This window comes from Artemia franciscana, chromosome 7 (genome assembly GCF_032884065.1).
Source record: "Artemia franciscana chromosome 7, ASM3288406v1, whole genome shotgun sequence".
Lineage (NCBI taxonomy): Eukaryota > Metazoa > Arthropoda > Branchiopoda > Anostraca > Artemiidae > Artemia > Artemia franciscana.
Genome location: NC_088869.1, coordinates 2,899,072 through 3,030,469, shown reverse-complemented (window position 1 = coordinate 3,030,469; position 131,398 = coordinate 2,899,072). Strand labels below are relative to the sequence as shown.

At 35.3% G+C, this 131,398-nt stretch overlaps 2 protein-coding genes across 2 annotated transcripts; both read left to right on the top strand.

The window, feature by feature from the left end:
- Positions 1–724: 724 nt before the first annotated feature.
- On the top strand, positions 725–18,289 carry LOC136028738 (dnaJ-like protein 60; the record flags this gene model as incomplete). The annotated part of the gene is given in 2 exon segments (XM_065706610.1): positions 725–898; positions 17,976–18,289. Coding segments are annotated over 2 exon segments (331 nt in total), but the record flags the coding sequence as incomplete, so codon positions are not given.
- An 18,841-nt stretch (positions 18,290–37,130) lies between these two features.
- LOC136028737 (uncharacterized) lies at positions 37,131–120,281 on the top strand. The gene is made up of 4 exons (XM_065706608.1): positions 37,131–37,281; positions 86,188–86,382; positions 112,263–112,448; positions 119,969–120,281. Exons 1-4 carry the CDS (start codon positions 37,170–37,172, stop codon positions 120,241–120,243), a joined length of 768 nt encoding a protein of 255 aa, XP_065562680.1. The 5' UTR covers positions 37,131–37,169; the 3' UTR covers positions 120,244–120,281.
- Positions 120,282–131,398: the final 11,117 nt, after the last annotated feature.

Sequence of the window (131,398 nt, the reverse complement as noted above, 5' to 3'; positions counted from 1 at the left end):
CTGATTCACGATTACCTGATTCTATGGCTTCGGCTGAGAGTGCTCTGCGTGGTTTGGGGGAATCATTCGACGCTTCTTGTATTTTTTCTCTAGATTTCTTCAGGTACCCTGGATCGACTGTGGCTGAGACCAAATAATCAGTGACCCAAGGGCTCAAATACCTACCCCGAAGAAATAGGATTAGAAGTCCAGCGTGCCAATCACTTGGCTAGAATGGCTTCAAAGGTAGTATGATCTGTATAACGAGAATGAAGAGGAATTTATCGAGCTCTGAAACCAACTTATCATGATCAGATATGGCACCGCGTAAAGAGAAAAGTCATTTTATCGCATCCCTGACTATGGTATCGAAAACGGCCAGGTATTAAGTAAACAGTCAATTATTTTCAAATGAAAGTAAAGAGTGACGTTCAATTTTAAGCCAACAGAAATGGCCCTAAGCTACTCTTCTCACTCTTTTCGCCAAGGTTTAGGTTCTAGGACCTAGATTATTGCTCATCGAGAGTACACCAAGCTGTTGTTTAGGTAAGCTCTGTCAGCAATATTTGAAATTCAAACCAGTTATGCCCAGATGTTTTTTGAAGAAAATGCGATATTCCTAACTTATCAGTGACGAACTCGTTTATATTTTTCTGGTATCTAACATTTGGCAAGCGTGTCATTTGGGACAAAAGAAAGGCAAATTATTTTTTTATGCTGACTTATTTTGTTTTATATTTTTCAGGTATTGGAAGGATAGTAGTATATGGGAATTTCGTGATAAAAGTAAGGACCAATATTACAAGAGTAGGCCGTACTATGGTATCAAAGGCTTACAAAGAGTTACGAATGGACAAATAGTAGCCGCTTGTTTTATTTTTATGGCAGTTGGAGCTTCATTTCATTATTTCTTTATCAAGTAAGTTTTTTGTCTTGCTTTCCTTTTTGTTTTTTAAAGAAATAAAAATAAACATAGAGCAAAAAAGAGAGAAAATTGTTGCATAAGGGGAAATTGTATCAAAGTATCAATAATTTGATACTTGAAAGATTTAGTAAAATTTATTCACAAAAACATTGCTGATCTTAATCTTCATAAGGTTTAAATTATATGAACTACAAGGGCAGACTCTTGTCTGAGCAATTTTTTGGTTATTCAATTTTCAAATATTATCCAAATTTACATTATAGTCCAACATTTTAATATTAACCGGACTAAAATGGCTGACAGTAAAAAAGAAATCAAATACAAATGCCTCTCTGTTCCTTATTTACATTATTTTCAAAAAATATTATGAGAAGAGGGGGGAGGGGGGCTATCTACATCTTTAAAAATGAACACTGAACAACGGAAAAATAAAAATACTGACAAGGAATGAAGTCTCGGTTTCGACCTTGTTTATCCGTTTTGTTTCCTCCTGGCTTGATTTTTTGGGTTGTTAGTCCTAAAGGATTAACAGTGGGGGTATCAAGAGAGAGTAATGTACCACAGGTCCGAGCAAAATGAGTCACCCTTGCTCGAGAGGGCCTTTCGCTTGCCAGGAGTTTTGGCTGATATTTTAGTATAAGTAGTAGTACCGATAGCAACTTATTGAAACTTTTAGATGCCTGAAGCTAGCACAAGAGTGCAAAGCTTTGCTTGCTTTTGGCTATATTCACCTTAGAGTTTGCCACTTTATTTTCTGAACAACTTCAAACTTAAAACCATATGTCCTTAGGTCAAGGGGACGATTGAAGGAGCTTGGGAAGAAAACCTTGAGATCGTTCGTCTGAAAGTGATGCTCTTGGGGCATAGAAGGTTTATATAGAAAGGGTGATCGTATAAACATCGGAGGGGGCTCATTCAATTGGTAATCAGAAGTGCCGGGGTTCTTTTTAAGATTGAAAGTGATCAAAGGGTGGACACCCCCCAAACCTCGTATTTTCCCGAAATGTATCTGATACAAATTTTGAGATAGCTATTTATTGTCGTAGAAACTTAAAAAGGCTCAATCGATTGAAAATTGAAAGGGCTAGTGCCCTTTTTATTGGTCAAAAGTGACTGGAGGGCAACAAATGAAACAACAGTCCCCAAAGTTTTAGGTAAAAACCAATGTGGTGTTACCAATATTGTGGTATACTGTTACTCTTCCTGCCATTAAAGTTTTAGGTATATACAGTCAAAACTGTACTGGGGATATCTGGGTATTTTACCCGGGTTAGAATGGCTGACACTTGAAGAAAAGGATATTTTTTAGCATCCAAACATCTTTTTCTTCCTGTATTTTTGCGTAATCTTCAAAATATATTAAGGAGGAGGGGGCTCTGAAAAATATAGAAAACTTAAAAAGCTATGGGCGTTGAAAAAACTCCGATTGTCTTCCCGAACACAGTGTAAAGTGTTCCATTAGAATGACATATGTACAATTGGGTCAGTAAAATCTAATTTTGCCCTCCCTGTTCTAGTGTCGCTTAGTTTATATATTTTTATTACAATTTTCTCTGCTCCTCAACAACTATGAATTGCTGCTAATCGTAGTAATTTATTCATTTATTTTATTTTCAGCTTTGATATATTTGTCATACCTTGAAAGTTTCATATCTTGAAAGTTTAAAGACAAGGGTTTTTAGGGTGGTTCCTTTGCTGGGAGATTATTCCAGATGGTGAGGGATCGTTAGGTGATGCTCATTTTTTGGTATTCCTGACGGGGTGTACGCTACTCAAGATAGTCCTGACTCCTGCAGGCTGTATTTTGACGAGTTGCCCTTAGAGGCTTTGCTTTTTCGGGAACGAGCTTTGATAACTCCTCTGATGGAGGGAATGTATTTGTAAGAGAAAGACATAGTTGCTGTGTTGAAACGATCTTGGATTAATTTCAGAGGTTTGACATCAGGATTTCTAGGAGTTGCTGTGCTAGTGGCTTGATTGTGAGCCCATTGGAGACGAGCGATATGGCTCCGATTTGGCACCGGCAAAAGAAGGCATGCACATTCCATGACTGGTCTGATGCACGACGGGAAGAGAGGCAAGATGGACTCGTCAAGGAGGAGACATTTGAATCTTAGGGTAACTTCTAGCTTCCTTTATCAGGAGGATCCCAATTTGCTGAGATGTTAAGCACAGTGTATCTAATCTTTTTATTGTCAATCATTTGAAGATAAAGTCAGGCTGAGCCTTCCCATTTCGTGTCGTTGACCTGAAAAGCTCTCAAACTTTGGGGGTATTTTGATGCGGTTTTGAGCTAACCAAAAGGAACTCTGTGCATACTGCTACTAATTCTACTGCTCCTACTAAGCCTATTACTACTGCTGAGCCTTAGGGTATTTAGGTTAGGCTTTAAGGGAATGTTTAAGGGGATGTTGGATTAAATCAAAACACACATATGTACATGTAAGTTGTCAAAAGGGTTTATCAGTAATATTTCAGCAATTGCTTAGATCATCAAGTTGAAACTTTCACGTTATTTTGAGGGGGATCTTGAACTAAACAAACGACAATACGTACATACTACTACTGCCCCAGTATGAAGGTGAAACTCTTAGGGGATGTTGAATTAAATCAAAACACGCTTAGTATATGTAGGGTGTCAAAAGGGTATATAAGCAATATCTTAGGAACAGGTTTGAGTATTTAGGCTTCTAAGTTCTACTGCCCTAAGTGACCGTAAGGTCAGTGATGAAAAACTTTGAATAGAGCTTTCTGAAATATGTAATTATTATGTATCCCTCCACATCCCGGAACCGAGTGGCTTCTTTTTAATGTAGGTCTATCTGCTACATACTTACAGGACTTGGGTGTCTGAGACGAGATTCACAACAACGTGCTCGAGATTAGGGATGCACCAAAAGAAGGGCCGATGCTTAGTGCAACCCGGTGATTTGAATTGCAACCCATCTCTATCTGACATTTCTTGTCTCCTACCTTATGCCCAAATGTAAGAAATCATCAAGGCAAACATGATGGCCGAAAACCGTAGGCTAGACATTTTCAGCCCTCCATGTTAAAAATTTAAGAAAATCATTATAGCTTCATTATACCTAACCGAAAACCGTAGGCTAGACATTTTCAGCCCTCCATGTTAAAAATTTAAGAAAATCATTATAGCTTCATTGTACCTAACCAAAAACCGTAGGCTAGACATTTTCAACCCTCCATGTTAAAAATTTAAGAAAATCATTATAGCTTCATTATACCTAATCATTATACCTAACCTCGGACATTGATGTGTCCTTTTTTCCCTGGGCGTTAGCAGGGTGTATAACGACGTAGAGAACTGATTAAAGGCTCATTTGAAAAATAACGCTGGTATATATGTTTTTTTGTAAATTCGTATTGGGTCACTAAGAAAAACACAATTTTTATCAGAAAACTGCATTTGTGGTGTATCTGTATGTTTAGCTATATGTGGTTATTCTACATGATAAAGCAACAACCTAGTCAATAACGAACAACAGCCCAACGTAACTGAAAATCTAGAAACGTGTTTCGAAAAAAAACTGCCAAGTGAAAACTAATCCTAGTAAAGAAGAAACCGCATTCTGCAGTAACCAAAATTTAAAACCCGCTTTAAATAAATTTTCAATCGTGCCATAATCATCAATTTCAAACAGACTTGGGAATGGCAACTACTTGTGTACCTAAATGATATTAGTTTAAATATTGAGGACCCAGTCTCCTTTAATATATCAAGTAGGTGGAGGAGATGCCCTTAAGTGAGAGTAAGGGATCGCAAAGCCTGTTCCTAAGTGATCATTAGAGGCTGATTCACAATCGCCCAAAAAAGGGAAGGGGTAAGGGAATGTTTGTGAAAAAGTGGTCTAGATTTGAGGTTCAGTGTTGTACTGTGGATAAATTTAATGATTTCTTACATTTGGGCATAAGGTAGGAGACAAGAAATGTCAGATAGAGATGGGTTGCAATTCAAATCACCGGGTTGCACTAAGCATCGGCCCTTCTTTTGGTGCATCCCTAATCTCGAGCACGTTGTTGTGAATCTCGTCTCAGACACCCAAGTCCTGTAAGTATTTAGCAGATAGACCTACATTAAAAAGAAGCCACTCGGTTCCGGGATGTGGAGGGATACATAATAATTACATATTTCAGAAAGCTCTATTCAAAGTTTTTCATCACTGACCTTACTGGTCACTTAGGGCAGTAGAACTTTTAATTGTCGTTTGAATGAGCCCTCTCCTTTGGATCGATACGGTCACCCATGAAAAAAATAAAATAAACAAGCAAGTGTGATCATTATTCTTGCCGAAAATGAACAACAAAATTACGCATATTTGCAGCTAAGGGCCTAAAACCACTATAATTCTCCGACACGCTAAATCTGATGGTTTGATTAGGCCTAGCCTCGGTTTCTTCATTTCAGCTTTGTATTTGTGTTTTGTGCTCCGTTTCAGCTTGAAAATAGTCTCACGTAGCGGTCTACCACAAACAATGCAAATGTTCAGCCACGTTTTTGCATGTCGTTTTGCCGACTGGAGTTCATTGGATTTGGACCACGTGGGTATCTCTGTCCCAATTTTGGCTCGTCTTGTAGGAACCGCTTTTGATTCGGCAACTTTGAGAGATGGTAATAATTGTTGAAATTAACAGTGGCTGAGACGATGGAAGATCCAGAGCAGAGTAGATGACACAGAACTTTGATGCAGCTAAGGACCGAAGTAACAGCTGCAATATAAAGGGGAATATCACATTTCTCCCAATCTTGCTTGTAGACCCACTTGGAAGAACAAGCATTATTAGTGCTCTGTGATGGCTACATCTGAAACGAAAGTCTGGAATGGTTACTAATTGGATTGTGAGTGCAAACTGTAACTGGAAGACTAGGAATGAATGGAATAATTTTCTTCATTTGTAGAATCCCTGTGATCTTTACTGCAACATCTAAGACGGTACTATATGTGCGCGGTTTGTGGGTAGTTTGTATAATCTGCGTGTGTGCCATGTACAGGTGCTGCTGTGGGTAGGGTTACTAAAGTGTGTGAAAAAAATGGATAAAAATGAATAATTTAATGACCATAGTTTTAACTTTTGTCTTCAACTTGTTTCTAGGGAAAGATGGGACTCACGGACCCCCAACACTCCCTGGAATGCCCACTGATATCATTTCTATGCCACTACTGCTACTAATAACAATTCATCGCAGCACCAAGCTGTACTAGGCCAACAAAGTCACACACACTCCACCTCCATCCCAATCTGTTCAAAGCCTCCCTCTTTACACCCTCCCAGGAAGTCTCCATATCCTTTAAAATCTTTCTTTATGACATCCTCCCGCTAAAACCGCGTACGACATGCTTTCCGTTCTCCCCTAGACGTTTGACTGAAATGGACAATCTTTGGCAATCTCTCATCCTTCATCCGCAGAACGTGCACTTGCCATCCAAACCTTTCTCTCATTATAGCTCTAGAAAGTGGGATTGAACGACATATCTCATACAGCCTACTGTTTGAAATACGGTCATTCAGCCGGGTAACCAGAACAATCCGTAGGCAATTTTTCTGCAAAATATCTAGCAAATCTTCATCTGATTTTCGGAGTGTCCAAGGTTCAGAGCCATGCTTGACAACTGTCATCACTGCTTCCAATATTCTAATCTTGGTTTGCACGCTTATCTTAATAATCTTCCAAATTTGTTTTATAAGTGTGAAAATATACCCTGAGCCTTGGCTATTCTACTTTTAACATCTTCACTGCTCTCACCGTCTTTACTAATAATACTACTAAGGTAAGTGAAGCTGTAGACCTGATCAATCATTTTGTTGCCCAATGTCACTTTTCATCTTCACTTATTCCTAGCCTTAGTGACTTAGTCTTCTTGAAGTTTATTTTCAAACCTATTCTAGCACCCTGAACTCGCAAAACCTCTAAAAGTTCATTCATTTCGCTCATACTTTCATCTAAGATGCTTAAATCGTCAAGACAATCTAAGTCCGGGAGATTTTTCCCTCCCCATTTGATTCCGTGGTCTCCCATTGCCTTTCCTGTGCTTCATAAGACAAAATCCATACAAATGATCCATATAAAGGGCGATGAAACACAACCCTTTTTAACTCCTGATATAATACAAAACCAGTTTTTGACCTTATTTCCTGCCTGAACCGTAGCAGTGTTATTGTATATAGCTCTAATCACTTTCATTTGTTTTTCTGGAACATCATCAAAGGATAAAACCTTTGATAAAGCTCTTTTATTAACCGAATTGAATGCTCGCTCATAATCGTTAAAACCAAGGATCAAGGGTGTTTCATAATTCAGGCACTTCTCAATTATTAACCAAGAATGAAAATTTGGTCGATAAATCCTCTACCTTTTCTAAAACAGCACTGTTCTTCTCTCAAAACTTTGTCTACAGCATCTCTTCGTCTAAAAAGTATCATATTGCTAAGTAATTTACTACCTACAGAGACTAGACGATTGCTTCGATAATTACCACACTCACTCTTGTTACCTTTCTTATACAGTGGTTTAATTAAGCTTTAAAATCGACAAGGCGTTCACATGTTCTTTTATTTGTGCATGAAGAAATGTGCACATAAAAGCTGAGAATCCGAAAGACCATAGAATTCTTTCCTGCCTGTTGCCATTTCTCCAATGGCTGTTTCCGTGGAATCTACCATAGAAAGAAGACAATAAGGTCTAGCAATGTTCGTATTGAAGACACTGAAAAGGAGAAGGCGTTCACAAGTTCTTTTATTTGTACATGAGGAACTGTGTACATAAAAGCTAAGAATCTGAAAGAGTACAGAATTCTTTCCTACCTGTGGCCATTTCTCCAATGGCTGTTTCCGTGGAATCCACCATAGAAAGAAGACAATAAGGTCTAGCAATGCTAGTATTGAAGACACTGAAAAGGAGAAGGCGTTCACAAGTTCTTTTATTTGTACATGAGGAACTGTGTACATAAAAGCTAAGAATCTGAAAGAGTACAGAATTCTTTCCTACCTGTGGCGATTTCTCCAATGGCTGTTTCCCTGGATTCCACCATAGAAAAAATACAAAAAGGTCTAGCGATGCTTGTATTGAAGACACTGAAAATGAGAAGGCGTTCACAAGTTCTTTTATTTGTGCATGGGGAGCTGTGCACATTAAAGCTAAGAATCCGAAAGAGTATAGAATTCTTTCCTACCTGTGGCCATTTCTCCAATGGCTGTTTCCCTGGATTCCACCATAGAAAAAAGACAAAAAGGTCTAGCAATGCTTGTATTGAAGATTCTGAAGAGAAGAAGGTGTTCCACAAGCTCTTTTATTTGTGCATGAGGAATTGTGCACATAAAAGCTAAGAATCCGAAAGAGTATAGAATTCTTTCCTACCTGTGGCCATTTCTCCAATGGCTGTTTTCCTGGATTCCACCATAGAAAAAAGACAAAGAGGTCTAGCAATGCTTGTATTGAAGACACTGAAGAGAAGAAGGCGTTCACAAGCTCTTTTATTTGTGCATGAGGAATTGTGCACATAAAAGCTGAGAATCTGAAAGAGTATAGAATTCTTTCCTACCTGTAGCCATCTCTCCAATAGCTGTTTCCCAATCTCATCATCCATGAATCCTACTCAAAAGAAAATTATAGCTAGATCGATGGTCGCTATTTCGCAATCAGCTCACCAAAACAATTTATTTCTGTTATAACAAAAATGTATGAAAAAACCTTTCAGGCTTAGGAGCCCCATTTCCAAGGGGTTGTTGCGTAGTGTCTTCCTCTGTGACACCTGTATCTATATGGTTTGGCTTTATATGCGTGAACCTTGAAAGTTTCATATCTTGAAAGTTTCAAGACAAGGGTTTTTAGGGTGGTTCCTCTGCTGGGAGACTATGCCAGATGGTGAGGGATCGTTAGGTGATGCTCATTTTTTGGTATTCTTTTTGGTATTCCTGACGGGGTGTACGCTACTCAAGATAGTCCTGACTCCTGCAGGCTGTATTTTGACGAGTTGCCCTTAGAGGCTTTGCTTTTTCGGGAACGAGCTTTGATAACTCCTCTGATGGAGGGAATGTATTTGTAAGAGAAAGACATAGTTGCTGTGTTGAAACGATCTTGGATTAATTTCAGAGGTTTGACATCAGGATTTCTAGGAGTTGCTGTGCTAGTGGCTTGATTGTGAGCCCATTGGAGACGAGCGATATGGCTCCGATTTGGCACCGGCAAAAGAAGGCATGCACATTCCATGACTGGTCTGATGCACGACGGGAAGAGAGGTAAGATGGACTCGTCAAGGAAGAGACATTTGAATCTTAGGGTAACTCCTAGCTTCCTTTATCTGGAGGATCCCAATTTGCTGAGATGTTAAGCACAATGTATCTAATCTTTTTATTGTCAATCATTTGAAGATAAAGTCAGGCTGAGCCTTCCCATTTCGTGTCGTTGACCTGAAAAGCTCTCAAACTTTGGGGGTATTTTGATGCGGTTTTGAGCTAACCAAAAGGAACTCTGTGCATACTGCTACTAATTCTACTGCTGCTACTAAGCCTATTACTACTGCTGAGCCTTAGGGTATTTAGGTTAGGCTTTAAGGGAATGTTTAAGGGGATGTTGGATTAAATCAAAACACACATATGTACATGTAAGTTGTCAAAAGGGTTTATCAGCAATATTTCAGCAACTGCTTAGATCATCAAGTTGAAACTTTCACGTTATTTTGAGGGGGATCTTGAACTAAACAAACGACAATACGTACATACTACTACTGCCCCAGTATGAAGGTGAAACTCTTAGGGGATGTTGAATTAAATCAAAACACGCTTAGTATATGTAGGGTGTCAAAAGGGTATATAAGCAATATCTTAGGAACAGGTTTGAGTATTTAGGCTTCTAAGCCTACGGGAATGTAGGTGAAAATTATAAGGGATTTAAAGGGGGATTCATTTTTTTTTTCAGTAATATTCGTTATGATGGTGATTTTTTTCTCTTTTTGATATTATGAAAAATAATAAAACAAATTACTCGTAATAAGGATTGTTTTCAGTAAAATACAAATTATATTCTCATCTTTAAAATGCATAGGGGGCGTTAGCCCCGCTCCTCTTAGTTTCTGCTTGTTTTGATTGTGAATCGGTCATTTATTGTGATTTCTATTCGTTTTAGGTTTCATATATTTATTGATATTCAGTTATAATAGTTTTATGTTTGAAAAAGTATTTGACTTTGTTTCTTGTCTCTTTATTTCTTCAGCTCTTTATTTTTCTGCAAAAAAACTTCTTTTGTGCAAAATGTTTTTTAAAACTAATTATTAAGAAAAACCAAAATCATGTTCACTGTTTTACTGACGATAAAAGGAAAAAAAATAGGATTCTGTGAATACTGCGAAAGAAATGCTACAATCATGGTTTTCGCCATCGTTAATTTGGCATAACTGTGAATGTGCCTCTACTTTGCCACACAAAGAGAAGTAACTGACTTGAAAAATGGAAATTATTCATAATGACGGAGGACCGTGAATGCTGCACAAGGAATGTAATAATCATAGTTTTTGCCATTGTTAATTTGGCAAAACTGTGAATGTGCCTCTACTTTGCCACACAAAGAGAAGTAACTGACTTGAAAAATGGAAATTATTCATAATGACGGAGGACCGTGAATGCTGCACAAGGAATGTAATAATCATAGTTTTTGCCATCGTTAATTTGGCAAAACTGTGAATGTGCCTCTACTTTGCCACACAAAGAGAAGTAACTGACTTGAAAAATGGAAATTGTTCATAATGACGGAGGACTGTGGATGCTGCGCAAGAAATGCAACAATCATAGTTTTTGCCATTGCTAATTTGGCAAGACTGTGAATGTGCTGCTACTTTGCCCTACAAAAATGAGAAGTAACTGACTTGAAAATTAGAAATTATTCATAACGTTGAAGGACCGTGAATGCTGCGCAAGAAATGCAACAATCATAGTTTTTGCACATTGTTAGTTTGGCAAAACTGTGAATGTGCTGCCACTTTGCCATACAAAAATGAGAAATAACTGACTTGAAAATTAGAAATTATTCATAACGTTGGAGGACCGTGAATGCTGCCCAAGACATGCAGCAATCATAGTTTTGCCATCGTTAATTTGGCAAGACTGTGAATGTGCTGCTTCTTTGCCACACAAAGAGAAGTAACTGACTTGAAAAATGGAAATTATTCATAATGACGGAGCACTGTGGATGCTGCGCAAGAAATGCAACAATCATAGTTTTTGTCATTGCTAATTTGGCAAGACTGTCTATGTGCTGCTACTTTGCCCTACACAATGAGAAATAACTGACTTGAAAAATGGAAATTATTCATAACGTTGGAGGACTATGGATGCTGCGCAAGAAATGTAACAATCATAGTTTTTGCCATTGTTAATTTGGAAAAACTGTGAATGTGCTGCTACTTTGCCATACAAAAATGAGAAGTAACTGACTTGAAAATTAGAAATTATTCACAACGTTGAAGGACCGTGAATGCTGCGCAAGAAGTGCAACAATCATAGTTTTTGCACATTGTTAGTTTGGCAAAACTGTGAATGCGCTGCCACTTTGCCATACAAAAATGAGAAATAACTGACTTGAAAATTAGAAATTATTCATAAAGTTGGAGGACCGTGAATGCTGCGCAAGAAATGCAACAATAATAGTTTTTGTCATTGCTAATTTGGCAAGACTGTCTATGTGCTGCTACTTTGCCCTACACAATGAGAAATAACTGACTTGAAAAATGGAAATTATTCATAACGTTGGAGGACTATGGATGCTGCGCAAGAAATGTAACAATCATAGTTTTTGCCATTGTTAATTTGGAAAAACTGTGAATGTGCTGCTACTTTGCCATACAAAAATGAGAAGTAACTGACTTGAAAATTAGAAATTATTCACAACGTTGAAGGACCGTGAATGCTGCGCAAGAAGTGCAACAATCATAGTTTTTGCACATTGTTAGTTTGGCAAAACTGTGAATGCGCTGCCACTTTGCCATACAAAAATGAGAAATAACTGACTTGAAAATTAGAAATTATTCATAACGTTGGAGGAACGTGAATGCTGCGCAAGAAATGCAACAATCATAGTTTTTGCCATTGTTAATTTGGCAAAACTGTGAATGTGCCGCTATTTTGCCATACAAAATGAGAAGTAACTGACTTGAAAAATGGAAATTAATCATAACGTTGGAGGACCGCGAATCCTGCGCAAGAAATGCAACAATCATAGTTTTTGCCATTGTTAATTTGGCAAAACTGTGAATGTGCTGCTACTTTGCCATACAAAATGAGAAATAACTGACTTGAAAATTAGAAATTATTCATAATGTTGGAGGACCGTGAATGCTGTGCAAGAAATGCAACAATCATAGTTTTTACCATTGTTAATTTGGCAAAACTGTGAATGTGCTGCTACTTTGCCATACAAAAATGAGAAATAACTGACTTGAAAATTAGAAATTATTCATAACGTTGGAGGAACGTGAATGCTGCGCAAGAAATGCAACAATCATAGTTTTTGCCATTGTTAATTTGGCAAAACTGTGAATGTGCCGCTATTTTGCCATACAAAATGAGAAGTAACTGACTTGAAAAATGGAAATTAATCATAACGTTGGAGGACCGCGAATCCTGCGCAAGAAATGCAACAATCATAGTTTTCACCATTGTTAATTTGGCAAAACTGTGAATGTGCTGCTACTTTGCCATACAAAATGAGAAGTAACTGACTTGAAAAATGGAAATATTTACAACGTTGGAGGTACTCTCCATGGAGGAATTTATCATGCGGGAAGAGAATTTCCATGAAGGGGACGCAGGATCTTCTAGCATTATTTAAAAAAACAATGAGAAAATAAATTAAAAAAAAAATTTCAACTGGAAGTAAAGAGCAACATTAAAACTTAAAACGAACAGAAAAAATTACGTATATAAGGGTGTTCGTCTCCTCCTCAGTACCTTGCTCTCGACTCTAAAGTATTTTTAGTAATATCAGCTATTTATTCTACGGCCTTTGTGATTCAGGGGTCATTCTTAAAGAATTGGTAAAAAATTCAAGCTCATGCAAAATGGTCTACAAGAATGATCACTGATGCATTGCCAAGTCCAATTCTTCCTCATAGATCTCAGTGTCTGCCAAAGCTTAGGCATTAGGTTTTATCGCAATGAACTCCTAGAAATTTATCCACCCTATTGAAACATATAATAAAAAGATTTCCACAATTTCCTTCTTTTTTGCCTCCGTAATGTGTCGGATCGTGCTTACACTTGAGTAATTTTTTTCATCACATTTGTCTTCGAGAAACACCTTTAGTAGCATTCATTGCCGAAATTTTTTGCATATGAAAGTGGGAAATAACCTTCGGCAAATTTGACTTTCACCACCCTACTGCTTTTGAGAGGAAGCTTGCTTGAATTTTATCACTTTTCCACGTTCGAAATCCTCAATCTCAATTGGCAGTGCCTCAACTGTGGTGCATGACTCTGTCATGGTTGCGCAAAGGTTTCCAGAATCATAGATCTGTCTGAGTGTATTGATTCTCTTTTCAGTATCGCCTTGAAAACTATCAGCAGCCACGTGAGTATGATCTTTGATAAGAGATTTGAAGTCTGGATGGTGATGTTCTTTAAAATCTAGATGGTTATTCCCATTAATAAACAATGTTAGTGCTGTGAAAAGAGTCTTATGAAGATCCTATTTTTGTTTTTAGAGTACACCGCCCAGAACTGAAACATTTCAACACCAGGACTATAACCTCGAAAAAGGCACTTATTATGTTGTCAATGTTGTGTTTTTGCACAATATACCAAACAACAAAAACATAGTTTTCATCCAGTATTGGAATCACAAGGCAAAATATTTCTTTGAACACAAGTCGATTTGTGAAAAAGGTGTCCTTAATATGTGGATCATAGGCAGAAGCACAGCATTTCAACAGAAAAATATATCACTTGGCTCATAAACGATTTTACTCCCTTTCACTAAATAGAGCGTTGGCATATCTTGATTGATTGTTGCCTTTACCGCAACAATGTTTCAACATTTGTATTATCACTATTTACTGTCATATCTTACGTTAATTTCGCCGAAAATCCCTTCATCAAGAACAATACGTTCCTTTGAGTTTTAACTGAGGCTTTGACAGTTGACAAGTCATTGTGCGTTTGTCGACGCTGAGAGGAAGAAATCAAGATAAAACATATTGACTACGTTATATCTTCTATAATGACATGGAAATGGATGAAAACTGGTTGTATAACGTTACAACTATTATGTGTTGATGTAACAGTTCCAGCTGCGTCGTTGAGTCAGCAAACTGTCATCTTTTTCTATCTTTTCTAAAGCCTCGTGCAGCTATTACAGTTTTGTACTGCAGCTGTTCCATGCAGTTCGTGCACTACTGAATTTAGACACATATTGAGTGCCTTATATCTTCTATAATGACATGGAGATGGATGAAAACTGGTTGTATAATGTTAAAATTATTCAATGTTGATGTAACAGTTCCAGCTGCGTCGTTGAGTCAGCAAACTGTCTTCTTTTTCTAACTTTTATAAAGCCTCGTGCAGCTATTACAGTTTTGTACTGCAGCTGTTCTATGCAGTTCGTGCACTACTGAGTCAGTTTTTTAAATTGTTTTTTATGGCACTTGGTATTAAATTTGGCAGGCGTATCAGGGACCGGAGCAGATTAAATTAGAAATAGTTGTTTTCCTGATTTGACCATCTGGGGAGGAGTGGGGGGCCCGTTAATTCGGAAAAAATAGAAAAATTGAAGTATTTTAACTTACGAACGGTTGATCAGATCTCAATGAAATTTGATGTTTGGAAGGATATCGTGTCTCAGAGATGTTTTATTAAATCCCGACCGGATCTGGGGACATTGGGGGGGGGGGGGCTGGGGGTTGGGAGAGGGAAACCTAAAATCTTGGAAAACACTTAGAGAGGAGGGATCGGGATGAAACTTGGTGGAAAAAATAAGCTTAATTCCTAGATACATGATTGACATAACCGGAATGAATCTGCTCTCTTTGGGGTAGTTGGGGGGGGGGGGGTAATTCTGAAAAATTAGAACAAATGAGGTGTTTTTAACTTACGAACGGGTGATGGGATCTCAATGAAATTTGATATTTAGAAGGATATCGTGTCTCATAGCTCTTATTTTAAATCCCGACTGAACCTGGTGACATTGGGGGGGGGGGGAGCGAGTTGGGAGGGGGAAACCTAAAACTTGGGAAACACTTAGTGTGGAGGATCGGGATGAAACTTGGTGGGAAAAATAAGCACAAGTCCTAGATACATGATTGACATAACCGGAATAGATCTGCTCTCTTTGGCGTAGTTGGGGGGGGGGGTTAATTCTGAAAAATTAGAAAAAATGAGGTATTTTTAACTTACGAATGGGTTATCGGATCTCAATGAAATTTGATATTTAGAAGGATATCGTGTCTCAGAGCTCTTATTTTAAATCCAGACTGGACCTGGTGACGTGGGGGTGGGGGGGTGGGAGTTAATTCTGAAAATTTAAAGAAAAGAGGTATTTTTAAGGAACGGGTGATCAGATCTCAAAGAAATTTGATATTTAGAAGGATATCGTGTCTCAAAGCTCTTATTTTAAGTCCTGACCAGATCTGGTGACATTGGGGGGAGTTTGGGGTGGGGGAACCTAAAATCATTGAAAACGCTTAGATTGGTGGACTCGGGATTAAACTTGGTGGGAAAAATAAGCAGAAGTCTTAGATACGTGATTTACATAATTGGAATGGATCCGTTCTATTGGGTGGGGGGGGGGAGTTAATTCTGAAAAATTAGAAAAAATGATGTATTTTTAAATTACGAAGGAGTGATCGGATCTTCATGAAACTTCATATTTAGAAGGACCTCGTGACTCAGGTCTCTTATTTTATATCTCAACTGGATCCATTGTAATTGGGGGGGGGGGGCAGTTGAGGGGAACCGGAAATCTTAGAAAATACTTAAAGCGGTGAGATCAGGATGAAACTGGATGGGAAGAATAAAAACCTTTCTAAGACACGTGACTGACATAATCGGACCGGATTTGCCCTCTTTGGTGGAGTTGGGGGGGGGGGGTTATTTTGAAAATTGAGGTATTTGTAACTTAGGAAAGGGTGACCAGATCTTAATGAAATTTGATATTAAGAAGGGTCTTGCGCTTTAAAGCTCTAATTTTAAATTCCGACCAGATCCTGAGACATTGGGGGGAGTTGAAGGGGGAAACCGGAATTCTTGGGAAATGTGAAAATTGGGATATTTTTATTTTACGAATAGGTGATCGGATCTTAATGAAATTTGATATTAAGAAGGAATTCATATCTCAGAGCTCTTATTTCAAATCCCGACCAGATCTTTTGACATTGGGGGGAGTTGGAGGGGGAAATCTTGGAAAACACTTGGAGTGAAAGAATCGGGATGAAGCTTGGTGGATAGAATAAGCAAATGTCCTTGATACGTGATTGACGGAACCGTACTGGATTTGCTCTCTTTGGGGGAGTTGGGGGGAGGGGTTCGGTGATTTGGCGAGTTTGGTGCTTCTGGACGTGCTAGGACGATGGAAATTGGTAGGCGTGTCAGGGGGCTGCATAAATTGACTTGATAAAGTCGTTTTCCCAGATTCGACCATCTGTGGGGGCTAAAGGGAGAGGAAAAATTAGAAAAAGATAGGTATTTATGACATACGAGTGGGTGATCGGATCTTAATGAATTTTGATATTTAGAAGGACATCGTGACTCAGAGCTCTTATTTTAAATCCTGACCGGCATTAAGCCTCTTATTTTCCTTTTAAATCAATCTATTGATTCATAGAATTTTGCTAGAGCTCATACCATATGATCTCTTGGCTCTTAGATCTTCTTGCCTTGTCACAAGTGCCATATGAGCTCTTAGCTCTTGTTTAAATCATTTTTGCTAATATTCTTTTCTGAAGAGTCATCTGTGAGAGACTTAAGATAGTAAACTGGTTTATTTTTTCCCTTTAGTCTTCTTCTTCTATGGGTGTGTAAACACATTTCTTTCTTCTTGGAATGTTGGAGGGGACTTTCAAAAGAAAAGAACGCTCTTTTCTCCTCTGTTCGGTTGAATCCTATATTGTCTGCAAATCGTTCAAGTAAATCTTGTCTCATCTCAATAGGTCGCTCCTTTGTTTGCAATTTTATTACAAAGATGGCAATTGGTATAATCGGAGAGCCTGATTGAAGCATCTATATAAACGTTTATTACTCTCTAGGATTTTTATCCAAACATATTAAGCTTTTACGAAAATAAAAGTTTTGTCTTGCCGTTTAATTTGTTGCTTTCGCTAGATTAAGCAAAGCCTTTCCTCAAAGCAACATATTAACTATTACAGGAAAATCAATGTCAAAATCGTTAGTAAAACAAAAATAAAGCCATGAATGTGTTAAATATTCGCGGCTTTATGATTGGCTGAAACACAGTCACGGTTTTGGCATCGAATTGGGGTTCTGCATTCACAAATTTGCTAGAAGTTTCCAACAAAATAATTACGGTTTTGCCACGATCCACAAAATAGACCAACACAAGGGGGTTTGACAGACAGATTCGGACATCAGTCTTGAAAAGGACTAATTGATATAGCATGGAGGAATATATAACTCAAAATTATAAAACCGAAATTCACGGTCAGTGGCGTGTATTGGAGGAATGGGGAGGGGGAATTAAGGCATTTACCCATCCCTCCTGCATTTTTTTGCTCCGCCAGATTTTGAAAAATACCCTTTTGCTACATTTTCGATGAAAAATTGAATGAACGACAAATTTCCTCCCTCCCTCGTTAGATTTAAAAAGAATCCCCCCTACTCTACCCCTGCATTTGCGTGATTTCACACCACTTTCCATGGTTATTTCTTTTGATAGGTGAGGGGGGGGGTGTTTGTCAAAACACAAAAAAGTTCATTTTTCTAATTTTCCTAATTTTTTATAGGTGGCGTCCTTTGAACTAGTATTTGGGGATGGATGTCATGTACCCCTTTGTATATGCAATTATGTTATACACTAATAATATTTTATTTGCTCAAATCTCCTTTTGTTTTCTAGAGGGTCATCAAATAAGACCAGGGCATATTTGGATGAACGAGATAGACAAGTTGGGAAATCTCTTTCAGAAGTTCGTAGATCTGCTATAGATAACGGGAATCAATCACAATTAGAAGCTCTAAAAGCAAGATTTAGAAACAAGACAGACGGCGATTAATGTTGAATAGTGATGAATTTTAAAACTTAGTAGACATTTCGAGATTATTGGTGACGAATTATTTGAAGTCCAAATGCGAATAGTGCAAGAACAAATTTATTATTTGTTTTTAGTCTTGTTTTAAGGCCTTAAATATGAAATCGAATTATTTTTCAGGGTTATTTTATTTTATGATTTTTATGGGGATAGTGGGGTATTTATATACACATCTTGCATATTTTAACTTACAGCTTTTCACAAGAAGAAAAAAGTTATATCATTTCCGTTTTTCACAAGTTTGTAAGAATTTGCCTTTTTTACGTTTTTAAGCTGCTTTCCCTCCCCAAAACAAAATGGTGCGGACACGCTGGATTGTTCGTGTGTATCAATAAATTAAAAATGGAAATATTCATAAATTTACAATAAACCAGAAAGAAACACTTATATTAGCTTTAGAACTTCCTCCCCACCATAAAGATCGTTGTAAGTTCATAGCGAAATCCATAAATATCTTTTCATGTTGAATAATTTGACGGCCTTGAGAACATAGAATATGGAAATTTTCATAATTAGAATATACGAAACTTTGGGAAACTATGGACTAACTGAATATTATTAGGGTGGGCGTGGCATTCAGTTTGGGAAAATAATTTTATAATTGAGTTAATCCCTGGAATACCCCAGATCTCCAAAAATTCTCTCTCTCTCTCTCTCTCTCTCTCTCTCTCTCTCTCTCTCTCTCTCTCTCTCTCTCTCTCTTTTTCTCTCCTCTCTCTCTAGAAAACCCAAAGTACATACCAAAAGTTTTTACTATCAAGAAAGCAAATATTTTTTTGACAAAAAAGGCTTTTTTCAAACATCCCCCTCTAAGTCCAAAATATTTGTAGGCCTAATTCCCTCTAGAAAATGTGCGCAGATGCCCATGGTATCTTAAAGGTCGAAGCTCTTGAATTTCTGTCTGCCAATCACCACTAGTGGGTTCGCAATTGGCTTCTCAGTACTAATGGGCTTGGTAATATGTGTGAGTAGTTGGAAAGATATATAAAATCTGGTGCTTGTTTCAGTAGTCCCATTTGCACCGTAGTCTTGTTTCTTTATTTACAAAAACACAAACTGTACCTAAGAAAAATTTGTTGGTAAATGTCCGTTGGAGCATAAGGTTTTGAATAAAGTATAAAATCTAGAAACACGAGTCTAAAATACTACAAAAGATTCTAAAGAAAATATTGAAAAAGTATTGAAAATATTGATTCTAAAAAGAAAAAAAAATGTTGCCAATTTGAGAAAAAAACTATAATTACCAAGTATCTTGGAAAATAAATTAAATGCAGAAAATGAATCAATATTGAACGTTCTGAGAACAGACTATGTATCTCAGTTTGATGAAAACATGAAATAAACTCTTTCTAATTACCTTTCTAAAACTAAACACAATTTCTTATGTATAGAAGTGAGCTCAGTTGAAATATCCATTTTGGCATTAGAATTTTGATCTTCTAAAATGCTTTGAATCGTAAGATTTTGTGTTTCAACCGTCTAGGTATTTCAACTACCTATCGTTGAAAATTCATCGTGAATTTTTTGAAGAACCAGATTGTGCTATACAGAATACTAAAGTTTAATAAAATCTTTGAAAATGATATTGATTATAAAAGAAGTAATTCACTTATTTGTTGCTGATTTTTAATGAATTTGCGGTTTTGGCTCTAATTTTATTGCCTTCTAAGAGGGACAATCAACCTGGAAATCTGTGCAGTAAGCTATTTTTTAGTCGCTGTCAACTTACGCTTTACTGAGAAAATTTCTAAACAAATAAGGGAAATATTAATTATTATCGCTTGTAACATTTTTGTATGAGAAATTACGTTCTGTTTGAGTTTTCTGAGCAACTCAGACATAATGAACCCTTGTCCTCGCCCCCTCCCCCCCATAAAAAAATGGAAGGATATCATATGTATCGAATCTAAAAATTATCTGAACAAATATTAATTCTATGGTGGTATTTTGCCTACTGGCGAGTTTCATCAATTCTGTTTACATTTCAAGTCTGCTTTTCATATTCCATTTGAATTGGACATATATCAGCCAGATATTGAACCTTAACTTGCCCTATGTTTTCTATTTTACAATTTCTCCACTTATTTATAAGAGAAGTACAAAGCCTACATGAAAAACGGGTTTAGCCAAGTGCTGTAGTGCTATCTAGAAAAAATAAATAGTTGTCAGCTTCTAATACCTTAGGTGCCGTGATAATAGCTTTTTGTGTATGGTGATTGTCGTCAGAATCAAAAGAGGGACAAAAGTTATATACAAAGAAATATAGCAAAAAAAAAATCATGAGCAATATTAAAAGTCTTGGACGGTTATAATATTAAAAAGAAAAATATTAAAATAGGAATTCGTTCCTGCATTGATGCTCTGACGAACTTCGAATTAATCGAGGATATGTCCTTACGTGATTTCCCACATCAAGGAAAAAAGCATGACGTCACTTAAAAGAGGTAAACTAGAGTATTACTAGTCTTATTCGAACAGACTTGGGTGACCTAGAATACATATGAAAGATATTCCTAATGGGCAGATGACTAAATACCCATCCGTATTTCTGTACCCACTATAATATCGATTATAACCCGTATAATCAATAACCTTTCGTATCTCTCTTTGTATTGCCGTTGAATAATTTAGTACTCAAGCTTTGTTGTTGACTTTCTCGCTGCTACTTTTTCAGGCACAACATTATTTTGCTAAGGGCTATAAAAAAACTGTTAATCTGAAGCGAAAAAGAAATACTTGAGCCCTACCCCACATCCGTCCCCTGCTAAAATGGAAAAAAAAATCCCCAATAATTTGACAATTAACAAGTTTGGGTCAAACGGATTCATTCATCAGACCGACCATGATTGTTTTCAAGAAAGTGGGTGTCAAAAGTCAACATAAGAATTAACAATACATTTTGTACTACCACAGTTACTGTGATGAGATATTAAAACAGGTCAACAATTATGTTAGCACGTAGTATGATGGGCACATGGATAGGAAGTCAAATTGAATGCAAAGGTCTTCTGAACTTAAATACAACCATACTTTTAAAATATTTCAAGTGCTTGTGGCAGAGCCGTTCAAATGAAAATAATAAATCGCCATGTTAAAGTATATATTGCCCCATGGGAAAACTCAAATCTGGTGGTTATTCTTAATTGTTTTAACTCCCATCGATTACGATTTCTCGTGGTTCTTTCTTTAACTTTCTCCCAATATTATTGCACAATTAACTAATAATTTGTAAACTTTAAATTTGAAACGAACAGTTGACTAACCGTATAACCGTGTACAGTTACAATGTTACAGTTACACATTGCATCATCACCACATATATCCAAAATTATTTATTTCTCATGCATTTACCCATGTTTCAACCTATTTGACCGTAAATTGAATCAACGCTTACGAAATCAATAAATGGAAAAACATACATGGGAAATACATAAGTGGGCTATTGTTGCCCTAATTTTGTGGATCTTAAGCGATTGCTACAGACGCAAGAGTTTTGACAAAAGTACTTGCCAGGTGCAATTTTTTTTTGGCTGCTAGTCAAATTCAGTACTTGTTTGGGGATACTTTTCAACATCCCTAGCTTTCGACAAATCAGCTACATTTGGACCAGGTCAATATTATAATTTCCGGTAATTTCTTCTGCTGCAGCACCGATATTAACGAAATGTAGGGGAGGGGGGTGCAAAATGTAATTTTTGAAACCTAGAAGGGTAAATTCTGTTGTTTTTACAATAAAAATACCATAAAAGACATTTTCCAATGAAAATACCCCCAAAAGGTATTTTTCAAAATCTAAGGGGTAGCAAGAATCCGAGGAGAGGGTTAGAAAATGCCTCCTCTAACCCCTCCTGCCTCAACTAATGCCACGGTTCTGTAATGCAGACCTACTGCCGAATCGCTTTGTTATAATTCTCAACATTCCTGTTACGCAATACAGGCTGCATAAATTAGTTAGTCAGTCTTCCATAAGGGACAGGACCTTCTTTGTCTTGAAAAATCAATTTTTTCATCAGAATTAGGAACAGGAGTTGCACGAACATCGAAGAGGCGAAAGGCCTAGCACAACCGAGTCTGCTCCTGTTCCACAACCAGTAATTGAGGCAAGAATTTGCCACTATTTGGAAATTTTGAATGTGAAATATCGATCTTAAGTTTTTCTAAGAAGAATTGCATAGATGAATGTTATCTAAAAGGCAATTCTCTATTCTTTATTTTTTTTTTGTAATTTCAGACTAATGGCAGCTTTGAAAAGCAAATTTTTATCCAACATTTTTCCCAGGGGAGAAACCCTTCCTGTGGAAGTATATGCTATAATAGAGAGGGTGTGTTTAGTCCCCTCCCCCCTTACATCTTTCTTCGATTATTTTTATTAAAATATTTAGCACATTAAACTAACTCTTAAAAAATAACTTTCCATGTAGCCAGAAATGAAGTTTATTTCTGCATCCCTTTAGCTGGGCTTGGGACCCTAAATACCCTCTATATGAGAGAGGGTCATTAATATTAACTTTTGGATAACATGGCGTGCTTAGTTCGATCATTGCTATGTATGCAGGAAAATATTTGTGTAGTCCGGTACTATTTATATAATTGATCATCTTTCATATATACCTCCAGGGCACATTTTACAACACGCCCCTGGATTCTGGTGAGGGGGGTCTATTTTATCCCTGTATTTTTTTATATATTATCTTTGGTTTATTTTAAACTGAATGGCTATATGAAAAATTCGATTAGACGCATTTGGGGAAAATATGGTTGGGAGGGAGGGGGGTCTAGTCACCATCGGATCGCTTTTGAGTCTTAAAAGGTGAATTAGAACTTTCAATGTATAATCATTTGAGTCGCCTCCAAAGTTTATACGACCACCTCTTCCATAAAAACCATATATACATTCCATGACTTACAAGGCCTACCCCCAGGCCCTGGGGGGGTTGTGTCAACACCGGAGTTTTTGTTTTATGACTGTTTTTTAACGAAACGGCTATCTCAAAATTGTTTCAGATACATTTGGGAAAAAAGAGATGACCTAGTGTTTTTTTAGTTATACTTCCCCAGGTATTGGAAATGGAGGCTGACTCTATATGTTGCACTCCGCATGTGACGCTCAAAGACAAGTATATGGTAGCCGCGCATTTTTTATGCTCAAATTTTGATTTTCAGGCTAATTTGTCTTCCTTTCTCTCTGTCACCTGGTCTGGAGACTGACTCTATATGCTGCACTCCGCATGGGACGAGCCTGTCACATGCATTGACACAAAGATGAGTCTGTGGTAGACATACACTTGTTTTCTGAGTATTTATTTGCAGGCTGATTTGTCTTCCCTTCTCTCCTTCACCTGGTTTAGGAGTTTTTCCATTTGCTGCCTCCATGATTCTTGTAAGGCAAGGTCGTCAGTGAAAATTCTATCACAAAGGCTTACTCTTGAATTCCACTGGATGCCGTCTGTGCTGGTGCTTCATATTAAGTAGTTATAGACGATTGCGAAGAGCATTGGCGACAGGACACAAACTTGTTCAACTCGTGACAGGAAGTGAAAGAAACATATTTAGCTATCTTGCTATCACAGGACTCGCTATCTTCATTGAGCGCAATGATCAGTAAAACCATATTTTTCGGGAATTCAGCAGAGTAGTAGGATCTTCGAGAGCTCTGATGATCCGTTAATCGGCATTGTCTGCTTTCTTTGGGCAGTAAGCTTAAAGTAAATGTCAAGTCAGCCCATTAATGGTTCGGTCTGAAGCCATTTTGCTCGTCACGAAGATGTCTGTTGAAATATGAGCTGATTCCTTGCAGTAAAATGTGGGACAGTGATTTGCTGGGCATTAGAACGTATGCAGAATCCTTGCCAGTTACCTGGGAGGTCCGTGTCGCCTTTCTAATAGATCCTCGCAATAGTGCTGCATTTACAGTAGAACGGTACTTTAGCTGTCGTCCAAACTAGTGCAAAAATGCCTTCTTAGAACCCAAGGCAAATCATAATAGTTACTCTTATCATTTTTGTCGATATTTTGTCTCCGCCGGGAGACTTCTCGTTTTTCAACTTCTTTTCTACTGTTGTAATTTTTGTGGATGACGGCGTATCTGCATCGGTGTTTAAAGCTACAATTGTTGCTGCTGGAGTCTCTACTGGGTTATATGGGAGAGGTCTTTTCAGGAGCTTTTCAAAGTAGCTGGCCTATACTCATTCACGGGATAATGTTCGATTATCAGGATACCTCAGGGTTCTTTTACCGGTCTGTGTTAATTGGAGGATTTCTTACCAACAGTTTCATTGATGATTTTATAGACAGCTTTAGAGTCACCTACCTTTGCTGCTTCCTCCGCCTGTACTGACCTCCGCTCTGGCGAACCGCTCCAGTATTTTATGGTATTCTTCTTTACAGCTTTATTCATGGCTCTGTGTTCTTTATTTCTGAAGATCTGGCGATCGAGGACTTGTCTTTGTATGAGCGATCCTTCCTTTTCTCTATTAGATCCCACGTTTGACCAGACAGCCACCAGTCCTTTGGATCCTGTGGTATCTAATGTTAGCTAGATGGTGTTGTTGAAGTATAGCTTTATTCTTTCCTACGTTTTTTCACTATCAGATTTGAGCCTATGTAAGCTCCTCTACACACTTGTTGTTCTATAGACAATGTCAGTCCTATTTTTGGTATAAAAGTCGGGAGATGTCCGAGAATATTTGGGCACATACCGATTAGGGAATAAGATGCCTTCTGCTACAAGGTTCTTGAGGAACGTGCCGTCGATCAGCATCTCTCGATTTTTGTTTTGATGGCCCAGGCCATACCCGCCGAGATCCTGTGGAGAAAGCTATTGATCGTTCCCTGCTCTTAGGCTAAGTGTCCTTGAAAACATAATATGCCATATCGCGGTTTGTCATTGGCTATGAATTTAATCGGCCTGTATAATTCGTCTTTTGATTCAGCAGCAGGTCTATTGATAGGCTCAAAACATACTACTGACAGATTCACTTCAGGATTTCAGGATTCTAGGCAATACCAATGTCACTTTCAGCAGAGGTCGAAAGTTTTCTTTCGTCATCCTAACGACATCTTTGAATTCACGTCTTTTCTTGGATCTGCTGTAGGGAAAAGTCACATCTCCGGCCAGTGTGTTTGATCAAGAACCTAGCCATCAAGCCTTTTGACAATGTCAGAAGGTTGAGGTGATAGTTTTGCAGTGTTTTCAACAAATGCTCAGTCTTTGAAGCTTAAGACATCGTGTGGACATTTCTTAAATCAAATTTAAGATGTGTTTTCCTTGGTTTTCTATTAATAGTCAACGAAAGGGGTTCCAATCTGAGGTTTAATTTTGGTGTTTAAGATGCGATAATATTTCCCCCCTAAAAGCTGGCCCTCGAAGTCTAAAAGCTGGTCCTGGGCCTAGGTTGCAAGCCCAAAGTCCAACCTTCCTCACTTAACTGACTTGGGACTGTCATACTTCCCCGGCTTCTGCAGGTTTGGCCCTTACATTCTTGATTTTTTCGTGCTTCCATTTCTACACTGTTTTAGTTATATTTCCTTTATTTTTGGCTATTTACTTAGTCCCAATTTGTTTTGGATATAATAAAATAATTCTTACAAAAATAACAAACTATTAATAGTCATTATACCATTTTAATAGCCTAGAAAACATATTCTGTTTTGATTTGCCTTTCTATCTACATGAATTTTTTGAATTTTTAACTCCTTTCCAAAAAGTTAGATACATTTTTTTAGGCACAACACTATGAAAGTAGGCTTGTTTCTGTTTTTTTTTTTTTTTTTAATTTGACTTTGTTTCATCATTGTTCATCGATATTTGACCTTCTGTTTAGGCAACTGATAAAAGTCAAATATCTACTATCTTCGTCGCCATATTTGACCACTGTCATCATCATACCTTCCAATATTCTAATCTTAGTTTGCAGACTTATCCGCCTATTCTTCCAAACTTTTTTTGATTGTTGAAAACCACCCTGAACCTTGGCTATTCTACTTTTAACATCTTCACTGCTCCCACCGTCTTTACTTGTAATATTACCAAGTTAAGTGAAGCTGCCCTCTGATCAATCGTTTCATTACCCAACGTCATCTTTTCATCTCCACTTATTCCTAGCCTTAGTTACTTAGTCTTCTAAGTAAATAAGCCCCAGTAAAAAGAGATTTGACTTAATGGAGTTTTGAAAATTAGAGGTTTGACTTAATGACACATTTTCCAAAAAAGAAGCAAAGGATGTATCCATTTTTCGAAAACAATATGAGAATTGGGCATGTTTCTGAATTCTTGATATTTGGCCTCACTACTGGATATCGAAAATTATCAGATTTCATAATAAATCAAAAATTTAGAAATTATATTTCCTAATATAGAGATAGCTATTGGTCGAAATTTTAGGTCTACTGTAAAAGGAAATAAACCTATTTAAATACGCCAAACGTTAATGCAGCATACCTCATAAAAATATATGTTGCATATGTCCTTTCATAATCCGGTTTTCAAAGAAAGAAATATAAAATCGTGTTTTTCCCTCCCATCTGGATTCCAGTAAATGACAGATATTATCGTATAAAAGCCATAAAATGTTTGAAATTACCACCTTAAAAGGCCTAAGATTTTTCTCTTTGATAAAATTGAAGTTTGTATGTAATTAGTTGGGAAGCTGGTCTTGTGATAAATTTTTCACATACTTTTGAAGTGTCTTAATTGAGATAGAACTTCTTCAAAAGAAGAAATTGCCCTGGAGATTTCAACATTTTGATGGAATCACAGGTGTGACTATAAGATATTTCAACCGAAAGTAAGGAGCAACATCAAAACTTATAACGAACATAATTTATTAGGTATATGAGGGGGTTTGCCCCCTCCGTAATACATAGCTCTTAATGCTAAATTTTCTTAGTATTTTTTATAAAAAGCTTCTTATTGTTCTAATCAAACACCCCTCATATACGCAACAATTTCTGATCGATTTAAGTTTTGATATTGCTCCTTACTTTCAGTTGAAAAAACTGATTTTATTGAATTTCTGATTTTTTTTAAAGTAAGGTCGTTAAGTCCAGCTCCCCATCCGTAGGAAATTCCTTCCTACCACAGAAAATCCCTCCATGGAAAGTTCTTCTCACGTAAAATGCCCCCCCCCCTAGGGAAATTTTCCCAGACAAATTCATTGTCGCTTCTTGCGGGGGATTCCAGCTGAAATGTATTTCTTAGCACACCTTCATTTGAAAAGACTTCAATTTCTGATTGTTTTTCAAGTCACGCAGGAAATTTGTCCTCCGTGGAAAATTTTCCGCGAAAATCTCCCTCCTCTCCCCCTTGGTAGAAAGTTGCTCCCGCAGAAAATTCCCCATGGAGAATGTATTATGTGGAAAACTGTCCCATGAAGAAATTCCCCTGGGGAAACCCCCCTACCCCCCACTACAGAAAAATCTTTTATACCAGCGGTTCTCAAATTTACTTAGACACTGTATCCCTGTTTAACCACAAACAACTTTAGGTACCCCTTCTCTGGTACCGGTACTAAGTAAACTATAGCTAAAGTATAAATAGAATTGCCAGTCCTATGATTAAAAAGTTTTTTTTAGTTTTTGTTGGCCGGCCGTGTACCCCCTAAGAATTTTTGCGTACCCCGAAGGTTACGCATATCACAGCTTGCGGACCACCGCTCTAGACAATTTTAATCCAATGAAAATCGCCCACGGACAATCCCCCTTGACATCGCCACATGTAAAATTGGTTCGACTAAGAGAAATTAAGTCAAGAGGAAGTATAAAATTTCCCTTAGAAAGTCTACCCCCCGACACTTCCCTCCTAACAGAAAATTCTCATCTGGGAAATCTCCCCCAGCAGAAATCCCCCCACAAGCACACTATGCGTAAACAGTGGGTAAATTTTATGACTTGCATACTTTTTTTCCGGAGGCTAAGAGGGTTCGTGTTCTTATGAAAATGGCTATATTCAAAATTACTTCACATTTTCCAGCTGTATGACATTACCTCGCCTTACCACGTCTTCCAAATTAGCAGGTAGCTGATGATATACCTCCAATAGGTACCTAATCCTAGTCAGGCATTTTTCTATTTGGTGCTTCATTCTTTATAGTATCTCGCATTTCTAGTAAGCTGTGAAATGAGCTCTTCATATTTGGGTTAGATGATTCCAAAATTCACAAGACCTGTAATGGCTTCAATTAAACATTCGCAAAATGTATTTAGTTAGCGTAGGGTTAAACTGGGGAATCATTTTCTTTGTTTCTTGCGTTCCAACTTCGCAATCTCAAAATTACCGCGTACCAGCAGCTTCGAGAGACGAGAATGAAAGGCTATGGTCCACAGCATCTCAGTGATGCTCGTTAACTGATTCATCTGCAAATTCATCACATGCAGTCCTAGATTCTCGTGGAGTCCGCATCAGTGAAATTCAATTTCCGTTGGATGCTAGTCTATTTAATGCCATCTCATTTTTGCGCCTGCTTTTCATAGTCTCAAGAGCCTTGAGATGTCTTTATCAGAGCTTCTTTATCAGATACGATAAATGTATCCCCACATGTACTTCCAATTTGAACCAGTCTCCTAGCTTCCTGTTCTCAAATTTTTAGCCTGGGAGACCACAACAAATTCCCCTAGATTATCGCTTGTTATTTTTTCATTCAAATCAGGGACACTATGGTAAATCACTTTAGTTTTTGATATACCTTTGGCGTAGTATTTTTAGAGAGGGCTTGTCTTTATCTTTCACTCCCTTTATAGACGAGCCATCCTCGGTGGGGTCAATGTGTCCACAATTGTTTCTCCCCTTATTCTAGAGAACCCCAATCAGCAGGCTCATATCTCAAAAATCAAATCTCAAAATTTCGAAGGACGACTTTGGAGAAGGCAAGGTCGTGGAAGGGGGGGCTAGTTGTCCTTCAATATTTTTGATCACTTGGAAAGGGCTTTAAAACTTTCAATTTGCGTTTAAATAAGTCATTTTCCGATATTCTAGGGCTAGTCATCTGATACAATAACCCATGGAGAAAAAAAAAGAACAACACACATCTGTGATCTTCCTTCAGATGAAAAAAAAAATCCACATGTTTGCAGGTTGGAACTTGAAACCTCTAGAATAGGGTTTTATGATACACTGAATCTGAAGGCAAAGCCGTATCCAGGGGAAGGTTAATGATTCTGAGCCCCCCCCCGAAATGTTTTTGTCCAAAACTTTTGATGCGTTTTTTAAGTTTTTTTTGTAAAACCCCCTGAAGAATTCTTTTGTTATCCCCCCCCCGAAAAAACCATGGATGCGGACCTGTCTGGAGGTGTGGTTTTCATTAAGATTCCTTGACTTTTATAGGGTGTTTCTTCCCTTTTTTGAAAAACAGGCAAATTTTCTCAGGCTCGTTTTACTGCACTTGGCTAGTAAATAGACGCAAGGGGGACAATATTAAACCCCCCCAACTTTCCAAAAAATGCAGCTGTAATTTAACTTCAGTTGGCAAAGCTCCTTACGCTTGTAGTCAGCATGCCAGTAAATCGGTCAAACAAGTTGACCGGTTATATATATATATATATATATATATATATATATATATATATATATATATATATATATATATATATATATATTCATATATATATATATATATATATGTATATATATATATATATATATATATATATATATTCATATATATATATATATATAATTATATATATATATATATATATATATATATATATATATATATATATATATATATATATATATATATATATATATATATATATATATATATATATATATATATATGAATATATATATAAACAATAGATGGTTGCTCACATTTTTTGAAGCTCACTGAATTAGCAAAAGGAGCTTCTTCTGGCAAGTGGAAACGACTTTCTTGTTGCAATTTATCAGGCATCATTTACATCAGGCTTGTTATCTTTTATGTGACTGCATTAAGCATTAAAGCCAGTTCGATTTATAGCGTTCGCTGCTTTCTTCAATTAGAACTAAACATTTAATATGATTCGTAGACCGACAGTGGTTTTGGTGCCAAGATTGTTAAAGGTCATCAGATTCAAATTTGTCATCAGATTTTGCCTAGCAGGTTGAACATTTACTATCTAATATTTTAGTGGATTTCAGTATTTTAAGTGAAACCGTGAATGAACCCAAAAATGTTGTTATACTACACAGCCATTATTTACAATATACAATGAAACATAAAAAATAATTAAATCAACTATTCATTAAATACTTTTAAGTTCTTTTTCCTTGGCATTCTTGATTATAGCTTAAATGATTCCGTATCAAATTACAGCAACAATCTGCCATCAAGTTGGTACCCCATCCTTCTTGGGAGTGGTCCTCCATACTTTTAATATCCTGGTGAAGTATTTAAATACCCTATTATAGTCCTTGGTAGTGGCATCAATGCACAAAAATTGAGGGATGGGAAAATGTTATTTTTCAGAATGTATGGGGGGGATTTGGTTGTTGGTTTTTCAATTTTTTTATGAAAATTCAAAAAAAAGTTACTTTTCAAAGAAAATTCCATAAAAAGGTACTTTTCAAAACTTTAGGAGTGTGAAAAAAATAGAGGGGGAAAATTCTCCCCTCCAATTAACATCACTGTTACTTTCTAGTATTTCCTAGATTCTCAGAAAAACGTCCTAAATGTCTCTATAAACAGTGCACTTTAATGCACACATTACACCCAAGGGTTATAAAATTATTGAACATCTCTTTTAGCAGTTCAACATAGTTTTTGTATTCGCGTTTACTGAGAGAATGTTGGGTAATTGAAGAAATTGAAGTTTACGCTTTTCACTCAACCATATTCATGGAATTTACGACGTCATTATCCTTAATCACTTTTATTATTTGCGGGCCTTTTTTTGTTCTCTTTCGTATTACTTCTTTATTTGTTTTCCAGACTCAACTGCGGTATTTTTTCCCTATATAAAAAAGCATGATTCAATTTTCTCAAGAGCCTTTACGAACTTTTTCATTAGACCCAGCTTGATATACAGTGAAGAAAAAAAATGATTTTATCTTATGGAATTAAAGCAGCGCTCACATACAAGTCTAGCAAGACTTCCATGCCTGAGCGTATTTCTTTGACCATGTACTTGCGTAAATATGGAACCTCAACCAGGCATATATTTCATTGTCACTCTTAAGCACAGATGATAAATACAGTGCAAAAGAAGCATCGTGATTGGTAGAATTTGAAATCCTACACACATCATTTTAGACTTAAGAGGTGGATGTTTAGCTCCAGATTGGTGCAACAGAGCACCGAATTCTACATGGGAACACAAGCTACTGGATATTGATTTCTGGATAGACACGTGTCTATGCTTGCAATTTAACTATATGTTCATCTTAAGGGGACATTAATTATATTATTTTCCCAAATGTCCATGTTTTATCTCCTAGGCCACTCTTTCCGAACCTCCTATAGGATAGTGGATAATTTCCCCACATAAATTTGAAATGTTGGGACTTTTCTTTCTAGTGTGTAAAGTAAATGGAATCCCAGTCTATAACTTATCCTCTGATAGATCCTATGGGACACTATATGAGGTGACAATCCTATCCCTAGATCGAGATTCACAGCTAATAGAAAATAGCCTAACCGATACAATGTTTGCAAAAGGCATGGTATCATTGTATCGGACTTGTCTGGTACTCAATACTTGAGTATTGTACGAAAGGGGAGAATACATTTAGAGTATTGCATTAATTTCACTAAATTAATTTGAAACTTACTGGAAAATCACTCCCGTTGGCAGTGTTCTACTAGACCTCACACAATAAACACAAATTAAATAATCAGCGTATTTAAGATGGATCCATGCATTTCTAAAAACAAATCCTATTGCATACCATCGGATTTCCTTAAAAAAAAGTGTCGACAATACCATTATCATTGTTAATAGCAGTTCATCGACCGTTTAGACAGGTCATTGGCTATTTATTTTTCAAACAGCAAAGAATATAGAATTTCTTTATCCTCTTGGCCTAGCATAGGCAGTCCACACTTCGCACACTAACCCTTTTATTGAAAGCAGTGGGAAAAGTATCATTCAGAACCAGAAGAGAGTGTAGGATTTAAGGACTAAAAGCTATGGTTTTCATGCACTACTATATTTCGTTCTCCGATGTCGTGGCCAGACTTACAATAAATTTCTCAACATTTACGTAGACAATCCTTGTCTGAATGACTTTCTAGTGAAAATTATACTTTCATACCTGTATAATATTGATTTCAGTGCCCTACGAAAAAAAATGTTCTTAAAATGTTTGTAAATTTGTTTATTTATAAAAAAATGTATATATACATAAAATTTACTTTTTTTGCCTCTTTAGATTTCTTCTTCTACGCATAGGGAACTGTCAAGAAAACCTATTAGCGGTACACCATCTGAATTCACAGTATATTGATCTCTATGTGCAAAGTCAGGGTCACATTTTCTACGATACAATGTAAGTTCACTCTTATTGTATCACTTTGTGAGCTCAATGGTACTTTTTCCGTTCATATTGTAAAATTTAGGTGTTTCAATATACTTATTTAAAGGAATACGACGTACAGTGTTTTCAACTGGAGAATCACTTTCTGTAACAGCAAAATAAAAATATGTAGGTTTATAATCATAGTAGCCATCGTCTTCACAGCCACGACGTAGAAACCAAATCCGCTTGTTATTCCAACAGTTGAAGCGTAGACCTGCTTCTTCCTCCCTAAAAAATTTAAACCATGAAAATACGAGTCTCTTAGAAATAAACCAAAACTTTGTTTAGGGTTCTTTCCAATCATACTGGGATAGGACTCTCGCACTGAACACATCTATCACAGTGACAATCGGAACACAGGAATCCTCTAGTTTGAGAGTCGCAAATTTCTTCAAGACAGGAGTTAAAATCTTTAATTTGTACTGCTTATCCTCTATGCAATTTACTCGAATTGCATTATCTACACTTTTCATCATACTTGGCAGAAATTGTACAATTTTAACATTACGTCCAGCGGCCCATTGTATATATGCATATTGGATATGTAGAACATTTTTCCTGTGTTGTCTCTCACCACCAAAAAGAAACTGACTTACAATCGATAAAGAGAGTGTTTTTTCTAGAGCTTGAGGAGTAGTTGAGTTATATCACAAAACCTGTTTTGAAAGGATCTTCTAAATTGCAAATTTATTTATTATTCTTATGAAAATATTCATCTGGGATAGGGTCTTAAATTATCGTTGGTTTTCTAAGGTGATGTTCAAAAGCAAATCCACAATGTCATTTCGTTTCATTTTAATTAATATGTCAATGAATTGTATAAATCCGTTTGGGCCACGACCTAAATGTTTCATGCAATAGTCAAACTACAGAGAATTATTTCTCATTATATCTTTAAGCACTCTTTGAGAAAACATTTTCCTTTGAAAAGATTACTCTAGACAATCATCATCTGGAATCAAACATTTTTCCAAAATCACAAGATTCTGCATGATTTTTGTTTCTCAATCCATCCATTTTTTTTAATCATAACGCTCTCACAGCTGAGTGTAGACTAACTAAGATTCTGTCTACTTCAAGAATATTTCTAGAGGAACGGTAACCAAGTAAAAATATCCAACAAGAAAAACATTTTTGATTTAGCAAAATTTTTATTAGATAATTACAACAATATATGACTCATTTTTCACTTACTGATTCAATTTATTGTCCTCAATATTATTGCATTTTAAGCACCTTGAAGTCTATATACATGCCTTATATTAAGCTTTGCTGCAAAACATAACTGCTCCTCCTATTTCAATTTGCTCAATAATATCACGTCTCTTGCATACATATCATCCCATTCAAGACATCCCATTCAGACTGCTAGGTTTGGTACTCCTGTCATTGTATCATTGCTGTTACCAGCTCCTCTATCATCTTCTGATAGTGTTAAAAAACACTCATTTTTGCTAATATATAATGTCAAATAAAAACTCGATGAAAAAAGAGTTTATTCAAACTGTTCTCTCTCTGAGTTCTACTTTTTAATAATTTGAAATACGTTGCAAATCCAGCCTTATATTGGATCTGGTTGCTATGGCTGCTTGCTAGGGCCTCATGGAAATATGCAAAGGAGACTCGCATGGATGTATCCAAATGAGTCGTATCCTCTGCAGTTTCATCCGATATTTAAGCAGTACAAGCCTCAAGTGTCCTGTCTGTAATATAGGCAACCTATAGTGCCAAAATAAGGTGCTCTATCTGTGCTATAGACTAGCTTTAATGCCCAAAAAAGGAGGTAGAACCAGTATCTATTATAGCAACACTACTAGGAAGTATAATCAAATTGAACTTAAGATTTTTATTTTACCAATAGCTTTTCTAATATAAAGTAAGAAAAGTCAGATTTAAATAATGAGACAGGGTGTGGGGGGGGGGGGGGGCTCTAATCAATATTTTGTCCTGGGCAAAAGAACGGCCAGAGCCACCACTGGGTCTATAATATGGTACTTATTGGAATTGCTGCTATTTCTGTATCACAAGAGGAGTCACCAAAAAACTTGGCATGTCTATAGAATGCGTTTCGTATGGTCTTTTTTCTGCTGTCGTGAAAATTTTCCAGATGGAAGATGTAGCTACAAGGTTTTAAAGTAGTATTAAAAAGCAATTCAAGCATGAAGCGGTTGAAACAGTTCTCGTTCTCAATAAGCAATCCAAATGACTTCCAAAACCTGGAAGTGAAATGGCGAATCAGAGATAATTGATTACCCTTCAAAGCTATTGAAATAGGGAAGCCACACGGACGTACACTGGGGACACCCTGGGGTATGGGCCCCCTGAAATTCTAAGTTTTCTCGAATTTCCCGGTCTTTTTTATTGAAATTAAAAAAAACTATCAGTAGCCCCCTTTCCAGAAAAGAATCTTCGCATGCGCCTAGAAAAGCCTGGCATATGAGTGACTCGTACGGATTAATCGTTGTTTAGCCGATATTGAAAGGTCACTTGGTACCTTTTTTTGTGACTTGGTCCGTCCAGTCTTGGATCAAACAGTTCGTGGTAACGAACTGTAGTAAAGAGCGACCCGGCTCAATAGTAACCGAAACTCTAAAAAATGAAATTTTGATACCAATAGTTACATCAACAGAATTGCATTTAAATGCTGATTAAAAATATATAAGTTTCATCAAGATCAGTTATACCTATCAAAAGTTAAGAGCCTGAGAAAATTTGCCTCATTTCAGAAAATAGGGGGAAACACCTCCTATGTAAGTCATACAATCTTAACGAAAATCACACCATCAGATTCAGCGTATCAGAGAACCTTATTGTAGAAGTTTCAAGCTCCTATCTACAAAAATGTGGAATTTCGCATTTTTTGCCGGAAGACAGATCACGGATGCGTGTTTATTTGTTTTTTTTTTCCAGGGGTGATCGTATCGATTGAGTGGTCCTAGAACGTCGCGAGAGGGCTCATTTTAAAGGAAATTAAAGTTCTAGTGCCCTTGTTAAGTGACCGAAAAAATTGGAGGGTACCTAGGCCCCCTCCACGCTCATATTTTCCCAAAAGTCACCAGATCAAAATTCTGAGATAGCGATTTTATTCACCATAGTTGAAAAACCTATTAGCTATGTCTTTAGGGACGACTTACTCCCCCGCAGTCCCCGTGGGACGGGCTGCGAGTTACAAACTTTGACCTGTGTTTACATATAGTAATGCTTACTGGGAAGTGTACAGACGGTTTCAGGGGGATTTTGTTTTGTTTAGGGGGAAGATTTGAGGGGGGGTTGCGTGGGAGGATAATTTCATGGAGAAACTGGTCGTGGGAGAAGAGAATTTCAATGAAGGGGCGCAGGGTTTTCTAGCATTATTTGTAAAAAAACAATGAAAAAATAAAAATAAAAGTTTTTGAGCAGTATTAAAACTTAAAACGAACAAAAATTATTACACATATGAGGGGTTTACCTCCGCGTTATACCTCACTCTTTATGCTAAAGTATTTTTAGTAATTTCAACTATTTATTCTACGGCCTTTGTGATTCAGAGGTCTTTCTTAAGGATTTGGGACAAAATTTAAGCTTTAGGGTAAAGAGCGAGGTATCGGCAAGGGTTGAACCCCCCTCATGCACGCAATAAAAACATACGAATATAGAAGTTTGTTACGTAAATTAATTCGTAAGTTACGTATATTTTTTACCAATGAAAACGTTTGTAAAAAATTATAAATTCTAGTTGCTTTTTTAAGTAATCAAAAAATTGGAGTGCAACTAGGCCTCCTCCCTCCCTCCTTTTTCTCAAAATCTTCTGATTAATTGCAATTAATTAAAATCCAAATTTCGTTTTAATTATTTATGTGCAGAGAGCCAAGATCAAAACATGCATTAATTCAAAAACGTCCAGAAATTAAATTTAAAAAACAAGTTTTTTTAAATGAAAGTAAGGAGCAACATTAAAACTTAAAACGAACAGAAATTACTTCGTATATGAAAGGGGCTTTTCATCCTCAACGGCTCTTTACGCTAAAGTTTCTTACTGTTTTAAAAATAGAGTTAAGAGAAAGAGTTAAATTTTAGCGTAAAGAGCAGGCCGTTGAGGAGGAAAAGCCCCTTTCATATACGGAGTAATTTCTGTTCGTTTTAAGTTTTAATGTTGCTCCTTACTTTCATTTAAAAAAATTTTCTTTAAGCAAACAATTCATTGCATTAGGTTTCAATAGGCGCTTTTGAACACAATTCAATAATTTGAACCGGCTATTGAACGCCAAAAAAAAAAAAAAAAAAAAAAAAATCAATTGCAATGAGCTTGTTAAAGCTTACAAATTAGATATCTTTCATGGCTACGTAGCTCCTGTTTCGCCGCATACATAGCTGCTTAATTATTTTATTTTTCTCAGCCATTTCAGATTTTACAGTTTTGTTATTGTTTACATCGAGGAATTGCAGCATACCGCTCAGGCGTCAGAGGAGTGCGTAAATCCACCAATGAGAATTTATTTCACTTTTTAATTGAATCGAGTACTCCAAGATGAGTAAAATGTTGGAATTTAGCGTGCATGAGGTTAGTGTTTTTTCAGAAAATGAAAGAGAAAGAATGATTATTTGGGTAGTTTGGTGTGCAGTTGCTGGGTTTGTAAGAGGTAAGTCTCCTTTAACTTTTTGTTCGCTTATTTTTGCCTTGGCCATACGGGGGGTGGTGCAAAATTCCTGAGCTCAAAAGGGTGGGACAATAAAATAGCCCACAATAGAGGCTAGGGTTTGTAACAGGAAGGTGCGCTTTGCCTTTTTTATGTGTGTACATTTTTCTTGTAACGGTTCTGACAAAAGGGGGATGCAAAATCCCTGAGCCTCAAAGGGGCCAAGATAACGCAAGAAGTCCCCAAGGATCTTTAAGGGCTAGGGGCTTTAAGACTATAGTGTGCTTTATATTTCTTATGTGAGTATTTTTTTTTTATTATAACGATCATAACTAGAGGGGAGATGCAAAATCCCTGAGCCTCAAGGGGGCTAGGATAACGTAAATAGCCACCGAGGATCTTTAAGGGCTAGGGTCTTTAAGAGACAAGTCTGCTTTAACTTTCTTATGGGTGTATTTTTTTAATTATAGCAATCACGACTAGACGAGGAATGCGAAATCCCAGAGGGCTAAGGGCAACTAGACCCTCTTCCAAGCCACATTTTTTCCTAAAATCATCCGATCAAAATTCTGAGATTGCCGTTTTGTTCAACATAGTGGAAAGGCCTAATAACTATGTTAACATGACCTTTCAAAGCCCCTGAGGAAAGGTTTTTAAGTTATAAAATTTGCCCATTGTTTACGTATAGTGTTTGTATAGTATTAGTATTTTGAAAAGTATGCATACCTATTTTGGGTGGGAAAGGCAGGACAAATTTTTTGCCGGGGGGACTTTGCGTGGGGAGAATTTTACATGGAGAGGGAATTATCTGGGGGGTGAACTTTCTGGATTTTAGGGTGAATTATCTGGGGGGAAAATTGTATACTGCGGAAATTTGCCAGAAGTCCTATACGAAATTTCTTTATATGTCTTGCTTTCTCTTTACTGAATCAATTTTACGCATGGAACTGTTAAGGGTAATTGTCTGGGGTAAATTTTCACCAGGATCGAATTGTCTAGAGGATATTTTCGTGGGAAGGGGATTTTTCCGTGGAGGTGGATCCAGATTTCCTGGCGTTATTTGAAAAATGATTAGAAATGGAATAAGAAGACAAGTTTTTCAACTGAAAGTAAGGAGCAATATTAAAACTTAAGACGAACAGAAATTATTGCGTTAACGAGGTGGATTGCCCCCTCTTCAACACCTCGTTCTTTAGGCTAAAGTTTAAATTTTTTCCAATTCTTTAAAAACGACTCCTGAAAAACAAGGGTTATTTAATTAGAACAATAAGTAACTTTTTAGCAAAATGTCGAAAAACTTTAGCGTAAATAGCGAGGTGTTATTTTGTTAAGGGGCCAATCCCCCTCGTATAAGTAATAATTTCTACTCGTTTTAGGTTTTAATATTCTTCTTTTTTTAATATTACTGAAAATCTGTTCAAGTCAAGAGAATTGGCTTTTATAAACAAGAAATCCGAAAAAAGCAAACTCGAACAAAGATGAACGATATTTTTCGGTTGTCTAAGTTAAGATAGGCCTTCAACAATGGATTGAACTGCTAAAATTGGGTTGAACTGGATACAACTGATAAGCTATAAAACAACGTTCCTCTTTTCTTCCCTTTGTAAAATTTTAGTGTTTACTGTTCGCTATTGTAAAATACAATGGAAGCATACAAAGTGGTTTTCAAATTAATTCACCGGGGGAGGGGGGTTAAGTGTTACAATGAACGGTTAGAAATGAGATGAGTAAGTATGCATGATTCTTTTAAGATAGTTTTCAGAATTTGTTTAGGGATTATTTCAATTTTTCTCCTTATCTCGACAATTACCTTTTTTGGCGAAGAAATAGTAATCGTGTCGACCCTATTATTAAACTAAATAAAAAATTAGAATAAAATAAATGAGATAATATAATTAACTGATTAAGATGCCTGTAGTGAAAAAAAAAGCTCTCGAAACACCCATCTCGGCTGGTAAACATAGCGAATCAGCCGAAGATAACAATAAGAGTTGTCACACATATCTTACTGGCTAAAAAATATGACCAAAATTCAATTAAGAATAATCGTCAAGTCGTCAAAATTTGTCAGTCACTCAATAAAATCTCTTAGTTCCCTCCCTCTTAAAATTTAGCTCCCTCGTAAGGAAGTCTGTAAGCATTGCCAGTCATTCAGTAAAATCTTTTAGCTACCTCCTTCTTAAAATTTAAGAAATTCCTCTTAAAATTGGAGCAAAACTTAATTAAAGTAATCATTAAGTCGTTAAACATTACTAGTCATTCAGAAAAACCTTTTAGCTTTCTCCCTCGTAAAATTCAGCTCCCTTTTAAAATTGCAGCAAACTTCAATTAAAAATAATCATCAAGGTATTGACAGTCATTCAGTAAAATCTTTTAGCTACCTCCTTCTTAAAATTTAAGAAATTCCTCTTAAAATTCCTCTTAAAATTGGAGCAAAACTTAATTAAAGTAATCATTAAGTCGTTAAACATTACTAGTCATTCAGAAAAACCTTTTAGCTCTCTCCCTCTTAGAATTCAGCTCCCTTTTAAAATTGCAGCAAACTTCAATTAAAAATAATCATCAAGGCATTGACAGTCATTTAGTAAAATCTTTTAGCTCACTCCCTTCTCTGTCTGGTTTTGGCTAATCTCGCCTCAGCTTCGAAGTGTACGCTAATAACAAAGTTTTTTTTCTGGTTTCACATTCTCATAATTTGAGCTTACAGTTTAGGTAATCCTACTCTTGAAAAAAATCGCACTCAAATAAAACCAAATGTTTACTAGTATCCAGCCTAAACACAAACTCGAAAAGTTATGGTTATCGAAATTATATATAAATAGTAGAATTTCCAAAAGTTTATTACTCTTATGCCCCCTAATACTTGCCAGCCCCTCCCCCCAAACAAAGAACATATTTCTTTGCTTCAGCATTAATCCGGCATTAATTGGTGATGAATATTTTTACCTTATTACAAGTGTCCCAACATTGGCTTTTTACAAGGGATTGCTCACTCTGCCACGGTGAATATCTCGAAGCAGGCACGTCTACACGAATTTTTTGGGGGCAAGAATAAAAAAACGAATTTGTAATTTGAACAAGAAAAGGCTAGAATTTGAAAAAAATGGAAGATATTAAGAAACCCAGGTATCTAAGCGCCTCCCCTTCGTAAGTTCTTGTCCAGGAGCACAACCTGTTTGGCAGCACGTGGCATACTTCCATCACCTTACCTTTTCAATGCATGAGTGTCAAACTTCATTTTATTTTGGGTTGTATGCATCTTTTCTTATTAGACAAACATTGATAGTATATATGTTTATTCATTTATTTATTCGTAAATTTTCCGCGGAAACGTCACTAGAATTGTTTTTTATAAATTTGAAAAGTGTGATTTTCCGGTGTGATAAAAATAATGTAGATAGGTCGTCACATTGGGAAAAATCGTTCAGAGCCCTAACTTTGGGATTTTTTTCGAAGGAATGACGTCACAAATATCGTTCAAGTATTTTAAAAAGCACAATATAATTTAACTTGATTGTTAATTGTATAAAAATAAATTGTCAATATAAATATCCAAAAAGTTTTTCTGAATAAAATAAAATGAAATTAAAATTTTTGTCTCTCTTTGAAAATATCCACAAGGTTTCTTCTGAATAAAAAAAAGAAACTAAAGTTGTTGTCTCTGATTCAAAGAGATTAAAAAACATGTTCTTCTTTTCACCAAGTGAAGCTCAGTCCCCCGGTACTTCGCATGTTTTAAGTTAATTGTGTTGTAATCCTACTCTTCGCAAAAAATATATCCCAAGAAAACAGATATGACTCAATAATTGCTAGTTGAATAAAAAATAAACTCAATGAGATTCAGATGTGGTTTAGGATGGAATTAAATAAAAAAAAAAACAATTTTTTTAACGAAAAGTAAGGAGCGACATTAAAACTCAAAACGAACAGAAATTACTTCGTATATGAAAGGGGCTGCTTCCTCATCAACGCCCCGCTCTTTACTTTAAGTTTGACTCTGTCTCTTAACTTTTCTTTTTAAAACAGTAAAAAACTTTAACGTAAAGAGTGGGGCGTTGATGAGGAAGCAGCCCCTTTCATGTACGAAGTAATTTCTGTTCGTTTTGAGTTTTAGTCTCGCTCCTTACTTTCCGTTAAAAAAACTTGTTTTTTTTTATTTAATTTCTGAACCTTTTTGAATCAATGCATGTTTTGATTTTGGCTCTCCGCATAGGAATAATTAAAACGAATTTTGCATGTTTATTTTTTTTGGCCAAATGGCTTTCTCATAGTTTTAATCTAATGATTTTGAGAAAAAAGGAGCGGGGGAGGAGGCCTAGTTGCCCTCCGTTTTTTTGTTACTTAAAAAGGCAACTAGAACTTTAAATTTTTTACGAATGTTTTTATTAGTAAAAGATATACGTAACTTACAAAATAGCTTACGTAAAGAACTTCTGTATTCTCATATTTTTATTACGTATATGAGGGGATTCACCCCGTCGTCAGTACCTCGCTCTTTACGCTAAAGCTTAAATTTTGTCCCAATTTCTTAAGAATGGCCCCTGAATCACAAAAGCCGTAGAATAAATAGTTGAAATTACTAAAAATACTTTAGCGTAAAGAGTGAGGTATTGGGAGGAGGTGAGCCCATCATATGCGTCATAATTTCTGTTCGTTTTAAGTTTTAATGCTTCTCCTTACTTTCAGTTGAAAAAAAACTTTTTCATATTTATTTTTTCATTGTTTTTTTAAATAATACTAGAAAATCCTGCGCTCCCTTCAAGAAATTTTTTTTTCGTACATGAAAAATTCCTCCAAGGAAAGTTCCCCCCAACATATCTCCCTCTTCTCACCAACCCCCCCCCCACCAACCTAAAAATCCCCCTGAAAACATTTGTACACTTCCAAATAACCATTATTATATGTAAGCACTGGTCAAAGTTTGTAACTAGTAGCCCCTCCCACGGGGACTGTGGAGGAGTAAGTCGTCCCCAAAGACATTGTTATAAGGATTTTTGACTACGCTGAATAATTTGGCTATCTCATAATTTTGATCCGGTGACCTTAGGAAAATAATTAGTGTGGGAGGGGGCCTAGGTGCCCTCCAATTTTTTTGGTCAATTAGAAAGGGCACTAGAACTCTTTATTTTCGTTGGAATGAGCCCTCTCGCAAGATTCTAGGACCAGTGGGTCGACACGATCACCCCTGGGGAAAAAAACAACAAACAAATAAACACGCACCCGTGATCTGCCTTCTGGCAAAAGACATAGAACCTAGACATAGGACATAGACATAGACATAGATATAGTTAGACATTAAAACGAATTTTGCATATTAATTCTTTTTGGCTAAATGGCTTTCTCATAGTTTTAATCGAAAGATTTTGAGAAAAAAGGAGAGAGGGAGGAGGCCTAGTTGCCCTCCAGTATTTCGGTTATTTAAAAAGGCAACTAGAACTTATAATTTTTTACGAACGTTTTCATTAGTAAAAAATAAACGCAACTTGCGAATTAACTTACGTAGCGAACTTCTATATTCGTATCTTTTTCTTGCGTATATGAGGGGGTTCACCCCTCGTCGATACCTCGCTCTTTACACTAAAGCTTAAATTTTGTCCCAACTCCTTAAGAATGACCTCTGAATCACAAAGACCGTAGACTAAATAGTTGAAATTATAAAATACTTTAGCGTAAAGAGTGAGGCATTACGAAGAGGTAAACCCCTAAAATACGTAATAACTTCTGTTCGTTTCAAGTTTTAATGCTGCTCCTTACTTTCAATAGAAAAAACTTTTCATATTTATTTTTTCATTGTTTTTTCAAATAATACTAGAAAATCCTGCGCCTCCTCCATAGAAATTATGTTCCCCCATGAGAAGCTCATCCGTGGAAATATCCTACCACACCCCCCTCCAACTCTCTCCCCTAAACCCAAAAAATCCCCCTGAAAACGTCTGTACACTTCCCAGGAACCATTACTGTATGTAAACACAAGTCGAAGTTTGTAAGTTGCAGCCGCTCCAACGGGGACTGTGGGGGAGTAAGTCGTCCTCAAAGACATAGTTATTTGGTTTTTCGACTATGAGGAATAAAATGACTATCTCAGAATTTTGATCCGGTGACTTTGGGGAAAAAATGAATGTGGGAGGGGGCCTGGGTGCCCTCCAATTTTTTGTGTCACTTAAAAAGGACTCTAGAACTTTTAATATCCGTTAAAATGAGCCCTCTCGAGACATTCTAGGACCATTGCGTCGATACGATCACCCTGGAAAAAAAAAAAAAAAAAAAAAAAAAATAAAAAAAAAAAAAAAAAAAAATAAACACGCATCCGTGATTTGTCTTCTGGCAAAAAATGCGAAATTCCACATTTTTGTAGATAGGAGCTGTAAACTTCTACAATAAGGTTCTCTGATTCGCTGAATGTGATGGTGTGATTTTCGTCAAGATTGTATGACCTTTAGGGGGATTGTATGACCTTTTGTGATGGTAACTATTGGCATCAAAATTCCATTTTTAGAGTTTCGGTTACTATTAAGTCGGGTCGCTCCTTACTACAGTTCGTTACCACAAACTGTTTGATATTTGTTTTCTTTCATTCCCTATGTTGCTAAAGTGATCGTTTAAAAATTTTAGTCTAGTTCGGTTTGCCATTTTCCTCCCCTAAAGACAGTTGTCATAATGTATAAATTTTAAAAACACCTTTTGGAATAAATAACTCCGTTTTCCATCTGTTTTCGTCTTTCTTGGTTGCCAGGAAAGATATGTAAATTTTATGTAATTGGAGCTGGTACAAGTCCGTAATTATTTTACCGTAAATCTGCCTAATAAAAACAAGAATTTTAACAAGATTTTCTCAGCGAGACTTATGATAAAAAATATAAGAATATTCTTTTTTTTCTTATGCAGTGAGGTATATGAAGCACATTAAGTATCCCTTCACCCCTTTGGACTGGTCTATCGAACAGCTATTATGTTAAATGGCTTAGTAAATCATCTTCTTTAGCATGCAATTTTCTTTGTATGAAATAAGCCTAATAAAACAATAATTTTATCAAGATGTGATCAGCGTGCCTTTTGATTAGAAAATACAAAAATATTATTTTTCTTCTTCTTATGCAGGGAGGTATATGAACCCCCAAAAAAGGCTCTTTCCCTTCTTCGGACTGATAAGAAAGAAGAGGCATTATTGTCGGCAGGAACTATCTTATGTTTAGTAAATTGTCTTCTTGGTTAGGATGAAAATGTTGTCAACAGAAACCGCCTAATAAAAATAAGATTTTTAAGTATCGCTTTTCATCATAAAATTTTAAAATATTTTGTTTCTTATGCATGGACTGCATAATAAAAATAACTAATAATAATAATAATACTAATAGTAATCAGACAATACAACTAATATAAAAATCAATTTAAATAATAATAAAAAATAAATTTAATAAATTTGTAAAGTACTAATAATTAATAAAATAAAGTAATAAAAGTACTAATAATAAATTTGAGTTTATATTACAACTAGTAATACAACTAATAATAATAACAGCTGTATTAACTACAATAAGGGCCCTTTCACATCTTTGTACTGGTCTGTTGAACAGCTTTTGTGGTTCGCATGAACTCTTCAAGGTCTAATAAATCCTCTTCCTCTTTAAGATGTAAATTATAACATTGTACTTGTCGGTTATTGGAAACACACCCAAGAAGTGAAGTTAAAAGGTGATAAGGTAAAGAATACAGCATTGCACTTTACAGTACCTACCGGCGGTGTTGATTTCCGTTTCTTGGCCCTATAGCCAGGAAGGGCAGTGGGGGTCTGGGGCCTACCATCCTGTGCCTTCGCACACCCTTCCTTTTAACCTTCCCCATATTTCTCTAGGTGCCCATTTAGAGGTTTCAAACCAAATAATTGGGTATACTAGGATTCGAACCTTCGCCCTCTCAGACAAAGGGTCCTAAATCCAGCGCACCAATCCACTCGGCAAGAACGGCTCTTAGAAGTGAAGTTATAGGTTAATACTAATGAAAAATAACAAAATATGATTATAAAATAATATTTTAGCAACAAAATCATAGAAACATCACCCCCACCCCAACCCCTAATGTGAAAATACATAGCCCCGATCAAAAAATTATAGTACATTCTGTCTAAATCCAATGCCTTATATCATCCGTCACTTATTTTTGTAGATATGAAATCGGTTTTGTGAGACAACCTAAGCTCAATTCTTGTATGGGTTTCCAATAGCCGACAAGTGCCAGTAACATCGAACAGTTCGTGGTAACGAACTGTAAGAAAGGAGCGACCTGGCTCAATAGTACTTGAAACACTAAACAATGGGATTTTGATACTAATAGATGTATCAGAAGAATTGGCTTATTACGCTGATTGAAAATATATAAGTTTCATTTAATTTAGTCTTACCCATCAAAAGCTACGAGCCTGAGAAACTTTGTCTAATTTTTGAAAAAAGGAGGACAGACCCCCTAGAAGTTCTATAATTTTAATGAAAATCACACCATCAGATTCAGTGTAGCAAAGAACCCTATTGTGGAGGTTCAAGCTGCTAACTTTAAAAATGTGAAATTTCGTATTTTTTGCTCGAAGAAAGATCACGGATGCGTATTTATTTATTTTTTTCCAGGGGGGGAGGGTGTCGAATCGACCCGGTGGGCTTAGCTCTTCGGGAAAGGGCTCACTCTAACTGAAACGAAAAGTGCCCATTTTTAAGTGACTAAGAAAATTGGAGGGCAACTAGGCCCCCTCATATGCCACTTTTTTCCCGAAATCATCCGATTAAAATTTTAAGATAGCTATGGTGTTCATCACAGTTGAAAGACCCAATAACTATGTCTTTGGAGATAACATGACCTCCCACAGCCCCTGGGGAAAGGTTTTGATGTTACAAAATTTGCCTATTGTTTAAGTAGAGCACTTGTTATTTGGAAATATCCATACCTTTTTCGGGCGGGGAGAAAGAGTTTAAGGGGGGAGGTTGAAATTTACTGGGGAAATTTTATGCTGGGGGAATTTGCCAGAATAAGCATACGAAATTTTTTTATATGTCTTGATTTCTCTTTACTGATTCAATTTTACGCGCGGAGATGTTAAGGGCAATTGTCTGGGGTAAGTTATCGCTAGGATAGAATTGTCTAGAGGATGTTTCGGTGGGGAGGGGGACTCTTCCTTGGATATCATGGCGTTATTTCAAAATAATCATCAATTAAATAAAAAAAGACAAGTTTTTAAGCTGAAAGTAAAGAGCAACATTAAAACTTAAAACGAACAGAAATTATTACGTATATGAGGGGGTTCGCCCCCCCTCAACACCCCGCTTTTTACGCTAAAATTAATTTTGTTCCAATCCTTTAAAAGTGAATCCTGAAATACAAGGGCCGTTTAATTAGACCAATAAGTAACTTTTTTTAAAGCGCCAAAAAACTTTAGCGTGAGGTCTCCATGGCTGGTGAGAGATGGTGTGTAAGAAGGAATGGGCTCAAAGGATCGTACTTCGGGAAGTTTATCACGCAGATATAATTTACCTGTATGAACAAATATGAAGTAATCATATTTTAGATTTTTCGAGCGATGAGGTCTCCATGGTTGGTCTAGCCAAAGAAAAATGTTTTTCGAAGGAAAGCATCTAAATCGAAATCGTGTGATTCCATTTGACAATTGGATCGTTTGATGATTCGAATTTGATCGAATTTGATTGGATTTGAACGAATTCGATGGAATTTGATCGAACGAGATTTATCATAACAGCTACATTGCTTTTTAATTATTATAATTATAAATTTTAATTATAAATTATTTTTAAACACAGTTTTTTTTCAGTTTTGGAGTAATTTATGATCGATTTCATTGTTTGACCAAAGAATCATTCAATCTAACATCAAGGGTTCTAGGGCCCTTTGTACGGACCAAAGCAGACTGAAGAGGCGCAGGGACCTTGGGCTACCCCTGTAGATCTAAATATCATCAGATAAATATTTTAAGAAAGATATTTTAGTCAAAACACTAAGAAAGTGCAAAAACTTCGGCACTGGGTAGTGAGCACGGCTCCAGGTTTAAATTTCCCATATCATACTATTAGCATATTCAAAAAAAGAGGTTATATGGATATATTTAGACAAATGGTGGGCGTATAGCACCTTTTAGAAATCCTACATACAAAGATTTTCAACCTATACGATTGTAGGGCCTAAAATTCTTTGGGCCTTCGTAAAGCGAATATTGAAAACATCGAATTCTAAAAGCATAACATGGTAAGTACTTATGGTGTTCGATGCTTTTGGAATTCGATGTTTTCAATATTGAAACGCGCTAAAAATACTTCTAAATTTCTCCGTTTGAAAAAATCCCTGACCTTCATTAAAGGCTAAAACTTGCTCCCCTAACATAAAACCCTTGAATGCCTTCTTTAAAAGCAAAGATTGTGCTCTCCTACCATTACATTAATAAATATTTCAAATTCAAAATATTTGAAATTTATGGAAAAAATTATATACAATATACAATACTACCATTCCCTGGCAGTGACTGGGATTGAAACTCGCATCTTGGAATTGGAAGGAGCGAACATATCCACTTGACCACTCCCAGGGTATTAGGATATTATTTTTAAAAGTTTCTTCATTCAAAGAGTCTTGCTTTGCTCATTAATTACTTCATTTTGTCCTGTAGGTTTTCATATAGCTGAGCATCTTCTAGAATTTAAGAGAAAGTTTAAAAACACTTTAGTGCAAAGAGTGAGGTACTAAGGAAGGGAAAACCCTTTACGTAATAATTCTATTCGTTTTAAGTTTTAATGTTGCTCCTTACTTTCAGTTGAAAAAACATGTATTATTATTTAATTTCTGATAGTTTTGTAATTGTTGCTGGGAAATCCAACTTCCCTGCTATGGAAAATTCTCCCACCAAAACTTTTCTACTGAAAGAACCTCCCACGTAAGCACTCTCAAAAGAAAATCTCCCATCCACTATTCCAATAACTTGTAAATAAACCATAATTTTGAATTAAACTTGAAAGTTTGAACTCAAACATGACTTCGCATCAGCCCAGTATTTAACTTTTGAACTGAAATCCCCATAAAAACTCGAATAAACGGATTTATCCTGTAAAAAACATACTAAGCTTAAAGTGCCAAGAACAGAAAAAAATTGCATTCTTATTTATTTAATTGTTTAAGTGAAAACTCGAACAACTGCTTATGTCTTAACATATTAAGAAAATCCGGGAACTCAATTTAAAGGAAAAAAAAAATCTCCATATGCAGATATGCAGTTTTAAAGGGGGTGCCCAGTTTGAAAATATGGAACGTGTGTGAATAACCGGCAGAAAATGAGCAAAAGACGTATTGTCACAGAGCTCTAGAAAGGGTAGCTTTCCAAATTGCTGTAGCAAAAGACAAACACTACCATTAGTTGGCAGTAAAAAGGGTTAAAAAGTGACTGAAAGAGTAAAATTATGGAAAAGTATACTGTTACATCTTGCTACTAAATAGAGGATGGAAACAAATGTATATATCATTGAATAGATAAAAATCTAAGTTGTGCATTAATATTTTTATTATGAAAATTATCCAAGGTTAAAGAATTTAAGTTATTATACTATATTAATTAAGTTATTTACTTATTTACAAGGTTATCTTTTTGAAAAGACCATTATTCTATTTTGTAAAATCTATACCTTTATTGTTTCAACTTCAATCATGTATTTTCTTATTCTTATTTTCTTCTTATTCCAAAAGCATAAATTTCAGTAATTAATTTCTGTCATGTATATACTGTAAATACTAAAGTCATTGTTTTGCTTCGGGCACCAAAAAGAAAACAAACTCCAAGACGCGAAATATTTAAATCTCATAAAAACCTCTTCTTGTAACACCACCCAGTTGCGTTAATCACCTTTTGATATATTATAAACAATTAAACTATCCTATACAACATAACCAGGACAAACACCTCTAAGTGTAAAAAAAATGCCAATTGTGTTAAGATATATTTCCCTTAAAACATTATTTGAAGGTTTCAGCAAATTATTTTAATTTTTACAGGTGAAAAGCGTTATCAAGTTTACCGAACTAGTTTCCGCTTATTTTCTTTTCACGGTTCTGCGTGGCATTTCTGTTAGAGCTTTGCGCATGGCTTATAACCTTCCTAATTTTGCAACAACCACAAGGAAAACCGTAGAAAGCCTCGTATTTTGGAATTAACAAACCAAATACCGAGCCAGGGGGTAAAAACAAATTTCATTGTGATGTCCTTGGTACTGCAAAGTAAGGTTCCAGCATTTTTTTTTAATTTCTACGGGTGAAATTTTATCAAACTGTTTTGCACTATTTTCCTTTCACGGTTCTAGGTGGTATCACTGGTAAAACTTTGCGCATGGCTTGTAACCTTCCTAATTTTGCAACAACCACAAGAAAAACCGTAGAAAGCTTCGTTTTTTTTTTAAATTAAATAAAAAAACAAGCTTTTTTAGATGAAAGTAAGGAGCAACATTAAAACTTAAAACAAACAGAAATTACTCCGTATGTGAAAACTTTTCCTCCTCAACGCCCCGATCTTTACGCTAAAGTTTGACTTAACTCTACTTTTTAAAACAGTAAGAAACTTTAGCGTAAAGAGCGGGGCGTTGAGGAGGAAAAGCCCCTTTCATATACGGAGTAATTTCTGTTTGTTTTAAATTTTAATGTTGCTCCTTACTTTCATTTAAAAAACTTGTTTTTTTTTATTTAATAAATAGAAAAGAGGGTAGCTATAGCAGAGGCGCCATTTAGGGGGGGGGGTCAGGGGTGGGCATTTGCCCACCCCAAATGCCCACCCCAGATTTTCCAGGGGGCCCAAGCTTCCACCACAAAGGGCCCTTTGCCGGCCATAATAATACATTATGTCCAACATAATCCATTGTGTCCATTTGATTTGAAATTACTGCACGCCTATCAAACAGTTCGTGGTAACGAACTGTAGTAAGGAGCGACCCGGCTCAATAGTAACCAAAAGTCTAAAAAATGGAATTTAGTCTTACCCATAGTCATACCCAGTTTAGTCTTACCCGTCAAAAGTTACGAGCCTGAGAAAATTTGCGTTATTTCAGAAAATAGGGGGAACACCCCTTAAAAGTCATAGAATCTTAACGAAAATCACACCATCAGATTCAGCGTATCAGAGAACCCTACTGCAGAAGTTTCAAGCTCCTATCTACAAAAATGTGGAATTTTATATTTTTTGCCAGAAGGTAGATCACGGATGCGTGTTTATTTGTTTTTTTTTGTTTTTTTGTTTTTTTTTGTTTTTTTTTCCAGGGGTGATCGTATCGACCCAGTTGTCCTAGAATGTTGAGAGAGGGCTCATTCTAACGGAAATGAAAAGTTCTAGTGCCCTTTTTAAGTGACCAAAAAAATCGGAGGGTACCTAGGCCCCCTCCCACGCTAATTATTTTCCCAAAGTCAGCGGATCAAAATTCTGAGATAGCCATTTTATTCAGCGTAGTCAAAAACCTTATAACTATGTCTTTGGGGACGACTTACTCCCTCACAGTCCCCGTGCGAGGGGTTACAAGTTCAAAACTTTGACCAGTGCTTACATATAGTAATGGTTATTGGGAAGTGTACGGGCGTTTTCGGGAGGATTTTTTGGTTGGAGGCAGGAGTTGAGAAGAGGGGGATATGCTGGGGGAACTTTCCATCGAGGAATTTGTGATGGGGGAAGAAAATGTCCATGAAGGGAGCGCAGGATTTACTAGCATTACTTAAAAAAAAAAACAATGAAAAAGTTTTTTTCAGCTGGAAGTAAACATCAGTATTAAAACTTAAAACGAACAGAAATTATTACCCATGTGAGGGGCTCACCTCCTCCTAATACCTCGCTCTTTACGCTAAAGTATTTTTTTTTTAATTTCAACTATTTATTCTGCGGCTTTTGTGATTCAGGGGTCATTCTTAATGAATCGGGACAAAATTTAAGCTTTAGAGTAAAGAACGAGGTACTGACGAGGGGGCGAACCCCCTCATATATGCAATAAAAACATAAGAATACAAAAGTTCTTTACGTAAGCTAATTTATAAGTTACGTATATTTTTTACTTATAAAAAGATTCGTAAAAAATTAAAAGTTCTAGTTACCTTTTTAATTAACTGAAAATCGGAGGGCAACTAGGCTTCCTCCCCCGCTCTTTTTTTCTCAAAATCATTCGATCAAAATTATGAGAAAGCCATTTAGCCAAAAAAAAAAATATACAAATTTCGTTTTAATTATTCCATTGCGGAGAGCCAAAATCAAAACATGCATTGATTCAAAAACGTTCAGAAATTAAATAAAAAAACAAAATTTTTTAAATGAAAGTAAGGAGCGACATTAAAACTTAAAACGAACAGAAATTACTCCGTATATGAAAGGGGCTTTTCCTTCTCAACGCCCCGCTCTTTACGCTAAAGTTTTTTTTACTGTTTTTAAATGTAGAGTTATGAGAAAGAGTCAAACTTTAGCTTAAAGAGCGGGGCCTTGAGAAGGAAAAGCCCCTTTCATATACGGAGTAATTTCTGTTCGTTTTAAGTTTTAATGTCGCTCCTTACTTTCATTTAAAAAATTTTGTTTTTTTATTTAATTCGTACATAAGACCTTCATAGAACCGTCATTACATTGCTTTCCGACATAGAACCGTCATTTACAGAGCTTTTAGTTCAGTAGTTACATTGTTTGTTAATTACTAAACAATGTTGCATCATAGGCACCGTAATAGCGCTGCCTAAGGAAAAAACGATGTGGGCACAATGTATTATTTATTTACTTGTTTTTTTCCTTTTTAGACCAGGGTACCTTGTATGGAAGTAGTTGTCGTAGAAGCTTCGATAGGGGCTCCTCGATTGCAAATTGAAAGGGTTAGTGGTCTTTTAATAGTCGTAATTGATTGCAGGGTAACCAGCCCCCACACCTTTCCTTAAACGTACCCAATCAAAATTCTGAGGTAAACATCTTGTTCAGCGTAGTAAGGTCTGGAAGTATGTCTTTCAGTGTGACAACCCTCTACAGCCCTAGGGCAAGTGTTGTAAGTTATGTCCTGGAGGCATATAAGATTTTTATAGAAAGAGCGGTCGTAAAAACCTCGGAGAGGGCTCATTGGATTAGTAATCAGAAATTCTAGTGCCCTTTTTAAGAGCCAAAGTGATCGAAGGGCAGCTACCCTACCCCACCCCTATAATTTCCCCAAATATATCCAATCCAACTTTTGATATACCCAACTTGTTCAGCGTAGTTGAAAGTTCCAGTATTTGTGTCTTAGAAGATTGACCCCCCCCCCTCAAAGTCCTCAGGGCAGGGGTTGCTATTTATGCCTCGGGGGTATATAAGGTTTTTATTGAAAGGGTCCTCACAAACCTCAGAGGTAGGTTCATTGGATTGGAAGTTGAAAGGTATAGTGACTTTTTTAATGTTTGAAAGTTATTGGAGGCAAATAACACCTCCCCCCCCTTACCCATCACTTTCCCAAACACATCCAATCAAAATTTTGAGATAGCCATTTTCTTTAGAATGTTTGAAAGGTCCAGTAATTATGACGTTGGGGATGATACTCTCCCCCCCACGGCCCTCAGGGCAAGAGTTATAAGTTATACTAGTTCCCTGTAGTTAACATTTAAGGTTTTCATGGAAAGGCTGGTCCTGTAAATTTCGAATGTAGCTAACTCAATAAGAAATCAGAAGTATAATAGAATCATATTATTGTTTTTTTGCTTTCTTCATTATTTTTGCGCTTTGCTTTTTCTTAAGAGAGTTTGATATAATTTTTTTTGGAAAATGAATCCTCACTGACGGGCCAAATTGGTATTTAAAGTCCACACAAAACAGGCAATAAAATTGAGTTGTTCGGTCGCCTTTTGTTTTTCCGGAAGAGAAAATTAAATCCAGAACGGCTTATAAAAATTTCATGGACTTTTTCGAAAGCTCATAAATCTGCGAATTTTTGTCAGTCCCAAAGATGAGCTTAATATATTTGCTTTGGTTTTAAATCTTCTTTTGATTTGCTTAGTTGAGAAGCATCATTTATAGGAATATTAGAGCTATAACTAAGTAGTAGTATTTTAGAGGCTTTGAACTAAAAATAATTATTTATCAGCCCAGGTAAGTGAGCAAACATTTCAGATCTAGTTTTCATGTATATTGTTGATATAATAATTTTCTACACAAAAAGGCCATTAGCCTTCTCATTATTTTGTTTATTTTTATTCGATATTTTTTGAGCAATTGATTACTTTGAAAATAAAAGGAATAAGAAGCATGCTAACGAAAGAGAAATCATGATTTGTCTTTAAATGATGAGGGGCATAACGCACATAATTAAAGAATAAAGAAGGACGAATATCCTCCAGAGCCGTTGATGGCACACATGGCGTCGAATCGACGTTTTAGTTGCCAAGTCTTCGATAAAAGGATAGATAGCAAGCCTGTCACCCAACCTTGCGGCTGCTAGAATTGAACTCAAGGCACTGTGTTGCCAAGCAGAGCATCAGTCCACTGTGCTACCACAGTATCGAAATTAAGCATGGTTGAGAAGTACAAAGTATTGTTAAATTAGGTAATTTAACAAGTAAGCAACAACTAGAAAAGAGGTTAGCAAATATGACAAGCTAAAATTAATTCATTCCCACAAAATTGAAGAAATATCTGATGGTAATGACTTTGACTTATTTTATTAACTACTAATTACAAAACTATACATACACACAACCGCCCGGGGAAGGCTCAAACAGCCTGATGTTGGACGGCTGCAATCCTCTGATTCTTAACCTATCTATTTAAAAAACAAAAAATGAAGAAAAACAAAAACACTTTCACTAAATTACCAATTACAAATCAATTACCAATGATGACTAGTAGAGAGCAAAAGATTTATGCAGCCGAAGATATATATGACATATATATATATATATATATATATATATATATATATATATATATATATATATATATATATATATATATATATATATATATATATATATATATATATATATATATATATATATATATATATATATATGAAGATATATTTTATGTTATAAGACAGAAACATAAAAGGCATCCAGAGTGATGTTGCTATGATGTACTCCATAGTTTCTACCTTTATAAGCAGCACTTCTAATCATGGGTCTTGCTGCATCTATTCTTGTAGTTTTCGTTCTTCTTATTGCGTTTATGCGTTCTTTTCTTATTTACGATATTTTAAATTTTGAATTTGCATAAGTATTTGCTATTGTAATATTGCAATTCTCTTATTTACAATTATCTTTTATGAGGTCCATTAGTTCTAATTTAAGCATGAATATAGTATCTATCGAAGCGCAAACCCCTTTTAAACTACTGTTTCGGTTTGAGTCATACATAAGCACTGGACAGGGGGAGATACAGAGAATTGTTTTCTGTCATAAAGATTTCGTTTTGGGAGCAATTCCCCCCTTTTCTAAAATTTTCTCGGGCTAATACTTGTTGGTGGGCAAATTCTAACCTAATCATCTTTGAATATTGAGAATATTTGGAATCGGAATATAATGAAGGCACTTTTGATATATATATGTTTTATCAAGGCCCTTTTTAAGTTTTGTTTACAAGCAGCTCGGATTGGTTTTTCTCACAGTTAGTTACCAGAAAGCGGAAACTTTTTGATTCTTTTTTGTGAACACACTTCCGGATATTCTGGATTTATGCTCATTTGCCTCTTGGCATAATGAGCCAAGAAGGGATATGAGCCTTATGCCATAATGAGCTACTATAGATCAAATTAAATGAACCCTTTTTGAAGTATTGTTATGTGAGAGATAAGCTTTAGTGTAGTTAAAATTGAAAACAAGAAGTATTTTTCAAACAAAAGTAAAGAGTTACATTTAAATTCAAAGCGAACAACAATTGCTACCTTCTTCCACTCTTTACACTACATTATTTTGATATAATCCCTTCTGTTTTTCAATTTTCTTCCCTGATCAAGAGGTAGTACGAAATTGTTTAAATAATAATCAAATCATCTAATTGTCCAACATTATTTTGTCCTGCCTTGCAACACTGTATATGGCGAGTCAAGCGTGTGGCGATCATCCCCAGCCCAGTTGCTATTTTTTGGTAATTTGAACTTATATTTATACCGACCCGTCAAAAAAAAATGAATACAGGATTCCCACCTCTCTCACCATCAACTGGTTTATGCATGTTTTATTGCGAGGATGTGGCTTCACATTTCATAGTGGCCAATTTTTGTTAGAATTCTCATCTTTCTTTGTTCCCAAATTTGACGTTGCTTTTATAATGTCTAGATGTAATATATAATATATAACATACTAGCTGTTGGGGTGGCGCTTCGCGCCCCCCTAACAGCTATATATTATATATTATATACATAATATATTATATACATATTATGTATAAGTATATTCATACTTATCGTCTTTCATAGTTCCCAACTTTGAGGTTGCTTTTATAATATCTACATGTTATATAAAATATATAACATATATACAGTATATAATATACATATAATGTATAAGTATATTCATACTTATCGTCTTTCATAGTTCCCAACTTTGAGGTTGCTTTTATAATATCTACATGTTATATAAAATATATAACATATATACAGTATATCTATATATATAAAAATAAGTTGTCTGTGTGTGTGTGTGTGTGTATCGAGTGACGTCATGTTTGTGTGTCGACTGACGTCATTATAAGGATTGAGCTGTATGCGTCATGAAGTTGTTTGTCGACTGGCGTCATGTTTGTCAACTGATGAAATTACATACCGGGACACCGGGACACAAATGACGACCGGGACACAGGGAATATAAATGACGACCGGGAACCTCAAAGAGAAATTACAGACTGGGGCACCCGGACACAAATCACGACTGGGACACAGGGAATATAAATGACGACCGGGACACAGGGACACAACTACAACGGGGACGCCTGGGGCACAGGCGGGATATATAAATGACGACCGGGACACAGGGATTGTTCGAATAGAAATTACAGACCGGGACACCGGGACACAAATGACGACCAGGACACCGGGACACAGGGAATATAAATGACGACCGGGACACTCAAGGAGAAATTACAAACTGGGACACCGGGACGCAAATGACGACTGGGACACAGGGACACATCATTAGAATAATGAGGTATAGATCTGAATACGGATTGTTTTTCCCATGGACAACTATATGTTGCATGCTCAAGAGTCAGTAAACCTGACAATCTATTTATATGCAACATATATACAGGTGGGACACAGGGACACAACTACAATGGCGCGTAACTAATATGGCGCGTAACGACTTACGCGCGCGGGGGGGTGGCTTGGGGGGCGCGAAGCTCCCCACCAACTAGGTGTTGGGGTGGCGCAAAGCGCCACCCCAACAGCTAGTAATATACATATAATGTATACGTATATTCATACTTATTGTCTTTCATAGTTCCCAAATTTGAGGTTGCTTTTGTAATGTCTACATGTAATATATAACATATATATAATATATAATATGCATATAATGTATAAGTATATTCATACTTATCGTCTTTCTTAGTTCCCACCTTTGAGGTTGAATGAGAGGAAAAATTCATTTTATATGTATTTTTTTGCCGTTTCCTACTGTAATTTTCAACATTAAAACTAATTAAAAGTACAAAGTGTTGAGATTGCTTCCTGTTTCCTGCTAGGAAAACATGACAATTTAGCACTGAAAGTAAACAGTTGGTCCACATTAATGAGGGGCAACCATCTCATTTGCGAGAAAAACAGGATCCACTTATATGATTAAAAAATAAAAATCAGGAATATGTTGGTAACTATGAATGTTTGGTTGATCTTCAAAAATGCAGAAGTATATTCATGCACTCGATAAAAATACGTTGCTTTCAGTAAAATGCTAAAAAAGTTTCAAATGTTTCGAAGAAGATCTAATTGGGTACTAGCCTCCTCCCGGTGAGGATAATTTTCCTTTTTTTCATGTTTTATCACCACTCTTCACTTGTATTCGAAAAAACTTGTAAGTTCATTCAGTCTAACGCAAAATGTCTTATGAGGAAGCTGTAAGAGTCTAAAAATTGTATTTTTCGCAGCTGCTACGGATGACTCGACTCTTTTGGTGCATGCCGTACAACTTAATGTCTATTGTAGAACTTTCATTGAAGAGCTTTTCAGGTTCTTGTAAGAGAATAAATTAAAGAAAAACATATTTTTTTTTACTGAAAGTAATGAGCAACATTAAAACTTAAACGAACAGAAATTACTAGATATATGAGGGGGTTCACCACCTCGTCAATACCTCGCTCTTTACGCAAAGTTTGAATTTTATTCTAATTCTTAGAGATTGAACCCTGAATCACAAAGGCCGTTTAATTAGAATAAATAGGTCTTTTGAAAGTACTAAAAAAAAATTAGCGTAAAGAGCGAGGTATTGACGAGGGGTCGAATTCCCTCATAGACTTAATAATTTCCGTTCGTTTTAAGTTTTAACGTTGATCCTTACTTTCAGTCGAAAAAACTTGTTTTTTTATTTGATTTGTGATCGTTTTCAAATAATGCTGGGAAATCTGGCGCTCCCTTCATGGAAAATTCCTTGAAAAATTTCCCCATGAAAAATTCTTTCATAGAAAGATCTTCCCGCATAGCAATCCCCCCCCCCCCCGACCCTCCATCAGAAAAAAACATGGCAACGTCTGTAACAACGTCAGTATAAACGTCTTTTCAATAACCAATACTATATGTAAACAATGGGCAAAGTTTATAACTTGCAGCCCTTCCCCCGGGGAATGTGGGGGATTATGTCATCCTAAGAGACATAGTTACTAGATTTTTCGACTATATTGAATTAAAAAATCAATCTCAAATTTTGATCCGGTGACTCTGGGAAAAGATAAGTGTGGGAGGGGCCTAGTTGTCCTTCAATTTTTGTGTCATACAAAAAGGGCACTTTAACTTTTAATTTCAGTTCGAATGAGGTCTCTCACGATATTCTAGGATCCCCTGGATCGATAAGATCACCCCTAGGAAAAATAAAACCCAAAGAAACACTCATCCGTGATCTTTCATCTGGCAAAAATACAAATTCTACATTTTTCCATGTAGGAGGTTAACCTCTACAGTAGGGTTCTGTGATACGCAGAATCTGATGATGTGATTTTCATTAAGATTATATGACTTTTAGGGGGTGTTTCCCCCTTTTTTAAAAATAGGACAAATTTTCAAAGACTCATAACTTTAGATGAGTAATACTTAACTTGATGAAACTTATATATTTGAAATCAGCATAAAAATCCAATTCTTTTGATGTATCTATTGGTATAAAAATGTTGATATTCTGTCCTTGCAAAAGTTCACAAAATTCCTATTAGCCGTTTTTCATTTAGTTTTCTCCTCCAAAAAAAAAAAACAAAAAATAACAAGGGTGATGACACAACTCGATTATACGGTCTGGTGTTTTTTAGACTTAGGAATGCTAATTTAGTCCGTCAGTGCCTATGATAATTCATTTAGTGATTGAATCGTATCTTTTTTTATTGCAAAAGTTTCGGTTAACGGATTACAATATAAAATGCTTCAGAAAAGACAATTTTTTAACTACTTACAACACTTTAGAAACTCGTCAGCCCCAATAGGTGGACGATATTTCTTTTTTTGATAATCCATTTGATTTTCTAAGTAGTGATTTGAGATTTTTTTTTTTTAAGATAATTCCGTATAACAATAATTAATTTTTCTATCAATTGATGCATAAATTTTTGGAACAAAGGTGGTTTCGAGCATTTTAAAAAAATACCAAAATAATTGCTTAAAATAAACAAATCTGTAAAATAAATTAGGTTGAAACGGTCATAAGCTATGTTTGGTTTGGCAACAAGTAGAACTATTGTGTAGTGATGCAACATTGTTTAGTAATTAACAAACAATGTAACTATTGTACTAATAGCTCTGAAAATTGAAGGTTTCTTGTCGGAATGAATCATGAATAAACTGAATTTTTGCCAGTTTTTAGTTGCCATTTAAAAATAGTTATCCAAAATTAAATCAGAGAGCTACATCTAGAGCACCTACATGCGTAGATATTTCTTCAGGATGGGGGGGGGGACGAGTCCATTATAAAAATTGATTACTATTTCATGGTCTGAATAAGACGTGCTCGGAAATATGGCAAAACTTCGAAGGAGTGACCATGACCCTAGTGACCCACTTGCTTTTGTGCCCAATCTGAAGGACATGACGAACAGGGTTGTATCCAGGATTTTGTTCAGGGTTTTACACAAGGATTTTGTTGTTTTTTTTTGGGGGGGTGAGCAAAAAACTGTAGGGATAAAAAGAATAGCCCACTAAGTTCTAACCCACTAAGCCCCTTTGGATACGACCCTGATGGCGAGATTTTTAAAACTAGGGGGGGTAAATGAACCATAACTGTAACAGTGGAAAGATGAGCCATAAGAGAGTATGATTAGTTCAAGAAAAAAAGTATTGTCTCTTCCGTCATATTTGTAATAAGCTGGCATATATGCAAGAATTCAAGTTCAAATAGAAGAAGAGGGAGAAGATTTTGAAAACAAACAGAGGGTGGTTTTTAAAATTAAAAAAAAATAATCAGGATATATCGAGGGAGCGGATCTAGTCTTGCCCTACGCATTTGCTGAAGCCAATATCAAGTCTGTCAGCCCGTTTTAATTAGCTTAACTGAATTATGAAAATTATAGCCAGCTTCATTCTTGCCTTTAATTTCTCTAACGGTCACATAGTTTCGTTTTTCAGACCGACAAACCTTGCTATCGATAGCTCGTTTTCCACCGAATTCAATTCCCTGAAAATAGTGAATTGGAAAATATATAGCATTATGGAGTTGATCATATTATTTTGAGGAAGGCGGGCCAGCATAATCCAACATATGTGCTGAAATTTAGGTCAGGCTGATTTGGTTAGCTTAATCCGTATTATTGAACAAAGACAATAAAGGCTCATTGTTTTGTTTTTTCGATCAGAGACATATAGGCTTTCCTTTGCTCGTAGGGCAACTTTTTTTTACCAACATTGCATCTGCCAAAAGTAAAAGGTTGAGAAATTATTATATAATATGGACTTAACCATAATATTCTAGGGAAATGTACCTCAAAGTATGTAGGCTACTGGAAATAAAGTCATGTCAGCTTGCGCTACTAAACTAAGAAACCATAGTTTTATTCTGTTTTTTTAGTTTTCGTTGCTTATGAAAGTTTTGTTTTTCCACACCAAGGCTTTTCCTTGTTGTCGAAGGTCCATAATGTCACTGTTTTATCGAAATGTGGCTATTCACTTGAAAATCTTCTGTCTATGCCCAATTGCCAAAATTTATAGAAGCCAGGTTTGAAAAGTTTATACTTTTTGTATTCATAATCGTTTGGACAATCATTTATTACAAGTAATTTGCAAGAATTACCAAAAAACTGAATATCAAACTTTTTTTGTTTTAAATTAAGAGGAAGATTTATTAAAAGTATATGCGAATGTAAACGGATTTAAAAAAATATTTTCCGTCTATCCTCTAATATTTTTTTACAACGATTTTGTTGAATGTTGTTTCATGGCTTGATCATTTTATGCCTTGGAAGATGTCACCACGATCGTAAGTTGTAAGTTGTAAAAACAGGCTTTAAATTAACTTGCTTATCACTTGTCTACGGATTCTTTTGGGAACCCGTTTGACTGACTGTATTTCAACAGCAAGCTGTATGACAAAGTTGGTTCTTTTCCTTCGCTTTCCAGGACTATAATTAGAGAAGGGTTGAGATGATAGGACACTTTGTGTGGATGAAGGATTACAGATTTTCCAAGTATTGTTGTTTTCGACCATCCACCTAGGGCCAAACGAAAAACAGGTCCTCCCCGAGTGGGGTGGGAATAGATCATAGGAAAGGATTTAAAGGAAACTGGTGCTTCTTGGGAAGGTTTAAGGAGGGAATCTTTGAATAGATGGGGATGGAGGAGGAGAGTGTGCAGCTGGTTCAGCCTCAGGAGGTTGTGTGATGCAGTAAGTTGTGAATGATTTCTGTGGATGAAGGACGACAGATTTTCCACATATTATTGTTTTTAACAGTCCAGCTAGGGCCAAACAAAAATCAGGTCTTCCCCGAGTGGTGGGAGAGAGATCGTAAGAAAAGATTTAAGGGAAATTGGTACTTCTTGGGAGGTGTAAAGAGGGAATCTTGGAATAGATGGGGATAGAGGAGAGTGCGCATCTATTTCGTCCTCAGGAGGTTTTGTGCTGCAGAAAGTTGTTGTTAGTAGTAGTAGTATCACTTGTGGCGCAAAACTTTGTCATTTATTTAATGTAGCACACAAAGTTTTGTTTTATTCTGGTCATTAATGATTCGGATTTGACCATTGCAATCCATTTTTAGTCTCTTCGATAACATGGCTCTTATTGGGGGGGGGGGGGCTAAGTTAAAAAACGTGGTAGTCTTATTGAAGAATATTGAAAAAAATCCTTCCATGGCTTAGGAAAACATCTATCTTTTTTAAACCAAAAAAAAAAAATCTTTATCCACCCTATATATTTTCGTGGATTCACACCACTAGTCGCGAATAATCCATAATAATTCCAATTTCATAGAAACGAAAGATAATTCCAATTTTTAAACCCGATAAATTTCATGTTAGTCCTTTTTTCTTCTTTTTTTTGCAACACTGAAATTTTTATTATAATGGCTAGTCTTCGGGGATAAGAAATATTTTGAATAAAGTTTTAAAAGAGCATAAAAGGTTTTGAATAAAATCTCTCCTTTGGTATCAGGGCGGTTCCCCTTGAGATCAATCGCCAAGGCAACAGTTTGCTAATTCTGGTAAACAGTGAATTTTAAGGTATGTAGAATCTTGATACAGCTTGCTAATCCCAATACCCTAGGCAAATGGTTAAAATAATGTAAATGGAATACAAATGTTAACTATTTAATTTTAATTAATTTACTTTAAAATCCCTCTACAAAAAAGTATATAGAGCACAAAGGGGAAAAATGAGCATTTACACTTGCAAGATAACTGCAGCAGCATGTAAGCGTAGCCCAATACGACACGAAAAAAATTTAATGAAAACTCAATTATAAATCGAACAATAAACCATGGGTAGCCTGCAATTTGTTTTTTTTATGTTTTTCATAAAGTTTTGAAACTGCTTATTTAAGTCTGTACTTCTGCTTTTTTCGGATGCTGACCAATGGTCTATGTAACGCAGACCACGAGATTCACTGCATAGGCAATGAATCTCCTGATTCGCTGCCTTTGCCCGGGAGTACAATGCGTGGTTGGAGCCAAATGATTCGACACTTCCGATGTTTTACCCCAAGATTTCTGCAGGTACCCACTTGGAGCTGGGTCGACTCTGGCAGAACTTACAGAGTTTCACCGCTGACCCCAGTTCAAAACCAAATAGCCAGCGACACCCGGACTCGAACACTGTCCTCCCGGACAAGGGATTTCAAGTCTAGCATGCCAACCACTTGGCTCGGACGGCTCAAACTTTTGCTCTGCTATGTCGTAATTATCAATCGAACGTAAATTGATTGATTGATAGATGAATTAAACGGGTAAAGAACACAAATTAATCAATTGATTGAATGGCCCATAACTAATGCGTGTTCATAGCGGTATCCATTAAGGTTTCGGAAGATAAGGGCTTAGAGGCCTTTACCCATCATACTTTCCTCGACCCAACTAAATTTGTCGAAAAGTTATTAAAATTCAATCTCATTCGGATAATATGATAGTTAACAGCATATGAAATTATCGAGCGTTTCACGAAAATATCAAGGTCTCGGAAGAAAAGAGCTCATAGCCCTTTCCCCATCATACTTTCCTCGACCCAACTAAATTTTTTGAAAATTTCTGAAAATCCAGTATTATTCGGATAATATGATAGTTATCATTATATGAAATTATCGAGCGTTTCATGAAAATATTAAGGTTTCGGAAAATAAGGGCTCATAGACCTTTGCCCATCATACTTTCCTCGACCCAACTAAATTTTTTGAAAATTTCTGAAAATCCAGTATTATTCGGATAATATGATAGTTATCATTATATGAAATTATCGAGCGTTTCACGAAAATATCAAGGTCTCGGAAGAAAAGAGCTCATAGCCCTTTCCCCATCATACTTTCCTCCACCCAACTAAATTTTTTGAAAATTTCTGAAAATCCAGTATTATTCGGATAATATGATAGTTATCATTATATGAAATTATCGAGCGTTCCATGAAAATATTAAGGTTTCGGAAAATAAGGGCTCATAGACCTTTGCCCATCATATTTCCCTTGACCCAACTAAATTTGTTTGAAAAGTTCAATTTTATTTGGACAATAGTGTAGTCTTTAGATTGAAACACACTCCCCTGTACGATGCAAAGTAACGATAAGGGTAACTATACTTGAAATATGAAACTCATCTCTACTGACAACTCCTCTTAACACCAATTAAATAAATAAAAATTATCCGAAAGTAAGGAGCGACATATTATTAAAGATGGTGCTTTTTAGCCATGCATCTAGGGGCAAAAAAAAGAAGGTTGTCCCCAAATCGCACTTGAAGAGGTCGTATGGAAGGACTTAAAGACTGTTGGAAGTTCATAAGAGGGAATAACAAGTGAAGCTTTGAATAGATTTAGGTGGAGGAAGAGCTTTGGCAGCTGTGCTGGCTTCAGGCTGGTTGGTGTTACAGAAAGCTATTAGAAATAGTATTATTTATAGTTATTTCGAGAAAAGGCTCATACTTTTCCAAAATCAAAATTTCTATGGATTGGCGGATTTTGTATAACAATTTCTACCGGAATTCCTGCTCGTTTCCATGCTCTATAAGAATGTTTGCACCACGATTTCTACTGAATTCCTAGCCCTTTTCCAAGTTCTATGAAAAACAGCCTAACTATATCGTATTTCCAATATTGCCTTAATGATTATTCGTGGAAAAAAAGCTAGTTACCAACTCAATACATTGTATGACAAAGAAACAATAAAAATGGAATATGCAAATGCAGACAGTCGTAAAGTCTGTTTATTTCGCTGACATTTTTTTTTGCAAATTTATTGCAACTGTACTTGAAAATTTTGCACGAGGTCAATGCATTCACTTTTTTCTAAATGCAAACTTCCTCATGTTTAAATTGAGTTTGATATTCATACTTTCTCATAGAATAAAATAATTACACAAAAAAGGCCAGGAATGCCCAATGAAAAGGGCCAGGAAAGCTGTCAGTTGTGTCGTAAAAAATGACAAACCAAAATGTAAATTGTTCAAAAAACGGAAATAACAGTCTGCAGAGCTCTTCGAAAGGTTTTGAACAGAACTATTTAAAATATATTCCATTCGATAGATGATAAAGATAAAATCCCCATCTTTCCAAGAATATTTACCTCCTTTCCTAGATGCGTAGGATTTTGTCTAATTTTGTTTAATGTTTTATGAAATTTTATTCAATGTTATATGTAGTTCAACTTTTTTTTTTTTTTTTTTACGAATCAACATGTTACGAAAGTTTACAAATTATCGAATTATCTGCCTTACTTCATAGTACGTTGGGACTTATGGTTCAACCGTACGTACACCCCTAGGTACGTGTAGAACGCCCGTACGTTTTTAAAACAGATTGAGGAAGTCCCAAATTGCTTGTTTATAAAATGGTTACGGTTGATTAAAAAGAAATATAAAATAAAAAGTGAGTAAAGAGCGAATCATCTCAATTACCTGTAAGTCTCATGAGCGGTGTCACGCGGAATGATTCCTGTTAGAGGTTATTTTCCTTACAATCATCACTGGCTATGCAGCTTTTTATGATTAATTCATGCAACCAAAGTTAAAACCTACCTTTAAGAAACAGTCGAACTTTCTTTTGAAGAAAACTTAAATTTCTTCTCAATTGTGAGGTTCAAAATTGTATAATAAGTATTGTGCCATTTCCAATGGTGATGACGAAGCAAAATAGCGTATTCAAACTAATCAGTTATAAAAACTAAATTTGTTCAGAATGAGAAGTTACCGACAATGACGTACATAGGGGGCGAAGGTGGGCAGTGCCTCTTCTCAGAATTCTAAATTTTCCTGGATCTCCAGGCTCTTGTTATTCAAATTATAATATAAAATTTGATTTTATCATTATTCCCCAAAAATATCAAAAAAAGGGTGAGGAGAAAGAACCCTAAAAAAGGAAATGGTCTTCGTTAACACCATCAAGTTCAACATACCAGATAAGTTTTGGCATGTCAGATCTCAGCCCTCTATCTATGAACTTATCGAACTGGCCGTGAAAAAGATAATCAGGGACATGCCTTCTTTGGTGGTGATTGAACCATTAACAAGTCGAACCGTGGTCGCAAAGTATCGGTTGAAAGCTCGTTAAAACTGAAACTTAAAGTTCAATTGCCCTTTTCAAGTCAAAAAGAGATATCGCGTGACGTTTTTAGCCATCTTGTGATAAGCAAGGACAATTTTGACCCGGAAAGAACCAAGGGATAAGCTGTTATTGCAACAAAATATTGGATATAGTCGATCTATTTAAACAAGTATGAGGCTACGCGTAATGCCTCTAGATTTTAAGGACGTACTACCACGTTGAGGCCCATACCTCATTACACACTTATGTATTCTTCACAAAATGAGCCATTGTTTGTGAGATACATTTGAATTGTATCGAATCCTCTTCACAATTGGCGTTGAACTATGCAACGCCATGTCTAAATTAAGTTAATAGAAAAATATGGCCATGGTACAATTTCCGATAATTACCACAATAGAGGTAATAATTACCTTTACTGTTGTAATTGCTAGATTTGTTGGACGATTTGTGGTATTATTTGTGTTGCGAGAGCAACACTTTGGTTTTGTCGTGTTATTTTTTTTTCCTAGCACCCCGATTTCAGCTTAATCCTAGAAAGTGGCAAGGGTCTAACCTCTGCGGTTTTTACGAAAGACGTGGACCTTAGGCCGAATTGATGAATAGAACTTTGAATTTTGGAAAGCTTCGTAGAACTCTTACCTGGGGCCAAAAATCTATTGTTTCTACCAATTTTTGTTCGTTATTTCAGCTGAGTTTATCATTCGTTTTTTTTTTCACTTGGGATTGCGGTAGAGAATAGGTATCAGATGTGCCTCTTAAACTTTAAAAGTTCTCTCATTGCTAAAGAATTTAGAATTCATACTTTGCCCTTTCTAGGTGAGGACGTTAGAAACTTGGCCTGCGGCAAAAAAGACAACTTTTGAACTAAGACCAATAGATTTTTTTTTTTCGACGGCAGTCGATAGCTCTTGATAACAAGTTCGGTAGTAAGGTACACGTTGGAACCTAAAATAGGCTTATACAGAAATGGTATCAGATGTGCCTTTTAAAGTTTAAAATTTCACCCATTGATAAGGAAATTAGAGTTTATCCTTCGCTTCTTTCTAAGTGATGACGTTAGAAACTTGGCCTACGGCAAAAAGTCAACTTTTGAACTAAGACAGTTAGATTTTTTTTTTCGACGGCAGTCGATAGCTCTTGGTGAGCTGATCAAAGGATATTTCATCCATTTTTTGGTAGAAAAAAAATCCTTATGAGATATAGCAGTCTGAAAGTTTAAAGGGGTCTGACAACTTCAGTAATAAGGTACACACAGAAACCAAAAATAGGCCGGTACCAATTCTGAGACATATAGGGGAATTTTAAGCAACAGTCGGCTGTTAGTTCATAATCATATTTGGCAATGAGGGGTTCGCAACTTTTGTTAGTTGCTGTACTTATTATTTGTTTCCGGTGTGTTTCAAGGTAAGACCAATTTGGTTCCAGTGGTAAGGCATGTAGGAGACTTGTAAGTAATAATTGGCTTTTAGACTACAATCATCGTCAGGGATGAGGGGTTTGTATCTTTTGCGAATTGGTGTACCTAGTATTTATTTTAAGATCCTTACATATTAACAACTTCAGCGTTTAATCGAAGCGAGGAAACAAAACCAAAGTGTTGCTGTCGCAACAGCTTACTCGACAAATCCGAACAAAGGTTGCCGCAAAACCTTACGTTAACCATGCAACGTAGATCTAGTTATTTTCAAGTATTGTCAAAACTGTCAAGCATTCTAAGACCCCATTTCAGAGAGACCGGGATTGTCCAGAACTCAATTAAGGAGCTCTTAAGAAATCATTAAAAAAATATGGAGGGCTTGTCTCTTCAAATTAAAGCATAGAAAATTGCAAATTCAGACACGTTTTTGTCTGAAAAAATTTGTTTATCAAATATACCTTATCAAAACAAATTTTGACATGTATAATTGAAATTACAATACTAAGCAATTCCGTTAAATCATAAAATATTTGCTTTCACTTAAAATACACTTCAACAGCTATCGCAATAAATCGTATAATAATTTAAGAAGTTCGTAAAACTTTTAACAGCAAATCGAAAATCCTCTTATTCTGTCTCAGTTGCTGTGAGAAAGAAAAAAAGTGAAAAAAACTAACTTGTCACTACACCTACTGAAATTTGTCAAAGTTTTGAATCAAACAAGGAAGGAGAGGGGAGGGGGATTATTCAAATTATTTGAATAATTAGATTTATTTGAAACTCCATTAATTTAATTTAGACACGTTGTCGAATAACTCATTGCCAACTATCAAGGGAATTCAGTACCATTGAAATCATTTTGTCAAACTCAGCGTCAGCCAACAGTCTCGAAGACAGAGGGCTCAATTTTAGATTTTCTCAGCACCACAGGGAACTTCCAACATAATTTTGATAAACACCAAAAACAAGAAGAACAATAGGAAATTTTTAAGACAGTGGGAAACAAATTAGAATGAATATTTCGGCCCTGTGTCCAAGGGCCGTCCTCAGCAATACAAATAAGAAAAAACAACTTACAATAGGATAAAATCAATAAAACTAAAACGAACCGTTATTTTCAAAACAAATAAGAAAAAACAACTTACAAGAGGATAAAGTTTTACCTTTGACATAGGGCCGAAATATTTATTCTAATGTATTTCCCACTGTCTTAAAAAATTCCCTTCTTGTTCTTCTTGTTTTTGGTGTTTGTGATGGAAAGGCAGTGTGGTCTTCGTTGTTATTTACGGTATTTAATTTTGATAAACAATGGTAGGGGATTTGGTACATATCAAACAGTTCGTGGTAACGAACTGCAGTAAGGAGCGACCCGGCTCAATAGTAACCAAAACTCTAAAAAATGGAATTTTGATACCAATAGCTACATCAAAAGAATCGCATTTTAATGCTGATTTTAAATATATTAAATAAAAACTAATGTTAATGAATTATGTATCTGAGTTTGAATTAATGTATGTTTTGATCTTCGCTCTCCGCACATAAATAATTAAAACGAAATTTTCACATTAATTAATTACAAATAATCGGAAGATTTTAAGAAAAAAGAAGCGAAGGAGGAGGCCTAGTTGCTCTCCAAGTTTTTGATTACTTAAAAAGAAACTAGAACTTTTAATTTTTTGCAAACGTTTTCATTGGTAAAGAATATACGTAACTTACGAATTAACTTACGTAACGAACTTCTATATTCATATGTTGTTATTGCGTATATGAGGGGGCTCAACCCCCGTCGGTACCTCGCTCTTTACACTAAAGCTTAGATTGTGTCCCAATTCCTTAAGAATGACCTCTGAATCACAAAGGCCCTAAAATAAATAGTTGAAATTACTAAAAATACTTTAGCGTAAAGAGTGAGGTATAACGAGGAGGTAAACCCCTCATATGCGTAATAATTTTTGTTCGTTTTAAGTTTTAATGCTACTCCTTACTTTCAGTAGAAAAAACTTTTTATATTTATTTTTTCATTGTTTTTTCAAATAAAGCTAGAAAATCCTGCGCCCCCTTCACTAAATTTCTCTTCCCCCTTGAGAAGTCTCTCCATTGAAATATCCTCCCACGTAACCCCCCCCCCTCAACTCTCCCCCCTAAACCAAAAAAATCGCCCTGAAATCGTCTGTACACTTCCCAGTAACCATTACTATATGTAAACACAGGTCAAAGTTTTCAACTTGCAGCCCCTCCCACGGGAACTGCGGGGGAGTAAGTCGTTCGTAAAGACATAGTTATTAGGTTTTTCAACTATAGTGAATGAAATGGCTATCTCAGAATTTTTATCTGGTGACTTTGGGGAAGAAAGGAGCGTGGGAGGGGGCCTAGGTACCCTCCAATTTTTTCGGTCACTTAAAAAGGGCACTAGAACTTTTGATTTCCTTTAAAATGAGCCCTCTCGCGACGTTCTAGGACCACTCAATCGATACGATCACCCCTGGAAAAAATAACAAATAAACACGCATCCGTGATGTGTCTTCTGGCAAAAAATGCGAAATTCCACATTTTTGTAGATAGGAGCTTGAAACTTCGTTAAGATTATATGACTTTTAGGGGGTGTTTCCCCTTATTTTCTAAAATGAGGCAAATTTTCTCAGGCTGGTAACTTTTGATGGGTATAATTGATTTTGATGAAACTTGAATATTTAAAATCAGCATTAAAATGCGATTCTTTTGATGTAACTATTGGTATCAGAATTCCATTTTTTAGAGTTTCAGTTACTATTGAGCCGGGTCGCTCCTTACTACAGTTCGTTACCACGAACTGTTTGACACGTTTCATCAAGTTTAGTCCTACCCATCAAAAGTTACGAGCCTGAGAAAATTTGCGTTATTTTAGAAAATAGGGAGAAACAACCCCTAAAAGTCATAGAATCTTAAGTGCCCGAACTAGCAAAACTGGGACTGACCAACAGACCGATGGACAGAAAATGTGATCGCTATACGGCACGTGGCCAACGGGCAGGTGCCATAAAAACTGCATATTTTTGGAATTTTCTCTTGTACTTTTTTATTTCATAACTGTTGCATTGCATGTCTTATGATCTTATCATTAAAGCCATTTCGGTTTATAAAATTTTATGTTGCACACCATCGTTTTATATTGTAATTAAACATATTGTATTTGAGATTCCATTCATAGCTATAAGCTTCACGACAATGTTCATGTAACAATAGAAATGTAGCTTCAAAAATGACACCACACGAGGAGTGTTTCAATCTGATATATTCTGAGTCAGTTGCACCGAACATTATAGTTACTGTAGAAGAAAAAATCAGTGTTGACAAACTGAACTCATTTTAAATATTGAAAGCATGTGAATCGTAAGATCTATCAAGTCACGTGTCGTTGACCTTCAAAACCTGTTTTAGAAGTATTATAGAGGCCCCTTCCGGAATAAAAACAAGTCATGCAAGATTACGTCACCTTGACATGTAAATATCAGACCAAGATCAATTTTCTCATTTTTTTTACAACCAGGGGCTTGTAATATCGATCAAGTCATTTTTTTTACCTTCAAAACCTATTTCGCTGGATTATAAAGTTCCCTCTAAATCAAAACAAACCATGCAAGACTATGTCATCGTGACTTGTAAATACTGGACCATCTAAACTAACCCCACGCATACGCAAAGAGCATTCAGCTGTCCCTTGGCTGTTTTTCAAAGCCAGACACACATGGGTTGGAATTACAACCCAGCTATTGTCATATCTTTCAATATAGTTATAAATGGAAGCATAACTGGAGATGTTAGGTTATATTAAGTTAACTACTTTTATGTTGTGAATAATTTTGGGAAAAAACCAGCTCATGTCTCTCTGACTTTGGTAAAAAAAAAGACACCTGCTAACCTATTTTAGATTCTAGTTGACGCCCTATGAGCCTGGTAGTAGTACCTTTGTCTCTGAAATTTCCTTTCCATGCGTCTCTGACTTTTGAATAGTCGTTCTAACGGTAGAGTTGTTAGTGCATTCTAAAAGTAACGGGGTACATATCCAACACAATATTTTATTGACATAGTGGTATGTGGAATATCGTCATAAAAAATGAATGCTTTGAATCTATCTCGTAAAATAATTCATTATGTTTTCTCTTGAGATGTCACACATTACATTTTAAGGGTCATACACAACTTTTAACAGCTTCTCCATGCCAGTAAACACATGATGGGACAAGTGCCGTTTGCCGGTGCTTTGTTTTTCATCAAATTATATTTAATTTCCTTGCTGGTAATGTAGGCTACTGCTCTTTCATTTAATTTACGGTTTTATCGTCTATTAGGATATGATTTTTACACAGGTTGCAGTTTTGGAACCTGGATAAGATATGGTTTATGATACTGTTACAGCGATATGCCTGTCTTCTTCTTGTCTTCTTTGCTAATGCCAGCTAATGCTAATGCCAGAAATATGACGATTGGATCTATCAACGGGTAAAGTAAAACCAGAACTATTAGCAGAATTTGACCTTCGTCATCAACTAATTGTTTTGACCTGCATTCTCTTTGAGCATTATCATTTTTGGAAATGTTATTCTCGCTTATCCACTATCAGTACTGTTGAAATTTTTGGTACTCTAAAGGGTTATAATTGATCAGTCTCATGAAAATGCATGCATACATTTCCAATGGTGTTGTAACTAGTAGTTTCTTCATAGTTCAAATATTTTTCCTTGTCAGCATTCAACGCAACGATAAGTTTATCATCTGCACAAACTTTCTTAAACTGTTTCATCTTCAGTTTTCAAAGTAAGAGATATATATCTATCTTTCTAATGTACAAATGATACTGATCAAAAACGAACAGTAAACTAGCTACTGTCAATGACCAGCCATAGATTACAACGGAGGCAGCCGCATACAAAATATTAGAATAGGCGGAACTTGGAGAGAAATTGGTGGAACTGGACTTGTGAAAATTGAAGACAGAAGTTGGTGAGGGGGTTGAATCGGAACTGATGCAACTGGACCCAGATTTGGAGTTGGGGTTGGAGCGGAGATATTGGGAACTTGAATTGGTTGAACCAGGGTGGAAGCCAGGGGAATTGGAGGTGAAACTAGGGGGTCAGAAGCGAGGGAAGTAGAATTGGTTATCACTCTATTAAAAACATCCAAAAAATGTCTTAGGAATCATGAGGGGTACCAGAGTGCCAGTAATAATGTGGCACGGTGGTGTGAACGACATGGTGTATTACATTGGGGTGGGTTGCATAAACATGAATCAATAGATTTCATGCATGATTGTTAACAAGAAAATGTTTGGAAAATGTCTTAGGAATGATGAGGGCATGCCGAAGGGTTCCATAGGGTCAGTAATAGTGTGACACGGTTATGTGAATTTACAAGGTGTTTCACGTTGGGGGAGGCTTGTAAAAGCATGAACCATTGGATTTAATGTATGATTTTCAACAAGAAAATATCCGGGAAACGTCAAAGGAATTATGAAAGGTGCTAGAGATTGCCAGAAGGCCAGTCATATTGAGGCATGGTGGCGTGAATCGACATGGTGTATCACGGAGGGTTGGGTAGTGAAAACACGAAGTATTGAATTTATATAATATTTTTTATCATGTAAATATCTGGAAAATGTCTTAGGAATGATTAGTGGGTGCTATAGGATACCAGAAGGCCAGTCATAGTGTGGCACAGTAGCGTAAATTAAGGTGGTGATATTATGGAGGGTTGGCTTGTGAAAACATAAACCAAAGGTTTTAATGCATGATTTTTAACAAAAAAATAACTGGAAAATGATTTAGGAGTGATGAGGGGATGCCAGAGGGTGCCAGAGGGGCAGTAATAGTGTGCCATGGTTACATGAATCGACATTGTGTATCATGGAGGGTTGCATTGCGAAAAAATGAACCAATAGATTTAATGCATGATTTTTAACATGAAAATATATGAAAAAAGGCCTCAAAATGATAATATTTATCACCAGGATGTTATGGGTCAGCCACATATTACCATGAAGGCATGAATTGCAAGGTTAAGGTAAGAGGTTTTAAAAGAATTTTTCTAGAAAATGGATGCTAGGGCCCCTGTTGGAATTGGTTGCTAGGGCCTCTGTTGGAATTAACTGCTAGGATTACTAGGTTCCCCCGTTGGAATGGGTTGCTAGGGCTTCCGTTGGAATTGAGTTCTAGGGGCTGCCTGGTGGAATTGTTCGCTAGGGTCTCTGCTAGAATTGGATGCTAAGGCCCAAAGTGAAATCGGTTGCTAGGGCCCCAGTGGTTTAGTTAGGGGAGCGGGGAACTTGGATCAGGGCCCCGTTGGAACTGACTGCTAGGGCCCCCGTTGGAATTATTTGCTAGGTTACCCGTTGGAATTGACTGCTAGGCTGCCCTCGTTTGAATTGGTTGCTAAGGCCCCGATGGAATTGACTTCTAGGATCCGGTGTCTTGAGGGTTCCCCACTGGTGGGCTCTGAAGGTTTTCTCCTGGATTTCTTAGTTTTCTTAACACACTCTCTATTACGTAACACCCATAGCCTATTACATAACAATCAAAGATATTCTGATTTGGCAGGCCCCTGAAGGTTTTTTTACAGAATCTAAAATTATAGCTGCTATAGAAGCACGGATGAAGGCACGGATTTAACACCAGATGTAGGTGATACCCAGGCAAATTTAAGGAGGGTACGCGAGGGTTATAGTTAGAATGCATAGCGCAGTGAACACAAATAAAAGGCAAAAATTTGATATTATTTCGTGACTTGCACTGGTTTTTAGACTATTTCTTAACTTGACAGGTAACTATAGAGCTATCATTGACAATGCATACATCCATAAACGGAAAAAAAAAATCTTTTATTCGCTGTGTAATAACATAGCCGAGATTTTCTAGGCCTCTCTTAAGAACTGTTGAAAAAACACGACTCACACATGGCAGAAGAATTTTCTCTCCAAACCTGTAGGTTGACCTAGCAAAGCATGGCTGTGTATGGAATATAATGAACAAAAGTTTCTGATAATATAATGGGGCGTTTTAGGAAGATAGCCAAGACATTGTAGAAGGTTTATTTTAAAGATAATGTCTTTCGTTTCAAGTTCCCTGATTGGAACTTGTGTAACTGGAGCATATCTAGGACAAGCTGTCAGAGAAAATGGTTAACGCTGGTTCAGCAAAATGCACTAAAAAAAATTCAGGATCAAACAGTTCGTGGTAACGATTGTAAGTAAGGAGCGTCGCGGTTCAATCTCTAAACAATGGAATTTTGATACCAATAGATGTACAAAAAATTGTACGATTATGCTGATTCCAAATATATAAATACTATTAAGTTTAATGGAACAGATCAGAGGCTACGAGCCTGAGAAAATTTGCCTGATTTTTTATAATCATCTTTTCCCACAAAAGCTACGATCAAAATTGAGATGATCATTTTTTTAAGCATAGTTGGAAGGCCCTGCAAATATGCCATGGAGATGACATGACCCCCCCCCCCCCCAGAGCCCCTGGGTATTTAAGTTATAAGCCATTAAGTTATAAAGGTCTTAAAGTTATAAAATTTGCTCATTGTTTTCGTATACTATTTGTTATTGGGAAGTATGTATACGTTGTCTGGGCGGTGACGAATTTTCTTATAGAGGTATTTTCCATATTTAGAATTTTCCATGGGGTGGGAAGTTTTCAAGGAGAGAAATTTTCAGGGGAAATTGTACACTGGGGGAATTTGCCAGAATTCCTATACGAAATTCTTTTCAATTGTCTTGCTTTCTCTTTGCCAACTCAGCAACTGAGTAATTTGCAGAAAATAAAGATGCTCAGAAAGTATCTTCAGAAAATTTGACAATCTTTGAAATTTATAAAAATATGCCCTCCGACTTTAGTTAGTACTGCAATTGACAATGTCGAAAGATTGGACAAAATATGGCATCGAGGTGAATGAAAATTTAAATCCACTGAATATCATTGCTGAAGAGATGCAAGAAACCCAAGTAATTTTACGCATGGAGATGTTAAGGATGATTGTCGAGGGTCAGTTTTCACCGGGATTGAATTTTATAGACAAGGCCGAATCTCCAGCATTTTATTAGGGAGAGGGGGCAAGAGGGATCCATGTCCGGGATAGTCAAGGGGCATGGGATAGGCCTATATGATATTTTCTCCTTCACAATATTGGGGGATACTATCTCCCTTGCCCCCCTAAATGATGCCCCTGTATATAGAGGATGTTTCCCTGGGGAGGGGAATTTTTCTGCGGAGGTTGAGTCAGATTTCCTGGCATTATTGAAAAAATAATCAGAAATTAAGTAGAAAAAATCAGCTAAAGTAAGGAGCAACATTAAAACTCAAAACGAAAAGAAATTATTACATAAATGAGGAAGGTTCCCTCTTCTCAACACCTCCCTTTTTACGCTAAAGGTTGAATTTTGTCCCAATTCTATATTAACGACTTGTGAACCTCACGGGTTGTCTAATTAGGAGAATAACAAGCTTCTTTTTTTAATAATACAAAACCTTAGCGTGAATAGCGACGTGTTGGCAGTGCAGCTCCCTCATATACATAATAATTTTTGTTATTTTTGAGTTTTAATGTTTTTCCCTATTTTCATTTGAAAAAAAAATGGTTTTTATTTTTATTTAATGAAGAGTAGGAAGGGCATCCTTAAAAATGCGAATGGAGCCTGCAACAGCGACCTTGTAGTAAGCCAACTAAAACAGAGTGGAGCATAACAGTTACACCTGAAAATTATCAGCTTCTGGCTCTTATTCAGTGGGGCCAGTTGAGGGTGGTAAAGGTGGGCATGTGGCTTTTTAATTCTTCCATTTTTTGCTTCTCGCGTTGTTTGTTTTTATCATTTTGCTTTTATTTGGTTTGGTTCATTCATGTTCTCGTTCAGAGAGTTGGGGCATTTTTCCTTGTGACTTTCTCTTATAGTGACAAAGAAGGGAACCGGCTGTCTTCCCCCGAAATTCTCGTCTTGTTTTATCCAGTATTTTTCTTGGCAAAAAATAACTAAATTCTCGATCTTCATTTCATCTTTTATATGGATGTATGTGCCCCCTAGATTTTTTCACCCCTGCCCTAAATTTTGAAAAATACCTTTGTATGGGTTATTTTCATTAGAAAATGCTTTTGGAGTATTTTCATTGGTAAAATTGAAGAAAATGACAAATTTGCCCTCCTTCTCCCCCCTAGATTTTGAAAAATACATTTTGTTCCTGTCTAGATATTTGTGAATTGGCGCGACTGATCTTGTTGGGATAATTGCTTTTTTGGTCACTTCAAGAGCAATCTAACAGTTCGTGGTAGCGAATGTAAATAAGGAGCAACGGGGCTCAATAGTAACCGAAGCTCTAAGAAACAGAGTTTTGAAAACAATAGATGCCTCAAAATAATCAAAGTTTGATGCTTATTCAAAATATACAAAATTCTTCAAGTTTCATGTTACCCATCAAAAGTTACGAGCCTGAGAAAATTTGCCCAATTTTCGAATGAGGGGGAAAAAACCCTTAAGCATCTAGTGATCTTAATAAAGCTCACACTACCAGATTCAGTATATCAGAAAACCTTACTGTAAAGGTTTTAAGCTCCTATATACAGAAATTTGTAATTTGAATTTTTTAATTTTTTTTGCCACAGGAATTATTATGGAAGTGTGTCTATTTGTGGGTTTTTTGTTGGTTCATCCCAGAGATGACGCTATTGAACCAGTAACCCTATAGGGTCAGGAGAGGGCTCATACGGTCAGAAATGAGAAGTTCTAGTGCCTCTTTTAGGTGACCAATAATATTGGAGGGGACCTAGCCCCCTCCCATGCCCCTTTTTCCCATAGTTACCTGACCGAAATTTGGAGGTAGTCGTTTTGTTCGTCATAGTTGAGAGACCTTGTAACTATCTCTTTGAGGACAACTTGATCCCCCCTCAACACCCTGTGGATGGGCTGCAAGCCTTAAACTTTGCTCATTGCTAACATGTAATATTGGCTATTGGAAACTATACTGATATTTTTCGGGGGGATTTTTATGGAGAAGGGATTACGTGGGAGGATCTTTCCATTGAGAAATATCCGTGAAAGTAGGGAATTTTCTATAGAGGGGGAGCCGGATTTCACAGTATTATTTTAAAAACAATCAGAAATTTAAAAAAAAACAAGTTTTTATCTACTAAAAGAAAGGAGCAAAATTAAAACCTAAAACGAACAGATATTAATTTGTATATGAGGGGGTTGCCCTCTTCTCAATACCTCACTCTTTATATAAGATCTTTTCTAGAACTTCTAAAAAAAACTTATTATTCTATTGATTGGAGAAAATGATGAATTTTGATGAATCTAATGATGAATTAAATAATTGGAACAAAAAGTCAAATTTTAGCGTAAGGAGAGAGGCAAACTCTGCTGCATCCTTTGCTTTCATTTATCCTCAGGTGGTTTTTTGGTGGTTTCTTGATGCTCAGGATTATAGTTGGGTATTTTCTAATGTTGAAACCTTCAGGCGCGATATTGTAGTTGTATGTACACCGCCGTCAAACATTCTGTAGCCCCTTAAAAAGAAAGTCTACCTTGCATAACGCATGGTTTTAATGTAATAATATTTTATTTCTATCAGTTCTATTAAACTACAGTCTTTGCAGTGTCGAAACGACTATGTTTCTTTTTAAGACTCAATAAAAAAAAAAATCATGTCTCAGCAAGATAGACTTAATTGCAATTTGCATATATTCATTTTATGACCGAGCGTGGGAGGGTAGTAAATCAATACGATAGAATTATTTTGTGCATCGTCATTCTCTGTTTTAACAATCTGAAGTACATCAATATTTTTAGTAGCCATCCTCATAGTTGACAGGCACGTATTTAAGGGCTGCCTCCAGCCTCGGTCCTCTCAATATTTGAGATTTTAACGGTTTAGGGGACTATCAAGACTTTAACGGTATTACTTTTGGAGTGTAAGAAGGTAAATTCTTACGGTTTATGGGCTTTTCAAGTATTCCACTAGCCTTTATGCAGGATTTCTTTGGAGTGAAGGAAGGGCTATGGTGATGGATGCAAATTTCCTAAATTATGGTGAAGTATTACCAAATTAATAGGTAAATCATCAACGCTGTTGGTACTTGATCAGGTACTTGCTAATTATTCAGAACACAACTCAAGAATTTTAGATACGAGAAAACCGGTTTCATAGCCACAAAGGATAGTGACGAGTGACATAATGCATTGAACTTACATAATTTGGGCTGTATAATTGCATATTGGGGGGGAGTATTTGAACAGCGTTAGGTTAGAAAACAATTCTTACTTCATAAAATGCAGAGTAATTGTAGCTAACACATTTTGCATGCAGACCCGCTATACTTTACCCCATCCCCCTAATGTGCTAATATATACCCCAAATTATATAAGCCCTGTGCATTCTGTCACCCATCACTTGCCATTGTGGCTATTTAACCGGTTTTTCTCATATCCCAAATTCTTGAGTGTGTTCTGAATAATTCATATCGGAATTATTCAGAAAAAATTCAAAGTGGTGTTTTGTGAAAAAAAAAATCTAAAATATAAGTCTGAGGTATTTCCCAAGAACAGTAATGCTGCTCAGTCAAGTTTTTAGTAACGTTTTTATCCCCTTGACTGAAATAGCTTACATTAAAAGCAGTTTCGTTAACAAGCACATGTGTGCTTCCAAGTCAAACGGACAAAGCGAGAAGTTCTCTACCCAAGAATTCCGGTGGGAAGTTTGATTATTTGCTAACAATTTCAGTCTCCAAAGGAAAAAGGTCAATGACAATTGTAGGCAAACCCGTCCAGCATGGACAATGGTAGAGGAGAGAGGAGGGTAGACCGTCTATTCAGTTTCTACACCTCTTTCAACTATAAATATAACCCGGAGGAGAGTTAAGGAAGGTGAGATCATTCAAAATCTCAGGTTATTCAATCGGGGCCCTGGCGAATTTACTTCGGGAGGGGGGGGGGATCTAAAAGCATATATGAAAAAAAGACACGAAAGTGGGTGAAGATCTATAAGATATTTAAAACATTAAGAGTAAATCATAAAGATCCTGGGCTTTCGGAAGGAGGGGCCAGGCGTGAAGCCCCTTTGTATACTTACCTAGTCATAAACACTACTTTCCTCTACTTTTCTTTATTTTTAAGCTTAGTCTATGATATACCGTGCGATGACAAATGGAAAAAATTACTCTTTATGACATTATTATACACGAAAGTAGGTGAAGATTTATGAGAAATTTAAAACATTAAGGGGGCTTTTGAAAACTTCCTGGGCTTTTGGAAGGAGGGGCCAGGCGTGAAGCCCCTTTAAACACTACTTTCCTCTACTTTTCATTATTTTTAAGCTTAGTCTATGATATACCGTGCGATGACCAATTGAAAAAATTATTCTTTAGAAGTATCTCTTCATAATTTTTTCCCGACGGCCGAGCTAAAACATCTTTTCATTCACCAGATTTAAGTTTTCCCTGAAAATAAGAAAGCTTCAAATGCACCCAATTTATCGGGTGCATTTGTCGGGGTCAAATGCACCCGGGGCCAAATGCACCAGATTTATCGGGGTCAAATACACCCGATTTATAACTAGAGACTTACCAGCACCAATGATACTGAAGCTGCCAGAAAAATTAAAAAGCACTGGCAATTTTGCCTGAAAAAGCCTTAATGAAGACACGCTTCATAGAACCTCTAGAAAATGGCACCAAAGATCAGGGAAAAGTCCCGAAATAGGAAAATTATGCGCATAATATGGGATTGAAAGGAATAAAACTCCAGTGCCACTGACAATGCAGTGTTACTTATCAGAATTAGAACAATTGACCGTAATCTGGGTTCATTAAAATTTGGATTTTAATAGAAGGTTCATTTGGATCGAACCTAAAAAAATTTTGAACTTAGGCGTAACTTGGATTTTTTTACGTATTATAGAACAATTTAGATAGAAAATAAAATTTGATTATGTGATAATTAAGGATGGGCAAGTCTACAGAAAGTAGATAATTTTCAAAAAAAATGAAAAGGAATACGCATGACTTTTTGACAAAAGCAGTTCTTTTATCTTAGGTCAAATATAAATCAAAAGTAAAAAATGAAAGCACATATAATTGACAACATTTTTAGATTTTTAGTATTAACTTAATGTTTTTGTTAAGTAACGCAAATAGAGTTGTTTTTGTCTCTCTCTGAGATTGACTTGAATTTCCACTCTAATCGGATTCCAGTGCTCCCTGCATGGTACGGCTAAATAAGGGCCTTAGCCTAAGACTAAAATAAACCGGATTAGCCTACACAATTTTAATTTAAACTAATAAAACTGTGGAACAATATGTGAGTTTTAATACGGAAAAAATTAAGCTAATCGCATCGTTTTAGTTTTACTAAAACACTGCGATTGCTACTGCCTCTCAGTAATCTTAATTTTAGTAGTAGCAGCAGGCACATCGTGCCTTTTGGTTTGTTCAAAATTCCGCCTCTACTTACTCTGAAAGTTTCAACTTAATAATCTAAGCTATTCCTGATATATTGCTGATACACTCTTTCGACAATCTGCATGATCATAATGTGTTTTATTTTACTTCAATATCCTCTAAACATTCCCTGAAAACTTTATCTTAACACCCTTAGCTTCAGTATTACCAATAGTTGTGCTAGCAGTAGTAGTAGTAGTAGTACTAGTAGTACTAGTAGTAGTAGTAGTAGTATTAGTAGTAGTAGTAGTAGCAGTAGTGGTAGCAGTAGTAGTAGTAGTAGTAGTAGTAGTAGTAGTAGTAGTAGTAGTAGTAGTAGTAGTAGTAGTAGTAGTAGTAGTAGTAGTAATAGTTGTAGTAGTGGTAGTGTAGTAGTGTTTTTGGGCATAACCTTAAAATATCATGCTGATAATTATTATTTGCAATTTAGAAGTCAATATTTCTTATATATGTCAACTCGTTTCAACATAATCATCACTCAAGATCGTATACAGGGTGTGTGGGGGGTGTTACTGGGTTTAGCCCCCTCAAAATTGTTGTCCAACTGATAAAAAAGCAGTAAACCCTTTGAAGTGGATTTCTAAAGTTTTATTTGTACCCCTGTACCTTTTCGAAAAAAAATCTTGGATATGTCCTTGTTATCACTAATGCAAAGGTTTCACAATTTTGGATGGGACTGGAACCGAAGTTTGTCACATTGAGTTAATCCACTATAGGATACAAAAGCGAATATTTTTGAATCCTTTAAAACAGTTCTTAGCTTTTGCGAAGGGGATTGGCCCCCTGATGTGTGTTTTGAAGGAGATACAAACATCCCCTCCTGATTTGTACCGATTCCTACTGTAAATTGCGACTTTGTATTTACTTTTTTGTCTCCTTCTGTCGTTCATGATCTTGGAGTCAATTCACGAAAATTTAGGAGAGGGGGGGAAAAGAATGCACTTTTGACGTCTTATAATAACAGAATAAAATTCAAAAGGGCTTGAAAAGGTTCCTGTATAAATGTCTGAAATACATATTTTTATACATAAAAGTAAAAAATTCAAAAATTTTGAATTGGGGTTGTGCATACGTGCTTGAAGAATATGTTTTTATACCTAAAAGTATAAAATTCAAAGTTATGAAGAGGTTCCTGTATACGTGCCTGAAATATATGTTTTTATACATAAAAGTAAACAATTCAAAATTTTGAAGAGGTTCGTGCATACGTGCCTGAAATACATGTTTTTATACATAATAGTGTTAAATCCTAAAAATTTGAAGTAGTTTCTATATAAGTACCTGAAATATATGTCTTAGTACCCAAAAGTATAATATTCAAACATTATTAAGAGGTTCCTGTATACTTGCCTGAAATATATGTTTTTATACATAAAAGTAAAAACTTCAAAAATATTGAAAAGGTTCGTTCATACGTGCCTGTAATGCATGTTTTTATACATAATAGTATCAAATCCTAAGAACTTGAAGTAGTTTCTATAGACGTATTTGAAATATCTGTCTTATTGCCTAAAAGTATAAAATTCAAAAATTATGAAAAGTTCCTGTATACGTGCCTGAAATATATGTTTTTATACATGAAAGTAAACAATTCAAAAATTTTTAAGAGGTCCGTTCATACGTGCCTGAAATATATGTTTTTATACATAAAAGTAAACTCTTGAAAAATATTGAAGAGATTCGTACATACGTGCCTGTAATACATGTTTTTATACATAATAGTATCAAATCCTTAAAAATTTGAAGTGGTTTCTATATACGTGCTTGAAATATCTGTCTAATTACCTAAAAGTATAAAATTCAAAAATTATGAAAAGGTTCCTGTATACGTGCCTGAAATATATGTTTTTATACATGAAAGTAAACAATTCAAAAATTTTGAAGAGGTTTGTTCATACGTGCCTGAAATAAATGTTTTTATACATAATAGCATTAATTTCTAAAAATTTGAAGTAATTTCTATATGCGTGCTTGAAATATCTGTCTTATTACCTAAAAGTATAAAACTCGAAAATTTTGAAGAGGTTCCTGTATACGTGCCTGAAATATATGTTTTTATACATAAAAGTAAACAATTCAGAAAATTTTAAGAGGTTCGTGCATACGTGCCTGAAATAAATGTTTTTATACATAATAGTATTAAATCCTAAAAATTTAAAGAAGTTTCTGTATACGTGCTTGAAATATCTGTCTCATTACCTAAAAGTATAAAATTCAAATATTATGAAAAGGTTCTTGTATACGACCCTGAAATAAATGTTTTTATACAAAAAAGTATAAAATTTAAAAAGAATTGACGAGGTTCCTGTATACATGCCTGAAAATATGTGTTTTTATACATAACCGTATAAAGTTCAAAATTTTTTGAAGAGGTTCCTGTATACGCGCTTGAAATATATGTTTTCATGCATAAAAGTATATACTTCACAAATTTGAAGAGGTTCCTTTATTTGTGCCTGAAATATATGTTTTTATACATAAAAAGTGTAAAACTCAAAATTTAAAGAGGTTCCTGCATTACGTACCTGAAATATATGTTTTTAATTGTGCCAATCTAAATCAACTATCTACATTTTTCGTCAATTTTCTCTATCATTTGCCTAATCAAACAGTTTGAGGTAACAAACTGTAAGCAAGGAACGACCCGGCTCAATAGTAACCGAATTTTCAAAAAATTGAATTTTCATACCAATAGATCAAACAGTTCGTGGTAACGAACTGTAGTAAGGAGCGACCCGGCTCAATAGTAACCAAAACTCTAAAAAATGGAATTTTGATACCAATAGCTACATCAAAAGAATTGCATTTTAATGCTGGTTTTAAATATATAAGTTTCATCAAGTTTAGTCTTACCCATCAAAAGTTACGAGCCTGAGAAAATTTGCGTTATTTTAGAAAATAGGGGAAAACGCCCCCTAAAAGTCATAGAATCTTAACGAAAATCACACCATCAGATTCAGCGTATCAGAGAACCCTACTGTAGAAGTTTCGAGCTCCTATCTACAAAAATGTGGAATTTTGCATTTTTTGCCAGAAGGCAGATCACGGATGCGTGTTTATTTGTTTTTTTGTTTTTTTGTTTTTTTTGTTTTTTTTTTTCCCCAGGGGTGATCGTATCGACCCAGTTGTTCTAGAATGTTGCAAGAGGGCTCATTCTAACGGAAATGAAAAGTTCTAGTGCCCTTTTTAAGTGACCAAAAAAATTGGAGGGCACTTAGGCCCCCTCCCACGCTAATTATTTTCCCAAAGTCAACGGATCAAAATTCTGAGATAGCCATTTTATTCAGCGTAGTCGAAAAACCTCATAACTATGTCTTTGGGGACGACTTACTCCCCCACAGTCCCCGTGGGAGGGGCAACAAGTTACAAACTTTGACCTGTGCTTACATATAGTAATGGTTATTGGGAAGTATACAGGCGTTTTCAGGAGGATTTTTTTGGTTTGGGGGAGGGGTTGAGAAGAGGGGGATATGCTGGGTGAACTTTCCTTCGAGAATTTGTAATGGGAGAAGAAAATTTCCATGAAGGGAGAGCAGGATTTACTAGCATTATTAAAAAAAAAACAATTAAAAAATAAAAGTGAAAAAGCTTTTTCAGCTTGAAGTAAGGAACAGCAATAAAAATTAAAACAAACAGAAATTATTACCCATATGAGGGGCTCACCTCCTTCTAATACCTCGCTCTTTACGCTAAAGTATTTTCGTTAATTTCAACTACTTATTCTACGGCTTTTGTGATTCAGGGGGTCATTCTTAATGAATTGGGATAAAATTTAAGCTTTAGTGTAAAGAGCGAGGTACTGACGATGGGGCGAATCCCCTTATATATGTAATAAAAACATGAGAATACAAAAGTTCTTTACGTAAGCTAATTTATAAGTTACGTAAATCTTTTACCAATAAAAAGATTCGTAAAAAATTAAAAGTTCTAGTTGCCTTTTTAATTAACCAAAAAATCGGGGGGCAACTAGGCTTCGTCCCCCGCTCTTTTTTTCTCAAAATCATTCGATCAAAATTATGAGAAAGCCATTGAGCCAAAAAAAAAATATGTAAATTTCGTTTTGATCATTCCTCTGCCGAGAGCCAAAATCAAAACATGCATTGATTCAAAAACGTTCAGAAATTAAATAAAAAAAACAAGTTTTTTCAACTGAAAGTAAGGAGTGACATCAAAACTTAAAACGCACAGAAATTACTTCGTATATGAAAGAGGCTGCTTCCTCATCAACGCCCCGCTCTTTACGCTAAAGTTTTTTACTGTTTTAGAAAGAAGAATTGAGAGAAAGAGTCAAACTTTAGCGTAAAGAGCGGGGCGTTGATGAGGAAGCAGCCTCTTTCATATACGAAGTAATTTCTGTGCGTTTTAAGTTTTGATGTCACTCCTTACTTTCAGTTGAAAAAACTTGTTTTTTTTATTTAATTCATCAGAAGAATCGACTTATTATGTTAATTTCAAATATATAAGTTTCATTAAGTTTAGTCTTGCCCATTAAAGGCTACGAGCCTGAGAAAATTTGTCTGATTTTTAAAACAGGGCGGGAAACACCCCCTAAAACTGACAGAATCTTAATAAAAATATCAGGAAACCTTACTGTAGAGGTTTCTAGCTCCTATCTCCAAACATGTAGAAATTTGCATTTTTTGCCATAAGAAAGTTCATGGATGTTTTTGGATGTATATTTGTTTTTTTTTTTTCATAAGTGATCATACCAACCCAGTGGCCCTAGAATATTGTGATAGGGCTCATTCGAACAGAAATCAAAAGTTCTAGTGCCCTTTTCAAGTGACCACAAATATTTTAGGGCAACTAGGTCCCCCTCCCTGTCCAGAATCACTCGATTAGAATTTTAAGATAGCCATTTTGTCCATCATAGTTTAAAGGCCCAATAATTATGCCTTTGGAAGTAACATGACCCCCCCCCCAAAGTCTCAGGGGAATGACATTTAAGTTACAAAATTACCCATTTTTTACGCATATTATTTGTTATTGGCAAATATGCATACACCTTCGGGTGGGGGGGGGGAGAATTTTTGGCTGGGGGTTTTTCCACGGCTGAATTTTCTATGGGGAGGGAAGTTTCCATGGGGTGAACTTGTCATGGGAAACTATACATCGGGGGAATTGGCCAGAAATCATATACAAAATTCCGTTTTTATGTCTTGCTTTCTCTTTTCCGTCTCAATTTTAAGCGTGGAGTTGCTAAGAATAATTGCCTGAGCAAGTTCTTACGTATTGCACATACGTAATACGCAATCACGTATTACGCAATAATACGTAATATCGTATTATTACGTATATGAAGGGGGTTGCCCCCTCCTCAACACCTCGCTCTTTACGTTAAAGTTTGAATTTCGTCCCAATCTTTTAAGAATGACTCCTGAAACACAAGGGCCGTTTAATTAAAACAATAAGAAGTTTTTTTAAGTACTTTAGGGTAAAGAATGAGGTGTGGAGGAGAGGTAACCCCCTTTATATACGTAATAATTTCTGTTTGTTTTAAGTTTTAATGTTGCTCCTTACTTTCAGTTGAAAAAACTTGTTTATTTTTATTCAATGAATGAATTAATGAATTTATTTCCGTTTAAGCTTTACAGATCATAGCAAGACTTATAAAACAAAGATTAACTTGGCAAGGGAGTAGCCTATTATATGAATTAAATTTGCAGGTTTTTTCATAAATTCTTTCCGATGTGTCCCTGAGCAAGAGGAAGAGCCTTTGCAGTATTTGAGACGAGACCAATCCTGGAATGATGTTTTGTATTACTGTCCCACCATGACCCATGAATTGATTGGCCCGATTCAACGGAAGTGTGTAAATGGAACTGTTTGGGAACCGAAATCCCCCCCTGTATGTCATAAAGGTAACAATTTTATAAATTTATTCAGCAAAGACGAAAATATAACAGTTCGAAATAGGGATGAAACCTTTTAATTGACAGTGAAACAAATATAAAAGTTTTGAACTGGATATTTTGAACACATATAGTGTTCATGATGATGCTGATGATGTACAGCGCTGATGATGGACACTGTATATGTGTTCAAAATATCCAGTTTAAAAATTTTATATTTGTTTCACTTTTTTTTTAAACAAAATTGAAAGGTTTCATCCCTATTTTGAACTCTTCTATTTTCGTCATGGAAAGGCAGTATGGTCTTCGAAGTTATTTATATTCAGCAAAGTTTCTAATTTGTTTAAGTACTTTCCTCTGTATTGATAGACTGGTAGCAGAAATAAAAGTGTTTGACTAATACTTTGAAATGGGTCAGCTCCATAAAATGATTCCCAAAAGATGCATTTATTGCCGCTGTTGTTTAAGCCCATTCCCACGGGAGTTTTCTAATACCGAGATTTAGCAAGCTCCAAGTTGAGCCAATTCAAATTTCTTAGATAATTTTTCAGTCAATTAGAAAATTCTATAAGGCAATTTATCGGATCAAGTTAGTGTTAGATAAGTTTCAATATTAGTAAGGTCCCATTGTGAATGGTCCTTTAGACGAGGGAAGAACGGATAGAAATTGAGTTATGTATATAAGTGAGCTACATTCTTGTGCTGAACCATCTTGGGGTAATCAAAGAATTTGAAGCACAAGTAATGCTATTTTAAGTGATCTTCATGTATTTTCTCCTTATGAGCAAAATACAACTTGTCACAATTAAATGAAAAAAATCAAATTGAAGTAAGGAGCGACATTAAAACTTGAAATGAACAGAAATTATTCCCTGTATAAAGAGGGCTGTCTCCTCTTCATCCCTTACTCTATACGCTAAAGTCTTAAAGTTCTTTAAAAGTACATCTCATACAAATTTAGGAAATTTTGGGTTTCAGGAGTCTTTCTTAAAGAACTGGGATAAAAAGTCTAACTGTTGCGTACTGAACGATGGATTAAAAAGGGGCAATCCTACTCATATACGTTGTAATTTCTATTCGTTTTATGTTTTTATGCTGCTCCCTACTTTCATTAGAAAAACTTATTTTATTTAATTTCAGACATTTTCTCAAATCATTTCCAAGAGTTGCCCCCACCCCTGCATAAAATTTTACCTGGAAAATTGTCCCCGGAAAGTTTTCTTCCTATGGGAAATCACCCCCACCCCTTACAAAAAATCCCCTGAAAAGTTTTCGCATATCTACCAATAACAACCAAATGCATAGCAACCCCGATGGCCAAATTGTGTAGCTTATAGTCCTATCCTGAAGGACTGTTGGGAATCATGTCATCCCCAGAGGCATAGCTATTAGACCTTTAAACTAAGCTAAGTCAGATGGCTATCTCAACATTTTGATTGGACGACTTTGGGAAAAAAGAGGCGTGGGAGAGAGGCTATTTTCCCTCCATTCTTTTGGACACTTAAAAAGGGCGTTATAACTTTTAATTTACCGTCAAATGAATCCTGTCTTGATCTTCCAGGACCATTGGTTTGATACCATCATCCCAAAAAGAAAGAAACAACAACAACAAAAAACAACTAATAAACACATCTCTGATCTTTCTTTTGGCAAAAAATACAAAACTCTATATTTTCGTAGATAGAAACTTGAAGCCTCTACAGCACGTTTCTCTGATGCGCTGAATTTGATAGCGTTGTATTCATTAAAATCACTTTTATTTTTGGGGGTGTTTCTCCCCATCTTTGAAAATCAGATAAGTTATCTCATTATCGTAGCTTCAGATGCGTAACATTAAACTTAATGGATTTTATATATTTAGTAACAGCTTTTTAAAGGTAATTCTTTGATGTATTAATTTTTATAAATTTTTTATTGAGTTTCAGTTACTATTGGGCCGAGTAGCTCCTTACTTACAGTTCGTTGCCACGAACAGTTTGACTATTTAAGAAAGACTGCTCAAGTGCAAGGGCCGCTGAATAAGAGTGAGGGTTGAGGAAGGGCCAGCCCCCCTCGTATACGAAACAATGTATGTTCGTTTTAAGTTTTAATGTTGCTCCTCACTTTCAGCTGGAAAAACTGGTTTTTTAATTAAAAAAAGAAAGAAGATAAAAATAATAACTAAAATCGCTTAAAAGAACCAATGAAAATTGACTGATTTAATGTGTAATTAGTTTGAAGAAACTTTGGCTACGAAAAAATGGCTACGTTAACCAAGGATCAGCAAAAATGCATTGAAAAAAAAATTTCAGGCGTAAAACTAGCATAAACCGCCATCAACAAATAATTAAAACCCAAAACGAGCAGAAATTGCAACAGATAACCTCAAAACAACAAACTAGAATATGTTTAAGTCAACGTTTCAGTCGTTTGAGTTTGAGTCAAACTCAAAACGACTGGAAACTGAGAAGAGTAGGGCTGATGCCACCTTCTTCTAAAGGGTCTTCTAAAGACCAGAATATAATTTGCATTTTACTGAATGGAATGCTCACTTCAGGCTATGTGTTTTTATTTCTCTTATTATATATATAAAACATCATAACCAAGATTACTGAAAAAGCAAATGAATGTGAATTGACGGTTTAATATACATACTGAATTTCGTTCCTAAAAGTTATTGTAATTTTAGATATATTAAAGTTAAAAAAAGAGAAAATATATTTTTCCCTTTAAAAGTATTATTCTCTTTAAAATGTATTTTTTGCTACAAAAAGGCATTTAAGATATATTTTCTTTCCAGTAAAGTACACATTATGTTGTTGTCATTAGAAGGTAAGGGGGGGGCAATATTAGTGGCCTTGGTAGTTGTAGCTTAATACTCTAAGGTTTACTAGCTTTACCTTAATACTCTAAATATTTCCTTAGATATGCTGATACGCCATTTTGACTACCTTTACATTGTGTGATCTATAGCATTTTGGAAACCTACATGCATATAGTTAATTTCGATTTAGTTGAAACTCCGCCTAAAAGTTCCTTGAGAGTTTGACTTAAATACAATTAGTCTAACTAGTTACAGTAATTGTGTTTTTGTAGTAGTAGAATGCACATCGCGCCTTCTAGTCCAGGACTTTTAGGGTTTGACCCGGACAAAATTGCAATATAAACGAAAATGGTACCAAAATGATCAGAAAAAAATTCTGTACAACATACTAAAAGTCCCCATAAATCCGAGTGGGGCGAGTACCCGAAAAACAGGGGGAAAAGGGGGAAATGCGGGGGAAAATGGGAAAAATGCCGAACATGCCCAGAAAATAGTTTAAAGTGAGTTTTCTGGGGTTTTCACATACGCTGATTACGAAATTGACATCTAAAATTCAGTATAGAAAAAGAGTACTACGGAAAACGGGGGAACAGGGGAAAGAGGGGAGAAAAGAGAAGAATACAGGGTAGGGGTAGAAAGCGGTTTGAAAGATATTTTCTGGGGTATTCCTATCTGGTGATTACGAAATTGAAAAATAAAATGATATAAAAAAATCGATTAACATAAAACGGGGAAATGGGGGGGGAGGGGAAAAGGGAAATATACAGGGTAGGGGTAGAAAGCATGTGGAAATGTGTTTTCTGGGGTTTTTCTATCTGCTGATCACGAAACTGACCCCTAAAATGAAGGAAAGAAAACGAGAACCATGAAAACCGAACAAAACTGGAGGAAACAACGGAAAAGGGGAAGGGAGGCCTGACTCCTGAGCCAGCTGCTAATGGCTAATAAGTAGGCCTATGGACAAAATAACTCGCTTAAGTATCAAACTTGTACTTTCTTGAATCACAGACATTTCTTACAACCATTTGAATTGCTAAACATAAAGAAAACAACCGCTTGGCAGTTATATATAAAATGGCTATTATATGTAAAATTTGCACTTTTGAAGGCAGTATAGTTGACTTGAAAAACACAGCATTGATATCACTAGTCGAGCTCCTCGTCTTCGACAATCTCGTTGTCCCTGTTCAAACAGTTGATACCCTGACATTCTCCGCAAGCGAACGTACACGCTAATCCATTTTTCTTGCAGCTGCATCGCGAGTTCTCGCAGCCTGTCTTACAGTCGCATCTCACGACACTCAAAAGAGTCTGAGGTGCGTGCAACAAATGGGTCATCACAGGTGAGTATTTATGGTCTCTGAGGACCCAACCCCAGTCAGCCGGGTCGAGGTCAGCTGGTTCCCCTTTCCAGCGGGATACCTGGAGGCGCACTCGCTGGGAGCGGAATGAAGCTGCAGCTTCGGTTGGCGGAAGCCTTTCAGGCTTAACAAACGCCGTAGTATTAGACGAAGAAACTTTTTCCAAGAAAATTCGATGTCGCAGCTTAGTGAGATCTTCGTTTGGTCGTGCTTTATACAAGCTGAGGAGAAGATATTCACCCGCTTTCACAATTTCATCTTTGGACGATGATTCATCCAGAAACACTTTGCATTTTTTTCTGAACACTTCGCTCTTCTTCAAAAGAGGTAGCACAGCTTGCTTTCCAAGTCCGAAAACTCGTGAGGTCGTGTCACATCCCAAGAGTGCGTGCCCTACCAGAAGCAGCCTGATACTTATCCCATTTTTTTTTGCACTTCGTTGAGGCACCAGAACCGTGTTATCGCTTCTTTTGCGTTCGTTGACGATTCAGTCTTCACGATTAGATAGTCAGCATCGTCCTTCGCATGGACGACTTCAAATCCTTTGGCTCTGAGTTTTTCCCCGATGTAGCTTATAATTCGCTGTTTGTTCTGAGAGTTGCTCAAAAACTGTTCCTTCTTTTTCTGGAGCTTCATCCCTAAACTGAAATCGATCACTTGATGCTGGCTTCCCTTACACCGTCGGTTGTGCGTAGCATCTTTCGTGGTTGGACCAGCTGAAAACAAGCTGAAAAACTAGATGTCGCTCTTGCTTAATCTTGACAAAACGCAACTAATAACCATTAATTCGGGCACCTAGGGAAAATAATGAATTAAACTTGGCTTAGTACTGAAAGAAGAGTTGCCGATACGCAAAATTATGCTTGACTTAAAAAAAAATCTCGTCGTACCTTGATTTATCCTGCTACCATGTCACATGTGTAAGCATCCACGCAGACTGGGGACTATTGGATCCGCTATATGTCATTCCGTCAGGATAGGTTTTGTCGTCGGCACTGGAACTCCGCGGTGACTAGTCTACCTTGCTTCTCTTACTGGATGTCGAATTAGAACAGGATTATGTTGACGAACCCACGCGCTTGTCGATAACGGCGAGGAATACGGAATAATGTAATTTCAGTATTTTTCCGTATTTCTTTCTCGAATTTTTTTTTTGCCTTTTCCGAACCTATGGGGTAGCCGAACCTCTATAGATCTCCTGTATTTGTTCTCGAACTTTGTTTATATGTCAATTTTATAATCAGCAGATAGAAAAACCCTAGAAAACACATTTCCACATGCTTTCTACCCCTACCCTGTATATTTTCCTTTTCCCCCTCCCTCCCCCCCCATTTCCCCGTTTTATGTTAATCGATTTTTGTATATCATTTTATATCTCAATTTCATAATCACCAGATAGGAATACCCCAGAAAATATCTTCCAAACCGCTTTCTACCCCTACCCTGTATTCTTCTCTTTTCTCCCCTCTTTCCCCTGTTCCCCCGTTTTCCGTAGTACTCTTTTTCTATACTGAATTTTAGATGTCAATTTCGTAATCAGCGTATGTGAAAACCCCAGAAAAATCACTTTAAACTATTTTCTGGGCATGTTCGGCATTTTTCCCATTTTCCCCCGCATTTCCCCCTTTTCCCCTGTTTTTCGGGTACTCGCCCCACCCGGATTTATGGGGACTTTTAGTATGTTGTACAGAATTTTTTTCTGATCATTTTGGTACCATTTTCGTTTATATTGCAATTTTGTCCGGGTTCGACCCTTTTTTGAGCTAAAAGTCCTGGACTATTCTGGTTTGTTCAAAATCCGCCTCAACTTACCCAGAAAGTTTCAACTTAATAACCTAAGCTATTCCTGATATATTGATGGTACACCCTTCGACAATCTCCATGCTTATGGAAATTGTTTGGTTTTAAACAATCTTTAAATGTTTTGAAAAATCTACAAGTGTGTTTTGTTTTAGTTCAACTTTCCCCTATTTCCTAGAAACCTCATCTCAGTACCCTTAGTCTTTATAGTAGTAATAGTTTTAGTAGTAGTAGTGGTAGTAGTAGTAGTAGTAGTTGTAGTAGTAATAGTAGTAGCAGTAGTTGTTATTGTTGTTGTTGTAGTCGCAGAAGTAGTGTTGTAGTAGTGGTAGTAGTCGTAGTTGTAGTAGTAGTAGTAGTGGCAGTAGTTGTTCTTGTTGTTGTTGCAGTAGTAGCTGTAGTAAGCAGAAGTAGTGTAGTAGTAGTGGTAGTAGTAGTTGTAGTAGTAGTAGTAGTAGTAGTAGTAGTAGTAGTAGTAGTAGTAGTTGTAGTAGTAGTAGTAGTAGTAGTAGTAGTAGTAGTAGTAGTAGCAGTAGTTGTTCTTGTTGTTGTTGTAGTAGTAGTAGTTGTAGTAGCAGAAGTAGTTTAGTAGTAGTGGTAGTTTGCACATCGAACTTTTTGTTTTTTCAGCTTTCCCCTTAACACACGCAGAAAGATTCAACTTATTTACTTAAACAGTACATGGGGCATTGCTGATACGTCTGTTTGACAACCTGCATGCACATATTGTGTTTTGATTTAGTGCAACACTTTCTCAGCATTCTCTGAAATTTTCAACGTAATGACCTTAGTTTTGGTAGCTATATTAGTTATAGCAGTAATAATAACAGTACAAGGAATAATAATAGTAGTAGTAGTAGTAGTAGTATTAGCAGTGAAAGTAGTAGTAGTAACATGCAAATCTTGCCTTTTGGTTAGTTCTGTATCCCATAAACAAGCCTTGTAAGTTTCAACTTCATACTCCAAGCCGTTGCTAAGATATTGCTGATACGCCTTTTGACAACCTACATGTACATAGTCTTCTTGATTCAGTTCATTTTACCCTCAACCAGCCCTAAAATTTTTTCTTTCACATCCGTAACCTTAAATTTAGTAGTGGTCTCAGCAGCAGTAATAGGAGCATTAGTAGTAGTAGTATTAGTAGTTGTAGTAGTAGTAGTAGTAGTAATAGTAGCAAGATATGGGATAGTTGTTCTTAAAATATGGCTCATACATCCTTTTGACAATCTGTATGTTCATTTAGTGCAACTTCCCCATCAACATTTTTTCAAATTTTCATTTCAATATACTCAGCCTTAGTAGTAGTCGCTACAGAAGCATTAATTATAATAGCAGGAGTGGTTTTAGTAGTAATAGTAGTAGCAGTGGTAGTAACACCAGTTAGAGTAGTAGTAGTAGTAGTAGTAGTAGTAGTAGTAGTAGTAGTAGTAGTAGTAGTAGTAGTAGTAGTAGTAGTAGTAGTAATAGTAGTAATAGTAGTAGTAGTAGTAGTAGTAGAAGTAGTAGCAGTAGTAGCTTGCAAATATGCCAATTGGGTCAATTATTAATCTCCCTCATCATTCCCTGAAAGTTCCAACTTAATTCCCTCAGTCATTCCTTTGCTACGCCCCTTTGACAGCCTGTATGCACATAACATGTTTTGATTTAGTTCAACACTCCCTTCAACATTCTTGGAAAGCTTCACCTGAATGCTTTTGGTCTTTTTGAACACTGTAGGTCAAACATACCCTCTTTCTCAATAGCAAATACTATAGATAAGATAAGATTTATTTCAAAAATCCTGGGGGCCATAGCAACACAGAATACAGTCTACAATCAAAGTTCAGGAACAAAACACAACTTTAAGAAAAAAAATGATAAATATATATATATATATATATATATATATATATATATATATATATATATATATATATATATATATATATATATATATATATATATATATATATATATATATATATATATATATATATATATATATATATATATATATATATATGTAAACAATAGGTGAAATGCATAACTTACAGCCTTCACCCGAAGGGTCTGGGGGGCTGACAACCCCAGAAATATGGTTACTGGAACTTTCAACTATATTAAACAAAACGGCTATCTCAAAATTTTAGAGTAGATTTGTTTGAGGAATTGATGGATGAGGAAGAGGGACTGGTTTCCCTCCATTTACTTGTGACTCTTAAAAAGCGCCCTAGAACTTTCAGTTCCTTTCGAAGTTTCTACGACAACTCTATCTTTACGAAATTCCTTGGTGAAGAAAAAATAATAAGAAAAAATGCATTGTGCCAACATCGCTCTTTACTTAGGCAGTGCTATGCCACTACCTATAATATAGCCTATACCGTACGTAAGCAATGGGTGACTTACATAATTTACAGCCCTTGTCCCAAGGGCTGTGAGTGGTTTTTGGTAGCAAAGATATTTTAACTTTCGACTATTTTCAACAAAATGTTGATCTCGAACTTTTGATGAAACATTTTGAGGGGTTGATAAGGGGGCAGTCAGCTAAAAACAGTATGGGAAGGGGGTTGGTAGCCCTCCCATCGCTTTTAACTCTTCAAAAGGGTATTTAATCTTTCAGTTTCCAATCAAATGAATACCCTTTAAACTTTCTGCGACAACTTCTCCCATACCAAGTCGCCTAATAAATAAATAAACAATACATCAAAGCAATATCGCTGTCTCCTCGGCATTATTTTACAAAAAAAAAAAAAAAAAAAAAAAAAAAACTGATTGTGTTTGTTAGAAAAATAGTTCTCGAAACAGTGTTGCCGGCGGTAAGTCGCCTCTTGAATATTATTCATGTAAAAAAAAAACACATAGTAGGACACATTTTAGTGATAGACAAAATAATTTTAACTTCTTCAATTCTTAAATTCTTAACTTCTCAAATTCTTCTTAAATTAAATTTTAAATTCAGAAAAAAGAAAAAGATTATAAGGGAGATTTAAAAATAATTTATTACTAATTTGAAAACGCAGAGATAGCTTGAAAAAAAAACAGACATTCGTTTTAAAGAATAGAGACTAGGTGACCATTTGACTTTGCACAGCCTGCTGCAGAGCCTGCTGCCAGTTTTATTTAATAAATAAAATTAAAAAAGGGATTGTCTGGCTTTTTTTTTAAATCTTTGATTGTGAAATTAAAAAAACTCGCTTCATATACTTGCTTCATCATATAACTTCATGCGAATGCGGTCAGAGCAACGGATTACGAACACTAGCGAATATACAAGTACATTTAGTTGCAGTATTAGCTAAAAAGAACAGGGTAAATTTATGGCCGTTCATATAACTGACTTGCCAATAAAGTTAACATACTACTCGATGCCTTTTCTTATGTTCTTTGCGAATATAATAATCGCTTCTACCGCAAATTCAAATTTAAGCACTTTTTGACCTAACCTAAACTAACCTTATTATAAATAATTTTAGCACTGAGAAAATGTAGTAGTATTTGGTCGAAAATGACCAAGAAAACGGCGCTAAGAAAAACGTAGTTTTTGTGGTAAAACGAGTTATTGTGTATTTTGTGGAAAACGAGCGATTGCTCATACTTTAATTGAATATTCGTCATTTTTAAGAGCTCAAAAAGTGCTTAAATTTGAATTTGCAGTAGAAGCGAATTTGAATTTGCAGTAGAATATTATTATATTCGTAAAGAATATAAGAAAAGGCATCAAGTCGTATGTTCACTTTATTGGTAAGTAAGTTATATGAACTGTCATAATTTTACCAAGAACAGATATGGATGAAAAGGAGGATTTTACTAATCTTATTTTTCGATCTCTAGAGATGTTCATGATTGTAAAAAAAGAAACAGTTTGGAACAAACGTTGCTATAAAAAGGAAGTTCAAAACAGTTAATAAAGTTACTAGCCACTTCAGACGTTATTAAAACCTGTTTCTCTTCGCAAAAGAAAGTCATTAAGCTGGAAAAAATTCTTATAACAGCAACCGTCTTGTATTTTCAGGTAAGAAATTTTAATGCAATCATCTAGCCCGGATGTTTTTTCTAATTTGTGTTGTAAAAAATGCACCAGTGGGAAATGTTTAGGCAAAACTTGAAAATTTGGAACATTAGTTGTTGTTATATATATATATATATATATATATATATATATATATATATATAACGAAATAATATATATATATTTATATATATATATATATATATATATATATATATATATATATATATATATATATATATATATATATATATATATATATATATATATATATATATATAACGAAAAGGGAAATCACCAATGCAACAGCACAAACACATTAAAAAAAAAAAGAAAAAAAAGGGAGACAGAAGGAGAAAAGGAAGACTGTTTTCCTAAATTAGTGATTAATATAGACCAGCACTTGAATGAAGCCTTAACCCTACTCATCCATACAACCACATACACAATCAACCATAAAGAATAATCCATGGACAGGCAGTCATGTCGTCAATAAGTATAAGTCGTCATTTACCAAACAATAAAAACAATAAAGGCAAATAATTCAGAGGCAACAACCCAACGCAAGGGCTCATCAGGAGAATACACACTTGCCTATAGGGTTTCGGCACTTTATATATATATATATATATATATATATATATATATATATATATATATATATATATATATATATATATATATATATATATATATATATATATATATATATATATATATATATATATATATATATATATATATATATATATATATATATATATATATATATATTATATATATATATTATATATATAATATATATATATATACATATATATATATATATATATATATATATATATATATATATATATATATATATATATATATATATATATATATATACATATATATATATATATATATATATATATATATATATATATATATATATATATATATATTTTTTTTTTTTTTGTGGTTTGGTAGTAATTGACATATATTAAGTTAGCCGAAAGTTTAGTGTAGGGAGAAACAGAAATGTTACTTGTAAGAAGTGTTTGTTTCCGAAAATTTTGTGTTTTCACTGGCTTAATATTTCTCACAAAAGAACCAATCGAGTTTTATAATGGTGAAGCTATTTGTTTTAATTAATATTTGCATTTTATTGAAAACTGTAAGTATTTTGAACAGTTGGTTTTAGTTCTTCAAAATATCAACGAAAAATGAATAATAAATAACTGTAATAATAATCAAGATGATTAGAAAGAATTAGGTGATCGAACTAGGGGCCAGGAACACATGGGTCCATCCTCCCAGAAGGTTTAAAGTTGCACTAATTACAGGGGAAAAGGGTCAAAATACTGAAGGGGGGCAAGTCTCGCTAGTACACCACCCCTAAACACAAGTTACATATCCGCCCGTGATCGTCTCAAAAATCAAATTAAATAAAAGAAAAAAAACAGTCCCAAGAATTGATCCAAGATGTCTAATTAAAGGGGTGGATTGAATCCAGAGGCAGTTTTAAGGGGGATAAATGAGACACTTGCTCCGGTCGGAAAAGTTTTAAGGGCTCAAAATTTCAAACAAATAATCTAACATACGTAATAAATAATCTAAATAAATAGCCTAATAATCTAAAGAAGACCATGCACTTAATAAATCAAAATAATTAATAAATTATCAATGAATTAATAAAATAAAAATTAAAAATTAAAAATAATTGAACTGTGAGAAGTAACTAATAATAACTAAATAATTAATTTAAGATAATCTATAATAATCAAATGACTTAAGCAATAAATTAAAAATAACCAAAAAATGAATTATTAATTAATTAATAAATTGAAAATAATTTTGTTAATAAGTAAAAATTTTGTCTAAATTTAGCCTGAAAAACTTTTGAGAGACAGGGGGGGGGAGCTATTCAAGATTCTGTCCCAGGCACAAGAGACACCAGAGCTGCCACTGATTGAATCTCAATTTGGTAAAAACTACTGCGCAAAAGGTCTTTTGGTTAAACGAAACTGATCCTGTTTAAGACCGCCTAAAAATGCCTATGACATCCAGTCTAGACGGAGGCAGATATTATTTAATAGCCTATCCAAAGCTGGGAGAACCTATTAAATTCAGTTTTGCGTCGGTTTTTTGTTATAGCCTCGTTATTTGACAGACGCGCAAAAAAAATTGGCCGAGACCAATGTTATTTGCAAGGGGTTCTTTATTCAAATCTGAGAGCCTAAGATCGAATTTCAAGTTTTAACAAAGGAATTATTATCTTTGAGCAACGCTAAGGACGAACCAGATCTTTTTCACCCTTTATGTGGAAAAGACCGCATCTTTAAAGCACCAAGGACAGTGAAAATGAGTTCTGACTGTTTTGACAGGTTTAGTTGAAGCTTTAAGGTATTACAAAAAACTGGGTATTCAAGTTTCAATGCGAAAGACCTTAAAGCGCTATTATGTACTTTTTGATAGTAGAGGAAGCCACAATAAATGAAAAAAAAAAAACTGGGGAAAAAGCATTGATAAATAAGCTAGAATCTTATGGACTTCTAAAAAAGCTTCCTATTCTAATTAAATGACCTTTTTGTTTCAGGAGTTGTTCTTAAAAAATTGGGACAAACAGTCGAAATTTCGCGTAGAGAGCAAGGTATTGAGGAGGGGGCAACCCCTTTATATACGGAATAATTTCTTTTCATTTTGACTTTTAATTTTTCTCCTTACTTTCAGTTGCAAAAAACTTGTATATTCAGTTGAAATATTTAATTTCTGGTCGTTTTTCAAATACAGGGAAATCTAGCTCAACCTCAACGAAAAATTCCCTCCCATCTCGTGAAACTCCTCCATTGAAAGTTTCTCCCACGTAAAATATACCTCTCTCCCGTAAAATTTATTCTGGGCAATTCCATCCTCACTGAACCCCCCCCTCTGTAAAATTTCTTGCAGACAAATCAGCCTAAAAAAAATTCCTTAGCATACTTTCATTTGAAAAATACTTCAAGTTCTAATCGTTTTCCGATCACTCAGGGAATCCCCCTTCGACGGATATTATTTCCTACAAATCCAAACACGCGGAAAATTTTCCCAAGATAATTCCCCCGGAACATCTACACATGCGAAATTGAGTAGGCAAAGAGAAAGTAAGACAAATAAAAAGCATTCCGCCAAATCCCCCAGTGTAAAATTTCCACTGGAAAGTTTACCCCCAGAAATTCCTCTCCACATGGGAAATTATCCCCGTGGAAACCCATCCTATGCACAGAATCCCCCCCGAAAAATGTTTGTACACTTCCCAATAACAAGTACTATACATAAAAAAGGGTAAATTTTATAACTTAAATACATATCCCCATGGGCTAGGGGAGATCGTGTTATCTCCAAAGACGTAATTTGGAACTTTTCAACTATGCTGAAAAAAATTGCTATCTAAAAATTTTGGATTGGACGATTTTGGAGGAAAAGGGGAGTTTGGTAATTTCCCCTCCAATCTTTTTGGTCACATAAAAACGACAATAGAACTTCTAGTTTCTGTTCAAACGATCCCTCTCTCAATGTTTTATGACCACTGGTTCGATACGATCATCCCTGGAGAAACAAAAAACCAACAAGAAAAAACGAAAAAAAAAAAAAAAACACCCATCCGTGACCTTTCTACTAACAGAAAAAAAAAAACAACTAAATTCCAGTTTTTTGCATATATGAGCTTGAAAACTTTACAGTAGTGTTCTTTGAAACACTAAATCTGATGGTGTGATTTTCATTAATATTCTTTTACTTTTAGGGGGTGCTTCCCCTCTGTTTTGAAAATTATGTGAATTTTCTTAGGCTCGTAGCCTTTTATGAGTAACACTAAGCAAGGTATCTTATATATTTGGAATATATATATATATATATATATATATATATATATATATATATATATATATATATATATATATATATATATATATATATATATATATATATATATATATATATATATATATCAAAATTCCATTTTTTTTAAAGTTTCGGTTACTATTGAGCCATGTCACTCCTTACTTACCGTTTGTTACCACAAACTCATTGATTACGAGGAAAAGTAATCATTTATTTTCACGATTCAACGAGGCAGCACTGACGAAAGTGTGATACTACACTAAAAACTACATAATTCTAAACAAACGAAACGCAACCCTTTGAGAATTGTGATTAACGAGTATGCATAGACCTATAATCAATTCAATATGGTAAAACTTTTCTTTTTGTCCTTGAATCTTTAATGGCCTAGCTAGAAAAATAGCTCTTATATTGTGTTGTTGTTTTTTTTGCGAATTATAAATGTTTGTGTGGCAGCATAAAAAATTTTAATGGGAGAGAAAGCTGCAAAAATTAGCTGCTGATGTTCCAAAAAAAATTTTATCCGAAAAAATTATTCTTTTTCCAACAAAATACAGTTTCGAGTAATGCGGAATTTGAATATTTTATACACTCAAAATAATAGTGAAAACAGTTCTGTTTCTTTTGTTTTTTTAAGCTGTAAGTCAAATATCTCGGCCGTTCAAAGAGGGGATATGACCGAAAAAAGCTGCCTTTTGCTTATATTAGTAACGAAAGAGGGTGGGTTTAATTAATTTTGCCTGAGGCACAACCAATCCTATTTAGCGGCTCTGAATATCTAGGCTGAAATCCAAATTTTAATTAACATATATCTTACCGTATTAACCAGATCTATCAGTAAGACGTGTCTTTCTCTAATTCTTTTATATATTGACCTGTGAAGGAATTAGCAAAAAATTGAATTCTGTAGGAATAAAAAAATATTGTTCGAGTAGAAGAAATTTTGTGAACTAGCTTATAAACTTTAAACATTCACTAAGTATCAGATTTATATTTCTTGCTCGAGCTGGGGAAAATTGACCAAATTTTTGTGCTGGTTCTAGCTATACATTTCCTATCATGGGCACAAGGTTTCTATTTTTTTAAAGGGCTTGCATTGATATCGGTCTCAGCGCCGAAACGTGGATAATAATTAAGAAATATTTTTTTCACTCCCTAAGATATATCAAACATACACCATATCGTATTGCGTAGGGACTATGTTGCGTCAGCGTAGTTCCATGCCCTTTTTAATGCATAGTGGCAAATCATAGCTACCGAATTTAATTTTCTCTGCGGCTTTGTTTTGGTCAGTGGAAAAAAAACATAAGTACTGAATCTTTTTGCTAGTAGCCACAGATATATCAAACAGACAACGCTGCGATATATAGAGATTGTATAACATCAGCCCATAGCCTTGTGCGTTTTAATGCAGCCAACTCAAGGAGCTTTGACACCATCAGAATCATTTTGTAATTTTTGGTGTCAATCAACAGTCTCAAAGACAAAGGGCACAGTAACAAATTTTTCCAGCCCCACAGAGAACTTCCGACGCAATTTTGATAAAAATTGATTTGGGATCTTATATGCATTAACGATTCGAAAAGCACAACAATTTCAATCAAGGTGGTTAGTGCAACAGGGAACTTCCAAAGCTGTCAAATTATTCGATGACACTTTTTTGAGGTGATTTTTTATGTTTACCAAGCAGGTATTTTGGAATATGTTTAGGGACTGCGCTTTCCTGAACTTTAAAAAGAAAATTCTACTCCGTTCAATAAAAAAAAACGAAAATCACGCTTTCCAGTGACTTGACTTGGCTTTATTAACTAAAAACGGTATACACAAAATTAGTACAAAGGAGACAGAGAAGTAACTCGTAGGTCTACTTTAATAATAAAGGAAAAAAATAAATTACACTTCAATAACTCTCACAGAGCACAGAGGGAGAAAGAAAGAAAGAAAAGAAAAAAAGAAGAAAAAAAACAAAGCAAGCATTGACTCAAGGAGATCGGGAAGGGATTTAAAAAACCAATTGTAAATAAATCAATAATGCATTCAATCCCTGCTCCTTTAGCCGGAAAGAACTATCTCTTTTTGAATTTATTTTTATATATACAGAGCGTGGGTGATTCACTTGCTATATCAAATAGCTTATATTTGTTGGCAATCTGGGGAAGTTGATGTCTCAGACATCGGAAAAAGGTACATGTAAGGGAAAGTGATGGAGACTTCGTTAAATCTGAAAATTTCTATTTCTGGCACAAAACAGGAGAAGTTAAATTGTTTTCCAAGATTTTCAAGAAACTATGCGTCGACATGTTCTGTCGACTAGTGTCGACTGTCGACTAGTGTTCTGTCGTTTATTCGGAACTTCTACCAAAACTTTACAAGTTTATATTGAAAGCGATAGGGGAATCCTTTAAGGAATTAAAATATAAAAAAAAAACTTTTTTCAAACTGAAAGTAAGGAGCGACATTGAAACTGAAAACGAACAGAAATTGTTCTGTACATGAAAGGGGTTGTCCCCTCCTCAACGCCCCGCTCTTTAAGCTAAAGTTTGACTCTTTGTCACAACTCTACTTTTTTAAACAATGAAGACTTTAGCGTAAAGAGCGGGGCGTTGATGAGGGGACAGCCCCTTTCATATACAGAATAATTCCTGTTCATTTTAAGTTTTGGTGTCGCTCCTCGCTTTCAGTTAAAAAAAATTGCTTTTTTATTTAATTTCTGAACGTTTTTGAATTAATGCAGGTTTTGAATTTTACTCACCATAATGGAATAATTAAAACGAAATTTGCATATTAATTTTGCTTTTTTTTTAAACTAATAGTAACCTTAAAATAACCTTAGTTTGATATTTGTTTCAGTTGTTTAAGAATGACTCCTGAATCACAAAGGCTATTTAATTAGAATAATTGCCTCTTTTAAAAGTTAAAAAACAAAGTTCATCGTAAGAGCGAGCTACTGAGGAGAGGCAACCCATCTCATATACGTAATATTTTCTGTTCGTTTTAAGTTTTAATGTTATTTCTTACTTTCACTTGAAAAAACTTGTTTTTATTTAATTACTGGTCATTTTTTAAGTAATTCCATCGAAAATTCCCTTCCCCAACGAGAAATTTCTCCATGGAAAGATTCTCCCACGTACCTTAAATTAGCGATATTTGCAGAACTAGTTTTGGTAGGTATAGTAACAAAACGGCCAAAGAGGTCAAAAGTATTTTTATGAAAATGACTGTTACAAAAGTTAAGCAATTCTCAAATGACTGAAATGAATGAAAGAAAAGATCTTTAAAAGATATACGTAATAAATTATGTTGATTTTAAGTTTTAATGTGATTCCTTACTTTGAGTTGGAAAAATCATTTTTTTTTTAATTCAATAACAACCACAAGCCGAACACTTACAACATCTTTGGTTTAACAGTTAGTGGTAACGAACTGTAATAAGGAGGGGCCCGGCTCAATACTAAAAGAAACTCTAAAAAACGGAATTTTGATACTAAAAGATACATCAAAAGAATCAGATTTTCATGCTGCTTTAAATATATTAGTTTCATCAAATGTAGTCTTTGTCGTCAAAAGTTACGAGCCTGAGAAAAGTTGCCTTATTTTGGAAAATAGGGGAAACACCTTCTAAAGTCATAGAATCTTAGCAAAAACTACATCATCGCATTCAGCGTATCAGAGAACCCCATTGTAGAAGTTTCAAGCTCCTATCTACAAAAATGTGGAACCTCGTATTTTTTGTCGGAAGACCGATCACGGGTGCGCGTTTATTTGTTTGTTTGTTGTTTTTTTACAGGGGTCATCGTATCGACCAAGTGGTCCTAGAATCTCACAAAAGGGCTCATTCTAACGGAAATAAAAGTTCTAGTGCCCTTTTTAAGTGACCAAAAAACTTGAAGGGCTCCTAGGCCCCCTCCCAAGCTAATTTTTTCCCAAAGTCAACGGATTAAAATTTTGAGATAGCCATTTTGTTCAGCATAGTCGAAAACCATGATAACTATGTCTTTGGGTTTGCTTACTCCTCCACAGTCCCCGGGGTAGGGGCTGCAAGTTACAAACCTTGACCAGTGTTTACATACAGTAGGCCTAATGGTTAATGTGAAGTGTACAGACGTTTTAAGGGATTTTTTGGTTGGGGGGTGAGGGGAAGGGGCGATGTGGGAGGATCATTCCTTGGGGGAATATGTCATGGGGGAAGAGGAATTCAATGAAGGGGACGCAGGATTTTTTAGCATTATTATAAAAAAAAGAAAAAATAAATATGAAAAAGTTTTTCAACTGAGAGTAGGGAGCAGCATTAAGACTTAAAACGAACGGAGATTATAAATTATACGAGGGGTTCTTCTCCTCCTAAATACCTCTCTCTTTAGGCTAAGGTATTTTTAGTAATTTCAACTATTTATTCTAAGGCCATTCTGATTCAGGGATCATTCTTAAAGAATTGGGATAAAATTTAAGTTTTGGTGTAAACAGCGAGATACTAACAAGGGTACAAACCCCCTCATATGCATAATAAAATATAAGAATATAGAAGTTCGTTACGTAAGTTGATTATTAAGTTACGTATATTTTTTACTAATAAAAACGTTCGCTAAAAATTAAAAGCTCTAGTTGCCTTTTTAAGTAACCAAAAAATTGTAGGGCAACTAGGCCTCCTCCCCCACCCTTTTTTGTAAAAATCGTGTGATCATAACTAAAAGAAAGCCATTTAGCAAAAAAAGGAATTAATACGCAAATTTCATTTTAATAAATTATGTGCGGAGAGCCAAAATCAAACATGCATTAAGTCAAAAACGTTCAGAAATTAAATTAAAAAAAAACTAGTTTTTTTTTAATTGAAAGTAAGGAGCGACATTAAAACTTAACGAACAGAAATTACTCCGTATATGAAAGGGACTGTTCCCTCTTCAACGTCCCGCTCTTTACACTAAAGTTATTTACTGTTTTATAAAGTATAATTGAGAGTAAGAGTCAAACTTTACATAAAGAGCGGGAAGTTAAGGAGGGGATAGCCCCTTTTATACACGGAGTAATTTCTGTTCGTTTTAAGTTTTAATGTCGCTCCTTACTTTCAGTTAAAAAACTAGTTTTTTTTTTATTTAATTATGTTATAAAAATCACATTTATGAAGCTGCTTCATGTAAAATTAAATTCCAAGATTGGCCGGAAAATAGCACGAACAAATTATTGCTTATATCGCTTATAACGATATAAGCATATAAGCATAATTGTTGTTTATAATTTTTGCGTAAAGAGCAAGGTATTGACGAGGAAGTGAAATTCCTCATATATGCAATATGATGGAGTTCTCCCCCTAGTCAATACCTCACTCTTTACGCTAAAGTTCGAATTTTGTTCCAGTTCCTGAAGAATTAAATTAAAAAAAAAAGAGTTTTTCTTAACTGAAAGCAAGGAGCGACATTAAAACTTCAAACGAACAGAAGTTACCCCGTATATGAAAGAGGGTGCTCCCTCTTCAACGCCTCTCTCTTTACGCAAAAGTTTTTAATTTTTTTAAAAAGCAGAGTTGTGAGAAAGAGTTGAACTTTAGCGTAAAGAGCGTGGCGTTGAAGAGCGAGCAGCCCCTTTCATATGCGGGGTAATTTCTGTTCGTTTTAAGCGTTAATGTCGCTCCTTACTTTTAGTTAATAAAATCTTGTTTTTTTTATTTAATTTCTGAACGTTTTTTAGTTAATCCAAGTTTTGATTTCGGCTCTCCGCAGATGAATAATTAAAACGAAATTTGCATATTTATTTATTTGGCTAAGTGGCTTCCCCATAGTTTTGATTGAACGATTTTGAGAAAAAAGGAGGGGGAAGGAGGAACAGTTCCTCTTCAATTTTTCGGGTACTTAAAAAGGCAACTAGAACTTTATTTTTTTACCAACGTTTTCATTAATAAAAGATACACCTAATTTACGAATTAGCTTACGTAACAAACTTCTATATTCGTATGTTTTTATTACATATATGAGAGGGCTCACCCTCTTGCCAATACCTCGCTCTTTACACCAAAGCTTAAATTTTGTCCTAATTCCTTAAGAATGACCCCTGAATCACAAAGACCGTAGAATAAATAGTTGAAATTACTAAAAATACTTTAGCGTAAAGAGTGAGGTATTAGGAGGAGGTGAACCCCTTATATGCGTAACATTTTCTGTTTGTTTTAAGTTTTAATGCTGCTCCTTGCTTTCAGTTGAAAAAAAATTTCATATTTATTTTTTCGTTCTTTTTTTAAATAATCCTCAAAAAATGCTGCGCCCCCTTCATGGAAATCTTCATCCCCCATGACAAATTCCTCCATGGAACGTTTTCCCCGCATAACCCCCTTTTCTCAACCCCTCCTCCCAACCAAAAATTCCCCCTGAAATCGTCTGTACGCTTCCCAATAACCCTTATTGTATGCAAACACTGGTCAAAGTTTGTAACTTGCAGCCCCTCCCACGGGGACTGTGGGGGAGTAAGTCGTCCCCAAAGACATAGTTATAAGGTTTTTCGACTATGTTGAATAAAGTGGCTCTCTCAGAATTGTGATCCGACGAATTTGGGAAAAAATGAGCGTGGGAGGGGGCCTAGGTGTACTCCAATTTTTTTGTCACTAAAAAGGGCACTAGAACTTTTCATTTCCATTCGAATGAGCCCTCTAGAAAAATTCTAGGACCACTGGGTCGATACAATCATCCTGGAAAAAAAAAACAATAAACACGCATCCGTGATTTGTCCTCTGGCAAAAAAATTCCACATCTTTGTAGATTGGAGCTTGGAGCTTGAACAATAGGTTTCTCTGATACGCTGAATCTGATGGTGTGATTTTCGTTAAGATTCTTGGACTTTTAGGTGGTGTTTCCCCCTTTTTTCTAAAATAGGGTAAATTTTCTCAGGCTCGTAACTTTTGATTGGTAAGATTAAACTTGATGAAACTTATATATTTAAAATCAGCATTAAAATGCGATTCTTTTGATCTAACTCTTGGTACATCTTGGTGTGATTTTCATTAAGATTCTATGACTTTTATGGGATGTTTTCCCCTTTTTTCAAAAATAAGACAAAGTTTCTCAGGCTCGTAACTTTTGATGGGTAGGACTAAACTTGCTGAGATTTATATATTTAAAATCAGCATAAAAAAATTCGATTCTTTGAATGCATCTATTGGTACCAAAATTCCGTCTTTTAGAGTTTTGGTTACTATTGAGCCGGGTCGCTCCTTACTACGGTTCGTTACCAGGAACTGTTTTATGACTCATGAATCTCAAAGGCCGTTTAATTAGAACAAATAGATCTTTTGAAATTACTAAAAATACTTTAGAGGGAAAAGCAAGGTATTGACGAGGGGATGAACCCCCTCACATACGTAATAATTTCCGTTCGATTTAAGTTTTAATGTTACTCCCTACTTTCAGTTAAAAGAGATTTTTATTATTTAATTCCTGATCGTTATTTAGATAATAATGGGAAATCCAGCGCCCCACTCACAAAAATTATCTTCCCTCATGAAAAATTCCTCCATAGAAAGATACTCCCAAGTAACTCAGTCCCCCCACCAGAAAAATCTTCCCGAAAACGTCTGTATACTTACCAATAACAAATACTATAAGCAAACAATGGGCAAAGCTCATAACTTGCACCCCTTCTCCGAGGACTGTGGGGGATTAAATCGTCTTTAAAGACATATTTATTAGATATTTTGACTATTCTGAACAAAACAGCTATCTCAAAATGTTGGTTCAGTGACTTTGGAAAAAAATGAGCCTGGGAGGGGGCCTAGTTGTCCTCCAATTTTTCGGGTCACTTAAAAAGGACACTAGAACTTTTAATTTTCGTTTGAATGAGCACTCTTGGAAAATTGTAGATCCACTTGGTCGATACCCATGGAAAAAACAACAAAAAAAAACAACAAATAAACCCACATTCATGATCTTTCTTTTGGCAAAAAATACAAAATTCCACGTTTGTGCAGATAGGAGCTTGAACTCTCCTTAGTAGGGTTCTTTAGTACGTTGAATCTGATGGTGTGATTTTCAGTAAGATTCTAAGACTTTTGATGGGTAGGACTAAATTTGTTTAGATTTATATATTTAAAATCAGCATAAAAATTCGATTCTTTGGATGCATCTATTGGTACCAAAATTCCGCTTTTTAGAGTTTTGGCTACTATTGAGCCGGGTCGCTCCTTACTTACAGTTAGTTACCACGAACTGTTTGATCGAATATGCAAAAAAATTTGACCTCCTCTGCAGTTTTGTGTTAGAAGTTGAAAAAAAATAAGGCATTTAGCCACAAAGAAGCTTACTCGGCATGGTGATAGTTAAAATGGGGGTAAAAATTAAACCTATATGAAAATGCAAATGAATAAGGAGCAACCGGACTTTTCGCACAATTCTGCTTTCATTTCCATCTTTCAACTTAGATGTATTTTAAATGACAACTTTGACATCTTTCTAAGGAATCTACAACCATCGCGTTGCCTCTTGAGGTGTATTTCTTACTTTTGAAAAGTTCTGATTCAAAAGTTTAAATCACACCTTTATTCGCTAAAAATAAAAAAAAAACTTTTTCGCATGCTGACGAATGGTCTGCATTGTGCTGGTAATGATCCCATGATTCGATGCTTTCTTTCTATCGGGAGTGTAATGTATGGTTGGCGACAAATCATCTGATGTTTCCCGTGATTTCCCCCAAATTTCTACAGATACCCATTTAGAGCTGGGTCAACTCTGGCTGAGCTTACAGAGTGCCGCCATTGACCCCATTCCAAGCGAAATAACTGCTGGTACCAGGATTAGAACCCATGACCTCACCGGATTCCGAGTCTGGAGTGCTAACCAATCAGCTAGGACGGCTACCGTCCTAACTTTATTCGATAGGCAACCATATTCAGCTTTAGGGACACCCCAGCCAAGGGGCGCTTTAAGGATGGTTGAATGCGATATTACCAATTCATCTAAAAAAAATCATTCAATTGCCAAATACACAATTGAAGAAGACTGTTTTGATGTTAATATTTGATATTTATACCCGATTGTTGTCTTTGATTGTAGCATTTATTAGTTTCATTTATTCTATTGTTTTTTTTTTCTTCCTTTGTAGTGTTAGTTTGTAGACATTTAGCAGTGAAATACTTGTAAAGGTTTAATCACTTAATAAAATCATCATCCTATAAGTTTTAATACTTTTGATGGTACTTGTTAATTATTCAGAGCACACTCAAATTTTTGATCTAAACGTAAGATCTAAGAAAACTAGTTTCATAGCCACTGTCAAAGACAAGTGGCGGGTGACAGAATGCATTGGACTGGAGCCCAAATATAATTTGGGCTATATATTTGCGCATTAGAGGGGGGAGGCAAAGTATAGCGGGTCTGCATGCAAAATGTGTTAGCTACAATTATTCTGCATATTATGAAGCAAGAATTGTTTTCTCAAAAGAGAATCTTTAAACGTATATTGTTTTTAGTAAAGTACAAATTACATCTTGTTTTTTAAGGCACAGGACCGTTTACCCTACTCTTGTATGTGGTAGTTTCTAGTCACTTTGAGTTTGGCTTGGTTATTTATGGTAATTTCTGTTCGTTTGGGGTTTCGTTTACTTGTTAATAGTGAATTATGGTAGTTTTTTGCTTGAAATACTTGACTTAATATCTGTTCATCTTTACTTTAATGTAACTTCTTATTTTTCTTTGAAAAACTACTTTTGAGGAAAAAGGTTTCTTTTAAACCAATTTTTTTCGTTTTTAATAGACATCAACTTTTTCGCTGGTTAAGAAAAGAATTCTTAAGTCTTTTTGGTTTTTCTCATTAAGTATTCAGATTTTGATTCTTATAACAACTTTCAGTAATACTTTTACTATAATGCTTCGGATTGATGGGTACTGGGGAAAACATTCAAATATACGATTTGAAAATCAGCATAATCTTGGGAGTTCTATAGGGTTGACGGAATCCCCCCATCATATTAAAAACCTCAAGTTTAGACAAATATTAATCAGCTAACCCCCTCGACAGGCCCTAAGAGTTTTGACTTTATTCCAGATAAGTGATCACAGATACGCCCTTTTGACAATATTGGATACAAATAGTACGTTTTGATGTAGTTAAAATTCCCACTCAAAATGCCCAGACAATCTTAACTTGATACCCTTAGCTGTTCCCGAGATATCGAAGATGTCCCCATTCGACAAAATCGGAGGCACTTAGCGTCATTTCATTCAATTTAATTTCCTCACAGTATACCCTGCAGTTCCAAGGCAATACCCCGATTTTTTCTAGTATATTGCACAGACACCATTTTCATAATTTCGGTACACATAGTTTATTTTGATCTAGTTTTATATCGTCCTCAAATTTACCTGTACCATAATCTATTCTTGAGTTATTCCATCTGTGCTATTTTGAAAACCTGGATGTCTTAGACTCGTTTTATTTAGTTCTATAGCAGTAGTAGTTGTATCAGAAGTAAGAACAAATTAATCAATCAATCAATTTATTAATACTAAAAGAAAAACTATTGCAAAGTAAAGCGGTTACTAGGCCCAAGAAGCTTTGCTTGTAATGGACCACAGAAAACAAGAATTAAATACTTTTATTAAATATATACAAAAAAAAACACTGGAACAAGACAAGGACATTTAACAGATAGGATATTTAACAGATAGAAGATTTAGAAGGAGATTTAACATATAGTTGAAAATAATTTTAAAAGAAGAGAAGAGAGACATACAAATTAGGATAGAACTAAAAAAAGAGAGAGAAAAATTATTGAACTGGAAATGGACATACAAATTTGTATGGACATACAAATTAGGATAGAATTAAAAAAAGAGAGAGAAAAATTATTGAGCTGGAAAGTCCTGACAAGAAACTGCCTTTCCAGAAAGAAATTGAGGGACATCAAGAGAGATAAACATCGCAACTAGTCAAAAATGCAAGCAGTCACAGTCATAAATAGTCGTGGTAGCACTAGTAGTAATAGTAGTAGCAGTAGCATAAGTAGTAACTGTGATAGCAGTAGCAGTAGCAGCTGTATACGATAATAGTGGTTGTAGTAGCCCTGAAAAGCTCAATTTAATTACCTCAACCGTTCCTGAGATATTGCTGCTACGCCCTTTTGACAACATGCAAGCGTATAGTGTGGTATGATTTTGTTCAACATTCACCTCCACTTCCACTAAAAATTTCACTCTTACTGCCCTTAGCTGATCCAGAAAAATTGCAGATACGCCCTTCGAACATCCATACTTACTTATAATATTCCCTCAGCATGCCCTGAAAGTTTCAACTTATTACCTTTATCCGTTCCTAATATATCGCAAAGGTGCCCTTATGACAAATATTAATGGACATAGTATCTTTTGATTTTGTTTAACATCCCAATTAACACGCTCTAAACGTTCTTACATGACACCCCCACTAGGTTCTATATGATGGTGCCAGGAGGGTTAGTAAAAAACAGTCCATAAAAGTCAAAATGCTCTAAACTAAACCAACGTTGTTGCGTTGATTTTGTTCTTTCAAAGCTCAGTTTTTAATATTATCGCTGTTTTGTTGATTCAAACCTCAGGAAAACTACTTTATTGACCTTTCTCTGATATTAAGAAGGCTGTTCAAAAGATAACTTTCATTCTCGACCAAATTAAGAACCAGGGTAGAAAAGCATTCTTTATTCTAGATAGATAGATAGGTGATAATTGATGAATATTTATCAACATCATAAGTCCATTCGAGTGACAAAACGAAGATATTAGCTATGACAAGACCGCCGCTACTACTACTACTACTCCTACTAAACATTCACTGTAGCACCGAGTCACGTGAGGCCCACTTAGCCGCGCACGCTCCTCCTCCATCTCAATCTATCCGAAGTCTACCTCTTTGTCCCGCACAAGAACTTCCAATTTCCTTTAAGTTCTTCCTTGCGGTGACAAGACTGAGTTAGAAGTACGACACACGAGATATGAGTAAGCTATATTTTTGCAAAAAAAAGAAAATACCTTAAAATAATATCATATGAGCTTTTCGTTTTTGACAGGAATCTAATAGCAATAGAATTGCTAATCTATTTTGTAAACTGATTTCTTTAATTTAGTGGAAAGCTGTCCAGAAGAAAGTCGCATTTCTGACGATGACACTGAATCTGCTCTAAAAGTTAACAATTATTGGATCTTCTGCAAACGAGGATATGCAAAACAAGATGACCTATTATCTTGTACGAATTATATCCAGTGGGCTACACAGCTTAAGAATAAACGTAGAAAATGTGCTCCAAAAGACGGTAAGTTAAATTATCCGACATTTTCAGAGAGTATGGATTTGATAATTTACATCTGGTTATGTGGAGACAAAAAAACAAAAAAGAAATCGATTTCCAGCGTTGTTTTGGTTACTCTGAGAAACCCTAGTTCAAACTAAAAAGGACTTGCTTGCCAAAAGAGCCAAATGATAAATTCTAGTGATGGCCGCCCATATTTTTAGAAGAAAAATTTTTCCATCTCCCTTTATTCCAATGGCGCTTTAATTGAGATTATATCTTCTTCTTTTTAAGTCTTTGTTCAGTCATCTTGCAATATGGTTCAATACAGCCTGCAAAAAAAGGATTTGGAAACATACTAAATTCTTAAGTCATGTTAAGACTGTTTGGCGTAATTTTGGCGTAATTTGGGATGAGTTTTGCTAAAGCGTAAATAAAATTCATCATGGGTTTTCCAATAGTGATTCACCAACTTTGCATGCTATATGTGCTTTTTAAAGCTTGGCTTCGAATGTTTTTCTAGCAATTGACTACTCTATCAGAAATCCTATTAGATGATGATATCCTATTAAAAATCTTTTTTTTTTCTAATATGAATTTTCTGAGCCGGAGTTTAAAACAAAAATCATGAAAAAAAAGGATTGCATTAAATCAACATAAAAAATTTGCCCGATATATTTTTTAAAAAGTGAAAAAATATCTCCATTTACAATATACCATTGGACCTAATAACCCGAAAAGTGCATCTAAGAGTACTTCATTAGTTTTAATTATCTAGAACCACACAAATGGACTGACAAGTTTCTGCCTTAACTTCCAGATATGTATTATTTATGATTTGCGGCCCTTGTTTTTACAGATGTTTCAAAAGGCATAGACAGAGGATCCCCCTGTCTAGGGAAACTTAATATGTTAAAAACAGGAACTATTTCTCCAAGGCTTTTTAAGAGCCTGATATCCTTTTGATACTACTCAAATGTCCAAGTTTATTGCTTTCCAGCAGTAATTGGATTGAAGAGAAGTAAATACAATGTATCTTTCTGAGTAGCTATTTTGTTTCTTTCTGAAGAGAAAAGAGCATGTTTATTTCTAAGTTTGAGGGGGTGAATCAAATTCATGATCTTCAAAACATGTTCAGCTTGTTTTAAGGATTCTGACAAGTCGATGGATTTACGATCTTCAAAATACGTTGAACTTGTTTTGTTCTTTCTCAATATTAAACTTTAAAGGGCTTTAGAATGTTCCAAGAAGGCAACAGATGGTTTTGAGACCAAGGGGTTAGGCACACAGCTGCTTCGTGTACTCTGAAGATGGGGCTAGGAACGTGGACATAAGCATAAACTCAAGATTGCGGGGGCAAGACGCTAGGTCAAATGTATTAGAGGTACAGTCTGAGACCAGGTGCGCACCAAAGGACAGATGGTATTTTCTCCCCATCATCCATACACCAGAAGATATTGATTTGGTGTACAGTGAGTAAAACTACGTAGACCAGAGGCAGTGAATAGGGCTTTGTCCCAGTTGTAGTATACCTTCTCTTCTCTGTTTTATTTAGGTAGACTTATGTCAGTACTGCAAATGCATAAAGACCCACTACATAAATTCATTTCGCTGTTTTGCTCATTTAAAAAAAATTAAAAAAAATGGAGGTTTGATTGAATATAGTAAGAAAAACTCCCCCAGACGCTCCTTGGATTAGATGCACTGAACTAGGCTTTTATATGTCCAGCTATGATTTGCCATGTCTATCCCTTTGAGGTAAATACACCTGTGCCTGTCCTACTAATAAATAGAGACCCATGGGAATCTTTTTGACTTCCTCACTCCTGTTACGGAAAAGTGCGGAAAAATTGTTCATTTGATACAAATTAAATGGGAGTCATCCTTGTCTGTTTTGGAGCTAAAAACGGACTGTTTGGTGCAAAATCATGTCTTTTCCCAATGTTGGCCCAGCTTCTATATCGCCTTTGAAGTAGACACACTTCTGCTGATGCAACCAGTATATAAGGATCTCCTGTAACAATCTTCTTCGCTTTTTTGTTCATACTATAAAAATGCGTAAGAACAGTCAAAGCTTGGTCTGGTACATAGTAAATGAAGCCATATCGGGCGTTCGACAGTTAAACCAGTTGATAAAGACCCATTATAGGAACCTCCTCCACTATTGTGGTCACAAAAAAAATGTGTGCTACATGCTTTGGTTTGGAGATTAATTATGTGATAGTGTTTTCTTTTTTTTTCATAAAGATATAGATAACTTCGAAGACCAAACTGCCTTTCCGTGACAAAAATATAACAGTTCAAAATAGGGATGAAACCTTATGCTCAACAGTGAAAGAATATATAATTTTTAACTGAATATTTCCGACACATATACAGTGTCCATCACTAGCAGTAAAACTGGTGATGTTTTACTGCTGATGATGGACATTCTGTATATGTGTCCGAAATATTCAGTTAAAAATTTTATATTTATTTCACTGTCTATTAAAAGGTTTCATCCCTATTTTGAACTGTTATATTTTCGTTATAATGATTTGGATGAAGAAATATACTGACGATATTACTGAACCTGTTTGCTTATATCTAACATTTAACTTTTATGTTCTCAAAAAGACTTTAATGGTATCAAGACCAGGGCTACAAACATAGCTACTTTGGTGGCACCGCAGGCACAGATGTAGAGGAAGATGCAGGTGCAGAGGAGTATTAGTCAGGATCAGAGAAAAGTAGTAGAGGTGATACAAAAGGCATAATCAATTGATATCACTTATTCTTTCTTAGATTCGTCTTAGTGCGTTCATAAATACTCTACACCACTGATTGGCGAGCTCAGGGGGATTCGATAACTTGAAAATCATTTTGTGAGTCTCAATGTCGGCTGACTATCTCAAAGACAAGGAAATCATTAGCAAATTTTCTCATAAACATCAACAACAAGAAGAACAATAGGGAATTTTTTCGCCTGACCGTGGAATTCTATATTTGAATGAATATTTCGACTCTATGTCTAAGAACAAAACATTAATATGTAAGAGAAAAGAGAGTCCCGGTTGAACTTCGCTGAAGTGAAATTTTTCATTTTAGTTTTAGTGGTTGTATTTTAATGTAAGCTTCTTTTCTTTTATAATTTTATCTTTTGCTGAGTCAGCCCTTGGAGATAGGGTTGAAATATTCATACAAATACAGAATTCCGCTGTCTTGCGAAAAGAATTCCCTGCTGTTCTTCGTATTATTGATGTTTATGATGGAAAGATAGTCTGGCTTTTGTAGCTATTTAAGTTTTCTCAGTGTCAGATGACTGTCTCAAAGACAAAAGACTCACTAAAAAAGTTTCCTTGCACTTTTGGAGATTCACCTGTCATTTTTGGTAAAAATTGATAGGGATCTTAAATGTGTCAACAGCGCAAAAACCTAACGATAGACTAGTTTAAAAGAAAGAAAATGTATAATATCTTACTAGTCGTTAAGCAAAGCACTGCCTGCTCAATGTCCATACAGCATAAATAATCCTCACCTTGTATTGGCAAGATTTTCAATTAAGGTGATGGGCACACCAGGGAACTCCCAAAGCTGTCAACTTACTCAAATGATGCTTGGTTTGAGCAGATCTTTAATGTTTTTCAAGAAAGTAAGCTAGAATATTTATAGGGATGGGCCGTTCCTGAACATTAGAAGGAAAATTCTGCTCTGTTGAAAGGACAAAACAAAGTTAATACTTTCAAATGATGTAAGTTTCACTTAATCTAAGTATCTCTATTTCCAGTACAAAACGGGGAAAGTTAAATGATTATTCTAAGATTTCCGGGAAAGTTAGTGACGGCTTTTATTCCTCTGTCGTTTATTCGGATCTCTTAACTAAGCTCTACAAGTTATGGCAAGAACGGCCAATCCAATCTAAATATTTTGGCCACATAAACTTAAAAAGTTTATCAACTTAAGATATCTATAGGATTTGATAACTTCGTTTGACTAAATGTGACTATATGTCACATGACTATATGACTATTTGTCATAGCAGTATGGCATTATATGTGCAGCCTCTTTTGAAGGATGAATCAAAGACTATTCAATAGGAAAAAAAAATTAGAAAGAAATATTTAACATTCATTTAGCATTCACTTATTGAAAATCTTTTGACAATCCTTGCTAATGTAGATAATGCATGATTGAAGAGTTTACAACTTATGCACTTCACTGCAAACTTACAAGTCCATTATAAACTTAAAAAGTTTATAATGGACGAGACAGGGGATCCTTGAAGTTATCAAATCCTCGAAAAACAATCGGTTTTGTTTTGCTGTTATTGAAATGGCGAATTTTATTGCTTTCAAAATGTATTTGGTTATTCTAAGAATAGAAACAAAGCCAATTTATCCTTAAAACTAAATACCTTGTTTTTATCTTAAGAGAGGGGAACTTGTTTATTTCTAACAAAGTCTTAGACGTGTATGAATCTGTCAATCTTCAAAATATATTCAACATGCTACAATACATCTACAATACAATACAATACGTATACAATACGATATAATACGATACGTATACAGTACATACAATACAATACGTAGAAAATCTCAACATATGTTCAAATTATCTGGGTCTTACGGAATATTGAACTATTAAGGGCTTTAGAATGGTCCAAGAGGGTATCAGGTGCCTTCACGACTGAGAAGCACACGCAAAGTATCTTTATACACTTTCAGTAATACGGACGTGAGACAAGCCGGGTGCAGGCTTGGTGGCGGGGTCAAAGACATGAAAAACTGAAGATAGAGCTAAATTTGATTTTTCTTATTCCTTCCAATATATTTATTAATTTATCTTCAAAATCCTTAAAATATTTCTCCAGGACTACGAAAAAGGGGGATCCCATTTTGATACTACTCATTTAACAAATGTATTGCTTCCTTAGAGACACATAAAACGCACATACTCTTATTGGATAGACAGAGGCTATACATGAGATAATATCTCAAGTATTTTCTTAGAGCTAAGTCATCGGAAACAAATCCTCTGTTTTTATAAATTGTAATTAGGTTTATATCGTCAAATTTAGTCATTAGGCATTTTCTTGGCTTTTTGTGATGTTGAATGACCGACAGTGAAGGAATTATACAAACGTAACATGGGGTCTGAAATAGCTATTGCATTATGACTCATTAACGTGTTTTTTTAACTATATTTTGATTTTAAACAGCATGCAGGGGCTCTGAGACTCGGTCTGGGGAAAATTTATTCATTCCCCATACCTATCAACTTGTTTCCTTTCTTTCACGAAAACATTACAGCTAAAGGTGACAGGTCATAGCACTAGCTCTGACTATCAGAAGTAGAATTGCTTGTTCTTTCAAGACTTTTTTTGAAAAATAAGTGTCTAGGTATTCCACGTGGTAACAATGCTCTGAAAAAGGGTTCCATAAAATAATTCCCTGGACCTTCTACAACTCAATTTCCAAGTCCCTTGTTGCTACAAAAAGACTTCCAAGCTTTTTGGCTGATGATCCCTATTGAATTTTATCTTATCTACACTTCGACTCATTATATAAATGTATAACTTTGTAGTTTATTGCACATTTTAGCTCTAACATTTAATTCATAGTTCCCTAGAATTTCACTGACTGTAGTTCCAAATTTATTCCAGCCTTATTCCCACAGGCTAAATATAATATGATTATAAGAACTTTTTGTAATAAGTTTCGTGTGTCGGGGCATAGTACTATTTTCTGTTCATGTTCAGTTTACTCAATGGCGGATCCAGGGGGCTGGGAGACACTGTGTTATTTTCACTCTTATTTTAAAACGAATTTGTCAATTCGATCAGTTATTGTCACTCTTGTCATATTAGGCCCCCAGCCTCAAGACTTTGCTTATTGATGCCCCTCTTATATTGGGCCTTCCAAGATTTTTTTCTAGATCCTCCCTTGAATTTACTATCTACATTTCTATTAATTTTTCAGAAAAGGAGTTAAAAGAAGGTCTGAAATAAAACCTTGTTCATAGAACGTAGTTTCAAAATCTGTTCCAGCTTCATTCGGACAGTATACTAGCTAATTATGCAAGAACTATAGAAGCCAATTGTAAAAAACAGCATCCATTTACTTCCTATATTGTTGCGCTTTCTATTCAGTGACAAAAATGAACTTTAAATAAGCCTGAAATAAAACTTATCCGATGTTAGACTAAATTAATAAAAATTTAAATTTGTAGAGTTAAAATTTTTGGATTCGAAATTGTGTGCTGGACCTCTTATAGACTCAGGCCCCATTTATTCTGCCCCATACCTCTTGCTGGGCGCCTTTCTTTTTGTGCAACAAATCTTTTAACTCAATATATGCATGCAATTACTTATTTTATTTCAACCTCTCAAATTCATCTGTACTTGCATGGAACTCTTTTACTGAGTGGAAAAAAATGCTTATTTCCGAATACTTTCTTTAAGTTCCTTATTACGAAGGGTAAATTTACAGAAAGTGTTCATTTTGGAAGGAATCTACTGTGTATAGTTGCAGGAATTTCTTATAAGGATTTCATTTCCAAGTATTTTAGATATTTTCTGAAGAGAACTTGTTTATCTCTGACAAAGTTCAAGCGCTGAATCCATATTCGTACCAATCATGAGAATCCACAATTCTCAAAATATATTCAGCTTGTTTTCATCATGCCTAATTTTAAACTTATGACGACTTGAGTGTTTTAAGAGGGCAACAGATGGTTTTCGGACCTTGTTTGCATTTCTCTGAAACTGCGAGCAAAATGTCTGTTTTCTTCAGATCTACTCAACTCAGAAAGGATGAAAGGCTAATTCTACTGGAAGAAAGAGACCCATGGCACAAACAAATAGATTGTGGATATTCATTTTATTTAGGGCTATTTCCGTTTATTTTAGCATAATGTCCTTGCTGTAAATGAATTATTGATAGATAGATCGATATATAAAAAATATATATAAATAAATAGCTATTTATTTCTGCAAAAGCCTCTTTGGGCCAAGGCAAAAACGAAACAAAACAATCAAACAAACGCTTACAGATATAGTGGAAACATACCAAACAACAGCGATACCGTAATGTAATAATAACACAACATTAACGATAACAATAACAAAAACACTCATTATAAGACACATAATACGTTAATAGCACACAAATTTCATGCGCAACAATAATAATGTTGTTATTTTATAATATGACATAAAATCTCCTTTACTACCCCAAAAAATTAATTTGCCTTTTTTTAGACTAAAAATAAAAGAGCACCGACAACATACCATCCTAGGACGATATCCTGTGGCATAATTCCCCCCGCGCGCTAATTCATTCATTTAGAGGTTGAAAATTTTTCACTTTTAAGCAGTTTCGATTTACACATGTAGTAGGAATGAGAACAGGTTTTTTTTTTAACTTTTAATGCATTTAGAGGTAAAATGATTTTTTTTAATGTCCTTGCGATTTTTCTAACGTTCTCATATGAGAAGATTCTTACTGTGTCCTGTGTAGCTGTACATTTTAATCTATAAGCCAATGACTTGTTTTTTTTTTCAGATGATAACATTCTTACTGAAAATGGCCAGTTAGTTGTTCCCAACGACAAGATTCTTGACTCTGACGAAGTTGACAATGAAAGTGCTGAAGAAAGGAAGATTGTGACTGAAATTCATGGGCCTGAATCAGAAGCAGTTGTTTGGAGTGTTGTCTTCATTTTGTTTGTCTTTTGTCAGTGTCTGATTATTTATATTATGTACAAATTCAAAACGCGGGTGTTAAATTCTTTCCAAGTGACCTTGGCCAATAGTAGAGCTCAGACGTGTGCTACGTAGATTTTGCATATTGATAATTAAATATTTTGTACGAAAAATGGTATGTATTTCGTATATTAGTCGCTAGTTCTTCGTCTATTCTCCCTCCGTTCGCTCAGGCCCTCGGTCAACAGAAATATTATAAGTGAAAGTTTATTCATGGCAAACTTAAATTAGAAATACATTGTTTATAGTTAGAAATTATCGCAGCACATTACAAATCATCACCTTCGTAGTGTCGGACATATCATAACACCACTGATTGCATGTTTTGAGGTTTTCTAAACACTTACTATAAAAGCTATTTTGAAATTTTTGTGACACACTTCATTGGCTTTCAGGGGTAAAACGCTATTAGAGTTGGCTTAATAGCTATGCCTAAATTTTTCGTCGCAGAGAAAGAGCATAGTAACATTTGTGACGGGATGGGCCAAATCTTTACAAACGCCCTTTGGGGTAGCTAGAAATGTCCAACCCTGGAATATACTTATACCTTGATGCACTATCGTATCACCTTACACCTACCTGAAATGGAGAACTCCCTTTCCTCCAACTTCTCGGTCGGATGTAGTAGTACCACCGTTTGGAATCTTTCGCTGCTTGCACCTTGCATTGCAAGTCCTCTTGGTGATCGTAATAAAGCTATTTAGTAGCGACTGGAGTGACTCCTCTCCTTCCCTAAAGAATTGGTTAATATGAAATACTGAGCTTACTCATTACAAGCAGGGTTGCCAACTTGCACACTTTTGTAGTTTTTACAGTGTTTTTCACCTCTGTGCACTTTTTCCCCAGACGGACGGGAATTACGCTCTTTTTGCCAATTTTTAGCTTAATTCACTCTTTTTGCAATCATTTACGGAATGACGATCGATAAAAAACAAGGTCAAATCAAAGCCAAATTCACCATTGGAAACATAGAAAGTGTAAATTTAAATTTAATCAAAGAAGTAGAAACGAACAAAAAACACGGAAAAGGACAGAAAGCGAGGATAATAACAGCCAGTGAATTATAGAAGAGAAATGTTCAATTATTTCAATCGAGGCTTCCGCTCGACTGACCTTACTACAGAATAAAGATAAATGTCTTAAAACAATAATGTCTTAATAAATCCCAAACCTTAAAACAAACACTAGAACTAAAAGAAAAAGACCCTTTCTAGGCAATGGAGAAACGGTAACTGAATAAAAATACGAATCTGAGTGGCATCTCAAATTTTCATTCATTCAAGCATCTAAACCTAAATAGGTTTCTTCGGCCCTTACTTCCTCCAGTACCCTTCTAGTTCGTACTTGGCACATAAAACAAACAAAAATAATATGATTTTCAAAAAGAGAACCTCAAGCCTAGGGACATCATACACTACCTCAAAAAATCTTTAAATACTAGGAAAATAACCAAAATAATTATAAATTAAGTAAAAATATAACTTAAAGTGGAATCAAACTGGCGCATCAAATGTTCGATATAAAAATGATCTACATAATAAAGCAATGTAACACGTGAAAGCAATGCGGTAAAATGGAATAATCTTAACTTTCTGTATCAAATGATCAATACGAATTTATAAACAAGTAAGACAGTTATTAAATTATTAATTTTTTACTTGAAGTGGAAAGAAAATAAGTGGAAAAGTGGGAGTATTTTAAGGAGTTATGGATAATCTTATTAATAAAGCACACACCAATATATTGTTCTCTTTTACAGAAGGTTGACAAGATCGGCTCTACGAACAATGTAGGTAAGAGGCAATTTTTCCTTTGTAAAAGGGAGTTCTTAGGAGGTTTTTTTTCAACCTTTTACATTCTGTGTGACATTTCCATGGAGATTCCAAGAAGGGCAGGTATACTTATGTACATAAAGATATGATGTGTTTTTTATTTCTCGCGGTTATTTAGAAATTTTTAGGGATTCGATTGTAAATGATTAGCCATTAATCAATAGCATCTTTAACATCTCGGCATGACTATCTTAAATCAAAACATACTAAATGCATGCAATAATTTTAAAACTGAATTTTCAATAATTTTAATTCAATAATTTTAAACTTGAATAATTTTAATTTAAATTATTTTTAATTTTAATTTAATTTTAAAGTTGAATTTTCCTTAAAAATTGGTTTATCAGAATTTCATTTATTGCTTATAACAAATTTAAAGATAACATTAAAATCAAGACTCCCAAGACAAAAACATATTAAGCACTTAATTCACAAACGGTGATCATGTTAAGCCCTGTTGAAATGTGAGTCATTCAAAGACAGTATGTGGGATTGGAGTACTAAAAGTCTAATTTTTGCGTCCATTATTTTTTGGTCTTTTTCATTGGAAGGATAAAATTCAAAGTAAAATGAACTACAAAAAATTTTTGAAAAAAAAATATCTAAGGCCGAGCTGACCTTCCACGACAAAACCAAAGAAGTAATCCTTGCAAATATTGGGTCTAAAGCCAGCAGGAACAAAAGATAGAAATGATCAAATGAATGTTCCGTCTGTCAAACAGTTCGTGGTAACGAACTGTAATAAGGAGCGACCCGCTTCAATAGTAACCGAAACTCTAAAAAAGGGAATTTTCGATACCAATAGTTACATCAAAACAATTGCATTTTAATGCTAATTTTAAATATATAAGTTTCATCACGTTTAATCTTACCGATCAAAAATTACGAGCCTGAGAAAATTGGGCTTATTTTAGAGAATCGTGGGAAACACCCCTTAAAAATCATAGAATCTTAACGAAAACCACATCATCGGATTCAACGTATCGGAGAACCTCTACAGCAAAAGTTTCAAGCTCCTATCTACAAAAATGTGGAAATTTATATTTTTTGCCACAAGACAGATCACGGATGCGTGTTTGGTTTTATGTTTTGGTGTTTTGTTTCCTCAAGGATGATCGTATCGACCCAGTGGTCCTAGAATGTCGCAAGAGGGCTCATTCTAACGGAAAACAAAAGTTCTAGTGTCTCTTTTAAGTGACCAAAAAAATTGGAGGGCACCTAGGTCCCCTCCCACGCTAATTTTTTCCCAAAGTCACCGGATCAAAATTCTAAGATAGCCATTTTATTCAGTATAGTCAAAAAACCTAAAAACTATGTATTTGGGGACGACTTACTCCCCCACAGTCCTCGTGGGAGGGGCTGCAAGATACAAACTTAGACCAGTGTTTACACATACTATTGGCTATTGGGAAGTGTACAGACACTTTCAGGGGGGATTTTTCGGTCGGGGGAGAGGGTTTGAGGGGAGGGTATAATGCGGGCGGAACTCTCCATTGAGGAAATTGGGTCATGGGGGAAGAGAATTTCCATAAAGGAGGCGTAGGACTTCTTAGAATTTTTAAAAGAGCAATGAAAAAAAAAATTTGTAAAAGTTTCTTCAACCAAAAGTAAGGAGCAGCATTAAAACTTAACAGAAACAGAAATTATTTCACATAGGGGGGGGTGAGTACCTCGTTCCTTACTTTAAAGTAATTTTATTAATTGCAACTGTTTATTCTATGGCCTTTGTGATTCAGGGGTCATTCTTAAAACATTGGGAAAAAATTTAAGCTTTAGTGTGAAGAGCGAGGTATTGACGAGGGGACGAACCCCCTCATATACGTAACAAAAACATACGGATATAGAAGTTCGTTACGGAAGTTAATTCGTAAATTGCGTATATTGTTATTACTTAGAACGTTTGTAAAATTAAGAGTTCTGGTTGCTTTTTTAAGTAACAAAAAAATTGGAGGGTAACTAGGCCTACTCCCCCGCTTCTTTTTTTCAAAATCGTTTGATCAAAACTATGAGATAGCCGTTTAGCCAAAAAAAAAAATTAATATGCAAATTTTGTCTTAATTATCTATGTGCGGAGAGCCAAAATCAAAACATGCATTGATTAAAAAACGTTCAGAAATTAAATTAAAAAAGCAAGTTTTTTTAACTGAAAGTAAGGAGCGAAATTGAAACTTGAAACGAGCAGAAATCATTCCGTATTTGAAAGTGGCTGTTCCCTCCTCAACGCCCCGCTCCTTACGCTAAAGTTTTTTTCTTTTTTAAAAAGTAAAGGTGAGAGAAAGAGTCGAACTTTAGCGTAAAGAGCCGGGCGTTGAAAAGGGAACAGTCCCTTTCATTATGCGGAGTAATTTCTGTTCGTTTTAAGTTTTAATGTTGCTCCTTACTTTCAGTTAAACAAAAACTTATTTTTTCATTTAATGTAACACTAAGGCGTCCTCAAGATAATTTAATAATTTAAAAAGAACAAAATTCTATCAAAAGAAAATAAAACGTAAGTCAAATCGATATGCACAATAGCTGTTCCATATTAAAACTGAAGAAATAGAATAAAGGATTAACAAGCCACTCATAGCACAATAAATAAAAACCTCGTTGTCGGTCCTCTTTTCAGTGAATCAGTATTACAGTAAAAAACATTTTGGCACACTTTTTGGAATTTTTCCTTTCTTTTTCTATGCATAATATTTGGAGCATTTTTTCCCTATCAGATAATCCCTGAAAGCGCTAACTCTACCCCCCCCCCCTATCGTTCCTGCAATGTTAAAGATGCGATATTTTGATAGCCTAGATGAATATACTGTCTTTTATATACCTCACTAGTTCAAGATTGAAGCTAATGGGGCCAGAACTTCTTATCGGATCACGAAGAAAAGAGATATCGGTCCTCAAATCTCCTCCATTCAAAAAGAAAATTTGAAATCTCCTTTCCTTCGTTCCCCTGATAATTCAAAAGTTTTAGCTTGATTCCCACATATTATTATCAAGATATTTCAAATGTACCATTTAGGGTAACCTGGACTCTCGATTTCTTCCAGCTTACCTATGACTCTAACCCATATTCTAAATTTGAGGTCTACTTGGCCCCTAAACACCCACTAAACTGTCAACTTTACTCGCTAAACTCTGTCTTTTTTCCTGAGGTAATGTAGATGCACTAATTTGATAGCCTGTACTAAAATGCCTTAGTAAATTGTCCTTCTTACAAATTTTGTATCCCTTTAGAAAAAAATCATTTTGACGTGTCCGCAGGGTAGAGTAAAGGCTTGGGGTTGATGCTTCAGCAAGTGATTTCGTCTCATTTTTTACAATAATTTGAAGGGCATTTGGATAAATTTGAAGAAAAAATACCGCAATCTTCAAGCGTATGCACGCATATATATGTGGAAGGTATTATCATTTATTGTTAAATAACATAAGTAATAAAATTATTTCGTCTTGAACTTATTATCTCTTACTTGTAAGAGACAAATTTATACACCTTAATGGGTTGTTCTAAATAGAAAAAAAGTATACAACACGATGCAGAAAATGAAAAGAAAATAATTTCCTTCGGAACTAATCGGGAGGAGGGGGTATTTAGACAGTCACACTGAACGATCATTATCAATGACCATCATCGTTATTTCGGTAAAACTGCAACAGTTAACATTACTAAGCCAGTAACTGAAGATCAAACTACCTTTTTTAAATTGATCTGAAATTGCTAAGGGTCAACCCAGCTCTAAATAAGTACCTGGAGAGAACTGGGAGAGGCAAGCAGGAAACTTTTTCGGAAGGAAAGAATGGTTGGCTCAGATACTCCATCGTATTTCCCGGCCAAAGGGTCATGTAACAGATATCCGCACGGCCAATTTGGACTATAAGGTCTATAAAGTATTTTTTACTTTTTAATCATTAAATTTTGACTACAGACTTAACTCTCATCTATTCTGAAGTAAAACTGAGATAAAATTATCAATTAATACTTTCTCTACCATGTACTGTATGGAATGTTTCACTGCTAATTTTGGATAAGTTAGCAGAGATGACAGTAAAAATAGAAACAGAAAGAAAAAATGTGGTGAGAATACAATTATATAAATAAATTATCTTTACAAAAATCAAAGTAATACATTGATTGTTTTTATATTCAACTTTATTATATTTCATTAATTACATTGTCTATACACATGGAATGTTTATGTCAGTAAGTCACTTATTCAGGCCAACTCCTTGACATAGAAGAGTTGATAAGAGTTGGCTCAACTTTTCTTGTTCCAAGAGTTCTCAACTCTTTACTTTCGAGTTAATAAGGGTTTCTGGAACGGTTTCTAAACGCACTGTGAGGTAAAATTTTAAAAGTTATGTTATAAACTTTTTTTTAATTCTTGCTACTTTTAGCTTGATTTTCTTTACAGATCTATTTATTTAACGAATTTATTTAAGATAAGGCAGGAAGACTGGAGAAAGTTCTCAGTATTTGAGCAGAAATATCAAAATGATGACCACCTTGAAATGGAATTAAAAGACGAAGGGTGCAGATAAACTTTAAACACAGTAGGAGAGGGGGCATGCAACCCAAATGCCATAAACTGAAGGAATAAAAGGTAAATTAATCCTTATGTTTTTTTTAGACTGATGTGAGTATTATTCTTAAGAATGATTTCACTGTGTAAAAGGAACAACCTTTTGCAAACACTATTAAATACTACAGCGAGCAAAAAATTACACGACCAATGTGTCTGACTCTGTTTACCATAATATTACCATCAAATTATTATAAATTTAATTTAATTATATTATAAATGTTATAATTTATATTATATAATTATATATTAATGTAATTTTATATATTTATATATAATTATATATTTATAATATAATATAATATAATATATAATTATATATTTATATAATTTTATATTATATAATTTATATTATAAATTAAATTATAGGTAATAAATTTAAAGCTTCAAAAGTTGTATTTTTTCCAAAGTTAAGGCCAACAAAAAACCCGTCATGTAATTGTTACTTTATTTCCTATATTTTTAGATTAAATTTTGATACTATAAAACGGGGTGGTGAAAAATATTGAAGGAAGGGCACTGAAATTGGGTTTGTAGAAATCGCTATTTTGGCTTTTTATCGACAGGCATAAATATAGCTTGGCTTGGATATAAGGTTCACTTCTCGAAAGGTATAACTTGTTCCTGACAAGTTCAGCATTGCTAAACTCGCATTGGGCAAAGTATAGCGGCCGAGAAGTACACCTTATATCTTAGTTACTGGCAGAATTATTTATATAAGCGGCTAATTTTTCAAACAGTTCGTGGTAACGAACTGTAGTAAGGCTCAATAGTAACCAAAACTCTAAAAACGGAATTTTGATACCAATAGTTACATCAAAAGAATATCATTTTAATGCTGATTTTAAATATATAAGTTTCATCAAGTTTAGTATTACCCATCAAAAGTTACGAGCCTGAGAAAATCTGCCCTATTTTAGAAAATAGGATGAAACACCCCCTAAAAGTCATAGAATCTTAATGAAAATCACACCATCAGATTCAACGTATCAGAGAACCCTATTGTACAAGTTCCAAGAACCTCTCTACAAAAATGTGGAATTTTGTATTTTTTGCCAGAAGACAAATCACGGATGTTTGTTTGTTTTTCTTTTCTTTTCTTTTTCCCAGGGGTGATCGTATCGACCCAGTGGTCCTAGAATTTTGCGAGAGGGCTCATTCGAACGGAAATGAAAGTTCTAGTGCCCTTTTTAAGTGACCAAAAAATCGGAGGGCACCTAGGCCCCCTCCCACGCTCATTTTTTCCCAAAGTAATCGGATCAAAATTCTGAGATAGCCATTTTATTCAGCATTGTCGAAAAACCTTATATGTCTTTGGGGAGTACTTACTCCCCCATAGTCCCCGTGGGAGGGGCTGCATGTTGCAAATTTTGACCAGTATTTGCATATATTAATGGTTATTGGGAAATGTGGAGACGTTTTCAGGGGGATTTTTTGTTGGGAGGGGGGGTTGAGAAGAGGGGGCTATGTGGGGGAAATTTTCCATGGAGGAATTTGTCATTGGGGAAGAAGATTTCCATAAAGGGGCACAGCATTTTCTAGCATTATTTAAAAAAAAAACAATGAGAAAATAAATATGAAAAAGTTTTTTTCAACTGGAAGTATGGAGTAGCATAAAAACTTAAAACGAACAGAAAATATTACGCATATAAGGGGTTCACCTCCTCCTAATACCTCACTCTTTACGCTAAAGGATTTTTAGTAATTTCAATTATTTATTCTACGGCCTTTGTGATTCAGGGGACAAAATTTAAGCTTTAATGCAAAGAGTTATTGACGAGGTATTGACGAGTGGGCGAACCTTCTCATATACGTAATAAAAACATACGAACATAGAAGTTTTTTACGTAAGCTAATTCGTAAGTTACGTATATCTTTTACTAATGAAAACGTTCGTAAAAACTAAAAGTTCTAGTTGCCTTTTTAAGTACCAAAAAAATTGGAGAGCAACTGGGCCTCCTTCCCCTCCTTTTTTTCGCAAAATCATTCGATCAAAACTATGGGAAAGCCATTTAGCCAAATCAATAAATTTGCAAATTTCGCTTTAATTATTCATCTGCGGAGAGCCGAAACCAAAACATGGATTAACTAAAAAACGTTCAGAAATTAAATAAAAATAAAGAGGTTTTTTTAACTGAAAGTAAGGAGCGGCATTAAAACTTAAAACTAGCAGAAATTACCCCGTATATAAAAGGGGCTGCTTCTTCTTCAACGCCCTGCTCTTTATGCTAAAGTTTGTACTGTTTTAAAAAGTAGAGTTGAGAGAAAGAGTCAAACTTTAGTGCAAAGAGCAAAGCGTTGAAGAGGGAGCAGCCCCTTTCATATACGGGGTAATTTCTGTTTGTTTTAAGTTTTAATGTCGCTCCTTACTTTCAGTTAAAAAACTTGTTTTTTTTTATTTAATATACAATCAGGAACTTTTTGTTGGTAACGACCTATAGCTTGTTGCTGGAAATAAATAAACAGAAAATAAATTTTTGTTTCAAAATACATCGTTTTTGTTTTATTTGTGGTTTAATATTTGTGTCTAGACAAAAGTTAATTTCTATCTACATAAAGCAATCCCATAAATTTTATATTAAGTAGAGGTGAAAAAACAATTTTCTAGAATGTATTCCGAATAGTACTATTAACATAAGTTATGGCCAATACACCAATCTTCTGCCAAACGGCACGGGATAGCTGCTAACTTTTTAAACATCAAATTCCCTGGCATTCAGTGTTTTTTCATTTGCTTATAAATTGGTAACAAGATACAAAGATATTTCACAGAAGTAGAAATAATGGTTGAGATAGATTTCGTCCGTAGCCCAAAGTTGCGTCAATTTTCCTAATGAAACTATTAGGATGAAATGAATAGTAAAAATACAGCCAGACTCTCGCACACAAAAATAACAAGGAATAGAAGCCCGATTCTGACTATTTTTAAACGGTTACTGCTGTAATTTGTTTTAAAAACACCATAATAAAATTTGGTGTGACTCTGGGTTAACGACGAAATCTGAACCTAAAATTTTTCTCAATCTAGTTTTTACTATTCTTTCAGTTTGAAAAAAGTTACCCTTTATTTCTATTGCCTTGTTTCTATTTCGTACTTAAGTGAAAACAGAGAATAATTAGCTAATTAAAACCCATTTTCATTTTGTAACAATAGTCTTCAGTTAATCATAATCAAGAGAAAACACTATAAAGTTTGAAACCAACTTTTAAAAACCCTAAAAATTTACTTATATTGTTCTTAAAAGCGTTTTACTTTACCTTTCCACCACACTCCTAATTTGCAAATATTTAGCCCAGATCATATGTTTTTCATGCGCTTTTTTTTATTTATTGATGTCGTCGACAGTGCTTCAATGTCATAAAATATATTTAAGTAAGAGAGTGACATATGGCAAATCACATAGAACTTGTATAATTTAAGATATATATTCACATACTAGCTGTTGGGGTGGCGCTTCGCGCCACCCCAACACCTAGTTGGTGGGGGCGCTTCGCGCCCCCCCCAAGCCCCCCCGCGCGCGTAAGTCGTTACGCGCCATAATAGTTACGCGCCATTGTAGTTGTGTCCCTATGTCCCACCTGTGAATATAGATATATATATATATATGGTTTTAACTACGTAAAACTTGCGAATATACAACATTCTTTGCTGTCCCATTGTCTTTGCATATAAATAGATTGTCAGGTTATCCCCCTGTTTCCCCCGGTGTCCCCGTTGTAGTTGTGTCCCTGTGTCCCGGTCGTCATTTATATTCCCTGTGTCCCGGGTCCCGGTCATCATTTGTATCCCGGTGTCCCGGTCTGTATATACATTCGTTTTTTAGTTTTGTTTTTCTCCTTTATTTTTTTCCTTTTTTTTCTTTTTTAGCTTATTTAGATTTTTAGATTTTTTAGTTTTTTTTATTAGTTTTTAGTTTTTATTTCTTTTTAGTTTTTTTGTCCCGGTCGTCATTTATATCCCCCTGTTTCCCCCGGTGTCCCCGTTGTAGTTGTGTCCCTGTGTCCCGGTCGTTATTTATTTTTTAGTTTTTTACCTTTTTTTAGTTTTTTTAGTTTTTTAGCTTTTTTATTTTTTTTATTAGTTTTTAGTTTTTTTGTAGTTTTTGCCTTTTTTTTAGTTTTTTTAGTTTTTTAGCTTTTTTATTAGTTTTTAGTTTTTTTTTGTAGTTTTTGCCTTTTTTTATTTTTTTTAGTTTTTTAGCTTTTTTATTTTTTTTATTAGTTTTTAGTTTTTTTTGTAGTTTTTGCCTTTTTTTAGTTTTTTCAGTTTTGACGTCACCTGATCCAGTTTTTTCAGGTGACGTCACCTGATCCACGATCCACAGATCCACAGACAACTTATTTTTATATATATAGATAGTTTTTTTTTTTTTACTTATGTCCTGGTCGTCATTTATACTCCCTGTGTCCCGGTGCTTTGTTGATTGCTAATCGAACATTCCTTTTGTCCTGGTCGCTTTCTCTTTGAGTGTCGTCATTTATTAGTTTTTTCCTTTTTTTTTTAGTTTTTTATTGGTTTTTACCTTTATTTTAGCTTATTTTTCAGTTTTTTCCTTTTTTTTAGTTTTTTTTTATTTTTTATTTTTTTTAGTTTTTTACCTTTTTTTAGTTTTTTTAGTTTTTTTAGTTTTTTAGCTTTTTTACTTTTTTTATTAGTTTTTAGTTTTTTTTTGTAGTTTTTGCCTTTTTTTAGTTTTTTCAGTTTTTTTTTAGTTTTTTATTGGTTTTTACCTTTATAGTTTTTTTAGTTTTTTAGCTTTTTTATTTTTTTTATTAGTTTTTAGTTTTTTTTGTAGTTTTTGCCTTTTTTTTAGTTTTTTCAGTTTTGACGTCACC

Excerpts from the sequence above, each read along its gene's own strand:
- LOC136028737 (XM_065706608.1), top strand. The coding sequence starts at position 37,170 with ATGAGTAAAATGTTGGAATTTAGCGTGCATGAGGTTAGTGTTTTTTCA. Across the intron at positions 37,282-86,187 it reads AGTTGCTGGGTTTGTAAGAG|GTTTTTTCATAAATTCTTTC; the intron begins GTAAGTCTCCTT and ends TTAAATTTGCAG. Across the intron at positions 86,383-112,262 it reads CCCCCCTGTATGTCATAAAG|TGGAAAGCTGTCCAGAAGAA; the intron begins GTAACAATTTTA and ends TCTTTAATTTAG.